The sequence below is a fragment of the Pelophylax lessonae genome, assembly GCF_965119305.1.
Source record: "Pelophylax lessonae genome assembly, chromosome: 7".
NCBI classification, from domain to species: Eukaryota; Metazoa; Chordata; class Amphibia; order Anura; family Ranidae; genus Pelophylax; species Pelophylax lessonae.
The window spans coordinates 294,716,995-294,844,823 of record NC_138774.1 but is presented as its reverse complement, the minus strand read 5'-3'; the positions used below and the strand labels follow the sequence as shown (position 1 = coordinate 294,844,823).

General features: G+C 49.0%; 3 protein-coding genes across 3 annotated transcripts in view; 2 read left to right on the top strand and 1 right to left on the bottom strand.

Annotated features, from left to right (window-relative positions):
• The first annotated feature begins 13,599 nt into the window (after positions 1 to 13,599).
• Positions 13,600 to 42,955, top strand: FOXP3 (forkhead box P3). Its single transcript, XM_082263596.1, has 11 exons — positions 13,600 to 13,730; positions 13,956 to 14,065; positions 16,108 to 16,246; positions 19,369 to 19,537; positions 21,739 to 21,828; positions 23,351 to 23,438; positions 24,811 to 24,885; positions 25,461 to 25,620; positions 31,098 to 31,174; positions 39,880 to 39,981; positions 42,676 to 42,955. Exons 2-11 carry the CDS (start codon positions 13,988 to 13,990, stop codon positions 42,799 to 42,801), a joined length of 1,104 nt encoding a protein of 367 aa, XP_082119722.1. The 5' UTR covers positions 13,600 to 13,730; positions 13,956 to 13,987; the 3' UTR covers positions 42,802 to 42,955.
• A 7,639-nt stretch (positions 42,956 to 50,594) lies between these two features.
• On the bottom strand, positions 50,595 to 97,008 carry CCDC22 (CCC complex scaffolding subunit CCDC22). Its single transcript, XM_082263464.1, has 17 exons — positions 96,793 to 97,008; positions 84,535 to 84,712; positions 80,614 to 80,746; positions 77,723 to 77,829; positions 77,260 to 77,338; positions 75,694 to 75,863; positions 75,131 to 75,337; positions 72,637 to 72,702; positions 70,594 to 70,710; positions 70,208 to 70,327; positions 67,783 to 67,899; positions 65,528 to 65,629; positions 63,885 to 63,992; positions 61,666 to 61,761; positions 58,740 to 58,799; positions 52,912 to 52,986; positions 50,595 to 50,881 (listed from the first exon to the last, which is right to left on the bottom strand). Exons 1-17 carry the CDS (start codon positions 96,840 to 96,842, stop codon positions 50,759 to 50,761), a joined length of 1,908 nt encoding a protein of 635 aa, XP_082119590.1. The 5' UTR covers positions 96,843 to 97,008; the 3' UTR covers positions 50,595 to 50,758.
• A 13,809-nt stretch (positions 97,009 to 110,817) lies between these two features.
• CACNA1F (calcium voltage-gated channel subunit alpha1 F) overlaps positions 110,818 to 127,829 on the top strand; it is a 223,628-nt gene continuing 206,616 nt past the window's right edge. Inside the window, exons 1-3 of the mRNA XM_082263594.1 lie at positions 110,818 to 111,057; positions 111,217 to 111,388; positions 119,235 to 119,511. Of these exons, the coding sequence (XP_082119720.1) occupies positions 111,361 to 111,388; positions 119,235 to 119,511 (305 nt within the window). The 5' untranslated portion in view covers positions 110,818 to 111,057; positions 111,217 to 111,360. The remainder of the gene's footprint in view (positions 111,058 to 111,216; positions 111,389 to 119,234; positions 119,512 to 127,829) is intronic.

Sequence of the window (127,829 nt, the reverse complement as noted above, 5' to 3'; positions counted from 1 at the left end):
ATTATATTTCATGTAATGCGGACTGTGAAAGTACGTGATTTTAGTCAGGGCCGGGGCAAGGGGTGGGCCGGAGGGGCACCGTGATATGTGAGGTAGGGGGGCACAGCAAGGATATTCGGGGGGGGGGGATTTGTGTTGGGAGGGGGAATTTGGGGTCTGATATGTTCTAGAAGGGCAAATTTAGGGAGGTGTGCTAGGAGTGGTGATTTGGGGAGATTTGTGTTAGGAGGGGGAATTTGGGGGGGTGGGGGGGGGGGTTTGCCCTATAAAATTAAAACAGTAGAGGGGAAATATTTTTTTAGCAGGGATTTGTGCTAGATGGGGGATTGGGGGAGGGGACTTGTGCTGGAAGTGGAGGAGAGGATTTGGGCTTGGAGGGGAAATCTGAGAGATTGAGGACTTGGCCAAGGAGGGGAAAATATTTTTTGGGGTTTCTTTTTTTTTTGTGCCAGGAGCAGTGCTGTATTTTGGCCTAGGCCAACAAGGCCCAGGCCTAGGGTGGCACTTTGCAGGGGGGCGGCAAAAAAGCCACCCCCCCCTCCCGACTCCACCTGAGACTCTATTGGCCACTGGTTGCTAGAGCCGCCTGGCATCTAGCAACCAGTGACATCATGGCTGTGACTCCCTGGCCCTGCCCATAAATCAAAGTGAAGGAGGAGATTTCTCTCTCTCTCTTTCTCTCTCTCTCGTTAATGCTGGGATTTGCAGTCCTTCAGTTTTGGAGGGAGTCATATCCATTACATAGGAAGGGGTGGGGCAAATTTACATAAGAGGGGCACCCAATTTTAGTCTTGCCTAGGGCAGCACAAAACCAAAATAAACCACTGGCTAGGAGCATGCTGGTGGGGATGGGGGGGGGGGACAAAGATTTGTGCTGGGAGGGGGGATTTCAGCAGGGGGCAGATTTGAACTGGGAGGAGGGGGAATTTATGCTTAGGTGGTGAGCATTTAGATTAGTGTTTAACCCCTTTTGGGGAGGGGGGGGGTGTTTTTGTTGACATATACTGCTCATTCGTTTTTTTTTTGGGGGGGGGCGCAATTGGGCATGTTCGTCTGGGGCTCTAGGTGACCTTTATCCCAGCTCTGATTTTAGTAAAGACACTGCAAGGCCATCCAGCGCTCCCAGGACAAAGATGCCAAACTGTGTCCCCCCCCCCCCTTCCCTTGGTGTTAGGTTCAGCACGCCCCCATCCCTGCAATAAATTATTGTGCCCAGGTCAGCCGCCTTCTCCTGCCCACCCCTTGTCCCGGTCCTAGGTAGAACAAAGTGGCAATCAGTTGCCAGTTGCCTTGCAAATGGCATGCTGATAGGAGGAGAGAGCAGAGGGACAGAGAGATGTGCTGATCTGTCTGCTGGCTCTTCTTTTACTGTCCAGTAACAGGCTGGGGGGGGGGTGAGGGGAGGAGATCACGAATCGTTGCACTGAGTTGCACCAGAGAGAGTCAGAAAGATGAGAAATAGGTGACCAGGCATTGGTAGAGAACAGATACTAAGATGAGGAGTCTGCCTCCACCCAGGAAGGCAGAGAGCAGAGTCAGCAAAGAACAGAGGTAAGGGACCATGAATGAGTGCAGAGCAGAGTCAACAAAGGGCAGAGATAAATGACCAGGAATGAGTGCAGAGCAGAGTCAACAAAGAGCAGAGATAGGTGACCAGGAAATGGGTGCAGAGCAGAGATATGTGACCAGGAAATGGGTGCAGAGCAGAGATAGGTGACCAGGAAATGGGTGCAGAGCAGAGTCAACAAAGAGCAAAGGTAAGGGATCAGGAATGGGTGCAGAGCAGAGTCAACAAAGGGCAGAGATAAATGACCAGGAATGAGTGCAGAGCAGAGTTAACAAAGGGCAGAGATAAATGACCAGGAATGAGTGCAGAGCAGAATCAACAAAGGGCAGAGGTAATGGATCAGGAATGGGTGCAGAGCAGAGTCAACAAAGAGCAGAGATAGGTGACCAGGAAATGGGTGCAGAGCAGAGTCAACAAAGAGCAAAGGTAAGGGATCAGGAATGGGTGCAGAGCAGAGTCCACAAAGAGCAAAGGTAAGGGATCAGGAATGGGTGCAGAGCAGAGTCCACAAAGAGCAAAGGTAAGGGATCAGGAATGGGTGCAGAGCAGAGTCAACAAAGAGCAAAGGTAAGGGATCAGGAATGGGTGCAGAGCAGAGTCAACAAAGAGCAAAGGTAAGGGATCAGGAATGGGTGCAGAGTAGAGTCAACAAAGAGCAGAGATAGGTGACCAGGAATGGGTAAAGAGCAGAGATAGGTGACCAGGAATGGGTAAAGAGCAGAGAGAGGTGACCAGGAATGGGTGCAGAGCAGAGATAGGTGACCAGGAAATGGGTGCAGAGCAGAGATAGGTGACCAGGAAATGGGTGCAGAGCAGAGATAGGTGACCAGGAAATGGGTGCAGAGCAGAGTCAACAAAGAGCAAAGGTAAGGGATCAGGAATGGGTGCAGAGCAGAGTCAACAAAGAGCAAAGGTAAGGGATCAGGAATGGGTGCAGAGCAGAGTCAACAAAGAGCAGAGAGAGGTGACCAGAATGGGTAAAGAGCAGAGATTGGTGACCAGGAATGGGTAAAGAGCAGAGAGAGGTGACCAGGAATGGGTGCAGAGCAGAGTCTACAAAAAGCAGAGATAGGTGACCAGGATTGAGTGCAGAGCAGGGACAACAAAGAGCAGAGGTACGGGGCCAAGGATGGGTGCAGAGCAGAGTCAACAAAAACAGACATATTCATGGTCATATTGGGGTATAAATGTATCCTCTATATATTTTATCGAAGAGCAGATATATTATAACCTGATATTTATATCTTATAAGCAGAAAGCGGATCTTCTTCCCTTTCATCTCTTGGGACCTCTTGGCTTCCTAGGTGAAGATGAACAGATTTCCAAAAGGAGATCCGGGGACACTCTGTTGACCACTTTTGTTTGGTGTGGGACATGGGCGGAGCAGGGGGCGGGGATAGTAGCTGCAGGTGAAGCATGCAATACCATAAACCAAGTGGGGGAAGAGGATTTGTGCTAGGAGGGGGGATTTGTGCTATAAAAGTAATATGGTAGAGGGTAAGTATTTTTTTTTGGGGGGGGGGGTTTGTTCTAATAGGGATGTTTGGGGGGTATTTGTGCTAGGATGGGGGATTGGGGGGAGGGGAATTTGTGCTGGGACGGGGAATTTGGAGTGGGGGGGGGGATTTGTGCTAAAAAAAATATAGCAGAGAGAAAGTATATTCTTTGGGGGGGGGGGGGGGGATTTGTTCTGGGGCAGGGCATCTGGAGTGGGGGGGAAGAGGAATTGTGCTAGGAGGGGGGATTTCTGCTATAAAAGTAATATGGTAAGTGGTATTTTTCTTCGGTGGGGGGGGGGGGGAGTTATGCTAATAGAAATGATTAGGAGGTATTTGTGCTAGGAGGGAAAATTCAATTTGTGCTGGGTGGGGGAATTTGGAGTTGGGGGGGGGGGGATTTTTACTAGAAGGGTGAATTTGTGGTAAAAAAAAAATATGGCAGAGGGTAAGAACTTTTTTTGGTGGGGGGGGGGGGGGGACTTGTGCTGGGATGGGGAATTTGGAGTGGGGGGAAGAAGATTTGTGCTAGGAGGGGGGATTTGTGCTATAAAAGTAATATGGTAAATGGTAAGTATTTTTTTTTTGGGGGGGGGGGGGGGGGATTTGTGCTAATAGAAATGATTGGGAGGTATTTGTGCTAGGATGGGGGATTAAGGGAGAGGAATTTAAGCCTGGAGGTGGGATTTGGAGTGGGGGGAAGAGTATTTGTGCTATAAAAGTATTATGGTAAAAGGGTAAGTATTTTTTTTTTGGGGGGGTTTGCTCTATAAGGGAACATTTGTGGGGGATATGTGCTAGGATGAGGGATAGGGGGAGAGGAATTTGTGCTGGGAGGGGGAATTTGGAGTGGGGGGGGGGGGATTTGTGCTATAGAACTAATATTGTAGAGGGTAAGTATTTTTTCTTTGGGGGGGATTTGTTCTATTAGAGATGTTTTAGGGGTATTTGTGCTAGGAAGGAAAATTTGTGGGGGGGATTTGTGCTAGGATGGGGGATTGGGGGAGGGGAATTTAAGCTTGGAGGGGAATTTGGAGTGGGGGGAAGGGGGGAGAGTATTTGTGCTAGGAGGGGGGATTTGTGCTAAAAAAAAGTAATATGGTAGAGGGCAAGTATTTTTTTTTTGGCGGGGGGGGGGGGGGGATTTGTGCTAGTAGAAATGATTGGGAAGTATTTGTGCTAGGAGGGAAATTTGTGGGGGGATATGTGCTAGGATGGAGGATTGGGGGAGGAGAATTAGTGCAGGGAGGGGGGATTTGGAGGAGGGGGGGTACAGGATTTGTGCTGGGGGGGGAATTTTTTTTGTGGGTGGGGGGATTTGTGCTAGGGGCATATGCAGAAAGAGGATTTTACCTGGGGGGGGATTTGTGCTTGGAGTGGGAATTTCAGCAGGGGGGCAGATTTGTTCTGGGAGGAGGGAGATTTATGCTTAGGGGGTGAGCATGCAGATAAGTGCTCAATTTTATTTATTTTTTTGGAGGGGGACTTTGCTGACACATAATGCATACATCTGGGGGGCTACCAGTAGAGCTACCATTGGCCATTTCTGCTTCTAAAGTTGCCAGTTGGAGATTTAGTTCCACCATCAGATCATCCTCCGGCATCCATACAATGTCTGATCCACAGCTGCCACCTAGTGTCTTCTTTTGGACTTACCTCAAACCTGCCAGCAGTGACTGGCTATGAGTGAACTTTTATCACAATCCATCTTCAACCCAAATCAAGCAAGTTTCCAAATATACAATGTTACCTTTCTCCTGCTGTCCACTGTCTTCTTCTGTGCTCGGCCGATCGTACATGGGTGATGATGCCACCTTCAAATGCAGAACTCCACGTATGAAAGTATTCTCATCGTCCCCGCTAATTCCCAACCACTGATCATAAATGATACATGAAAAATCCATTGGTGCTTCTGGTCCTTTTCCTGATCATTTCAGGGATAAATCCTTTGGATCCTTTGTTCCGCGCTCCTTCTTCTCCAACTTTATATTGACTAATCAACTTTGGTTAGCCTCCATTTTTAGGAGCCCTCACTTTGTGGAGAGCTGCAGAACCCAAGCTGTTTGGCTCCACTAAGGACTTCATTTCTGTTGGTAGGGGATCGATATCCAGTGCCCCCCTCCCTGGTGCTCCCTTACATCAGGTTCCCCCATCACAGTGTCCCCATACATCAGGTGTCTCCATCACAGTGTCCCCATACATCAGGGTCCCCCATCACAGTGTCCCCATACATCAGGTGTCTCCATCACAGTGTCCCCATACATCAGGTGTCTCCATCACAGTGTCCCCATACATCAGGGTCCCCCATCACAGTGTCCCCATACATCAGGTGTCTCCATCACAGTGTCCCCATACATCAGGTGTCTCCATCACAGTGTCCCCATACATCAGGTGTCTCCATCACAGTGTCCCCATACATCAGGTGATCCCCATCATAGTGTCCCTATTTATAAGGTGTCCCCATACATCAAGTGTCCCCATACATCAGGTGACCCCCATCACAGTGTCCCCATACATCAGGTGACCCCATCGCAGTGTCCCCATACATCAAGTGACCCCATCGCAGTGTCCCCTAACATCATGTTCCCCCACCACAGTGTCTCCATGCATTAGGTTCCCCCATCACAGTGTCTCCATACATCAGGTCCCCCATCACAGTGTCCCCTTACATCAGGTTCCCCCATCACAGTGTCTCCATGCATTAGGTTCCCCCCATCACAGTGTCCCCATACATCAGGTCCCCCCCTCACAGTGTCTCCATACATCAGGTTCCCCCATCAGTGTCCCCATACATCAGGTCCCCCCCATCACAGTGTCCCCATACATCAGGTCCCCCCATCACAGTATCCCCATACATCAGGGTCCCCCATCACAGTGTCCCCATACATCAGGTCCCCCCCTCACAGTGTCTCCATACATCAGGTTCCCCCATCAGTGTCCCCATACATCAGGGTCCCCCATCACAGTGTCCCCATACATCAGGACCCCCCCATCACAGTGTCCCCATACATCAGGTTCCCCCCATCACAGTGTCCCCATACATCAGGTCCCCCATCACAGTGTCCCCCTACATTAGGGTCCCCCATCTCAGTGTCCCTATACATCAGGTCCCCCCCTCACAGTGTCTCCATGCATCAGGTTCCCCCATCACAGTGTCCCCATACATCAGGGTCCCCCATCACAGTGTCCCCATACATCAGGGTCCCCCATCACAGTGTCCCCATACATCAGGTCCCCCATCGCAGTGTCTCCATGCATCAGGTTCCATCAACAGTGTCCCCATACATCAGGTCCCCCCTATCACAGTGTCCCCATACATCAGGTCCCCCCATCACAGTATCCCCATACATCAGGGTCCCCCATCACAGTGTCCCCATACATCAGGTCCCCCATCACAGTGTCCCCATACATCAGGTCCCCCCCTCACAGTGTCCCCATACATCAGGTCCCCCCATCACAGTGTCCCCATACATCAGGGTCCCCCATCACAGTGTCCCCATACATCAGGTCCCCCATCACAGTGTCCCCATACATCAGGTCCCCCCCTCACAGTGTCCCCATACATCAGGTCCCCCCATCACAGTGTCCCCATACATCAGGGTCCCCCATCACAGTGTCCCCATACATCAGGTGTCTCCATCACAGTGTCCCCATAAATCAGGTGTCTCCATCACAGTGTCCCCATACATCAGGTGTCTCCATCACAGGGTCTCCATACATCAGGTGTCTCCATCAAAGTGTCCCCATACATCAAGTGACCCAATCCCAGTTTCCCCATACATCAGGTGTCTCCATCACAGTGTCCCCATACATCAGGTGATCCCCATCATAGTGTCCCTATTTATAAGGTGTCCCCATACATCAAGTGTCCCCATACATCAGGTGACCCCCATCACAGTGTCCCCATACATCAGGTGACCCCATCGCAGTGTCCCCTTACATCAGGTTCCCCCATCACAGTGTCTCCATGCATCAGGTTCCCCCCATCACAGTGTCTCCATACATCAGGTCCCCCATCACAGTGTCCCCTTACATCAGGTTCCCCCATCACAGTGTCTCCATGCATTAGGTTCCCCCCATCACAGTGTCCCCATACATCAGGTCCCCCCCCTCACAGTGTCTCCATACATCAGGTTCCCCCATCAGTGTCCCCATACATCAGGTCCCCCCCATCACAGTGTCCCCATACATCAGGTCCCCCCATCACCGTATCCCCATAAATCAGGGTCCCCCATCACAGTGTCCCCATACATCAGGTCCCCCCCTCACAGTGTCTCCATACATCAGGTTCCCCCATCAGTGTCCCCATACATCAGGGTCCCCCATCACAGTGTCCCCATACATCAGGTCCCCCCCATCACAGTGTCCCCATACATCAGGTTCCCCCCATCACAGTGTCCCCATACATCAGGTTCCCCCCATCACAGTGTCCCCCTACATTAGGGTCCCCCATCTCAGTGTCCCCATACATCAGGTCCCCCCCTCACAGTGTCTCCATGCATCAGGTTCCCCCATCACAGTGTCCCCATACATCAGGGTCCCCCATCACAGTGTCCCCATACATCAGGGTCCCCCATCACAGTGTCCCCATACATCAGGGTCCCCCATCACAGTGTCCCCATACATCAGGTCCCCCCCCTCACAGTGTCTCCATACATCAGGTCCCCCCATCGCAGTGTCTCCATGCATCAGGTTCCATCAACAGTGTCCCCATACATCAGGTCCCCCCCATCACAGTGTCCCCATACATCAGGTCCCCCCATCACAGTATCCCCATACATCAGGGTCCCCCATCACAGTGTCCCCATACATCAGGTCCCCCATCACAGTGTCCCCATACATCAGGTCCCCCCCTCACAGTGTCCCCATACATCAGGTCCCCCCATCACAGTGTCCCCATACATCAGGGTCCCCCATCACAGTGTCCCCATACATCAGGTCCCCCCTCACAGTGTCTCCATGCATCAGGTTCCCCCATCACAGTGTCCCCATACATCCGGGTCCCCCATCACAGTGTCCCCATACATCAGGGTCCCCCATCACAGTGTCCCCATACATCAGGTCCCCCCCCCTCACAGTGTCTCCATACATCAGGTCCCCCCATCACAGTGTCTCCATGCATCAGGTTCCCCCATCAGTGTCCCCATACATCAGGTCCCCCCCATCAGTGTCCCCATACATCAGGTCCCCCCATCACAGTATCCCCATACATCAGGGTCCCCCATCACAGTGTCCCCATACATCAGGTCCCCCATCACAGTGTCCCCATACATCAGGGTCCCCCATCACAGTGTCCCCATACATCAGGTCCCCCCCTCACAGTGTCCCCATACATCAGGTGACCCCCATTATAGGGCACCCATACATCAGGCGTCCCCATCACAGTTTCTCCATACATCAGGTGACCCCCATTATAGGGCACCCATACATTAGGCGTCCCCATCACAGTTTCTCCATACATTAGGTGTCCCCATCACAGTGTCCCCTGACATCAGGTGACCCCCATCATCCAAGTTGTCCCCCCCCCTTGTACAGATCACAAATGCTATTCCCACCTGCAATGAAGGCAGCTCCTCCTTCCTCTCCCGCCCTGAGACTGAGGTAAGTTCTCAGTCTCAGTGCCGGCTCTCTTCCGCCCCCTGCAGGAGTGAGGAGAAAGCTGAATCCTCCTTCCAGTAGAAGCCAGATCAAAGAAGAGGAGGGGCGTGAGCAGAGAAATCGCTAGTGGCCCCCCCAACACAGCACTTGCCCCCCCTTTTTCTGGTCCTGGTGCCAGAGTGTTCTCATTTATTATGACAGCCCTGCTCCTCCCACTTCAACTTAAAATGGTTGTAAACCCTCACATATCCCCAGTGATGTGACGGGCCTCAGGTGATACACAGGGAGGAAGCAAATCCTCCAACATAAGTTGTACCCGTTTATCTGCAATCTTCTCTACTCTACAGCCATTCAAAGTGTAGAATTTACCCAGGATCTCTCAGCCCTGAAAAGGAAAGGGTGGAGAACTGAAGTTATATCAGTGAGGAGAGCTCTGAGAGCCGATTGGAGGGAAGGGACACCCCCCCCTTTCTACAGCACACAGGAACAGAGCTAAGGCTGTCAATCACAGGCTGTGTGCTGGAGCTCTCTCCCCTGTCACCATTTATCTCTTGGTGTCAGGAAAACTCATCAGAAGTGACTCATGCAGATAGCAGAGGAAGGAGGCAGCAGCCGGAAATGACGCTTAGTGCTCTGGATTGGGATAAGTGCACATTATAGAGCAGTGATGGCAAACCTTGGCACCCCAGATGTTTTGGAACTACATTTCCCATGATGCTCATGCGCTCTGCAGTGTAGTTGAGCATCATGGGAAATGTAGTTCCGAACAAAAAGGGGGTGCCAGGGTTCGCCATCACTGCTATAGAGGGATATGCTTTGTTCTTGTTTCATGTCTGAGGATTACAAAAACTTTAAGTTGGACAGCCTTGTCCAGCCTTGGTAAGAATCGCTCCCACCTCAGCAACCCCCCCCCCCCCCCCCGCAGAATTGGGCCCAAGGTGGGTGCCTTTCCTGCCTCTGCCTTACAGGGGCTGACTGGCAAGTTTCGGCCCAGGGGACAAGAACAAACCAGAGGCCCATGGTGCAGCAATTCGGCCCCCCCCCTTCCACTCTCCCTCTTCCCGTCCTCCTCTTGACCCCCATTCCAGGCTGAAGCTCCGCTTCAGGTACTCTTTACTCACCAAATCTGGGTCCCCGACCTGGCCAGCAGGGGGCATTTGGGTGGGAGCTGGGACAGCTCGGTTTGGACTGGAGGGCATCAAAATGGCCCGGGGGGGGGGGGGGCAATTGCCCCCCTGCCCCCTGGCCCAGTCCTCCCCTTCTGCCTTGGCCCGGCCCTGCTATTATCCAATAAAAATAAATAAATAAATAATAAAAAAAAACTTTTTTGGCATTAGAAATAATTTATTGCCTTTTATATAACAAAAAAGTTACATTATTTCCACTTATTATCATAAAAGATTTCTGCCTTTACTATCTTACACTACGGGATTGTAGTACAGGCTTGTCACATAAGGACACCCCAGCAATTGCCCCCCTGCCCCCTGGCCCAGTCCTCCCCTGCTGCCTTGGCCCAGCCCTGCTATTATCCAATAAAAATTAAAAAATAATAAAATAAAAACTTTTTGGCTTTAGAAATAATTTATTGCCTTTTTATATAAAAAAAATTACATTCTTTCCACTTATTATCATAAAAGATTTCTGCCTTTACCATCTTACACTACGGGATTGTAGTACAGGCTTTTCACATAATGGGTAATTTTCGGATTTTTGAACCCGGCGGAATGTTTTCCTCGCAAAGGTTACAGATCGATAGAGATAGAAATCAAAGAAAAGTCGGTTAGGCATACACCATGTACGAAAAGAGGCGCCGGAAAGGAAGCATCAGACACAGACACATCCTACGTGGGTTTTGTTTCCTGTACAGTACGGATCTCCGACAGAGCGCCAGATGGCTTCATAGATTCTATTCCAACCCCCGAGAACTACAGGTGACTGAGTGTCAATGGAAATCTTGCGGTGGGGGGGAGGGGGACTTTCCATGAGAAATATATTTTTAGAGGTCTGTAGAGTAGAAGACACACATGTCTGGGGGTAAGGGGCTTTGTCCATGATGGCTGGGGTAAGATATGTTACCCTGAGCCCATACATATTTTATATATCTGTATATAAAATATATACGTATACGCTATATTACCAAAAGTATTGGGACGCCTGCCTTTACACTCACATGAACTTTAATGACCCCCCAGTCTTAGTCCGTAGGGTTCAATATTGAGTTGGCCCACCCTTTGCAGCTATAACAGCTTCAACTCTTCTGGGAAGGCTGTCCACAAGGTTTAGGAGTGTCTATGGGAATGTTTGACCATTCTTACAGAAGCGCATTTGTGAGGTCAGGCACTGATGTTGGACGAGAAGGCCTGGCTTGCAGTCTGTTCTCCAATTCATCCCAAAGGTGTTCTATCGGGTTGAGGTGTCGGCCAGTCAGGTTTCTCCACCCCAAACTTGCTCATCCATGTCTTTATGGACCTTGCTTTGTGCACTGGTCCAAATCATTTGATGGAGGGGGGATTATGGTGTGGGGATTGTTTTTCAGGGGTTGGGTTTGGCCAATTAGTTCCAGTGAAGGGAACTCTTAGGGCGTCAGCATACCAAGACATTTTGGCCAATTCATGCTCCAAACTTTGTGGGAGGAGTTTGGGGATGGTCCCTTCCTGTACCAACATGACTGCCCCTTTACACAAAGCAAGGTCCATAAAGACATGGATGGAAGTCAGGAGCATGAAATTGTCCAAAATGTCTTGGTATGCTGAGGCCTTAAGAGTTCCCTTCACTGGAACTAAGGGGGCCAAGCCCAACCCCTGAAAAACAACCCCCACACCATAATCCCCCCTCCACCAAATGATTTGGACCAGTGCACAAAGCAAGGTCCATAAAGACATGGATGAGCGAGTTTGGGGTTGAAGAACTTGACTGGCCTGCACAGAGTCCTGACCTCAACCCGATAGAAGACCTTTGGGATGAATTGGAGTGGAGACTGTGAGTCAGGCCTTCTCTCCAACATCAGTGCCTGACCTCCCAAATGCGCTTCTGGAAGAATGGTCAAACATTCCCATAGACACTCCTAAACCTTGTGGACGGCCTTCCCAGAAGAGTTGAAGCTGTTATAGCTGCAAAGGGTGGGCCAACTCAATATTGAACCCTACGGACTAAGGCTGGCCATACACTATACAATTTTCTTATTCAATTTCCTTTAGATTTACCTTAAACTATGTAGTGCAAGGGCCTGCCTGACTGCATACAAATTAAAAGTGTTTAGGTTTGACCCTATATTACATGGTTTTGGTAAATCTAAAGGAAAGTTGAACAAGAAAATTGTATAGTGTATGGCCAGCCTAAGACTGGGATGTCATTAAAGTTCATGTGTGTGTAAAGGCAGGCGTCCCAATACTTTTGGTAATATAGTGTATGTGTGTTTGTGTGTATATATATATATTTTTTTAATGTATTTATTACAGGTACTTACTGTGTATACAGTGTGTATATATATAAATCACACACTATATTACCAAACGTATATATATATATATATATTTATCTATTTATTACAGGTAGTTACTGTATATGTGTGTGTGTATATATATATATATATATATATATATATATATATATATATATATATATATATATATATATATATATATATACATATACATACACACTATATTACTAAAAGTATTGGAAAAAATATATTTTTAATCTATTTATTAATTTATTTATTACAGGTACTTACTGTATGTATGTATATATATATACACACTATATTATCAAAAGTATATCTATAGATATATACATATACATTTTTTTAAATCTACTTATTTATTACAGGTAATTACTGTACACTGTACACACCCCTGGTCCTGGCCCTGCTCACCCCTTGTCCCGGCCCTGCTCACCCCTGGTCCTGGCCCTGCTCACCCCTTGTCCCGGCCCTGCTCACCCCTGGTCCTGGCCCTGCTCACCCCTTGTCCCGGCCCTGCTCACCCCTTGTCCCGGCCCTGCTCACCCCTTGTCCCGGACCTGCTCACCCCTGGTCCTGGCCCTGCTCACCCCTTGTCCCGGCCCTGCTCACCCCTGGTCCTGGCCCTGCTCACCCCTTGTCCCGGCCCTGCTCACCCCTTGTCCCGGCCCTGCTCACCCCTTGTTCCGGCCCTGCTCACCCCTGGTCCTGGCCCTGCTCACCCCTTGTCCCGGCCCTGCCCATCCCTTGTCCTGGCCCTTCCCCTTGCCTAGTCTGAGTCAGAGCTTTCCAATCAGCCGGGACTGTGTTGATTTGATTTGTTGATCGCAGAGCTATAGGTCTGAGCCAGTAAGAGGCGTGTCGGAAGGCTGCAGAGAGACCACTGCTTCCACATAGAGAAGAAGGGGGTCCTTCCTCCGATTCAGGCTGCGGTTGCTTTACAAACAATACGAGCTGTAAGACATTGAACCCCTTTTGTTCTGGAGTGTATTTTAGCTTCATTTTGGGCTCCGGGCCTTGGATGGGGGGCCTTGGCCGTACGGTGTAAATATAATAAAATGTAATAAAATAAAAAGCCTTCCAATGTGTTGGCTGCCGAAACCGTCGTGACAAATATACAGAATTTCAGGTCTTTGGATGTGTCGGGGATTCAGCCGCTGACCTGCTGGACGGATAGAGCTGAGATTCACTTAGGCGACCTGAAAGTCGCACGACTTTGATGCGACTTTGTTGCGACTTGAAGCAATGCTGGTGCAATCTTGAGTTCTGTGGACCCCAAGTCGCATCAAAGTCTGACCAAAGTAGTGCAGGGAATACTTTGAAGTCGCTGCGACTTGAAGTCGCACAGGTATGAACGAAGCTCATTGGAAATTATGGGGTATGACTTTGCAGTCCCAAGTCGCAGGACAAGTCGCAGGCCTTACTGAGGTTCCTTTTTTTTTATATATATACTGTAGGTAACTAAGAGGAGCAGATGCCCAGCCCTCAGACCAGCAAGGCGGCTCCGGCTTCAGCTGCAGAAAGCGACAGTCCGCCTGACGGGAAAGGAAAGGCGCAAATCAGCCAATGGAATCGCAGGAGTGCTGGAGGTGCTTCACACATGCATCAGGTATTGTTATGTTCCGGGTTATTGATAAAGTTTATTCAAAGCTGAATTTTTATAATTAAAACCTTTCTGTTTCCATTTACATATCTGATTTTATACCCTGTCATCACTGGGCCTCTGTGCTTCTCTATGCAACACAGGCAGATCATGGCTGGTGGGGGGGGCTGGTGGGGTGCTAGACTGAAAGGGGGGGGCTGGAGGGATGATTTAGACAATCAATAATTGAAGGAATTCTGTCTTGACAGCCACATCCCTACGTCATGGTGAATCCTTCGACCTCCTCCTCGTACCTGCGGGCCCTCCTCCATGACAGCAAGCAGGCCGTGGTCATCCATCCGGTAAGTATTGTCACCGGACAGAGAGGACATTTCTGAAAATCTGCCCCGCCATGAACTGAATCCTTGTCAGGATGAGATTCTCTCATTTAAAGGTTCTGTTCCCCCTAAAGCAAGGGGGGGTCTCCATACTACGGCCCGAGGGCCAGATCCGCCCCCCACAAGATTTCATACAGCCCGTAGTTATCCTCAGTCAGTGGGGCAGACTAAGAATTTAAGTCAGTGGGTGTGGCCTTTGGTCTCCGCTTTAAACTAACACCCCCCAACTCGCACCTGAACTGTGTAAGGGGGGACTCTGATGGAGACCCTGACATAGGGGGACTCTGATGGAGAACCTGACATAGGGGGGACTCTGATGGAGAACCTGACATAGGGGGGACTCTGATGGAGAACCTGACATAGGGGGGACTCTGATGGAGACCCTGTCATAGGGGGGACTCTGATGGAGACCCTGACATAGGGGGGACTCTGATGGAGACCCTGACATGGGGGGACTCTGATGGAGAACCTGACATAGGGGGGACTCTGATGGAGACCCTGACATAGGGGGGACTCTGATGGAGAACCTGACATAGGGGGGACTCTGATGGTGACCCTGACATAGGGGGGACTCTGATGGTGACCCTGACATAGGGGGGACTCTGATGGAGAACTTGACATAGGGGGGACTATGATGGAGAACTTGACATAGGGGGGACTCTGATGGAGACCCTGACATAGGGGGGACTCTGATGGAGAACCTGACATAGGGGGGACTCTGATGGTGACCCTGACATATGGGGGACTCTGATGGTGACCCTGACATAGGGGGGACTCTGATGGAGAACCTGACATAGGGGGGACTCTGATGGAGACCCTGACATAGGGGGGACTCTGATGGAGAACCTGACATAGGGGGGACTCTGATGGAGACCCTGACATAGGGGGGACTCTGATGGAGACCCTGACATAGGGGGGACTCTGATGGAGACCCTGACATAGGGGGGACTCTGATGGAGACCCTGACATAGGGGGGACTCTGATGGAGACCCTGACATAGGGGGGACTTTGATGGAGAACCTGACATAGGGGGGACTCTGATGGAGACCCTGACCCGGGGGGGGGGGGGACTCTGATGGAGACCCTGGCAGAAAATTACTCTGATGGGGACCTTGATGTAAAAGGGAATCAAGTGGGGACCCTGATGTAAGGGGGAACTCTGATGTAAGAAGGAAATTTGATGGGGACCTTGATGTAAGGGGGACTCTGATGGGGACCCTGATGTAAGGAGGGACTGTAATGTAATGAAGAAATTTGATGGGGGACCTGATGAGGACTCTGATGTAAGGTGGGGACTCTGATGGGGTCCTTGATGTAGGGGGGAATCTTATAGGGACCCTGATGTAAGGTGGCACTCTGATGAGGACAATGATGTAGGGGGGAACTCTCCATGTCATTCTAGAACTTTCAGGATAATTTTAGGATGTTCTAGAACTCTCCATATCATTCAAGAACCGTAAAGATCATTCTAGAATTTTATAGGACTTTCCATATAATTCTAGAACTTTCAGGATCATTTTAGAACGTTCTGGAACTTTCCATATCATTCTAGAGCCTTAAAGATCATCCTAGAACGTTCTAGGGCTTTCCATATCATTTTAGAACTTTTGGGATCCTTCTAAAACTTCCCAGAACATTGTGGAGTTTTTTTCAGAACTTTCTGAAACATTCTAGAACTTTCTGGACCATTTTGGAACTTTTCCAGAACATTCTGGATTTTTTTTTTTTTTTGGAAGGCTCTAGAATGCTAGAGACAGTTCCAAAATGTTCCAATAAGTTCTGGAAAGTTCTAGAAAGTTTCCATGGGGTTCTACTTTCTACTATAGATAGATCCATCATATTACCTGCATGTTCCTGAGGGATTTGGGGTCACCCTCTGAGCTCTTGGTTGGCTGGCAGTCAGCCTGAACCCCGGAACTCCATGGATTACGGCCATTTAAAGGCCGGCCCTCGTCTTGATAATGTGGAATCCGGAGCGGGTCATCTGTATGTTCTTCTCTTCACAGGTCACCAGAGACAACGGCTCGCAGTCTTCTGTCCTTCACTTGGCACCTGCTGCCTCTTCCTCCTCCTCCATAGTCAGCATGCCGCAAACAAGACTTTTCCCATTGGTGGCCAAATACAAGCAGCACCCGACTGTACAAGGTAGGCATTTACCGCTTACTGGAGAAGAGGACCTTTCATTGTCATCACACGGAATGTCAATATTGTTTCACCAGTTGATCTGCTTATATTTCGCTGTCCCCTGCAGGCTGCAGAATAAGGACCCTTGACCTCTGTGTGGGGAAGCAGTGGCCTCTTTGCTGAGGTCCAACACACCCCTTGCTGGGTGAGACCAACAGCTATGCAATCAGCAAAGTTCATACTACCTTCTTATTGGAGAGCTCTAGCTCTGACTCAGTAGGGGTGCTTAGGAACTCTGCAGAGAGACCACTGCTTCCACAACTGGCAGGGGATAGACTTTTCTACTCAGTCTGTGGCTGATTTTAAAGAAAGAGCGACCTTGCACACCTTTTGGCAGGGGCAGACTGACAACTTTCAGCCCAAGGGGCAAGTACAAACCAGAGACCAATGGTGTAGCGACTCTGCCCCCCTCCCACTCTCCCTCTTCCTGTCCTTCTGACCCCTATTCAATTTTCCCTTTAAGCTGCGCGCATGCGCGGACGCGCAGTCTACTTGAAGGTCCCGCGCAGCCGCGAGGAACTTTACATTATTTTACTGTGGCAGCCGGGGGGAGCAGAGCAGTGCGCCCCGAGCTCGCCCGCCCATTGTGTGACAAAATTCACTATTGTCACACGGATCCTCCTCCTGGCCAATCAGGGAGCAGGTCCTCCCGCTTCCTGATTGGCCGAAAGGCAAACCCCATTGGCCGAGGAGGAGGCGGGAGGACTGAGGAGACGCGGAGACTGAAGAGAAGCTGCCTTGAGGTAAGTGCACGGGTCTTGCGGGGGGGAGAGGGGGGGTCTCTGGCATCTCTGCATTGATTGGGGGCAATGCTGTGGGCACTCTGTATTTATTGGGGGCAATGCTGTGGGCACTCTGCATTGATTGGGGGCAATGCTGTTGTGGGCACTCTGCATTGATTGGAGGCAATGCTGGCTGTGGGCACTCTGCATTGATTGGGGGCAATGCTGTGGGCACTCTGCATTGATTGGGGGCAATGCTGTTGTGGGCACTCTGCATTGATTGGGGGCAATGCTGTGGGCACTCTGCATTGATTGGGGGCAATGCTGTTGTGGGCACTCTGCATTGATTGGGGGCAATGCTGTGGACACTCTGCATTGATTGGGGGCAATGCTGTGGGCACTCTGCATTGATTGGGGGCAATGCTGTTGTGGGCACTCTGCATTGATTGGGGGCAATGCTGTTGTGGGCACTCTGCATTGATTGGGGCAATGCTGTGGGCACTCTGCATTGATTGGGGCAATGCTGTGGGCACTCTGCATTGATTGGGGCAATGCTGTGGGCACTCTGCATTGATTGGGGGCAATGCTGTTGTGGGCACTCTGTATTGATTGGGGGCAATGCTGTGGGCACTCTGCATTGATTGGGAGCAATGCTGTTGTGGGCACTCTGCATTGATTGGGGCAATGCTGTGGGCACTCTGCATTGATTGGGGGCAATGCTGTGGGCACTCTGCATTGATTGGGGGCAATGCTGTTGTGGGCACTCTGTATTGATTGGGGGCAATGCTGTGGGCACTCTGCATTGATTGGGAGCAATGCTGTGGGCACTCTGCATTGATTGGGGGCAATGCTGTTGTGGGCACTCTGCATTGATTGGGGGCAATGCTGTGGGCACTCTGCATTGATTGGGGGCAATGCTGTGACACTCTGCGATTCGCCGAACATTTTTGATGAAATTGCTCAGTCTAAAGGTTTGCGCTCAGAAATTTTTTTTATTTGATCAGCACAGTAAAAAATTAGAGGGAACATTGCCCCTATTCCAGGCTGAAGCCCTGCTCCAGGTACACTCTACTCACCGGCCAAATCCTGGTTCCCAACCTGGCCAGCAGGGGGGCAGTTGGGGGGAGCTGGGACAGCTCGGTTGTGGCTTGCCAGGGGAGGAGAGTCTCAAGTGGGGCAAGGAACCGGCCTCTGGTCAGACACAGCTTACACCATCCATGCTGAGGAAGGGAGGTCTGCGCTCTGTCCTTCTCTTCATCCCGCACTCAGTAGGTCAGCAGCAGGGACTTTTACTTCTCTTCACCAGGAATCCTTTAGGTATGTCTGTGGCAGAAGCGGTGCAGCCTTTTTATAGGACATCAGAGCGGCCCAGGGGGCAATTGCCCCCCTGCCCCCTGGCCCAGTCCTCCCCTGGCTTTTGGTTAGATGTATCTAGAAATCAGGGGTCTCGAACTGGTCGCCTTCCAGCTTTTGCAGAACTACAAGTCCCATGAGGCATTCCAGGGCTGAGAGTTACAAGCATGACTCCCATAGGCAGAGGCATCATGGGACTTGTAGTTCCGCAACAGCTGGAGGGCCACCAGTTTGAGACCCCTGATCTAGATAGTCACCAGTGGCCAGAGACAATTAGCTGTAACATGCATGGACATCGGGAGAAGCCAGAACCAAAGCCATTCGAGCCAATTGACAGCCTGGGAACTGGGTAATTCCGAAGTAGAGGACAATGCCCGCATAAGGCCACCTAGTATCCAAACTGCCCCACCCCACCCCCGGAGCACCCCACTCAAAGATGTCAAACTATGCCCCCCAGTGCAGACCCAATCGTTTTCTGAAGTTGTAATCCCACTTTGAGGTGCCACCATGCTTGTATGACCGTAGCAGCTCTGGGTCAACCAGTTGGGTTGGCGTTGGCCAAGAAGTGAGTAATTTCATTGTAGGACCTCCCTGCTGTGTGTTGCCTGCCTCTACCGGTCTCCTTGCACTGATTGTGAATAGCACTAGAAGGCAGGGCACACATGTGATGAGGAGGTCCCTGCCCCCCCCCCCACCCCCACATAAAAACACTGTGCCCAGGGCAGCTGCCCCTGCTGGCCCTCTTGTCTGGAGGTGAGGCCATCATTGTCAGCCTCAATGCTTTTTCAAAACACCGGTTCTTTTAAAAGATGAACAATGCAGATGTTACCAACACTTTGGGAGGCTGAATTCACTGAGCCAAGCCCTCAGGTAGGATTCAGTTATATGACATTGATTGAAATTGCAAGCGGCACACCCAAAGGGGAACGTTTGATCCACCCTTGACTTTCCCCTTCATGCACTTTTCTCTGTGTCTAACATGTTCTGAATTGGATAATCCTATTGCAGGAATGAAGCCCGGAAGCCTGGGATGGGTCCAACATGAATCCAGTTCTGCAAAAAATGAAGAGGGTGATGGAAATAAGAAAAGCACGGTGCCGTCCTACCTACAGGAACATCCCAAAAACAACAACCATGTGCAGAAGAACATCTCAAATGAGGGACAGGACAAAGATGGGTCAGTAGTGTATAGCATGTAATGTACAGCTCATTTCCATCACTGGGTATGGACAAGGTCCAGCCAATTTCCATCTCTGGATGTGCCTGAATACGGCCAATGTCCATCACTGGATACAGCCATTTCCATCACTGGATATGGCCAATGTCCATCACTGGATACAGCCAATTTCCTTCACTGGATACAGCCATTTCCATCACTGGATACGGCCAAATTCCAGACAATTTCTTTCACTGGACGTTGACAGTTTCCAGCCAATTTATATCACTGAATATGGCCAACATCCATGACTGGATATGGACAATGTCCATTACTGGATACGGCCAATTTCTAGACAATTTCTATCACTGAATAAGGCCAATTTCCAGACAATTTCTATTACTGGATACGGCCAATTTCCAGACAATTTCTATTACTGGATACGGCCAATTTCCAGACAATTTCCATCACTGGATACGGCCAATGTCCATCACTGGATACGGCCAATGTCCATCACTGGATACGGCCAATGTCCATCACTGGATACGGCCAATGTCCATCACTGGATACAGCCAATTTCCATCACTGGATACAGCCAATTTTCTTCACTGGATACAGCCATTTCCATCACTGGATATGGCCAATGTCCATCACTGGATACGGCCAATGTCCATCACTGGATACAGCCATTTCCATCACTGGATATGGCCAATGTCCATCACTGGATACGACTAATTTCCAGCTAATGTCTAATACTGGATACAGTCAATTTTCATCCCTGGATGTGGCTGATTTCCGGACAATCTGCAAAAATTAAAGAGGAGGATGGAAATAAGAAAAGCACGGTGCTGTCCTATCTACAGGAACATCCCAAAAACAACAACCATGTGCAAAAGAACATCTCAAAGGAGGGACAGGACAAAGATGGGTCAGTAGATCTCCCCTATGTGTATAGCATATAATATAGAGCTCATTGCCTAATGTATTTTGGTTCTGTACGCTTCAACACGGCTATGTTTGATCGTATGTATATTACTTGTATCCTTTCTTACCTTTAATAAAAACAAATTTGAAAAAAAAATATAGAGCTCATTTCCATCACTGGGTATGGACAAGCTCCCACCAGTTTCCATCTTTCTATGACTGGATGTGGCCAATGTCTATTACTGGATTTGGCCCATTTCCATCACCGGATATGGCCAATTCCCATCACTGAGAATGGCCAATTTCCAGACAATTTCTATCACTGGATATGGCCAATGTCCATCACTGGATACAGCCAATTTCCAGGCAATGTCCAATACTGGATATAGCTAATTTCCATCACTGGATGTGGCTAATTTCCAGACAATTTCTATCACTGGATATGGCCAATGTTCTTCACTGGATATGTCCAATGTTCATCACTGGATACAGCCAATTTCTAGACAATTTCTATTACCAGATAAGGCCAATGTCCATTACTGGATACAGCCAAATTTCAGGCAATGTCCAATACTGGATACAGCTAATTTCCATCACTGGCTGTGGCTAATTTCCAGACAATTTCTCTCGCTGTATATGGCCAATGTCCATCACTGAATACGGTCAATTTCAAGCCAGTTTCCATCACTGGCTGTGGCCAATATCCAGACAATTTCTATCACTGGATGTGGCAAATGTCCACCACTGGTTATGACCAATCTCTATTGCTGGATACAGCCAATTTCAATCACTAGATATGATCAATGTCCATCACTGGATACGGCCAATGTCCATCATTGGACGCAGCCATTTTGCATCGCTGGATATAGCTAATTTCCATCACTGGAACACCACTTATCTCCATGGTCATTAATATTGAGGTGCCCCCACCACTGGTAAGCTACAATATATTAAATGATGTTTTCGGGTTTAGAAATACTTTGGGGTACATGCACACAACCACCTATGGCCATACAATGTAAAGTCCAGGTGATTTCCTGCTTGGGAATCAATATATTACATTGTTCTCTTGGGTTAGGATACGCTGTCAATGGGTTTTCAGAGGTAATGTTCTATTTTATCCCAAAAAAAAAGAATTGTTCTAGATACCCGAGCTACAGATTACTATTACTGAAGATGTCCTTTCCTTGTATTTTTTCATCTTCTGCTCTGTTTGAACTCCCCCTGTTTGGAAGAGGTTTACTTCACCGAACACAATGTATGTTTTGCTAATTATTGTTATATGTTCTTCTCTAAAGCACTGAGCTGGTCCATCCTGTCCAGTACGCCAGCGGATGTAAGTTTCCATGCTGCGAGAAGACCTTTGCAGATCACAGACACTTCCTCAGGTGAGACGTTCTTCATGGAGCTTCTAAAAATCAGGGTACTAGGTTTAAACTCTGTGGAGGCCCCTAGGCAGTCAAAACTTTGCGGCCCCCCTCGCAGGTTTCTGGAGGTGTTACATGTGTGTGCCCTAGTGGGATTATATTGAGCTAAGTAGTGTGTCTCTCGGCCTATAATGGTTCCCCCCCCCCCCATCAACAGCCCTGCATAGGTCGGTATCTACTCTGACTATTTGGTAATCCGGCACTGGTCATGGTCAAGTGTCAGGCTGACCCAGACTGGTGGTCCCCCCCCCCATCAGCAGCCCTGCATAGGTCTGTGCCTACTCTGACTTTTTGGTAATCCGGCACTGATCATGGTCAAGAGTCAGGCTGACCCAGACTGGTGGATCCCCCCCCCCCCCCCCCCATCAGCAGCCCTGCATAGGTCGGTGCCTACTCTGACTATTTGGTAATCTGGCACTGGTCAAGAGTCAGGCTGACCCAGACTGGTGGTCCCCCCCCCCCCCCCCGCCTATCAGCAGCACTGGATAGGTCGGTGTCTACTCTGACTATTTGGTAATCTGGCAGTGGTCAAGTGTCAGGCTGACCCAGACTGGTGGTCCCCCCCCCATCAGCAGCCCTGCATAGGTTGGTGCCTACTCTGACTATTTGGTAATCCGGCACTGGTCATGGTCAAGAGTCAGGCTGACCCAGACTGGTGCCCCCCCCCATCAGTAGCCCTGCATAGGTCGGTGTCTACTCTGGCTATTTGGTAATCTGGCTCTGGTCAAGAGTCAGGCTGACCCAGACTGGTGCCCCCCCATCGGCAGCCCTGCATAGGTCGGTATCTACTCTGGCTATTTGGTAATCCGACTCTGGTCAAGAGTCGGGCTGACCCAGACTGGTGCCCCCCCCCATCAGCAGCCCTGCATAGGTCGTTGTCTACTCTGGCTATTTGGTAATCCGGCTCTGGTCAAGAGTCAGGCTGACCCAGACTGGTGGCCCCCCCCCATCAGCAGCCCTGCATAGGTCGCTGCCTACTCTGACTATTTGGTAATCCGGCACTGGTCAAGTGTTAGGCTGACCCAGAGCCCAGACCAAAAGAAGGAGCTCAAGACGAAATTCAAAAAGGTGTCCAAAATAGATTTAATGATTGACAAGACATCCAATGACTTGGTTTGTTGTAGCTGGTTCACGGACAAACAGTAATTCTGCCCACCTAAATCCTTTTGCAATCCATTGAAATGGTTGAAAACAATACTGAGCCCTGATGAAGCATGTTTTGTCCTCCGAAACGTCCTGGCTGCCTTGTGAATCACTAAAGTTGTTTAGGACTGATTTGTGAAGTTGGTGTTTTGGTTTGAGCTCTGGTTGGTGTTCTTTGGTTGTCCATTGGAGGGCAACCCTAGTCGCACGTGAAACTCTTAACCAGAGCCAGTAAGCTTTTCAAAGGACTGTAGTCCCTCCCGTTCATCATACTCTTAAACTTTATTTGGGGGACTGTAATATGTTTTTCATAGTTTTTTTTTTTTTTTATAATATCTAGACATTTGTACAGTGACCACCACCTAGATGACAAAAGCACCGTGCAATGCCTCCTACAACGAGAGGTGGTCCTCAGCCTAGAAGAACAGGTGAGACAGAATTTTCTACATACCTTACAGCAGATGGGTTCTACCAGTGCCAAGACAAGGTCATCTAGAACCCAAGTCGGACCGGCCAAATTGTGTTCCTCCCCCCCCCCCCCAAGATGTTTTAGCATTATGTGTCAGCAAAAATGACCCCCCCCCCCCCCCAAAAAAAAAAAAAATCAAGCACTGATCTGCATGCTTACCCTAAGTATAAATTCCCCCTCCTCCCAGTACAAATTCACCCCCCCCCCCCCACTGAAATCCCCTATCCCAGCAAAAATCTTTGCCCCCCAGCTCAAAGCCTTTCAGCAAGAAAAAAAAATGTCCCTCCTAGCACAAGTTCTCTACTCCTCAAATTTCCCCACAGAGCACATATCCTCCCCCCACCCCCAAACCACAAACTCCCAACCTCCAATCCCCTATCCCAGCACAAATACCCCCCCCCCCCATCATCCCTACTAGCATGCATTCCATCAAAATATATTTCCCCTCTTAGCACAAATTCTCTACTCCTCAAATTTCCCCACTGAGCACATATCCCCCCCCCAACACAAATTCCCAACCTCCAATCCCCTATCCCAGCACAAATACCCTCCCCCCCCCCATCATCCCTACTAGCACGCATCCCATCCATATATATTTCCCCTCCTAGCACAAATTCACCCCCACCATAACATCTTTTCTAGCACAAATCCCCCCATAGCAGAAATCCTCTTCCCCCTTTCAACACAAGTCACCACTCCTAGTGCACCTCCCTAAATTTCCCCTCCTAGAACAATTCTTACCCCCTGCCACCTCCTTCCAAATTACTCCTCCCAACACAAATCACTTACCCCCAATCTCCTCATGGTGCCCCCCCCCCCACACCTCACATGATACCACAGTGCCCAGGCCAGCCGCCCCTCCTGCCCACCCCTGGGTGCTACATTGTAACTGAATTGCAACAATTGGCCAATATTTATTGGCAGGAGACAAGTGGGCCATTGGGAGTATCTAAAAAAAATATTTGTCCTTTGAAACTGCATGTACATTCGTTCTGTGCAAATGGGGGGCAAAATCTAATGTTAATATGCTATTTTTTTCTCTGGGTTGATTGTTATTCAGTTATAATATTTAGAGCTAATCAGGAAAATACACATTATGGCCACTAGATGGAGCCAATGATCATAGCAAATAAGTACTTTTTGCTATGATCATTAGCTTGAGCTATTGGTTATTATGATCCCCGGAGGGAATATGGTGTTTGGTTCGGAGTAGCCATATTCGGTGTACAAACTCAATATACGGCAATATATATTACTACATTATGTATCAGCCAATAAAAATTGGTTACACAAGGGATACAATTAATATAACTGACCTCATATCATTCCAGCTTGCTATGGAGAAGCAGAGACTCCATGAGATGCAGAGCTCCATGACGGGAAAACTTGGCACGGCTCATCTATCAGTAAGTATCTGGATATCTTGTACTGTCCCCAACCAATGGAAGTTCCTGTGGGGACCAGCAATTCTCCCTTTTAGGTTTTCATTGCATGAACGAAAGGATCGAATTAGTCCCTACAAGGATTATAACTACAGACCAGGGCCGGCCCTACCATGGGTCCCATTGGGTCCATTGGACCCAGGCAGAACTTGGAGAGGGGCAGAATTTAATTTTTGGACCCAGGCAGCACAATGTCTTGGGCCAGCCCTGCTACAGACCATGAGGTCCCATAGAAAAAAATGTGATGAGGCACCTCTGTGACCTATCTCTATGGTACCTGGGCACAGCCAAGGATTAGCAAGGATCCTGATGACTCCTCCTGTGTGCCCAACATCAGCTCCTATAAACTGCAGAGTAATTTTTCGCAAAGGTTTCCCTAATGGAGCCCCTCTCTCATCCCCGGGCCCCTGGGGGGTCCACATACTGTACTTCTGGCTATGTAGATTTTTTTTTTTCTAGTACAGTTTTCTATATACACATATACAGTATCTGCCCGGTGTTTAGTAGGCCATCACCTGTCCCCTATACTTTTTTTACAGAAGCAGAGAGAGCGTAGCCTCCTCCACCAGTCCTATTATTCTGGAGTCTCCCCATGGCCTGGTCTGGATCTCACAGTCCCATTACAGGAAGGCTTCCCGGACACAGTCCTAGCACTGAGAAGACAGCTCTGGGAGGGCGGCAGTGTCAACATATTTCATGGTTTGTTTCTTTACTTATTGTGTTTGTTTTATGGCTTATCTCGAATAAGATTATTTGTACATCATCACCATATTCTAAGCCATGATAGGGTCAGTAAAAATGTAAGCCAAGTGATTGTACTTTTCTAAGGCTAAAGATTGTATGTAATATGGGCTTCAATTCCTGGGTGATTTTAATCATATATATACAAAAATCAAGGGGTATAACATTTTTTTGAAGGACGGCCATTGGTGCCATGAAGACCATTCCTGAGATGTTGGTCAACTGTACCTCCAGAACTGAAGGCGTTCCCAAAACCGAAGAGCCATTTATTCAAACTTGTGTATAATGCCCCGTACACACGTTCCGATAATCGTACGACTAATGTTTCGTAAATTGTTGCATGTTACTAAAATCGAAACCAACTCTGTGTACAAACCATCAGATTTTCTTCGTATGATTCACTGACCAAGTGTATTTTTCGTAGCTACGTATCGGAAGTGATGTATATACGTCTGACCCCTGCAGATTATTTTACTGTTTCCGATCATTCGTGGTATTTGTCGATCGACTTTTAGCGTATGAATATTGTACTGACGAAACGATTATCATTCGAGAAGACGTCTTACAACAGAAGTTTTCCTGTTTGTCCCTTCGGATTTTGTTGGACCAACTGTCGTGATCGGCTGTCGAATGTTGTGTACTAATGATCAGATTATCGTGAGATCAGGTCCAAAGCGAGTTTTGTCGTACGATTATCGGAACGTGTGTACGGGGTATAACTGTTTCAGGTTTGCTGGCCATCATCAGTGCAAGAGATGGAGACCAAATCTTTTGAAGAGTATAGCCTGGATAGTCATGAGTCTGGAGAACTACAGTATTTGACTTAGGAGGCCAAAGAAACCAATAAGCCCCATTGGTAGAATAGGATAAAGTACACTGCCTTCTTTAAACCAAAGGCATTTACCGCAAGATAAGGCGTTCCCAGAACACCATGGAGATTAAGCCCTGGTTCACACCAGTGTGACTTGTCATGTGACTGGACAATTCAAGGTCGCATGACAAGTCACACCCCATTTGTGGCAATGGAACGAGTCAAATTGCAGTGACTCAAGTCGCAGCAACTTTAAAAAAGACCCTTGGACTATTTCTGTGCCACTTGTATTAACATCGTTAAAGTCGCGTTGAAGTAGCGTGACTTCAAAACAGCACTGGTGCGAACCAGGGCTAAGTCCTGCCAACTTGGACTGGGTAACCCAGGTGCCTCCTAATTTTTTCTTCCAGTCAAAAAAAGTAAAAGCAGCATTTGAAGTAATCACAAAATGACATTGTTGGTCCACAGATCTCTGGACCTGCTATGACAAAGGCGAGCTCAGTGGTAGCCTCAGTGGTGGACTTGGAACCTTTGTTATGGGGTGAGGGCAAATATAGGCAACTAGCCCAATCATGGTAAAGGGCCTGATGTCATAGCAGGTCTAGAGATCTGTGGACCAGCGGTGTCATTTTTTGATGGCCTCAAATATTGCTTTAACTTTTTTGACCAAGGGAAATTGGAGGGAGAAGTACAATGCATGGATTCTGGTGTAGGGATGTTCTTTCTTTCCCCCACAGTAATGTCCTTACCGTTAAAGGGCCGGTTGGCTCTGTTTGTTCCCATGCACGGCAAAAGATCCCAGTCCATATCTGCGGGTACCACAGGGCACACCTTCTGTAATTGCACATCCCGAAATCTGTAGACCAGCAATGTCATTTTCTAAAGGCCTTGAATATTGACTCAACTTTTCCAACCAAGAGTAAACGGAAGGAGAAATATACAATGTATGGATTTAGATGTAGGGATGGTAATTCTTTACCCCATAGCAATATACTTCACCATGAAAGGACCAGTTGTTGTGATCCACTCCCTTCAGAGACTGGGCCACAGGACAGTATTCCAACATAACGACCCCAAACACCTCCAAGACGACCACTGCCTTGCTAAAGAAGCTGAGGGTAAAGGTGATGGACTGGCCAAGCATGTCTCCAGACCTAAACCCTATTGAGCATCTGTGGGACATCCTCAAACAGAAGGTGGAGGAGCGCAAGGTCTCTAACATCCACCAGCTCTGTGATGTCATCATGGAGGAGTGGAAGAGGACTCCAGTGACAACCTGTGAAGCTCTGGTGAACTCCATGCCCAAGAGGGTTAAGGCAGTGCTGAAAAATAATGGTGGCCACACAAAATATTGACACTTTGGGCCCAATTTGGACATTGTCACTTAGGGGTGTACTGACTTTTGTTGCCAGTGGTTTAGACATTAATGGCTGTGTGTTGAGTTATTTTGAGGGGACAGCAAATTTACACTGTTATACAAGCTGTACACTCACTACTTTACATTGTAGCAAAGTGTCAGGACAGTGACCTGATCTGGTGAGTGTAGAGTCCATTGGAGGACAGTGACCTGATCTGGTGAGTGTAGAGTCCATTGGAGGACAGTGACCGGATCTGGTGAGTGTAGAGTCCATTGGAGGACAGTGACCGGATCTGGTGAGTGTAGAGTCCATTGGAGGACAGTGACCTGATCTGGTGAGTGTGGAGTCCATTGGAGGACAGTGACCTCATTGTCATGGTGAAAAGACCAGTGGTGAGATGTTTGGAGCTTTGTGACATGGTGCATTATCCTGCTGGAAGGAGCCATCAGAAGATGGGGACACTGTAGTCATAAAGGGATGGACATGGTTTTCTTCTTCCTCTGTCCCACACCAATGTCCTTGCCATGAAGGGGCTGGTTGCTCCCCCCTTCACTCCCATCCACGCCTGAGGCTACCACCATGCCTCTTGCCATAGAACAGCTATGTCCAAACTATGGCCCTCCAGCTCTTCAGGAACTACAATTCCCATCATGCCTAGTTATGTCTGTGAATGTCAGAGATTTACACTGCCTCATGGGAATTGTAGTTCCTGAACAGCTGGAGGGCCAAAGTTTGGACACCCCTGCCATAGAAGGTCCAGAGACTGTGGACAAGCAGCGTCATTTTGTGGCCTCAAATATTGACTCAACTTTTCCAACCAAGGGTAAATAGAAGCAGAAGTACAATGTGGGGATCCAGGTGCAGGGGGGGGGATGCTAGAACCGCCAGTCAGTTTTTTGTAAAACTGCAAAAACCTCAACATATTTAAAAATCCATCTTGTCCTGTTGCCAAGGCAGCCATAATTCTCTTGTGACTGGTTGAACGTTAAAAAGATGCACAATGGTTTTATATAAGCTTTTTTTTTATTCAAAAGGATGTTCCCGATGAAAAGCCCTATTTGCATAACCTGTAAACAGAGCTAAATTGTCTCAACTGCAGATTTAGTGCCGTCGTATGAATGGCGCCATTTGGCTATAGAACGCAGGATAGCAAAGGTCACATTCGGACATCGTGAAATCAATCAAAATAAGTAACCATTAGGCATTGTGAAGAGCACTCCCCCCGAATAAAGAGCACGCACATTCAAAGCGAGAGGAGGGACAAACAACGCTTTTTTGCAGAAGCGCCCTTAATAGGTAGGAATCAGTCAATTAAAATAATAGACCATGAACTATCCAGAATGGGCTGAGCTAATGGATTCTCCTGCTCTGAATGACAAAGAGTAGCACTCTAAGGTCGACTCTCTAGGCATGCCTTTCGCCAGACTGAGCTGACATTGAACTCCGTGTGAATATAAAGCACGGGCTCAAGGGGTACCCCCCATGATAAAAGGGTCTCTCCTATGTAATGCGCTCATTTGCATATGCTAATTGAAAGAATGTTCACAAACGGTTTTTTTTGGGGAAGAAAAGGAAACGTATCCTGATTATAACGATGGCTGATGATCAAAGAGAGCAGGCCGAGCCAAACTTTTTTTTTTTTGTTATCCGTAATTAGATCGTAGTCAGCACCCCAGAAAATTGTTTTAGAGAAGCCTACAGAAGAGCCTTTGCTGGCTAATAGAGATAATAGAGGTACCATGTCGTGTCTGCTTTTGGGCAGAACCTTTAAAAAATGGCTGACGGGCAGTGGCGGCCCGTCCATTGGGGGCGCCGCCCCCTCTATCCATGTGTCCGGTCCCCTAATCCAGTGGTCCTCAACTCCAGTCCTCAGGGCCCACTAACAGGCCAGATTTTAAGTATTACCTTGGGGAGATGCAGACTAGAGTACTGCAATCACTGAGCAGCAAATGATATCACCTGGGATGTATTTCAGTTATCTTGCAAACCTGGCCTGTTAGTGGGCCTTGTAGGCCAGGGTTGAGGACCACTGCCCTAATCTACATCCGGACGCATGGATTCCAATGGGTTTTTTTTTTTTTTGAAGCACGTGATTGGAGCCAGAGGCTCTAATAGGCTTCAAAAAAGGGTGGGCTTGGGGTACAGAGCACTGCGCCCTGAGCCCACCCAGTTGTGTGACAATAGCGAATGAATATTCTCTATTGCCACACTGATTCTCCTCCTGGCCAATCAGGGAGCGGGTTCTGAGACCAGACCCGTTTCCCAATTGGCGGAAAGGAGAAGCCATGCCATTGGCCAAGGAGGAGGAGGGAGGAGATGCAGGAGACTGAGGAGAAGCCACCACCGCCACTGCCTGCCTGCCCTCCACATGTTCAGGGTGAGTGAGCCGGCGATCGGGGGGGGGGGGGGTCGGGGGGGTTATGGTGTGCGGGCTGGTGTGGTCCGGGGGGGGGGGGTATGGTGTGGTCCGTCTGCCGCCCACCCCCCCGGCCCATGGAGCACCAGCCGCCACTGCTGAAAATCAATGAGCACTAATCAGCTGAACGGATGAGGCTGCACTGATGGGCGCTGATAAGCTTAACTGATGAGGCTGCACTGATAAGCTGAACTGATGAGGCTGCACTGATGGGTGCTGATAAGCTTAACTGATAAGGCTGCACTGATAAGCACTAATCAGCTGAACTGATGAGGCGGCACTGATAAGCTGAACTTATCAGGCTGCACTGATGGGCACTGATAAGCTGAACTGATAAGGCGGGACTGATAAGCTGAACTGATGAGGCTGCACTGATGGGCACTAATCAGCTGAACTGATGAGGCTGCACTGATGGGCACTAATCAGCTGAACTGATGAGGCTGCACTGATGGGCACTGATAAGCTGAACTGATGAGGCTGCACTGATGGGCACTGATAAGCTGAACTGATCAGGCTGCACTGATGGGCACTGATAAGCTGAACTGATGGGGCTGCAATGATGGGCACTGATAAACTGAACTGATGGGCACTGATAAGCTGCCCTGATGGGGTTGCACTGATCATCAAGGCACCTATGAATACCTGCCCTATGCTCCCAGAAGCTAAAAGAAGGTCAGGGAATGGGGCAGGTATTTCCACCGGCGCCTCAGACACTAGTAAAGAACTGACTGGGAGGGGAGGCAAGAACAGTATTTCACCCCATTGTAATGATAAATCTCTGTGGGTTGGGAGTGACGTTTTTAACTCCCATATTAAAATAAATACCTAATGATGTGCAATTAATCCACAGATATGGCAACCTGCATTGAATATTACAAAACGAACAACGTCAGACCGCCGTTCACATACGCCGCTCTCATTCGATGGGTAAGTAATGTACAGCCGCCAGCTGGTAACCGTAGATATCAAAGTATCATGCACATTTTTTTAATGTTGACATGCTCTGTATGCGGTTTCTTCAACTGCGTATTTCTCTTTTAGCTAAGTCTTCTCTGAAACTGGTTTGTGTTGTCTCTTAACAACAATGCCCAAAGTAATGGCATCCCTCTCAGTCTTACCATGTAGGAGAAACCATTTAAAGTGTAACTTCACTTTTTAAATTTTCTATTTGCCCGCATCCTTTTCCACATCCAAGCTTCTCTTGCCCTCTCCACATCCAGTCTTGGCTTGCCCTTTTCATGTTCAGACTTGGCTTGCCCCCACCACGTCCAAGCTTGGCTTGCCCTCTCCACGTCCGGGCTTCCCTTGCCCTCTCCATGTCCGGGCTTCCCTTGCCCTCTCCACGTCCGGGCTTCCCTTGCCCTCTCCACGTCTGGGCTTCCCTTGCCTTCTCCACGTCCGGGCTTCCCTTGCCCTCTCCACGTCTGGGCTTCCCTTGCCTTCTCCACGTCCGGGCTTCCCTTGCCCTCTCCACGTCTGGGCTTCCCTTGCCTTCTCCACGTCTGGGCTTCCCTTGCCTTCTCCACGTCCGGGCTTCCCTTGCCTTCTCCACGTCCGGGCTTCCCTTGCCCTCTCCACGTCTGGGCTTCCCTTGCCTTCTCCACGTCTGGGCTTCCCTTGCCTTCTCCACGTCTGGGCTTCCCTTGCCTTCTCCACGTCTGGGCTTCCCTTGCCTTCTCCACGTCTGGGCTTCCCTTGCCTTCTCCACGTCTGGGCTTCCCTTGCCTTCTCCACGTCTGGGCTTCCCTTGCCTTCTCCACGTCCGGGCTTCCCTTGCCCTCTCCACGTCTGGGCTTCCCTTGCCTTCTCCACGTCGTGGCTTCCCTTGCCTTCTCCACGTCGTGGCTTCTCTTGCCTTCTCCACGTCGTGGCTTCCCTTGCCTTCTCCACGTCTGGGCTTCCCTTGCCTTCTCCACGTCTGGGCTTCCCTTGCCTTCTCCACGTCCGGGCTTCCCTTGCCTTCTCCACGTCCGGGCTTCCCTTGCCCTCTCCACGTCCAGGCTTCCCTTGCCCTCTCCACGTCCAGGCTTCCCTTGCCCTCTCCACGTCCGGGCTTCCCTTGCCCTCTCCACGTCCGGGCTTCCCTTGCCCTCTCCACGTCCGGGCTTCCCTTGCCCTCTCCACGTCCGGGCTTCCCTTGCCTTCTCCACGTCTGGGCTTCCCTTGCCTTCTCCACGTCTGGGCTTCCCTTGCCCTCTCCACATCCAAGCTGTGCTTGCCCTCTCCATGTCCAAGTTTTGCTTACCCTCTCCGTGCTTCAGTGCTATCCCGGCCTGTCTTTTTAGGCCAGAATGAGTCACACAATTCTGCCCAGTATCTGCAAGCCCAGCCTATCATTTACTGAGGAAGCTGCTATGACATTATCAGACTAACAAGAATCAGACTAACAAGAAAACTGCAGGAATAGGAATGTTTGTCTTTTTTTTTTCCAAAGAAAAAAAATAAAGTAAACTACCCTGGGGGGCTTTGGGGGTAGCTGTGGGATTTACTTACAGCTGGGAGTTCCACTTTAAAGTGTATCTAAACCAAAAACTTTATTCGGATTGAGTAGGGAAGAGTTAGAAGCCCTGTCAGGTTTTTATCACAGATTGTGCCCCCGCTAGAGAAGCTTGCATCCTTTAGATGAAACATAGTTGTATCTGACCACCCACCTACACCTACCCCCCAGCTGCAGGATGACGTAAGAGGAGGAGGAAGAACGAGGCAAACAACACCGGCAAGGAGAAGAAGTGGCTTTGTGGGATTGGTCATACGGCAGGGAGGAAGCTTGTGGAGGTGGGAAAAAAAAAACGGAAAATTGTCTATCGGATACTTACTGTAATTTTCCTTTCCTGGTGGACTCCATGGCAGCATACGTATGGGTTAACCCCGCCTCCACTCCTCCCCTATCGGACCCCATTCCCATAAATCTTTGCTCTGAGCCAGAGGCCGGGTTCCGTAAATAGCCTACTCATGACTTTGGGTGGGAACTCCTGCTGCCATGTGGAGTCCATCAGGTAAGTACCTGATAGACAATTCTCCATTTTCCTGACAGACTCCATGGCAGCATACGTATGGGAAATAACTAGCCATACACATCCGAGTGGGCAATTGCAGAACCAAAGAGAAGGATTTAACCGCTTGCCGACCGCTGCACGACTATTTACTGCGGCGGTCAGCCCCTCACAGGCAGAGCGACGTAGTACTACGTCGCTAGCCTGTAAGGGTCTAGGGAGCGAGCGCGCGCTCCCGCGTGGTCACGGACCCCCCCGCGCGTGTGACCGGCGGACCCGATGTCCGCCGGTCACTCGGCGATCGTCGGTGCAGAGGGAGAAAGGCAGGCGGCTGATGTAAACAAGCCGCCTGTCATTCTCCCCTGTGTAGAAACAGTGATCATACGGTTCTACTATGTAGGACCGTTGATCACTGTTCCTACACCTCAAGCCACAGCCAATCACAGTTAGAATCACGCCCCTAGGGACACACATAACCCCTCCCTCTCAAAAAAAGTTAACCCCTTCACTGTCAGTGTAATTTTACAGTAACAGTGCATATGTATAGCACTGATTACTGCAGTAATGTCACTGGTACCCCCAAAAGTGTCAAAAAAGTCAGTCAAGGGTCCGATCTGTCCGCCGCAATGTCGCAGTACCGCAAAAAAATACGCCGCCATTACGCGTTAAAAAAAAAAAAAAAGACAAAAATCTTTCCCTTTGTTAGTAAACGCGATAACTTTTGCGCAAACCAATCAAAATACACTTTTTGCGATTTTTTTTTTTTTTTACCAAACATAGGTAGCAGAAAACAAATTGGCCGAAAATGTTAAAAAATTTTGATTTTTATATTTTTTTGGGGGGAATTCCATATAAAAAAAATGTGAAAAATATTGTTATTTTTGCAAAATTGACGCTCTTTTTTTGTTTATAGCGCATGATCAAAAAATTGCACAGGTGATCAAATACCACCAAAAGAAAGCTCTGTTTTATGGGAAAAAAACTACGTCAAATTCGTTTAGGTATGGCGTCGCACGACCGCGCAATTGTCCGTTAAAGGCACGCAGTGCCGAATCGCAAAATAGGCCCTGGTCAGGAAGGGGGTGAAATCTTCCGGGGCTTAAGTGGTTAAAGTTTATATTGCAATGCTGTTGATTAGAAGTTTTAAGGCTCCTACAGTTTCATCCTTGTCCTATATAACAATCTCTCTATACCAGCCTTTTTTAACCAGGGTGCCGTGGCACCCTGGTGTGCCTCCTGGGTTCTTCAGGGGTGCCTTGACAAATTGGTAACAAATTGCCAATGGTTTTTACTTTGTAGAATTACAACTCTGGCACTGTGCTGGTCAAGCCACTGGCACCCTGACAACCCTGGGCACTGTGCGTCAAGCCACTGGCACCCTGACAACCCTGGGCACTGTGCGTCAAGCCACTGGCACCCTGACAACCCTGGGCACTGTGCGGGTCAAGCCACTGGCACCCTGACAACCCTGGGCACTGTGCGGGTCAAGCCACTAGCACCCTGACAACCCTGGGCACTGTGCGGGTCAAGCCACTGGCACCCCGACAACCCTTGGCACTGTGCGGGTCAAGCCACTAGCACCCTGACAACCCTGGGCACTGTGCGGGTCAAGCCACTAGCACCCTGACAACCCTGGGCACTGTGCGGGTCAAGCCACTAGCACCCTGACAACCCTGGGCACTGTGCAGGTCAAGCTACTAGAACCCTGACAACCCTGGGCACTGTGCGGGTCAAGCCACTGGCACCCTGACAACCCTGGGCACTGTGCGGGTCAAGCCACTGGCACCCTGACAACCCTGGGCACTGTGCGGGTCAAGCCACTGGCACCCTGACAACCCTGGGCACTGTGCGGGTCAAGCCACTAGCACCCTGACAACCCTGGGCACTGTGCGGGTCAAGCCACTAGAACCCTGACAACCCTGGGCACTGTGCGGGTCAAGCCACTAGAACCCTGACAACCCTGGGCACTGTGCGGGTCAAGCCACTAGCACCCTGACAACCCTGGGCACTGTGCGGGTCAAGCCACTAGAACCCTGACAACCCTGGGCACTGTGCGGGTCAAGCCACTGGCACCCCGACAACCCTGGGCACTGTGCGGGTCAAGCCACTAGCACCCTGACAACCCTGGGCACTGTGCGGGTCAAGCCACTAGCACCCTGACAACCCTGGGCACTGTGCGGGTCAAGCCACTAGCACCCTGACAACCCTGGGCACTGTGCGGGTCAAGCTACTAGAACCCTGACAACCCTGGGCACTGTGCGGGTCAAGCCACTGGCACCCTGACAACCCTGGGCACTGTGCGGGTCAAGCCACTGGCACCCTGACAACCCTGGGCACTGTGCGGGTCAAGCCACTAGAACCCTGACAACCCTGGGCACTGTGCGGGTCAAGCCACTAGCACCCTGACAACCCTGGGCACTGTGCGGGTCAAGCCACTAGAACCCTGACAACCCTGGGCACTGTGCGGGTCAAGCCACTAGAACCCTGACAACCCTGGGCACTGTGCGGGTCAAGCCACTGGCACCCCGACAACCCTTGGCACTGTGCGGGTCAAGCCACTAGCACCCCGACAACCCTGGGCACTGTGCGGGTCAAGCCACTAGCACCCTGACAACCCTGGGCACTGTGCGGGTCAAGCCACTAGCACCCTGACAACCCTGGGCACTGTGCGGGTCAAGCTACTAGAACCCTGACAACCCTGGGCACTGTGCGGGTCAAGCCACTGGCACCCTGACAACCCTGGGCACTGTGCGGGTCAAGCCACTGGCACCCTGACAACCCAGGGCACTGTGCGGGTCAAGCCACTAGCACCCTGACAACCCTGGGCACTGTGCGGGTCAAGCCACTAGCACCCTGACAACCCTGGACACTGTGCGGGTCAAGCCACTAGAACCCTGACAACCCTGGGCACTGTAGGGGTCAAGCCACTAGCACCCTGACAACCCTGGGCACTGTGCGGGTCAAGCCACTGGCACCCCGACAACCCTTGGCACTGTGCGGGTCAAGCCACTAGCACCCTGACAACCCTGGGCACTGTGAGGGTCAAGCCACTAGCACCCTGACAACCCTGGGCACTGTGCGGGTCAAGCCACTAGCACCCTGACAACCCTGGGCACTGTGAGGGTCAAGCCACTAGCACCCTGACAACCCTGGGCACTGTGAGGGTCAAGCCACTAGCACCCTGACAACCCTGGGCACTGTGCGGGTCAAGCCACTAGCACCCTGACAACCCTGGGCACTGTGCGGGTCAAGCTACTAGAACCCTGACAACCCTGGGCACTGTGCGGGTCAAGCCACTGGCACCCTGACAACCCTGGCCACTGTGCGGGTCAAGCCACTGGCACCCTGACAACCCTGGGCACTGTGCGTCAAGCCACTGGCACCCTGACAACCCTGGGCACTGTGCGGGTCAAGCCACTGGCACCCTGACAACCCTGGGCACTGTGCGGGTCAAGCCACTAGCACCCTGACAACCCTGGGCACTGTGCGGGTCAAGCCACTGGCACCCCGACAACCCTTGGCACTGTGCGGGTCAAGCCACTAGCACCCTGACAACCCTGGGCACTGTGCGGGTCAAGCCACTAGCACCCTGACAACCCTGGGCACTGTGCGGGTCAAGCCACTAGCACCCTGACAACCCTGGGCACTGTGCGGGTCAAGCTACTAGAACCCTGACAACCCTGGGCACTGTGCGGGTCAAGCCACTGGCACCCTGACAACCCTGGGCACTGTGCGGGTCAAGCCACTGGCACCCTGACAACCCTGGGCACTGTGCGGGTCAAGCCACTGGCACCCTGACAACCCTGGGCACTGTGCGGGTCAAGCCACTAGCACCCTGACAACCCTGGGCACTGTGCGGGTCAAGCCACTAGAACCCTGACAACCCTGGGCACTGTGCGGGTCAAGCCACTAGAACCCTGACAACCCTGGGCACTGTGCGGGTCAAGCCACTGGCACCCTGACAACCCTGGCCACTGTGCGGGTCAAGCCACTGGCACCCTGACAACCCTGGGCACTGTGCGGGTCAAGCCACTAGAACCCTGACAACCCTGGGCACTGTGCGGGTCAAGCCACTGGCACCCCGACAACCCTGGGCACTGTGCGGGTCAAGCCACTAGCACCCTGACAACCCTGGGCACTGTGCGGGTCAAGCCACTAGCACCCTGACAACCCTGGGCACTGTGCGGGACAAGCCACTAGCACCCTGACAACCCTGGGCACTGTGCGGGTCAAGCCACTAGAACCCTGACAACCCTGGGCACTCTGCGGGTCAAGCCACTGGCACCCTGACAACCCTTGGCACTGTGCGGGTCAAGCCACTAGCACCCTGACAACCCTGGGCACTGTGCGGGTCAAGCCACTGGCACCCCGTCAACCCTTGGCACTGTGCGGGTCAAGCCACTAGCACCCTGACAACCCTGGGCACTGTGCGGGTCAAGCCACTAGCACCCTGACAACCCTGGGCACTGTGCGGGTCAAGCCACTAGCACCCTGACAACCCTGGGCACTGTGCGGGTCAAGCTACTAGAACCCTGACAACCCTGGGCACTGTGCGGGTCAAGCCACTGGCACCCTGACAACCCTGGGCACTGTGCGGGTCAAGCCACTGGCACCCTGACAACCCTGGGCACTGTGCGGGTCAAGCCACTAGAACCCTGACAACCCTGGGCACTGTGCGGGTCAAGCCACTAGCACCCTGACAACCCTGGGCACTGTGCGGGTCAAGCTACTAGAACCCTGACAACCCTGGGCACTGTGCGGGTCAAGCCACTAACACCCTGACAACCCTGGGCACTGTGCGGGTCAAGCCACTAGAACCCTGACAACCCTGGGCACTGTGCGGGTCAAGCCACTGGCACCCCGACTACCCTTGGCACTGTGCGGGTCAAGCCACTAGCACCCTGACAACCCTGGGCACTGTGCGGGTCAAGCCACTAGCACCCTGACAACCCTGGGCACTGTGCGGGTCAAGCCACTAGCACCCTGACAACCCTGGGCACTGTGCGGGTCAAGCTACTAGAACCCTGACAACCCTGGGCACTGTGCGGGTCAAGCCACTGGCACCCTGACAACCCTGGGCACTGTGCGGGTCAAGCCACTGGCACCCTGACAACCCTGGGCACTGTGCGGGTCAAGCCACTAGAACCCTGACAACCCTGGGCACTGTGCGGGTCAAGCCACTAGAACCCTGACAACCCTGGGCACTGACCGGGTCAAGCCACTAGCACCCTGACAACCCTGGGCACTGTGCGGGTCAAGCCACTGGCACCCCGACAACCCTTGGCACTGTGCGGGTCAAGCCACTAGCACCCTGACAACCCTGGGCACTGTGCGGGTCAAGCCACTGGCACCCCGACAACCCTGGGCACTGTGCGGTTCAAGCCACTAGCACCCTGACAACCCTGGGCACTGTGCGGGTCAAGCCACTAGAACCCTGACAACCCTGGGCACTGTGCGGGTCAAGCTACTAGAACCCTGACAACCCTGGGCACTGTGCGGGTCAAGCCACTGGCACCCTGACAACCCTGGGCACTGTGCGGGTCAAGCCACTGGCACCCTGACAACCCTGGGCACTGTGCGGGTCAAGCCACTAGAACCCTGACAACCCTGGGCACTGTGCGGGTCAAGCTACTGGCACCCTGACAACCCTGGGCACTGTGCGGGTCAAGCCACTAGCACCCTGACAACCCTGGGCACTGTGCGGGTCAAGCCACTAGCACCCTGACAACCCTGGGCACTGTGCGGGTCAAGCCACTAGAACCCTGACAACCCTGGGCACTGTGCGGGTCAAGCCACTAGAACCCTGACAACCCTGGGCACTGTGCGGGTCAAGCCACTGGCACCCTGACAACCCTGGGCACTGTGCGGGTCAAGCCACTGGCACCCTGACAACCCTGGGCACTGTGCGGGTCAAGCCACTAGCACCCTGACAACCCTGGGCACTGTGCGGGTCAAGCCACTGGCACCCTGACAACCCTGGGCACTGTGCGGGTCAAGCCACTAGCACCCTGACAACCCTGGGCACTGTGCGGGTCAAGCCACTGGCACCCTGACAACCCTGGGCACTGTGCGGGTCAAGCCACTGGCACCCTGACAACCCTGGGCACTGTGCGGGTCAAGCCACTAGAACCCTGACAACCCTGGGCACTGTGCGGATCAAGCCACTAGCACCCTGACAACCAGTGACATCACTGGTTGATAAGGAGTATGACGGGTGCTTGCACAGCATCCTTATTTACTCCTCCTCATACCTTTTCCATTAGCACTAGAAAAATCACATAATAAAATAGAAGAAGAGAAACAGAGAGAAGAGAAACCGTAGCATACTAGTCCGTACCAGTTTGCAATAGTGGAGGAATAAATCATTTCTAATATTGTATGGCCCATGTGTATGGATGCTGCTGCGTTACGTAAAACCATTGGTTTAGGTTTTTTTTTACATTTTAGAATGGGGTGCCTCCAGATTGTGCAGAATTGTTAAGGGTGCCACAACTGAAAGAAGGTTGAGAAACACGGCTCTATACCGTAGATGCTGCAATGTATGGTTGAAGTGTTGTTGTCTGGCTCCCCCCAGTGGTAGGCTGTTGATTCGGATGGGTAATATAACCAATCATCTCTCTTTTTTTTTGGTATTTTTAGGCCATCCTGGAGTCACCACAAAAACAGCTGGCATTAAATGAGATCTATCAGTGGTTCACTAAACGCTTCGCATTCTTCAGGCTCAACAAAGTGACTTGGAAGGTAATGGAGCTTCAGAAGCCTCTTAAGTTTGCTTTAATTAAAGACAAAAATACAATTTAAATAATTTTCAGGTCAGTGACAGAAGGCAACTATTATTATATATGAAACTCCATCTTAATGGCCATGGGAGGGGTGCACTCTATATTACTGGCCATGGGAGGGGTACACTCTATATTACTGGCCATGGGAGGGGTACACTCTATATTACTGGCCATGGGAGGGGTACACTCTATATTACTGGCCATGGGAGGGGTACACTCTATATTACTGGCCATGGGAGGGGTGCACTCTATATTACTGGCCATGGGAGGGGTACACTCTATATTACTGGCCATGGGAGGGGTACACTCTATATTACTGGCCATGGGAGGGGTGCACTCTATATTACTGGCCATGGGAGGGGTACACTCTATATTACTGGCCATGGGAGGGGTGCACTCTATATTACTGGTCATGGGAGGGGTACACTCTATATTACTGGTCATGGGAGGGGTACACTCTATATTACTGGCCATGGGAGGGGTGCACTCTATATTACTGGCCATGGGAGGGGTGCACTCTATATTACTGGCCATGGGAGGGGTGCACTCTATATTACTGGCCATGGGAGGGGTGCACTCTATATTACTGGCCATGGGAGGGGTGCACTCTATATTACTGGCCATGGGAGGGGTACACTCTATATTACTGGCCATGGGAGGGGTACACTCTATATTACTGGCCATGGAAGGGGGGCCAACTCCATATCAATGGCCATAGGGGGGGGGCCAACTCCATATCAATGGCTATGGGGGGGGGGGGGCTCCATATTAATGCCCATGGGAGGGGCCAACTCCCTATCAATGGCCATGAAGGGGGGGGGGGCTTTTATATATTAATCCGCATGGGAGGGGGGAAACTTCATATTAAAGGCCATGGCAGGGGAGCAATGCCAAATTAACAGCCATGGGAGGGGGCACACCCATGGGGGACTACGACTCCATATTAATAGCCACGGGAAGGAGGGCACGCCATTGGAATGGCTTTGGTAGGGGGGCAGTCCACATTAATGGCCATGGGAGTGGGGCACTCTACATTAATGGCCATAAAAGAGGGGGTATTTCACAATAATGGCCACAGGAGGGGGCAATTCCATATTAATGGCCATAGGAGGGGACACTCCATATCAATGCCCATAGGAGCGGGGAACTTCATGCTAAAGGCCAAGGCAGGGAAGCAATGCTGTATCAATGACCATAGGAGGGTAGACACTCAATGGCCATTGGCAGGGGGGGCACTCTATATTAATGCCCATGGGAGGGGGCCAACTCCATATCAATGGTTATTAAGGGGGGGGGCTTTTATATATTAATCCCCATGGGAGGGGGAACTTCAAATTAAAGGCCATGGCAGAGGAGCAATGCCACATTAATGGCCTTGGGAGGGGGCACGCCCTATTAATGGGAATAGGGGGGGGGGGGAACTCCATATTAATGGCCATAAAAGAGTGGGTATTTCACATTAATGGCCACAGGAGGGGGGCAATTCCATATTAATGGCCATAGGAGGGGGGCCAACTCCATATCAATGGTTATTAAGGGGGGGGGGGGGCTTTTATATAATAATCCCCATGGGAGGGGGAACTTCATATTAAAGGCCATGGCAGGGGAGCAATGCCACATTAATGGCCATGGGAGGGGGCACGCCCTATTAATGGGAATGGGGGGGGGACTCCACATTAATGGCCACAGGAAGGGGGGAACTCCACATTAATGGCCATGGGAGGGGGGAACTCTATTAATGGCCATATTTTGGGAACACTGTATATTGCTCATGGGAGGGGGACTCCATATTAATGGCCATGGGAGGGGGGAACTCTATAATAATGGCCATATTTGGGGAACACTGTATATTGCTCATGGAAGGGGGACTCCATATTAATGGCCATGGGAGGGGGGGAACTCGTAATGGCCATATTAGAGGGATACTGTATATTAATTGCCCATGGGAGGGGGACTCCATATTAATGGCCATGGGAGGGGGGAACTCTATTAATGGCCATATTTTGGGAACACTGTATATTGCTCATGGGAGGGGGACTCCATATTAATGGCCATGGAAGGGATGACAATAGGCCATAAAGAGGAGGACGGCATTCCATATTACTTTCACTGCTTGCATTTTTAAAAAATGCATTTAATCATGTATTAATTAATACAGAGGTGCATGAATTTGTCTTTTAGGGCTTATTCACATGTGCTTTGATTTCTGAAGAACGATCCACATTTGAATCGTTCTTCAGAGAGCATTTGACGGAGAGCGAGGCGTATTGCCTTCTCACCGCCTGCTTTTACCCCTTGGATCTCACACTGGCGCACTCCAACTGAGCAGCCCCATTCACTTGAATAGATCGTAATGGGCGGGCCCACCAAAAGTGACGGGGGGTAGATTTCCTGCAGCATACAGTATGTACATCCCTGGCCGCTGTTTTAGCAGCTAAAGGGGGAGCAGATGAGGGGCAGTAAAACTGCGGCTCAGCCACAAGGTGTGACTGCTCTCCCCCCCCCCTAATTTGAATGAGCCCTTAAGAGTTTGGCTTGAAGAATTTCAGATAAGGGATAAGAGGCCTCAAATGTATCCAATGGACCACCAAGGTCAATGTCAACCTGCGTTCAGGCTAACTTGTGTGTTATTTTCTTCTTTTTGCGCCCCCAGAATGCCGTGCGGCACAACCTCAGCCTCCACAAATGCTTTGTACGAGTGGAAAACATTAAAGGGGCCGTGTGGATGGTGGACGAGTTGGAGTTCCAGAGGAAGAGGGCAGTACGGGGATCTCGCTGAGCGGCTTGTTTCTCCTCTTCTGTACAGGAATTTCTTCGTATATTAAACATATATATATATATAAACATTATAAAGGCTGCTGGAGGGTAAATCCCAATCTGCTAAAACAATGGGAGGAGTTATGAGTCCGCCTCTGCCAATAGGACTTCTTACCCATCTAGGAGGAACCACCACAGTGCTGGAGAAGCAGAACGGGGCTTTCATTTTTAGACGTTAAAAAATAAAAACTGCTCATAAGCCAATATTTGCTTCCTTTTCTTCTGTTAAATATACCGGTGAAAGATTTTTATTTTAGATCTGTTAAGTAGGTGCAAATGGTATTTTTTTTTTTACTCATCATAAAGTCTTCTTCTTGAAGTTCTTTGAAGAACACAACCAGATCTCTTCATTCACATGACCCAGTCATGCCCAGGTTATTGAACAGGTTAGTAGGCACGGGTAATAGAATGGGGGAGGGGACAGGTTTAGGTGTGGTTAGGGTTATCCTGGAGATCCACTTGCCGACCAGCCGCTGTAGCTATACTGCGGCAGGTCGGCTCTGTTACATGAAACAAGGTACCAGTACACTGTTTTGTGTAGCAGTTAGTGGGGGCGCGCGCTGATTGGCTAGAGGGGAAGCCAATCAGCGGGTCCGGCAGACGCGATGCGATCGCTTCCCATGGAGACAGATCGGCGGTCTGCCGAAGTAAACACGGCACACCCCTGTTCTCTCAGTGATGAACGCAGGGATCCTCCTATTTAGGAACACAGGTCTCTGTGTTCATCCAGTAAGTAAATCCTCATCACAGTTAGAAAACACCCCATAGGCACACATTTAACCCTTTGATTGCCTCTGATGTTAACCCCTTCCCAGCCAGTGTCATTAGTACAGCAACAGTGCATACTTTTACCACTGATTACTGTAGGTATGTAACTGGTCCCCCCAAAAGTGTCAGTTAGGAGTCCGATCTGTCCGCCGCAATGTCCCAGTCCCGCTAAAAATCGCAGATCGCCGCCGTTACCAGTAAAAAAAAAAAAAGAAATAAATAAAAATGACAGAAATCTTTCCCCTAGTTTGTAGACGCGATAACTTTTGCGCAAACCAATCAAATATACTCTTTTTGGGGTTTTTTTTTTTTTTAATCAAAAATATATAGCAGAAAAAATAATTAGCCTAAAAGGATGAAAAAATTTGGATTTTTAATTTTTTTTTGGGGGGGGGGGGGGATGTTGTATAGCAAAATGTGAAAAATATTGTTTTTTTGTTTTCAGAATTGTCGCTTTTTTTTTTTTTTTTACCAAAAATATATAGCAGAAAAAATAATTAGCCTAAAAAGGATGAAAACATTTGGATTTTTATTTTTTTTTTTTTTGGATGAAAACATTTGGATTTTTAATTTTTTTTTTTTGGGGAATGTTATATAGCAGAATGTGAAAAATATTGTTTTTTTGTTTTCAGAATTGTTGCTCTTCTTTTTTTTTTTTTACCAAAAATATATAGCAGAAAAAATAATTAGCCTAAAAGGATGAAAAAATGTGGATTTTTAATTTTTTTTTGGGGGGGGGGGATGTTGTATAGCAAAATGTGAAAAATATTGTTTTTTTGTTTTCAGAATTGTCGCTTTTTTTTTTTTTTTTTACCAAAAATATATAGCAGAAAAAATAATTAGCCTAAAAAGGATGAAAAAATGTGGATTTTTAATTTTTTTTTGGGGGGGGGGGGATGTTGTATAGCAAAATGTGAAAAATATTGTTTTTTTGTTTTCAGAATTGTCGCTTTTTTTTTTTTTTTTACCAAAAATATATAGCAGAAAAAATAATTAGCCTAAAAAGGATGAAAACATTTGGATTTTTAATTTTTTTTTTTTTGGATGAAAACATTTGGATTTTTAATTTTTTTTTTTTTGGGGAATGTTATATAGCAGAATGTGAAAAATATTGTTTTTTTGTTTTCAGAATTGTTGCTCTTCTTTTTACCAAAAATATGTAGCAGAATACAAATTAGCCTAAAAGGATGAAAAAATGTTGATTTTTATTTATTTTATTTTTTTGGGGGGAATGTTATATAGCAGAATGTGAAAAATATTGTTTTTTGTTTTCAGAATTGTCGCTCTTCTTTTTACCAAAAATATGTAGCAGAATACAAATTGGCCTAAAATTGATGAAAAAAATTTAATTTTTTTTTTTGGGAATGTTATATAGCAGAGAGTAGAAAATATGCCCTCGATAATGTTAAAGCGGAGTTCCGGCCTCAAATACCTTTTTAACTAAAAATACCCCTATAATACTAATCCATCGCCCTTTACAGTGTACGGTATTGGATTTTACTCAAAATCTTACTTTTAAAAATCCTGTCTGGGTGCGGCCATCTTGGATGTGGGCATCTGAAGCCGCAGTGTAATCTGCTGTGCCCTTCTTCCTGATTTCAGGGAGTGTTCTGGGAGTTCTTCCTGATTCCAGCCTCCTGGGACTGATGACAAACAGCTCCCAGGATGCAATGCAAAGGAGGAAGTGATGTCGGTGGCCACAGAAGGGGGGGAGAAGGAGGAAATACAATCAAAAATGCCCTAAAAATAAGGTAAGGGACCCCCGAAAAAAATGCCCAATTATTGATCAGCATAGCGAGCGCTCCAGGAATCACTAAAGTTGCAAAATAGGCCAGAACACCGCTTTATTTGTAGCGAAACATGTTGGGAGGAAGCTAGCTACTTGATGCTGGTGCCTACACCATTGGAGGTCGGCCATTTTTTCGGTTGGAAACAAAGTTCATGCCCAACTGTGACCATTTGTTACGCTTATTTTAAAAGGGAGAATGGGAGTACCCTGTTGCCTATTATATATATATTTTTTAATAAACTTATGAAAGATGTTTGCGCAATGATCGCCTTCCCATTTCTTTTGGAATGTTCTGTGTGATTGGAACTGGTGGGGGTTAGATCATTGAATCCACAGCAATATATTCATTTTGACGGCTGTTTAACCATATCCATCTGGTAAGAGGCTGTATGTTCGGCTCTCCTTGGTGGTGAACCTACTGATCCCTATCCACAGTGTTTTGCTGCATTTCACTAGAGGACTTATTCTATACTCTGCACTTCTTTTTTTAACCACTTGCCGACCTCCCACGTTGCTGCTACAGCAGCAGAGCAGCTCGGCTGGGTATGTCGACGTAGACCTACGTCGCCAGATACCCCCCTCTTTCGGTGTTGCGCGCACGCGCCGCCAGAGGCTCCCTCCCGCTGTATTCAGACACAGCGGGAGTCGTGCCAGGGGAGGAGAGAAGCGGTGATCACCACCGCTCTTCCCCGATCGTCGGGGATCGAGTGAGAAAATCCGCCCCGCTTGTGTTAACAAAGCAGGAGGATCTCCTAAGTGACAGGCAGGGACAGATTACAGGATTCAGCATAGCTCAACCTGCGATCTGTGTAAAAACCCCCCTCCCCCCACACACGTCAGTAAGCATGAGGCACACATTTAACCCCTTGATCACCAACAGTGTTAACCCCTTCCCTGCCAGTGTCATTAGTACAGTGACAGTGCATATTTTTTTAGCACTGATTACTGTAATAATGTCACTGGTCCCCCCAAAAAGTGTCAAAAATGTCAGTCAGGGGTCCGATCCGTCCGCCGCAATGTCGCAGTCCCGCAAAAAAAAAAAAAAAACGCAGATCACCGCCATTACTAGTAAAAAAAAAAACAATGACATAAATCTTTCCTGTAGTTTGTAGATGCGATAACTTTTGCGCAAAACAATCAAAATACACTTATTGCGATTTTTTTTTTTTTTTTTTTTACCAAAAATATGTAGCAGAAAACAAATGGGCCTAAAATGTTAAAAAAAAAATTTGATTTTTAAATTTTTTTTTTTTTTTGGGGGAATGTTATATATCAGAATGTGAAAAATATTTTTTTTTTTTCCAAAATTGTCGCTCTATTTAAAAAAAAAAAAAAAAAAAAAAAAAAAAAAATTGCACAGATGATCAAATACCACCAAAAGAAAACTCTATTTGTGGGGGGAAAAAAAGGATATAAATTTAATTTGGGTACAGCGTTGCATGACCGCGCAATTGTCCGTTAAAGTAACGCAGTGCCGAATCGCAAAATATGGCCTGGTCAGGCAGGGGGTAAAATCTTCCGGTCTTAAAGTGGATAAAAATATGCTTAATTGAGAATTTTTTTGTCAAAGACATGTAGCTAAATACATTTTGGCCTGAATGTATGACAAAAATTGAATATATTGGATATTTTTTTTATAAAATGTCAATTTTTTTGCAAAATTTTCGCTTTTTTTTGCATTAATATCGCAAAAAATGACAAGCGCAGAGGTGATCAAAAACCACCAATAGAAAGCTCTGTTTGTGGGAAAAAAGACGTAAATTTCGTTTGGGTACAGCGTTGCATGACCGCGCCATTGTCACTTAAAGTCGCACAGTGCCAAGTTGAAAAAAGTGGCCTGGTCATTGAGCAGCCAAATCTTCCGGTCTTAAAGTGTTTAACCGCTTGCCGACCGCCGCAAGTAGATTTACTGCGGCGGTCAGCCCCTGCCAGGCAGAGTGACGTTAATTAACGTCACTAGCCTGGGAGGGTCTGGGGAGCGCGCGCGCGCCAGCGGAGGCGCGGTCACGGACCCCCCCGTGCGTGTGACTGGCGGACCCGATGTCCGCCGGCCACTCGGCGATCGGCGGGGGAGAGGGAGAAAGTCAGGCGGCTAATGTAAACAAGCCACCTGTCATTCTCCTCGCTGTAAAGACACTGATCACACGGATCTACTATGTAGATCCGTTGATCAGTGTCCTTACAGCTCAAGCCACAGCCAATCACAGTAGAAAGCACGCCCCTAGGGATACACACAGCCCCTCCCTCCCAAATAAAGTTAACCCCTTCACTACCAGTGTATTTTTACAGTAAAAGTGCATATATATAGCACTGATTACTGTAGAAATGTCACTGCTACCCCCAAAAGTGTCAAAAATATCAGTCAAGGGTCCGATCTGTCCGCCGCAATGTCGCAGCACCGCAAAAAAAAGAAATCGCAGATCGCCGCCATTACGCGTTAAAAAAAAAAAACAACAAAAATGACAAAAATCTTTCCCTTTGTTAAACGCGATAACTTTTGCGCAAACCAATAAAAATACGCTTTTTGCAATTTTTTTTTACCAAACATAGGTAGGATAAAACAAATTGGCCGAAAATGTTAAATTTTGATTTTTACATTTTTTTGGGGGAATTTCATATAAAAAAAATGTGAAAAATATTGTTATTTTTGCTAAATTTACGCTCTTTTTTTTGTTTATAGCGCAAAAAGTAAAAATCGCACAGGTGATCAATTACCACCAAAAGAAAGCTCTGTTTGTGGGGAAAAAAAGGACGTCAAATTCGTTTAGGTACAGCGTCGCACGACCGCGCAATTGTCCGTTAAATTCACGCAGTGCCGAATCGCAAAATACCCCCTGGTCTTTTAGCAGGAAAATCCTCCGGGGCTTAAGTGGTTAACTATATACATTTGGTAAGAGGCTGTATGTTTGACTCCCCCTGGTGGCGGACCTAATGAACTCTCTCTCCACACTGTTGGTCGTATCTCACTGGAGGACTCTTTTTTTTTTTTCTTTTCTTTTATTGACGCATTTTTGAGCGCTGCTGTTTTGTTTGTATATTATATATATATATATATATATATATATATATATTTATTATTGTTCCTTACCAATTAGATGTTGTGCTAGCAGCTCATACTCATTTGTTTATAGCATTTGTGATTTATTCTGATTTATTCTAGCGTAATATTTTGAGTTTTTATAGAAAATACGCTTATTGGGATTTTTTTTTCTAATCAAAAATATGTAGCAGAATACAAATTGGCCTAAAATTGATGAAAAAATTTGATTTAATTTTTCATTGGGAATGTTATATAGCAGAAAATAAGCTTATTGGGATTTTTGATTTTTTTTTTTTCACCAAAAAATATTTAACAGAATACAAATTGGCCTAAAATTGATGAAAATAATTAGATTTAAAGTTCTTTTATTGGGAATGTTATATTAGCAGAAAGTAGAAAATACGCTTATTGCGATTTTGATTTTTTTTTTTTACCAAAAATATGTAGCAAAATACAAATTGGCCTAAAACTGATTATACCAAAAATATGTAGCAGAATGCAAAATTTGCCTAAAACTGATGAAAACATTTGGTTTTTGGTTTTTATTTTTTTCATTGGGAATGTTATATAGCAGAAAATACGCTCATTGGAATTTTTTTTTTTTTTTTTTATCAAAAATATGTAGCAAAATACAAATTGGCCTAAAACTGATTAAAAACATTTGATTTTTAATTTTTTTAATTGGGAATGTTATATAGCAGAAAGTAGAAAATACGCTTATTGGGATTTTTTTTTTTTTTTAATCAAAAATATGTAGCAGAATACAAATTGGCCTAAAATTGATGAAAAAAAATTGGATTTAATTTCTTTTATTGGGAATGTTATATAGCAGAAAGTAGAGAATACGCTTATTGGGATTTTTAGATTTTTATACCAAAAATATGTAGCAGAATGCAAAATTTGCCTAAAACTGATGAAAACATTTGGTTTTTACATTTTTTTCATTGGGAATGTTATATAGCAGAAAGTAGAAAATACGCTTATTGGGATTTTGGATTTTTTTTTTACCAAAAATATGTAGCAGAATACAAAATTGGCCTAAAACTGATAAAAAAAATTGGATTTTTTTCTTCTTTTTTTTTTTATTAGGAATGGTATATAGCAGAAAATAAAAAAATTGTTTTTTTTTTTTTTTTTCAGAATTGTCGCTCTTTTTTGGTTTATAGCACAAAAATAAAAAAAAAAACGCAGAAGTGATCAAATACCAGCAAAAGAAAACTCTTTATGGGGAAAAAAAAAGACATCAATTTTGATTGGGTACAGCGTCGCACGACCGTGCAATTTTAAGTTAAAGTAACGCAGTGCCGTATCGCAAAAAATGGCCTGGTCATTAAGGGGGGAAATCCTTCCAGTCCTTTGTCAAACTGGCGGCCCACCAGCTGTTGCGGAACGACAAGTCCCATGAGGCTTTGCAGTTACAAGTATGACTCCCATAGGCATGATGGTACTTGTAGTTCTGCAACAGCTGGAGGGCCGCCAGTTTGACACCCCTGGGACTCTTGCCAAGGGAACCAGGAGGGATGCGGCCCCTACAGACTGGCCTTCAGTTTTTAGGCTTAGCATCCAGTCCTCCTGTAGGTGGCAGTATAACCCATGCTTAGAGAACATCATCATCTTCCCTACAGACTGGCCTTCAGTTTTTAGGCTTGGCATCCAGTCCTCCTGTAGGTGGCAGTATAACCTATGCTTAGAGAACATCATCATCTTCCCTACAGACTGGCCTTCAGTTTTTAGGCTTAGCATCCCGTCCTCCTGTAGGTGGCAGTATAACCTAGGCTTAGGGAACATCATCTTCTATAGACAGAGAGGACGACCTGCACTTGCTTGGTAAGCCCGTGTCTGAAAAAACGGGCGTGAAAGCAGCATCATTTCTGAACGAGGAACTGCTCTGCCCCCCCAAAAAAAAAAAATGCACATACAACATAAGTTTTGAATCTCTCTTTATAGAAATGTTTTCATTTACATTTATGAATGTTACAAAATGCTTGTTTTTGTTTTTTTTTGTGTAAAAGCAGTTTGTGTTTAAACTAAAGGCTTCCCTCGGAAAAAAATAATAAAGAAATGGGGGATAACTCCGATCCTCCCCATTATGTACTCTGCCCACTGGACCGCCCCCTCCACCGGTGGGTGTTTACAGATATGGCAGGCGGTCTCTGCTCTGCACTGCCCTCTGCAGGCTAGACGTTGTATAGCACAGGAATGTGTGCAAACATGTGAGGAGCGAGAAGTCTCCTTCTATATGCTTTATGGTATTTATGGAAATGCACCGTCTATGTAGAGGACTGCTGATACATTAGTTGGATGTAGGCCACGATAAAAACGTCAAGCGCTCTCGGCCTCCCTCACGCGACCCAACAATATCGCGTTCTCCTGTTTGATGGCCTTGTAATCTTCCAAGATCTTCTGTAGATTACTCAACGTCTTCTTAGCCGTCTCTGTCTCTATCTGTAGAGAGGGAAGAGAAGATCTTATAGTCACAGGTCCACCTTTATTTACCCTGTAAGCTAGAAGAGGGCTACCTACAGCTCCCAGCATGCTCTGCAACAACCGTGCACTGCTAAAATGTACATTAACAAGCTCGGAATCCTATAATTAAAGTGGAAACGTGGATTGAGTCCATCAATGTGACCCCACAGAGTAATATAATGCTACCATAGTAACATTGTATCCCCCCTCTCCATTATGATTGCTTATAGCAGTGAATTTCATTGCTATAAGCAAGCATTTTACTGAATGAAATAAATTCATTCAGTTTGCTTTGCTGTGATTTGGCCCCGTCTGTACCATGTGATCGCTGTGACCAATCAAACTTAACACAACTGTACACAATGGATGGCTTGAAACGAAGTCCTCTATTGCTTTACAATTGTCATACGATGATTGGCCCTGTCTGTACCATGTGATCGCTGTGACCAATCAAACCCAACACAATTGTACACAATGGATGGCTTGAAAAGAAGTCCTCTATTGCTTTACAATTGTCATACGATGATTGGCCCTGTCTGTACCATGTGATCGCTGTGACCAATCAAACCCAACAATTGTACACAATGGATGGCTTGAAACTAAGTCTTCCATTGTTTTACAATTTTCGTACGATGATTGGCCCTTTCTGTACCATGTGATCGCTGTGACCAAACAAACCCAACACAATTGTACACAATGGATGGCTTGAAAGGAAGTCCTTTATTGTTTACAATTGTCATACAATGATTGGCCCTGTCTGTACCATGTGATCACTGTGACCAATCAAACTAAACACAATTGTACACAATGGGTGGCTTGAAAAGAAGTCCTCTATTGCTTTACAATTGTCATACAATCTGCTGTAATTCAGACACATGTAAAAATCCGGAATATTGCTGCATTCCTTGGTAACTTTATTGAAGTATAAAAAAAAAAACAAAAACACATATGTATGACAGGAAAATAAAAAGGTAACGCGTTTCCCACTAAAGTCAGCGCTTACTCAAACCAGATCTGCTGTATTTGGTCACAGTGATCACATGGTACCGACAGCAGGCCGGTACACTGATCAGTTATCGGCTGGACACAAATGGTGGCAGATCACGCCACAGCACAGTCCGGCGCGAGGACATTATAGGATGTCCATCAGCTCGATAAAAGTCCTGCCCAGCCTACAGCAAAAGGGTGGCCAGGCGGGACACTCTGGGTGTGTTGCTAGCTGTGATTGGTCACAGCGATCACATGGTACCGATCAGTCATTGGCTGTGTCCCGATGGACACAAATGGTGGCAGATCACGCCACAGCACAGTCCCGTGCGAGGACGTCATAGGAGGTCCACCCAGAGCGATAAAAGTCCAGCCCAGCCTACAGCAAAAGGATTGCAAGGCAGGGCACTCTGGGTGTGTTGCTAGCTGTGATTGGTCACATCGATCACATGGTACCGACAGCAGGCCGCTACACTGATCAGTCATCGGCTGTGTCCCGATGGACACAAATGGTGGCAGATCACGTCGCAGCACGGCCCCGCGCGAGGACGTCATAGGATGTCCCCCCAGATCGATAAAAGTGCCACCCAGCCTACAGCAAAAGGATTGCCAGGCGGGACACTCTGGGTGTGTTGCTAGCTGTGATTGGTCACAGCGATCACATGGTACCGATCAGTCATTGGCTGTGTCCCGATGGACACAAATGGTGGCAGATCACGCCACAGCACGGCCCTGCGCGAAGACGTCATAGGATGTCCACCCAGAGCGATAAAAGTCCAGCCCAGCCTACAGTAAAAGGATTGCAAGGCGGGGCACTCTGGGTGGGTTGTTAGCTGTGATTGGTCACAGCAATCACATGGTACAGACAGGGCCAATCACAACAAAACCAGTTAAACATTTTGTGATTTGGACCTGTATCCCTCCGTTTATAAGTACTGCAGATAGCAACAAGAATTTTTAGTGTGGATATTATCTACGGCCTTTATAAAATAAGCATTATTGAAAACAAGATGCAAAATGACCTGCTCCTCCAAGTCACGGATCTCTCTGAGAATGGTTCCCGTGTCCTCAATGGTCTGAATGAGCTGACCACAATTCTAAGGGGAAAAAAAAGACAGCAGGGCACACATGAAATACAGAAATGATGTCACAATAGTGTTACCTGTACAGAAGTATCGTCACGAACGTTAGAGTAATAATTCTAGTAGTGCTAGACCTCCTCTGTAACTCTAAACTGGTAACCTGTAGAAATTTCCAAGCGTCGCCTATGGAGATTTTTTAAGTACCCAAGTTTGTCACCATTCGCAGAGCATGCGCAATTTTTAAAGCGTGACATGTTCGGTATCTATTTACTCATCGTAATATTATCTTTTATAGTTTACCAAAAAACTGGGATATATATTGTGTTTTTTTTTGCATTAAAAGGACTTCACACAAATACCGTGTGACATAAATTGCAATGACCGCCATTTTATTCTCCAGGGTCTCTTTCCTGTAGTTAGTAAACGCAATAACTTTTGTGCAAACCAATCAAAATACACTTATTGCGATTTTTTTTTTTTTTTACCAAAAATATGTAGCAGAAAAATTGGCCTAAAATGTTAACGTTAACGTTTTTTTGGGGAAAATTTCATATAAAGAAAAAAAGTGAAAAATATTGTTATTTTTTTCAAAATTGTTGCTCTTTTTTTGTTTATAGCGCAAAAAAAAAAAAAAATCACACAGGTGATCAAATACCATCAAAAGAAAGCTCCGTTTGTGGGAAAAAAAGGACGTCAATTTCATTTGGGTACAGCATCGCACGACCGCGTAATTGTCCGTTAAAGTCACGCAGTGCCGAATCGCAAAATAGGGCCTGGTCTTTGAGCAGCCAAATCCTACGGGGCTTAAGTGGTTAAAAGAACTTCACACAAATACCGTGTGACATAACAAAAAATTGCAATGACCGCCATTTTATTCTCCAGGGTCTCTCCTAAAAAAAAAAAAATATATAATGTTTGGGAGGGATCTAATGTCCAGACTCAGATCCGAGGAGACACGTGTAAATCAACTGAATCATGAGAAAACAGGAGAGATCCCAATATGGTGGGATGGATGCCTGAGTCACCACTGCAGCGGTGGTGACTCAGGCTGGGGTGGAAGTGATTAAAAAACCCCCTCCCCCCTTTAAGTGACCCCATGAGGGTTTAAAAAGGGGCCAGACAAGTGTACATGACACCCTGAAGAAGTCCACGCCACCCAGTGGACGAAACGCATCGGTGTGTGTGCCCCAGCACCCCCCCACCCGACCTATCCCTGCATCTCCACCATTCCCCCTTCAATGTTTGGACCACCTTGTGAAATCCATTTATCAGGCTTTCTTTCAATGGAATCCCGCTGCAGGCCCTGGAGACCATGTGCGTCTTTAAAAGATTTAGAAAGTTTAACCTGTGGACCCCCTGTATGAAAATCTCTACGGGGTACCCCCAGCGGCAGATAGCCTCCCTGCATGGTGGGTTCCATGTGCTAATGGCATTCGCCGAGGCTACCATCGGACATTCATGAGGCTACCTGCATTGGTTGAGTGAAGAGACTTTGGCTGCAGTACACACAGCCGGACTCTAGGTGTCTCCACTGCCTTTATGGATACTTGAAACTCAGTGATGAGTGGTAACTTCCTGGTATCCACATGCTGGTTTGTGATTGGTAACTTCCTGGTATCCACATGCTGGTTTGTGATGATCTCCCTCCATACGGACTATTTGCCCTACAAGCCTCGAGCTGCATCGCCCCAAGGAACTGACTCTCCGCTGGTGACCCTCACCCCCCCCCCAGGACACGTGAGTACCCCGCAGCCAGATTTATCTTTATCCTGCACTACACGGCAGTCTCCCGCTGCGGTGGTGACTCAGGCATCCATCCCACCATATTGGGATCTCTCATGATTCAGTTGATTACACGTCTCCCCGGATCCTGTGCATCACATTACTTTGTAACTTTAGCTGCAGGTATATGTTGGGGGGAGGTGCTTTTTAGAGACAACGTTGTCTTTTACCCTGTGTTTAGTCCGCTCTTATAATGTATTATTGATGTGCGTTTAATTTTTCAGTTTTTGCATTAAATAAAGGAATTTTTGAGTATACACCGCGGTCGCCATGTCCCCTTCATCCCCTATAGAACTCCTTTCTCTTTTGGGTCGTTCCCTTTCCTTGTTACATGACTTGTGTTCTGGAGTCTGATGGGGGGGGGGGACGCACCATCAATACGGTGAGTCGGTATCTCATACTTGACTGGTGTGATATTACCCAGTAATTAGAGCGGCCAGGTATCTTTTTTCTTCTTCTGTTGTTACTGGAAAGTGGTTAAACCAGCCTTTCTTAACCTTTTCAACACAGAGGAACCCTTGAAATAAAATTTCTGGTCTCGGGGAACCCCTGATAAAAATTAAAAATCTACAACTCATGAGACATTAGTGTGACAGAGAAGAATGCTCCTTACTCTGGTCATTGGGAAAAATTACCCCTTTACAGATAGCTAAAAGGAACAATGGTGTCATTGGGAACTTATCAGAGAGGCAGAAATTGCCCGTTGCTCAAGGAACCCCTAGCAAACTCAGGAAGAACCCCCTAGCAAACTCAGGAAGAACCCCCAGCAAACTCAGGAAGAACCCCCAGCAAACTCAGGAGGAACCCCCTAGCAAACTCAGGAAGAACCCCCAGCAAACTCAGGAAGAACCCCTAGCACACTCAGGAGGAACACCTAGCACACTCAGGAGGAACACCTAGCACACTCAGGAGGAACCCCCAGCACACTCAGGAAGAACCCCCAGCACACTCAGGAGGAACACCCAGCACACTCAGGAAGAACCCCTAGCACACTCAGGAAGAACCCCTAGCACACTCAGGAAGAACCCCTAGCACACTCAGGAAGAACCCCTAGCACACTCAGGAGGAACCCCTAGCACACTCAGGAGGAACCCCTAGCACACTCAGGAGGAACACCTAGCACACTCAGGAAGAACCCCTAGCACACTCAGGAAGAACCCCTAGCACACTCAGGAGGAACCCCTAGCACACTCAGGAGGAACACCTAGCACACTCAGGAAGAACCCCTAGCACACTCAGGAAGAACCCCCAGCACACTCAGGAGGAACCCCTAGCAAACTCAGGAGGAACACCTAGCACACTCAGGAGGAACACCTAGCACACTCAGGAAGAACACCTAGCACACTCAGGAAGAACCCCTAGCACACTCAGGAGGAACACCTAGCACACTCAGGAGGAACCCCCAGCACACTCAGGAAGAACCCCTAGCACACTCAGGAGGAACCCCTAGCAAACTCAGGAAGAACCCCTAGCACACTCAGGAAGAACCCCTAGCACACTCAGGAAGAACCCCTAGCACACTCAGGAAGAACCCCTAGCACACTCAGGAAGAACCCCTAGCACACTCAGGAGGAACACCTAGCACACTCAGGAGGAACACCTAGCACACTCAGGAAGAACCCCTAGCACACTCAGGAAGAACCCCTAGCACACTCAGGAGGAACACCTAGCACACTCAGGAGGAACACCTAGCACACTCAGGAAGAACACCTAGCACACTCAGGAGGAACACCTAGCACACTCAGGAGGAACACCTAGCACACTCAGGAAGAACACCTAGCACACTCAGGAAGAACCCCTAGCACACTCAGGAGGAACACCTAGCACACTCAGGAGGAACACCTAGCACACTCAGGAGGAACCCCCAGCACACTCAGGAAGAACCCCCAGCACACTCAGGAGGAACACCCAGCACACTCAGGAAGAACCCCTAGCACACTCAGGAAGAACCCCTAGCACACTCAGGAAGAACCCCTAGCACACTCAGGAAGAACCCCTAGCACACTCAGGAGGAACCCCTAGCACACTCAGGAGGAACCCCTAGCACACTCAGGAGGAACACCTAGCACACTCAGGAAGAACCCCTAGCACACTCAGGAAGAACCCCTAGCACACTCAGGAGGAACCCCTAGCACACTCAGGAGGAACACCTAGCACACTCAGGAAGAACCCCTAGCACACTCAGGAAGAACCCCTAGCACACTCAGGAAGAACCCCCAGCACACTCAGGAGGAACCCCTAGCAAACTCAGGAGGAACACCTAGCACACTCAGGAGGAACACCTAGCACACTCAGGAAGAACACCTAGCACACTCAGGAAGAACCCCTAGCACACTCAGGAGGAACACCTAGCACACTCAGGAGGAACACCTAGCACACTCAGGAGGAACCCCCAGCACACTCAGGAAGAACCCCTAGCACACTCAGGAGGAACCCCTAGCAAACTCAGGAAGAACCCCTAGCACACTCAGGAAGAACCCCTAGCACACTCAGGAAGAACCCCTAGCACACTCAGGAAGAACCCCTAGCACACTCAGGAAGAACCCCTAGCACACTCAGGAGGAACACCTAGCACACTCAGGAGGAACACCTAGCACACTCAGGAAGAACCCCTAGCACACTCAGGAGGAACACCTAGCACACTCAGGAGGAACACCTAGCACACTCAGGAGGAACACCTAGCACACTCAGGAGGAACACCTAGCACACTCAGGAAGAACACCTAGCACACTCAGGAAGAACACCTAGCACACTCAGGAGGAACACCTAGCACACTCAGGAAGAACACCTAGCACACTCAGGAAGAACCCCTAGCACACTCAGGAGGAACACCTAGCACACTCAGGAGGAACACCTAGCACACTCAGGAGGAACCCCCAGCACACTCAGGAAGAACCCCTAGCACACTCAGGAGGAACCCCTAGCACACTCAGGAGGAACACCTAGCACACTCAGGAGGAACCCCCAGCACACTCAGGAAGAACCCCCAGCACACTCAGGAGGAACCCCCAGCACACTCAGGAGGAACCCCTAGCAAACTCAGGAAGAACCCCTAGCACACTCAGGAAGAACCCCTAGCACACTCAGGAAGAACCCCTAGCACACTCAGGAAGAACCCCTAGCACACTCAGGAAGAACCCCTAGCACACTCAGGAAGAACCCCTAGCACACTCAGGAAGAACCCCTAGCACACTCAGGAGGAACACCTAGCACACTCAGGAAGAACCCCTAGCACACTCAGGAAGAACCCCTAGCACACTCAGGAGGAACACCTAGCACACTCAGGAGGAACACCTAGCACACTCAGGAAGAACACCTAGCACACTCAGGAAGAACACCTAGCACACTCAGGAAGAACACCTAGCACACTCAGGAAGAACACCTAGCACACTCAGGAAGAACACCTAGCACACTCAGGAAGAACACCTAGCACACTCAGGAAGAACCCCTAGCACACTCAGGAAGAACCCCTAGCACACTCAGGAGGAACACCTAGCACACTCAGGAAGAACCCCTAGCACACTCAGGAAGAACCCCTAGCACACTCAGGAAGAACCCCTAGCACACTCAGGAGGAACACCTAGCACACTCAGGAAGAACCCCTAGCACACTCAGGAAGAACCCCTAGCACACTCAGGAAGAACCCCTAGCACACTCAGGAAGAACTCCTAGCACACTCAGGAGGAACCCCTAGCACACTCAGGAGGAACCCCCAGCACACTCAGGAGGAACCCCCAGCACACTCAAGAGGAACACCTAGCACACTCAAGAGGAACCCCTAGCAAACTCACGAGGAACCCCTAGCACACTCAGGAAGAACCCCTAGCACACTCAGGAAGAACCCCTAGCACACTCACGAGGAACCCTGGTTGAGAAACACTGGGTTGAACCAATCCTCCAATAGCCCCATTCCCACTGTAGGAGTGGGGTGCAGAATACTCCCAAGCTGAATCCCTCACCCCTGGCTTCCATTACCCGTCTCTTACCTCATGTAAGGCAGCCAGATATTTGTAGGCTTTTCGAACCGGTTCATCCTTCTTGGCATCCTGTGCAGAAAACTTCAGGTGTTACAATATTCCACATAACACAACACTGTATACTCCAAACATCAAAAGAAAAAGATTAAACTTAAAAAATGTGCAATCGCTTCCAAAAAACGATTAGGTGATATGAGATGGGGTTCACACTTCTGGGGCACTGCGAGCTGCCTTTTGCACAAGCACTGTAGCCTATTCATTTGAATGAGCTGCCATGCCTGCTAAAAACGCAGGAAAAAAGGTCCCTGCTCTATTTTTGAAGTCGCAGCCTGCACAGAAATCGCAAGTGCAAAGCGGTTGCTAGTGTGGGAAGCAGTTTCTGGCTTTCTTGTTCATGCGGGTGCAATTAGGATTAATGGCACCCGCAAGCATCTCCTACATTTTCTGTGCAGGTGGTTGCGGCTGCAGAAACGGGTGCGAACCCGCAACAGGAACCACCAGGCCTTAAATCCTAATTTTCTTTAACCACATCCGGACATACTGGTACGTCGGGTTGGTTATACTGGGATGATATGCAGCTGCAGGTACCATCCTGGTACCGTTTTTTTTAGAGCCAGCGGTGGGCTCTCTTGTAAAAGCAATCCTAGAGGGTAACTAGCTGTTGGATTGCTTTTGCAAGCAGCAGGAGGAGGCGTTCCTCCCCCACCGCTGCTTCTGCAACTTGCTCAGGCTCTCTTTTAAAAGCAAATCCTAGCGGCTAACTAGCTGCTGGATTACTTTTGCAAGCAGCAGGAGGAGGAGGCGTTCCTCCCCCGCCACCGCTTCTGCAGCTTTCTCAGGCTCTCTTTTAAAAACAATCCTAGCAGCTAACTAACTGCTGGATTGCTTTTGAAAGCAGGAGGAGGCGTTCCTCCCCCATCGCCGCTTCTGCAGCTTGCTCAGGCTCTCCCATCCCACCGGACGCGCCGGCTGGTTCGAAAGCCGAACAAAGCCGAGAATGGCTTTGAGTGGCTCTCCAATATGGTAACTCGGAAGGGATTACATGACATCACTTTCGGTTTACCTGAATGGCGCCATTTTTAAAAAATCAAAAGCATCCAAAAAACGCCGATGTTGGTGTTTTAAATGCTTATAAGGGCAGAGGAGGGATTTGGGGGTCTTATAGACCCCAGATTCCTTCATAAAGAGGACCTGTCACATGCCTATTGCTGTCACAAGGAGGTTTACATTCCTTGTGCCAGCAATAAAAGTGATCAAAAATAAATAGAATTCAAAAAAGCTTACCCCCCCAAACCCCCAAAAAAAATGCGTTTGAAAAATCGCTGCGCAAATACTGTGTGACATATATAAAAAAGAAAAAACATTTTATGCTCTAGGCCAGTGATGGCAAACCTTGGCATCCCAGATGTTTTGGAACTACATTTCCCATGATGCTTTACTACACTGTAGAGTGCATGAGTATCATGGGAAATGTAGTTCCAAAACATCTGGGGTGCCAAGGTTCTCCATCACTGCTCTAGGGCCTGCCTCTGCTTTAAAAAAATAAATAAAAATATTTATATTATATTATATTATATATATATATATATATATATATATATATATATATATATATATATATATATACATACAAATAAATAAATATATAAAATAATAATATATAAATAATAATATTATTATTAAAATATATATAAATATTAATTATATATATTTATATTAATTATAATGATATAATAATAAATATATATATATATATATATATATATATATATATATATATATATATATATATATATATATATATATATATATATATATATATATATATATATATATATATATTATTTATTTATTTATTTATTTATTTATTTATATGTGTTGGGGGGTTCCAACCAATTTTCTAGCCAAAAAAAAAGATTTTTACATGAAAACAAAAAGTGCCAGAAAAGGGACCGGGGGTCAAGTGGATCTAAAGCATTTTTATAGTAAAACAACAAACATGTCACACTTACCTGCTCAGTGCAATGCTTTAGCACAGAGCAGCCCCTATCTTCTTCTTCTGGGGTCCCCAGTCTGTGCTCCAGGCCCCTCCTCTTCATCGGGTGCCTCCACGGAAAGCCACTTGCCATGGGGGCACCCATGCATCCTTGCTCCCGAGCCCTGCTGCTGCATCCATTGACACAGGCAGCGCCTGCCCATGTCACAGGATTTGATTGACAGGAGCGGGAGCCATTGTCCAATGAAGAGAGAGACAGCGGCGGGAGCCTGCTGCACTCATGCACATTGCTGGATCAGATTGGGCTCAGGAAAAAAAAAAAAAAGGGGGGGGAGCTGCAGAACTGAAGATTTTTCAGCTTAATGGTTAGATTAAGGTGAAAAACCTTGAGAGATGTAGGTTTTCTTTTTTTTTTCCATACTTACCTAGGTGGATGCAGCATCAGTCCCCCGGCTCCTCTACACTGAGGACCGAGCGATCAAACACTACCGATCGCTCACAGCTACATGAGCAGAGAACTGCTGTCTGTCACAGCTCTCTGCACTGCCCACTTCTCGCTCACTGGGGCGCTGACCTGTGGAGGGGGCGGGAGCGGCCGGCTCCAGCGGCTCGCTGGGAGGCTGAGCCGGATGTCGATCCAGGGATCTAGGTGGATCCCGACTCCGTGGTCATGATGACGTGGAGCCTTGACCAACTCTGTGACGTCAGCAGAGTGCGGGCTGAAAACGGGTCACAGAAGTGCAAACTGAACTGCGCTCCTGTGATCCATAAGAAAAGTACAGCCAAAAGAGCTTTGGCTGTACTTCTCCTTTAAGGCTTTAGAACCACTTTAAAAACCATCTGATTGTCCCAATTATGATCAGCTGACCGGGCAGCCAGAATCTGGTTGCTATAGGCAACGATAAATGATTGCCTAGTGCTTTTAAATATAAACTCAACTTTAAACACGAGCTCATCGGTGACCACAAAGGTTCGGTCCACTTTTCCTGTTAAACTGTTGATTTCCTTCTGCAGGTCTTTAGTGTCTGAAAGGATCTGAAAAACAGCAATGCAAAAAAAAAAAAAAATTATTATTATTTTTTTTTACTGGCGTTGGCCTTAACATCGGAGCAGTCTCAACACGTGTGCAAAAACGGACAATGAAAGGTTATTCTCACACCTCTTAACCCAGGGGTCTTCAAACCATGGCCCTCCAGTTGTTCAGGAACTACAATTCCCATCATGCCTAGTCATGTCTGAGAATGTCAGAGTTTTACAATGCCTCATGGGACGTGTAGTTCAACAGCAGGAGGGCCGTAGTTTGAGGATCCCTGTATAACCGCTTCCGGACTGCCCGACAGTTATACTGCGGCAGGCAGCCCCTCCTGCACAAACCGACGTAGGTATAGGTCGGTCACGCGCCTGCAGCTAGGGGACGAGCGTGTGCCGTCATCGGCGTGCTACCGCCCCCGCTCGTCAGCGGGGAAGCCGATGCACTGGGCAGGCTGCTCCGATTGCTGCCTGACACCCACGATCGTTCTCCGCTGAGAGAGAAGGAGGATCGGATGTTGTAAACACAGCTGACCGTTCTTCTCTCTGGAATGATCACAGAGCGCCTGTGATCCTTCCATATAGGAACACAGGTCTCTATGATCATTTCACAAGCCACGCCCCCCACATTTAGAATCACTCCCCTAGGCTCACATTTAACCCTGTGATCACACAGTGTTAACCCCCTCCCTGCCAGTGTCATTATTACAGTGACAGTGCATATTTTTAGCACTGATTACTGTAGTAATGTCACTGGTACCCCCCAAAAAAAGTGTCAAAAATGTCAGTCAGGGGTCCGATCTGTCCGCTGCAATATCGCAGTCCAGCAAAAAAAAAAAAAAATTATATATATATATAATAAATAAATCGCAGATTACTAGAAAAAAAAAAAACAACAAAAAAACAGAAAAACAGAAAAACAATAAAAATGACAAATCTTTTCCGTAGTTAGTAGACGCGATAAACTTTTGCGCAAACCATTCAAAATACGATTTTTTTTTTTTAGCAAAAATATGAAGCAGGAAACATATTGGCCTAAAATGTTAAAAAATTTGGATTTTTAAATTTTTTTTTTGAGAATGTTATATAGCAGAATTTTTTTTTTTTTCAGAATTGTTGCTCTTTTTTTGTTTATAGCACAAAAAAATAAATAAATTAAAAAAAAAAAAAAAAAAAAAAAAAAAAAAAAAAAATCGCACAGATGATCAAATACCACCAAAAGAAAGCTCTATTTGTGGGGGAAAAAAAAGGACATCAATTATATCTTATTTGGATACAGCGTCGCACGACCGCGCAATTGTCAGTTAAAGTAACGCAGTGCCGAATCGCAAAATAGGGCCTGGTCAGGAATGGGGCAAATCCTTCCGGTTAAATGGTTAATCAGTGACTATCATTGAAGTCACTGCCACCAGTTATCGAAATAAACAAAATATATTATTATCTTATCTTGGGAAGTACCCAGACTGAAATATTATTTGTGATAAAAAGATAAAAAGGGAAATTTTTTTTATATCCATTAGATTGTAAGCTCTTCTGAGCAGGGCCCTCTAAATCCTCTTGTATTTTATTGCATTGTATATGTACTGTCTCCCTCTAATATTGTAAAGCGCTGTGTAAATTGCTGGCGCTATAGAAATCCTTATTAAAGCGGAGTTCCAGCCTAAACACAAACTCACCAGTCCAACGGTCCAGCGATGCGGCCGCCCGAAGCCTCGCTCTTCTCCCTCTCTGTCTGCGGCGCCGGCATCACTGGTGTGGGCACCCGGCTGTGACGGTTGTCGGCTTCACAGCCGGGTACGCACTGCGCATGTGCGAGTCGCGCTGCGCGTCGTGATTGGCCGACAATCTTCTGACACGTCCCAGAAGATTGCAGGGAGGGAGGGGGGAGAGGAGAACTTCCGCTCAGGGCGCTGCGGCGCTCCGAGCGGAAGTGGGAGCGGGTACCTGTCAAAACTAGGTACCCCCTCTCCCCCCCAAAAAAAATGATATGCCAAATATGGCATGTCAGGGGGTTAGAACTGCCTAAAGCGGAAGTTCCACTTTTGGGTGGAACTCCGCTTTAATAATAATATTTTGGTTTCACATTTTGGTGCCGTGACTCGAATTCTAAACTGAACAACAGTCATTACCTTCGTGATTTCCTCCTTTTGCTTCTTAATATTGCTTACAATCTCTAGGATGCGCTGGGTATAGGCGGCTCGCGAGACCTCCTGAGGAAGAGACTCGTACTCTGACACCTGTAGAAAACGGAGAGAGGTGACAATTACCAGCAGGAACCAATATTCTTCAAGTGGAATCTTTAACGTCTGGAGGTCAAACTGACCGAATTGTCAAATCAGCAGTTCAGCTGCGATTCCGATGCAAATTTTTGAAGCCGGCGAAAACCCAGCGTCTTTACAATAGCTAGTTGTTAAGGAGTGTGCCGGAAAGCCAGCAGCCGCGTCCTTAACGACAGAGGACTCATCAGCTGTCAGTGGGGTTACCCGCTGACAGCTGAATGTAAAATTCCATTCGGTGCCAACAGGGACAAGTCTCTGGGTGGCTCCACCAATTAGCAATTTACTTACTTGCCGCCCATCCACCGTCAAATGACGGCGGAGCGGTGCGGCTCTCGTTCTGGGAGGACGTCATATGACGTCGCCCCAGAACGGCTGCTTGATCGCGGCCACGCCGTGGACACGGCGCGACCCTGATTTTGGTAAAGAGCCAATGACGTGGCTCTTTACCCATTTTATCGGCTGTGTCCACATACAGTATATAAATGAGGAAATGCCATTTAATCGGCGCCCCTCACACTGTCGAGTGTGTGGCGAGGAGAGCCGATCAGCGGTTCCTCCTCAAAGGGGAGTCCAGGACAGAACTCCCCTTTGATAGGTGCCACCAGGTGAGACATCCGTTTCCCCCTGATTACAGTAAAGAAAAAACAGTGCACGTCTTGCCTTCACTCATCTCTATGCCAATCCACCGGCGGAGCCGGATGGGTCCTGGGCTTTAACAATCGGTGGAGTAAGCCCGGGAACCACCAGGAAGATGCGGAAGAGGGGGCACCCCTCTAGCCACTTCTAAAAGTGGGTCCAAGTGGAAGATTCGCCACTGGACCACTTTCATTTGGAAGAGAATTTTCGTCTGAAAAAAAGCAAATACCGGGATTATGGCATATTGCTGCAGCCATAAACCCGGTATTCCTCTCCCTGACTGACGTCATTTGTCTATGGCCTGGTTGGTAAGCCCAAGTGATTAAGCATTCTCAGTAATGCATTTTACCCAACCTGTCACTCACCCTGACATGTGGAGGGCAGGCTGCGGCGGCTTCCCCCTCAGTCTCCTCCGTGGGTTGGACTTCCCCTGCGTCTCCTCCCTCCTCCTTGGCCAAGAGCAAGGCTTCTTTCGGCCAATCGGGAAACAGGTCTCAGGACCCGCTTCCTGATTGGCCAGGAGGAGAATTTGTGTGACAATAGCGAGTTTACATTCGCTATGGTCACACAACTGGTTGTGCTCGGGGCGCAATGCTCTGCGCCCCGAGCCCACCTTTTTTGAAGCTTACTAGAGCCTCTGGCTCTAATCCACGTGCTTAAAAAAAAAAACACCCTATTGGAATCCATGCGTCCGGAGCCCTGCATGTAGATTAGGGGGCCGAATGCATGGATAGGGGGGTGGCGCCCCTGCGCTCCCAATGGACGGGCCGCCCATTGGGGGGAGCGGCGCCCCCAATGGACGGGCCGCCACTGCTGCCAAAGTAATACTTGTATTGAAGCAGGCAGACAACTCTTACCAGCTGCTTGTAGAGCTCCTCTTTGCGCTTCGCCTCATCAGCCGAGGCTCGGATTTTGTCGTATAAATCTTTGACATCTTTCATCCACCGAGAGGACTCATCCTGTGAAAGAATGGACCAAGATTTTTGGTATCTTGACATGCCATTTAATTCCGTTCTTAAAAATATCAATAATCAGACTTTATAGGACATGTATACTTTGCATTAACATTAGCTCTACCTTTTAGCTGCAGCATGCTCATCATATCTTCCAAAAAAGATGTTTCAGAGCCTCTGGATTTGTAATTTCCTGTCCAGGGGGTGGGGCTTTTGTGGCTGCTGTATACTCTAATCAGCAACTTCACTGGATTCTATACACAGGGCATGGAAGGGAACAGCGGGTAGCGCCATTCCTGCTGGTCTCTGCTAATCTCCGCCCACCCCCTGCATCTAATTTTATTCCAGACCTGCCCAATGAACATCCACAACTGTCACTACCATCCCAATGAGCGCCCACAACTGTCACTACCATCCCAATGAGCGCCCACAACTGTCACTACCAATCCCAATGAGCGCCCACAACTGTCACTACCATCCCAATGCATGATGAAAACTGAAACACATCACAGGTGATATCATATGCTGCTCAGTGATTGCAGCATTCTAGTCTGCATCTCCCCAAGGTAATACTTAAAATCTGGCCTGTTAGTGTGCCCTGAGGACCGGAGTTGAGAAACACTGATCTACGTGATGCTCCAAAAGAGACAGGAAGTAGTGAGTGTACAGCTTGTATAACAGTGTAAATTTGCTGTCCCCTCAAAATAACTCAACACACAGCCATTAATGTCTAAACCGCTGGCAACAAAAGTGAGTACACCCCTAAGTGAAAATGTCCAAATTGTGCCCAAAGTGTCAATATTTTGTGTGGCCGCCATTATTTTCCAGCACTGCCTTAACCCTCTTGGGCATGGAGTTCACCAGAGCTTCACAGGTTGTCACTGGAGTCCTCTTCCCCTCCTCCATGATGACATCACAGAGCTGGTGGATGTTAGAGACCTTGCGCTCCTCCACCTTCTGTTTGAGGATCCCCCACAGATGCTCAATAGGGTTTAGGTCTGGAGACGAGCTTGGCCAGTCCATCACCTTTACCCTCAGCTTCTTTAGCAAGGCAGTGGTCATCTTGGAGGTGTTTGGGGTCGTTATCATGTTGGAATACTGCCCTGCGGCCCAGTCTCTGAAGGGAGGGGATCATGCTCTGCTTCAGTATGTCACAGTACATGTTGGCATTCATGGTTCCCTCAATGAACTGTAGCTCCCCAGTGCTGGCAGCACTCATGCAGCCCCAGACCATGACACTCCCCCCACCATGCTTGACTGTAGACAAGACACACTTGTCTTTGTACTCCTCACCTGGTTGCCCCCACACACGCCTGACACCATCTGAACCAAATAAGTTTATCTTGGTCTCATCAGACCACAGGAGATGGTTCCAGTAATCCATGTCCTTAGTCTGCTTGTCTTCAGCAAACTGTTTGCTGGCTTTCTGGTGCATCATCTTTAGAAGAGGCTTCCTTCTGGGACGACAGCCATGCAGACCAATTTGATGCAGTGTGCAGCGTATGGTCTGAGCACTGACAGGCTGACCCCCCACCCCTTCAACCTCTGCAGCAATGCTGGCAGCACTCCTAGGTCTATTTCCCAAAGACAACCTCTGGATATGACGCTGAGCACGGCACTCAACTTCTTTGGTGGACCATGGGGAGTCCTGTTCTGAGTGGAACCTGTTCTGGTAAACCGCTGTATGGTCTTGGCCACCATGCTGCAGCTCAGTTTCAGGGTCTTAGCAAACTTCAGGTTCCAGTAATCCATGTCCTTAGTCTGCTTGTCTTCAGCAAACTGTTTGAGGACTTTTTTGTGCATCATCTTTAGAAGAGTCTTCCTTCTGGGATGACAGCCATGCAGACCAATTTGATGCAGTGTGCGGCGTATGGTCTGAGCACTGACAGGCTGATTGTATTTTTTCCATCAGTCCCTGCCCCCAAGAAGCTTACAATCTAAGGTCCCCAACTCACATTTATACATACACACAGTAGGGCCAATTTAGACAGAAGCTAATGAACCTACCAGCATGTCTTTTGAAGTGTGGGAGGAAACAAGAGTACCCGGAGGAAACCCACACAGGCACAGGGAGCACATGCAACCCGGCACTACCTGTGGTAAAGGATTGGAACGGACGACCCCAGTGCTGCAAGGCTCTTTATGTTATTAGAACGTACCTCCTTCTCCTGATGGACCCTCCTCAGCTCTCTGTACTCTTCCACGAGCCGGACCCGATGAGATTCCCACTGACCGGCGAGGTTTACCAGCCGCTGAGTGCTGCTGTCTACCATGGCCTATAAAAAAGCAGTACAAAGAGATCCATAAAAAAATATATAAATCAATCAAATCACACCTAAATTATATAGTACACATTTTTAAAGCAAACTGGGACAAAGCAACGAGATCACTAAAATGCCGTCTATTAAACTCAAACAGTTGCAGAACAGTATAGAAAAAATAAAAAAGTGTATATATGTTCACAATAACAGTAATTATATATATATATATATATATATATTTTTTTATTTTATTAAAATGTATTTATATATATATATATATATATATATATATATATATATATATATATATATATATATATATATATATATATATATATATTATATAAAATATATATATATATATATTTCCTGCAAGAGAGGCCTGGATCGGTTTTCCCCGCCTTTCCTGCCCGAGAGAGGACCAGATCAGTTTTCCCCACCTTTCCTGCCCGAGAGAGGACCGGATCGGTTTTCCCCGCCTTTCCTGCCCGAGAGAGGACCGGATCAGTTTTCCCCGCCTTTCCTGCCCGAGAGAGGACCGGATCAGTTTTCCCCACCTTTCCTGCCCGAGAGAGGACCAGATCGGTTTTCCCCGCCTTTCCTGCCCGAGAGAGGACCAGATCGGTTTTCCCCGCCTTTCCTGCCTGAGAGAGGACCAGATCAGTTTTCCCCGCCTTTCCTGCCCGAGAGAGGACCGGATCGGTTTTCCCCGCCTTTCCTGCCCGAGAGAGGACCGGATCGGTTTTCCCCGCCTTTCCTGCCCGAGAGAGGACCGGATCGGTTTTCCCCGCCTTTCCTGCCCGAGAGAGGACCGGATCAGTTTTCCCCACCTTTCCTGCCCGAGAGAGGACCGGATCGGTTTTCCCCGCCTTTCCTGCCCGAGAGAGGACCGGATCAATTGTCCTCCCCTTTCCTGCCCGAGAGAGGACCAGATCGGTTTTCCCCGCCTTTCCTGCCTGAGAGAGGACCGGATCGGTTTTCCCCGCCTTTCCTGCCAGAGAGAGGCCTGGATCGGTTTTCCCCGCCTTTCCTGCCCGAGAGAGGACCGGATCGGTTTTCCCCGCCTTTCCTGCCCGAGAGAGGACCGGATCAGTTTTCCCCACCTTTCCTGCCCGAGAGAGGACCGGATCGGTTTTCCCCGCCTTTCCTGCCCGAGAGAGGACCAGATCAGTTTTCCCCGCCTTTCCTGCCTGATAGAGGACCGGATCGGTTTCCCCCCCCCCCCCTTTCCTGCCTGAGAGAGGATAGGATAAATTTTCCCCCCCTTTCCTGCCCGAGAGAGGACCAGATCAGTTTTCCCCGCCTTTCCTGCCCGAGAGAGGACCGGATCGGTTTTCCCCGCCTTTCCTGCCCGAGAGAGGACCAGATCAGTTTTCCCCGCCTTTCCTGCCCGAGAGAGGACCGGATCAGTTTTCCCCGCCTTTCCTGCCCGAGAGAGGACCGGATCGGTTTTCCCCGCCTTTCCTGCCGAGAGAGGACCAGATCGGTTTTCCCCGCCTACCGGGTCCAGGACGACCTGGAAACGGCGGAAGGGGGGGCACCTCTTGCGCCAGCCATAAAGGTGATCCTGGTGGCAATATGTGTTATCCGGCAGTTAAGCAATCTTCCGTTTGTTCTTAGCAGACCAGAGCATATGCAAAATAAAAGGCTTCACATAGGGTAATACCATAAAAACCAAACAATTTAGCGATATATTGCACTTACATGGCACAAACTTGCAAACTGCATGTAGGACGCCAGAGGCGCAAGATAAACACTTCCTCCAGTCACAAACAGCCGTCGTACATGTTCCTCCCTACGCGTTTCGTCATACGTGACGTCATTAGGGGCACGAAAATTTTTCTTAAGGCGACAGAACGCTCAGATGTGAACAGGGGCCGTTGAAATGAATGGGATTTGTCTTGTTGGGTGTTTGTAGAGCTAAGGCTTAGAGCAGAAAATGGCCTAGATGTGAACGGAGCCTTAAAATGGAGCTCTGTCTTGTTTACTTAGGCAGATCTCCGTTCTGAATCTCTGCCTGGCGATCTGCGGGTGCCAGCAAACATCCAATGCCCAACACCCGATGATCGGCTTCTGCTGTGAGTAAACACAGCAGAAGCGAAGGGCGCCCCCTAGGCAGAAGTGCAGAATCACGTGTATATACGGGATTCTGCACAGAACAGCTGCCCTGTAGCAGTAGATCTTCTATAGGGCGGTCATTAAGTGGATAAATAAAGCTTTCATAGATTTATCTAGAAGCCGCTTCTGTTTTGTCACTTGGGTGGATATTCTCTGGACGGATGCTTTATTCTCATTTATCAAATTCTGCATTTGGCGCAGTTACCTGCAATTTGGCAAGATTGTTTTCTGCGTCGGGCAATAATTCCACCGCTGTCTTCTTCACTCTTACCACGCCCTCCTTCTCCTCACAGCACTGCTGCATTTTCCTTCGCTCTTCCTCCACCTGCAGGAATGAGATCACAGGACTCCAGTGATGACATCATCTGACTGTAAACTTACACATTATTACTAGATTAACGTGATTACTGAGAAAGTAAAGCCCGCCCAAACGTATCCCCCCCCCCCGTGTGAAAGGAGGGTTTGCGGAGTAAGTAAGCTTGATAACTCATAACATCAGACTACCAAAATGTAAAGCCCCAGGGCTTCCTGGATAGGTCGCTTGTCTCTGCGTAACTCCTCCCCCTGTTCAGGGTTTGCCCGCCTTCTTACCTGAGTCAGAGTGAGTTGGAGGAGTTTGGCGCTCTCCGTCAGTCCCTGGATCTCCTGATCTATGAGCTCAATCTGCTGCTGTAGGGATGTCAGCTCCTGCTGTTCGGCATCTGCATCCTAAAATCGAAAGAAAAAGCCAGCTGCATTAGTGATCGACCGATATCGTTTTTTCATTGCCGATATCGATATTTTGGTCATCGCATATCGGTATCGGACGAAATTTTCTTACATTTAAAAAATTTTTTTTTTTTCATTTTTGTTTGACAGGTACTGTTGTGGAGGGATCTGGGGGGTCTAAAAGACCCCAAACCCCTCCTCTGCACTTAAAAGCATTCAAAACGCCAAGTTTGGCTGTTTTGAATGCGGTCATTTTTTTAATTCGGCGCAGAGTACCCGGAAGTGATGTCATGACATCAGCTATGGACACCGGTCATGACATCACTTCCGGGTTTTTGCATGGAGACCCGATCAGAGCCGAATCCGTGCAGGCCGTGCAGGCTGGATGCCCGGGTCTCCTGGGTGGGACGGGAGACCCGGGCGAGCCGCAGAAGGCAGCGAGAGGAGGGGGGGGGGGGGACGTCCCCTTCTGCTCCTTGTAATGACAGCCGAGAGGCTTCTCAGCCACATCGGTTGTCATTACAAGACAGCCGACCGTCGGCTATGGACGCCGGTACCGGGGTGATGCCTCTAGCTGCAGCCATCACTCCGGTACAGCACTTTCCCTAAATATCGGCAATACCGGTATCCTCCGGGGCCGATTCCGATATATCGGGGGAAGTGCATATTGGTCCTCGATATATCGGCTTTGCCCATAATCGGTCGATCCCTAGTTGGTGTACCGGGACATGTTTGGGGGTTTACCGCTGACACCCATTTGTGAAACATTTTTGAGGGATCCAGGACGCCACGCTTGAATTTTGAGTTTGGCCTTCGTTCACACAGGTTTCCCTAAGGCTGACCATACATGGGTCGAATTTCGAAAGAATATTCTTTTTTCGAAAATCTTATCTAAGAATATTCGTTGGAATTTTGCACCATTAGTGGGGCCGCATCAACGCCCGATTTTTGTGTGGTCATCTAATTTGAGTGACCGGGCAGGTTGGAGATTTTTTCAAAAAGGAACGATTTTCTAATCAGTGACGGGAGAATCGTGCGAGAAATATACTTGAAAAAGAAATGCGCATGAGTGCAAGAAAAGAAAAAATTCCTGGTCCACGAAAATTTATTTTCTGTAGCAACATGAGGTGAAATTGAAGGCGTGGTCGGTCGAATTTCGAAATCAATGGTGGCACCATCAGATCACAAAACGCACAAAATTTCTGATTTTGCCACCAGGCACCATTGATTTCGAAATTCGATCGACCACGCCTTCAAATTTCCCCTCCTGTTGCTACAGAAAATAATTTTTGTGGCCTGGGAATCTTTTTTTCTTTTCGGGAATTTTCTTTTCTTGCACTCATTCGCATTTCTTTTTTAATTATATTTCTCGCACGATTCTCCCATCACTGATTAGAAAATCGTTAGTTTTTCAAAAAATTTCCAACATGCCCGATCACTCAAAATTCGATGACCGCACGAAAATCAGCCGTTGCTGCGGCCCCACTAAGCCTCCGTTCACATTACGTCGCTCCGACTTAGGGGGCGACCTGTGAAGTCGCGTGCAAGCGCGACTTGTCCGGACTTCATGTAATGGAAGTCTATGCAAGTTGCCCCGAAGTAGTACAGGACCCTTTTTCTAAGTCGGAGTTGTGTCGCTCCTATTAGAACGGGTCCTGTACTACACAATGGGAGCGTGAGGACCGCGACTTGTCAGGCTGACAAGTCGCGGTCCAAGTCGTACCAGTGTGAATGCGGTTTAATGGTGCGAAATTCGAACGAAAAATTCTTAGATAAGACTTTCGAAAGATAATTCTCGAAAATTCGACCCATGTATGGCCAAGCCTAAGCGTACGTCCAGATGAGGGCTGCGTTTGCCCGTATGGGCAATGCGCAGGTGTTCTGTTCCAATACAGATCAATGCAGTGCTTTCTACAAGTTTCCTACCTGAGCGTCTCTTCTGGAGAGGCTTTCCGTGGCTCTTTGCATTTGCTCGTTTAATACGTGAGGATCCTGAAGGAAGACAAAAAAAAATAAAATAATAAAATAAAGACAACATAAGACCAGAGCAAAATTCATTCTGTGCTACTTTGTGGCCTGGCTGCTGCCAATATTTTGCAACTGGGCACCTCATTTTTTTTTTTTTTTTCAACCAATTATTTAAAGGTTTTTGAGTCCTCACAACTTTATCCAAAAATATCTGTGTCCTATTTACTGCGGCAGTGCAGCTCTCCTGCACAAACCGACGTACACATGCAGCTAGGGGGCGAGCGTGTGCGCTACGCTCCCGTCCCCACTCGGCAGCGGGGACTCCGATGCACGGGGCAGGCGGCTCCGATTGCTGCCTGACACCCGCGATCGTTCCGCGCTGAGAGAGAAGGACGGTCGGATGTTGTAAACACAGCTGACCGTTCTTCTCCCTGGAATGATCACAGAGCTCCTGTGATCCTTCTATATAGGATCACAGGTCTCTATGATCAATTCACAAGCCCCGCCCCCGTTCAATTAGAAACACCCACTAGGTACACATTTAACCCCTTGATCACCCACAGTGTTAACCCCTACGCTGCCAGTGTCATTAGTACAGTGACAATGCATATTTTTGCACTGATTACTGTAGTAATGTCACTGGTACCCCCAAAAGTGTAAAAAATGTCAGTTAGGGGTCCGATCTGTCCGCTGCAATGTCGCAGTCCCGCTAAAAATCGCAGATCGCCGCCATTACTAATAAAAAAGAAACGATAAAAAAGGACATAAATCTTTCCCGTAGTTAATAGACGTGATAACTTTTGCGCAAACCAATCAAAATACGATGATTCTAACTATGGGGGGCGTGACTTGTGAAATGACCATAGAGACCTGTGTTCCTATATAGAAGGATCACAGGCGCTCTGTGATAATCCCAGATAGAAGAACGGTCAGATGTGTTTACAACAGTCGACCGTTCTTCTCTCTCGGCGGGGAGCGATCGCGGGTGTCAGGCAGCAATCGGAGCAGCCTGCCCCGTGCATCGGAGTCCCCTAGCTGCAAGCGTACGACCGACGTAGGTCTACGTCGGTTCACGCAGGAGGGCCGCACTGCCGCAGTAAATGGGCGGCGGGTGGTCGGGAACCGGTTAACGAACAATTGCGCGGTCGTGCGACGCTGTACCCAAATAAAATTGATGTCCTTTTTTTCCCACAAACCGAGCTTTCTTTTGGTGGTATTTGATCACCTCTGCTATTTTTTTTTTTTTTTGCGCTATAAAACAAACAAAAAAAAAAAGCGACAATTCTGAAAAAAAGAAAATATTTTTCACATTCTGCTATATAACATTCCCAAAAAAAAAAAAAAAAAAATAATAATAATAATTTAAAAATCTAATTTTTTTAAACATTTTAGGCCAAATTGTTTTCTGCTACATATTTTTGGTAAAAATCACAATAAGCGTATTTATAAGTTATTGTGTCTACTAACTAAGAGAGAGATTTCTGGGACTTTTTATTTTTACTAGTAATGGCGGCGATCAGGAATTTTTAGCGGGACTGCGGCGGACCCCTAACTGACATTTTTGGGGGTACCAGTGATATTACTACAGTAATCAGTGCTACAAATATGTACTGTCACTGTAATAATGACACTGGCAGGGAAGGAGTTAACACCAGGGGAAATCAAAGGGTTAAGTGTGCTCCTAGGGGGCAGTGATGGTGAACCTTGGCACCCCAGATGTTTTGGGACTACATTTCCCATGATGCTCCTGTACTCTGCAGTTTAGTTGAGCATCATGGGAAATGTAGTTCCAAAACATCTGGGGTGCCGAGGTTCACCATCACTGGGCTAGGGGGTGCTTTCTAACGGTGTAGGCCGCAGTGATGGCTCAACTAAACTGCAGAGTACAGGAGCATTATGGGAAATGTAGTCCCATCACTGTAGGCCAGCGGATGGAATCACTAGATCAGGGCTATGCAAACTGTGGCCCTCCAGCTGTTACAAAACTACAAGTCCCATCATGCCTCTGGGTGTCATGCTTGTTGCTATCAGAGTCTTGCTATGCCTCATGGGACATGTAGTTCTTCAACATCTGGAGGGCCACAGTTTGCATATCCCTGCACTAGATGAACAGAGAGATCCTTGTTCCTAAATTGCAGGAACACAAGATCACTGTGTTCATCTCGGACAGAACGGCGGTCTGCCTTGTTTACATCGACAGACCTCCGTTCTGTCTCTCTGGGAAGCGATTGCGAGTAGCGACCGCCAGACTCGCCAATTGGCTCACCCTCTGGCCAATCAGTGTGCCTCCGGCAGCGGAGTGTCTGCCCCCCGCTGGCTATTGCAGGAAAAGACGTACAGGTACATCGCTTCGCGCAATAGAGCCGACTTTTTGTACTGCTGGCGGTCAGCAAGTGGGTATTGGCAATGCTATTTAGCCATCTTATTTCATCTACAATCTCAATAAAAGTACCTGCTGGTGAGTGAATTTCTGAGCGTGGGTGAACCTGGACCCTTTGTTCTGGTCGGCTCCTCCCTGCACGGTGAAGGCTTTAAGCATGTCCACAAGGTCCTGTGTGGCCGAGGCCGGCGTGTTCGTCTCCGAGAGCTGCTGGTTACACTGACGGAGCTGATCCTGTATCCTTTTCTGCAGGCGTTGCCGTTTCCTGCTACGGTACTCCTGTCACAACAAGGGGTTTGAATGCATTATGGAAAAAGTGGAGATAATGCACCCCCCCCTCACCCATGCACCCCCCTCACCCATGCACCCCCCTCATCCATGCAACCCCCTCACCCATGCAATAAAAAGGCATAAGAATTGTTAGCATAGGTAGGGTGTTTGAGAAACACAGGTGTGACCATGAACCAGTCCCCGGCTTGCAAAGTGTCGTTACCGTTTGGCCCCATTGGTTCTCAGCATCTGCTGGCACCCCGGGACGCATAGGCCCACAGCCTCACTCATACAGGCGACATGACCCCGGCCTTTATACATGCAAGGCCTGGGTGGCACCGAATGCTCATTTACAAAGGACTCACCTCAGCAGACAAGCGGGATGCAAGACCTTGGCTCTTCCACTCCGCCTCCCATTCCTGCACAGCGCTAACGTCCGACACGTTCCTCTCCAGAAGGGACGCCACCAGAGAGTAGGAGTGAGGCAGCTGCATATTGACCAAAGGCAAGTACTTCTCCCAGTACTCCTTCCTTTCTGCAATCACATACAAAACAGAGATGACAAAACCAGCCTGGAAACCGCCCAGAACCAAAGAGGTCATGACCTCTGAAAGCTCTGCCCCAAAAAAGGCAGGCAGAGTGTGAAGGACTAGTCACCCGTATTGTCTGATCTGCCGGTAGCCGATTCTTTTCACAATTGCTGGCTTACTATGCCTTGCTCTGTGCTGTGTCTGTGTGTGGAGGCAGCCATCTTGGTAGAGTCGACGTCATCGGCGCATGCACTCTGAAGAAACATACCCACTCCTCCCATGGCTGACCGATCCTCCCATTCCTTCCACAGCCACACCCCCCATGGCCGACCGGTCCTCCCACAGCCACTCCTCCCATGGCCGACCAGTCCTCCCATTCCTTCTACAACCACTCCTCCCATGGCCGACCGGTCCTCCCATTCCTTCCACAGCCACTCCTCCCATGGCCAACCGGTCCTCCCATTCCTTCCACAGCCACTCCCATTCCTTCCACAGCCACTCCTCCCATGGCCGACTGGTCCTCCCATTCCTTCCACAGCCACTCCTCCCATGGCTGACCGGTCCTCCCATTACTTCCACAGCCACTCCTCCAATGGCCGACTGGTCCTCCCATTCCTTCCACAGCCACTCCTCCAATGGCCGACTGGTCCTCCCATTCCTTCCACAGCCACTCCTCCCATGGCCGACCGGTCCTCCAATTCCTTCCACAGCCACTCTTCCCATGGCCAACTGGTCCTCACATTCCTTCAACAGCCACTCCTCCCATGGCCGACCGGTCCTCCCATTCCTTCCACAGCCACTCCCATGGCCGATCAGTCCTCCCAGTCCTTCTACAGCCACTTTCTCCATTCCTTCCACAGCCACTCCTCCCATGGCTGACTGGTCCTCCCATTCCTTCCACAGCCACTCCTCCCATGGCTGCCTGGTCCTCCCATTCCTTCCACAGCTGCTCCTCCCATTCCCTTCACGACCAATGTTTCCACGGCCACTCCCCCCTATTCCTTCCACGGCCACTCCTCCCATTCCTTCCACGGCCACTCCTCCCATTCCTTCCACGGCCACTCCTCCCATTCCTTCCACGGCCACTCCTCCCATGGCTGAACGATCCTTCCATTTTTATTTTATTTTGATGGGGAGGAGCCCATGTATTGTATAACTGTACATATCAGGGGTTGATTTACTAAAACTGGAGAGTGCAAATTCTGGTGCAGCTCTGCACAGAAACCAATCAGCTTCCAGGTTTTATTGTCGAAGCCTAATTGAAACAAGCTGAAGTTAGAAGCTGATTGGCTACCATGCACAGCCGCACCAGATTCAGTGCTCCAGATTTAGTAAACCCCCCCCCCCCCTCGGGGTCTTCATGTTTTTCACCAATGTACTGTAAAGAATAAGAGCTCTCACCAGGTGGGATGGACTTTGCAGAATGGTCACCGGCCAAAGACAGCGGCTGAGCCTGAAAACGATGCAACAAACACATGCTCTGGGGAGGAAAAATAGAAAGAAAAATTATAAATTATGGCTTTTCCCTGTATTGCAGACCACAAAATCCTAAAGCTGGGTCTCTGTGCTTCTCTATGCAATGCAGGTGGATCATGGCTGGTGGGAGGGGCCAACAGGTGCTGAAAACACCCTGCCTCAGTACTCCACACAAGTGCCCTTAAGAATTCCATGCATTCCCAAAAAATCCTGACGATTTTGGATAAAATAGAGGAAGATTCGAATCTCTGCCCGGCAACGTGACAGGACCGGTACCTTACTTCCAATATATGAATGGAATCTATGGCCTAGACCAGGATACACAGATAAATCACAACATTTTTAGCACTGCTGACCCCCCCCCCCTCTGTTGGTGCCGAGTACTAACCTGGGATCTTTGTGCAGCAGCTGTCCGGCACATCGGAGGGACCCAGGGAAGAGATAGCTGCTGCTTTATCTTGGATGCGATCTCTCTCTGTAATACAGCAGATTTGCCTACAAACAGAGCAAAAATCCATTTCATTGCTGAGTTATGGCAACCTTTCAAATCTCTGATTTGCCGAGTAGAAGAGGGTTCATGTGCGGGGGGATGGCTTACTATTGTTCTGTTTGCCAGTGTCCTAAACCTCCTGTAGGTGGCAGTATAACAGGTTGCTATGTCCGTAAACAAGACAGACATTTATATTTGGATTTTTGGTATTAAAGAAGTCTCATATGAGAAGTAAAAAATTGAAATCCTGGTCTATATATATATATATATATATATATATAATGAAGTATCTCCCTTTTACTTGTCCTCCTAAGAAACTCTGAATGATTCTTTACATAATTTATTTTACGCTTCTCCCATCCCTTCCATGACTGCTGCTTCCAAGGCCGCTCCCTCCATTCCTTCCATGGCCAACTGATCCTCCAATTCCTTCCAAAATGGCTGCTTCCACAGCCACTTCCTCCATTCCTTCCATGGCCACTCCTCCTATGGCCAACCGATCCTCCCATTTCTTCTATGGCCACTCCCTCTATTCCTTCCATGGCCGACCTGTGTTCCCATTCTTTCCACAGCCATTCCTCCCATTCCTTCAATGGCCACTGCTTCTATGGCCACTCCCCCAATTCTTTCCATGGCTACTCCTCCCATGGCCGACCGATTCTCCCCCTCCCTCCACAGTGGCCACTTCCACAGCCACTCCACCCATTCCATCCACGGCCGAGTGCTCCTCTTCCTATTCCTTCCACAGTGGCTGCTTTGGCAGGCGCTTCTCCTATTCCTTCCACGGCCACTCCCTCCAATTCATCCCCAGCCACTCCTCCCGTTCCTTCCACAGTGGCTGCTTCGTTGGCCGCTCTCCTCCCATGCTTTCCATGGCCACTCTTCCCATTCCATCCCCGGCCACCCCCTCCATTCCATCCCCGGCCACCCCCTCCATTCCATCCCCAACCACCCCCTCCATTCCATCCCCAACCACCCCCTCCATTCCATCCCCAACCACCCCCTCCATTCCATCCCCGGCCACCCCCTCCATTCCATCCCCGGCCACCCCCTCCATTCCATCCCCGGCCACCCCCTCCATTCCATCCCCGGCCACCCCCTCCATTCCATCCCCAACCACCCCCTCCATTCCATCCCCGGCCACCCCCTCCATTCCATCCCCGGCCACCCCCTCCATTCCATCCCCAACCACCCCCTCCATTCCATCCCCGGCCACCCCCTCCATTCCATCCCCGGCCACCCCCTCCATTCCATCCCCGGCCACCCCCTCCATTCCATCCCCGGCCACCCCCTCCATTCCATCCCCGGCCACCCCCTCCATTCCATCCCCGGCCACCCCCTCCATTCCATCCCCGGCCACCCCCTCCATTCCATCCCCAACCACCCCCTCCATTCCATCCCCGGCCACCCCCTCCATTCCATCCCCGGTCACCCCCTCCATTCCATCCCCGGCCAACCCCCTCCATTCCATCCCCGGCCACCTCCTCCATTCCATCCCCGGCCACCTCCTCCATTCCATCCCCGGCCACCTCCTCCATTCCATCCCCGGCCTCCCCCTCCATTCCATCCCCGGCCACCTCCTCCATTCCATCCCCGGCCACCTCCTCCATTCCATCCCCGGCCACCTCCTCCATTCCATCCCCGGCCACCTCCTCCATTCCATCCCCGGCCACCTCCTCCATTCCATCCCCGGCCTCCCCCTCCATTCCATCCCCGGCCTCCCCCTCCATTCCATTCCATCCCCGGCCACCCCCTCCATTCCATCACCGGCCACCCCCTCCATTCCATCACCGGCCACCCCCTCCATTCCATCACCGGCCACCCCCTCCATTCCATCCCCGGCCACCCCCTCCATTCCATCCCCGGCCACCCCCTCCATTCCATCCCCGGCCACCCCCTCCATTCCACCCCAGGCCACCTCCTCCATTCCATCCCCGGCCACCCCCTCCATTCCATCTCCGGCCACCTCCTCCATTCCATCTACAGTGGCTGCTTCCCCTATTCCTTTCACAGCCCACCCTCCCATTCCCTACACAGTGGCTGCTTCCACTGCCACTCCTCTCATTCCATCCACAGTGGCTGCTTCAGCGGTCGCTTCCCTCCATTCCACCCCCGGCCACTCCCTCTATTCCACCCCTGGCCACTCTCTCCATTCCTTCCACGGCCAACCGTTCCTCCCATTCCTTCCACAGTGGCTGCCTTAGCAGCCATTCATTCCATTGCCACTCCTCACATTCCTTCTACGGCCGACCACTCCTTTCATTCCTTCCACATTGGCTGCTTCAGCGGCCAATTCCACAGCCACTCCTCCCATTCCTTCCATGGCCACTCCTCCAATCCAGGGCCACTCCTCCCATGGCCAATCAAATCTCCAATTTCCTCCACAGTGGCTGCTTCCACTGCCACTCCTCTCATTCCCACCAGAGTGACTGCTTCAATAACCACTCCTCCCATTCCTTCAATAACCACTCCTCTCATTCCTTCTCTGGCCACTCCTCCCATTCCGTCTACGGCCAACTGTTCCTCCCATTCCTTCTATAGAAGCTGCTTCCACAGCCACTCCCTCTATTCCATCTCCGCCTACTCATCATATTCCTTCCATTGCTTTAACAGCCTCCTTAAGATTCCATTGACTCCACAGCCCTAAAGTTGAATTCCAGACAGATATTAGGGAGGATCCTCACCTGGCCTATCATAAATACAATTCCTAATACTTGTTGCTGTAGGCACGGCCATCTTGAAATGAGATCTGGCACACCCCCCTCCTGAACCCCCAGTTGGACACATACCTGCTGGTTGGTGGGCGTCCTCCTGGGAGTGTCTGGGCAGTTTCTCAGCGAGGAAAATCAGAAGCGCCCGGATATCTGGCTCGTTGCTATACAGGAAGGTCTGGTAGCCAACTTCTCCGCTGTATCCAAGGTCCTGAGGGATCCAAATCATGAAATATTAGCTCCCCATCATAAACATACACTAGATTGCCAAAAGTATTGGGACACCTGCCTTTACACGCACATAACATTTAATGGCATCCCAGTCTTAGACCGTAGGATTCAATATTGAGTTGGCCCAACCTTTGCAGCTATAACAGCTTCAACTCTTCTGGGAAGGCCGTCCACAAGGTTTAGGAGTGTCTATGGGAATGTTTCACCATTCTTCTAGAAGCACCTTTCTGAGGTCAGGCACTGATGTTGGATGAGGAGGCCTGGCTTGCAGTCTCCGCTTTAATTTATCCCAAAAGTGTTCCATTGGGTTGAAATCAGGACTCTGTGCAGTGGAGATGCCCCCATGAATTGCATCAATCTTGTTTTTGAAGTGATTGGCAATCACGTGAGCGAGTTACGCCTGTGGCCATGGAGGTGTTTGGAACACCTAAATTCAATGATTTGGAGGGGTGTCCCAATACTTTTGGCAATATAGTGTACATGCTGGAGTGTGATTAACCTGAAACGTTACGTATGCAGTTAAAAATTTTCCTTTGCTCCCCTGATTATCAAGCAATTATTACATTTGTAAGAACTACCTCTTGTGACATCATCGCTGGGTCATTCTGCTGGCCTTTGCTCTGTAGCCAAGAACGAGTGTGGTGGGAAGGGCCAGCAGGCTCCTGCAAACATCACAGCACCCTGCTTCTAGTGTTACATGGAAGAACACATCCCAATGGCCTTTAGACATGTATGCACTTCACCGCTGACTACCGGGTGCTGTAGGCTTTAGCTGTGCAATCTGCTTGATTAGCAGATTGCACAGCTAACGTCTGCAGCACCTAGTGGCCAGCAGAGATGCACGTCTAAAGGGATGCCAGGTATGTGTTCTTTCATCTAATGCTAAGGAACAACAATACCGTGACTGACACCAACCCTAAAGATCATGCCCATACATGAGGAAGAGCATATATGATGGCAGGAAAGGCAAATAGCTGTAAGAGGAGGGCAAATGGCAATAGAGATCAGGAGAGGAGGGGATTGATAATGACTTAATTCATTCAAAAGCAGGATTAAACCTTTAAAGTCAAACAAAACCTGTAGAGTTAACAGTTTTCCAACATAGTTACATTCTGTGGCTGCTGTCAGAAATCATAGGGCCCCCATACAGCCTACCTGGCAGGGCCCCCCCCCCGAATATTTTAGGACAATATTTTCACAAAAAATACACTAAAATCATTATTAGCGGACACAAACATAAACAGAGAACCTGTGTGAATTAGCACTTATTTGTTTTTTACATTATAAAAAAAAAAAAATATTATTTTTAAATGTTAAAAATATTTACAATTATTTTATTGTACAATTTCTTAAAATTATTTATTACGATGTTATATATATATATATATATAAACATCGTAATAAATAATTTTAAGAAATTGTACAATAAAATAAAAGGCGCGTTTTTTTTCAGGGCCGATACTACCAATATTTTATCGGTTGATATGGGCCGATATTTTTTACATTTAAAGTTTTGAAAAATAAAGACAAAAAAAAAAAATAAATAAAGACAATTTTTGACACAAATCTGGTACTGAACATGTTAATTTTTGTTTAATGCTTAATGGCTGGCACCCTGTGGTAGGTGGGTGGCTGGCTGGTACAGTGCCTGTGGCTGGCTGGTACAGTGCCTGTGGGTGGCTGGCTGGTACAGTGCCTGTGGGTGGCTGGCTGGTACAGTGCCTGTGGGTGGCTGGTACAGTGCCTGTGGTGGGCTGGCTGGTACAGGGCCTGTGGCTGGCTGGCTGGTACAGGGCCTGTGGCTGGCTGGCTGGTACAGGGCCTGTGCGTGGCCCGCTGGTACAGGGCCTGTGCGTGGCCCGCTGGTACAGGGCCTGTGGGTGACTGGCTGGTACAGTGCCGGTGGATGTGGCTGGCTGGTACAGTGCCTGTGGCTGGTTGGTACAGTGCCTGTGGCTGGCTGGTACAGTGCCTGTGGTGGGCTGGCTGGTACAGTGCCTGTGGTGGGCTGGCTGGTACAGTGCCTGTGCGTGGCTGGCTGGTACAGTGCCTGTGCGTGGCTGGCTGGTACAGTGCCTGTGCGTGGCTGGCTGGTACAGTGCCTGTGGTGGGCTGGCTGGTACAGTGCCTGTGCGTGGCTGGCTGGTACAGTGCCTGTGCGTGGCTGGCTGGTACAGTGCCTGTGGTGGGCTGGCTGGTACAGTGCCTGTGGTGGGCTGGCTGGTACAGTGCCTGTGGTGGGCTGGCTGGTACAGTGCCTGTGGATGTGGGTGGCTGGTACAGTGCCTGTGGATGTGGGTGGCTGGTACAGGGCCTGTGGTGGGCTGGCAGGTACAGTGTCTGTGGCTGGCTGGTACAGGGCCTGTGCGTGGCCCGCTGGTACAGTGCCTGTGGGTGGCTGGTAAAGGGCCTGTGGGTGACTGGCTGGTACAGTGCCGGTGGATGTGGTTGGCTGGTACAGTGCCTGTGGCTGGCTGGTACAGTGCCTGTGGGTGACTGGCTGGTACAGTGCCGGTGGATGTGGTTGGCTGGTACAGTGCCTGTGGCTGGCTGGTACAGTGCCTGTGGGTGGCTGGCTGGTACAGTGCCTGTGGGTGGCTGGCTGGTACAGTGCCTGTGGGTGGCTGGCTGGTACAGTGCCTGTGGGTGGCTGGTACAGTGCCTGTGGTGGGCTGGCTGGTACAGGGCCTGTGGCTGGCTGGCTGGTACAGGGCCTGTGCGTGGCCCGCTGGTACAGGGCCTGTGCGTGGCCCGCTGGTACAGGGCCTGTGGGTGACTGGCTGGTACAGTGCCGGTGGATGTGGCTGGCTGGTACAGTGCCTGTGGTGGGCTGGCAGGTACAGGGCCTGTGGGTGGCTGGCAGGTACAGGGCCTGTGGGTGGCTGGCAGGTACAGGGCCTGTGGGTGGCTGGCAGGTACAGGGCCTGTGGATGTGGGTGGCTGGCTGGCACTGGGCTGCTGTGGGTGGGTGTATGGCTGTGATACACTCCTGTGAGACTAATCCCGACTCCAGGCGAGGGAGGCGGCCTAAGAAGGCAGAATGACTTCACAAAAATATCGGCAATATTGGGCAGTTCCGGGGCCGATACATCGGGGAAAGTGCATATCGGTCTATCCCTAATTTACACACACACACACAATATATATAGGGAAGCCTGCAGTGCTGTAGGGGGGCACAGTGAAAGGGGGGCAAACAGAAGCAGGCAGATCAGGGAGGGGGGATCGGTGTCTGAGAAGCAATTACAGGAACAATGCCCTGTGTTTCTCCATGCAGTAGCTGAAAGCTGGCAGGAGGGGGAGAAACTGGCTTTCAGCTTCTGCAGAGAGCCGCACAGGGCTTCCTTCTGTAATTGCCCCTCCGCCTGACCACACTGATTCTCTGTGTGCCCGGGGCCCCTACGGGACTGGTGGTCCCCCCCATCGGCGGCCCTGGATAACTGTCTCAGTTGCTTGTGCTTGCAACCAAACTGTCAAGCCGTCATATGGATGGTGTCATAACCAATCATATGTGCACCATGGCAACCGCAGATCAAACAGAGGCCAAGATGGCATCTTCCTTGTCTTTATAGGATAGGAGGGTTTAGTTCTGCTTTAAAATGAGCAGATCATCGGTAGTAGTTTAATCCAGGTGAATGATTCAAAAAGCCTCGAAGGCACAGCCAGGCGACTAGCATTTTCACCCTACATAATTTCCTTTAACAAAAAAAAAATAAAAATATAAAAAATTCCTCCCAAAGACGCTCAACCTCCCTGAATAACCCCGCTCACCTGACAAGCCTGCGCCAGGCTGGTGCCTATACGGAAGCGGGCAGACATCCCAGGGGGCAGGATGTGACTGAGGTTGGAGGACACGGAGGGGTTGATCACGCGAAGACATGTCACCACCGCCTCTACAATCAGCTCTGTGGTGAACTGCCGCACACTTTGCACGTCTTCCGGAATTTCCCTAGAGGGGGGAAAAAGAAATACATTCCAATTACACCAATAAATATACACTCCTTACAAAAAATGTGTGTATATATATATATATATATATACACATATATACATATACACACACAGTGAGGGAAAAATAAATATTTGACCCCCTGCTGATTTTGTACGTGAAGTATGAGGAAGCAGTGACCACATGACATCAGGGAGGAACGATGAGAAGGAATGTTCCTTGAAGACGGCCATGATGAGGCCAAAGATCCTAGACAGGAAGTCACATGATCGGGAAAGAACAGAGTATAGCCGCAGTCACGTGACATAGAGAAGATGAAGCAAGGCACAGTGAAAGTGAAGCTATACATGAAGTCACATGATGTGGAAGATGTTAAAGGAGTAGTCCCCACAATAAAGAAGAGAGTCCTTTGAAGTGGGACATGATGGAGTTTTGGGTCACATGTATTTTGTAGGGGTAGGGGAACACGATGGGGCCGAGGTCCCATGTATTCTGGGGGAACCACCATGGGGCTGAGGTCACATGTATTCTGGGGGAACATGATGGGGCCGAGGTCCCATGTATTCTGGGGGAACCCAATGGGGCCGAGGTCACATGTATTCTGGGAGAAACCAATGGAGCCGAGGTCCCATGTATTCTGGGGGAACCCAATGGGGCCGAGGTCCCATGTATTCTGGGGGAACCACCATGGGGCCGAGGTCCCATGTATTCTGGGGGAACCACCATGGGGCCGAGGTCCCATGTATTCTGGGGGAACCACCATGGGGCCGAGGTCCCATGTATTCTGGGGGAACCACCATGGGGCCGAGGTCCCATGTATTCTGGGGGAACCCAATGGGGTGAGGTCACATGTATTCTGGGGGAATCCAATGGGGCTGAGGTCCCATGTATTATGGGGGAACCCAATGGGGCTGAGGTCCCATGTATTCTGGGGGAACCACCATGGGGCCAAGGTCCCATGTATTCTGGGGGAACCACCATGGGGCCGAGGTCCCATGTATTCTAGGGGAACCCAATGGGGCTGAGGTCACATGTATTCTGGGGGAAGCCAATGGGGCTGAGGTCACATGTATTATGGGGGAAGCCAATGGGGCTGAGGTCCCATGTATTCTGGGGGAACCCAATGGGGCTGACGTCACATGTATTCTGGGGGAACCCAATGGGGCTGACGTCACATGTATTCTGGGGGAACCCAATGGGGCTGACGTCACATGTATTCTGGGGGAACCCCATGGGGCTGAGGTCACATGTATTCTGGGGGAACCCAATGGGGCTGAGGTCACATGTATTCTGGGGGAACCCAATGGGGCTGAGGTCACATGTATTCTGGGGGAACCCAATGGGGCTGAGGTCACATGTATTCTGGGGGAACCCAATGGGGCGAGGTCACATGTATTCTGGGGGAACCCAATGGGGCCGAGGTCCCATGTATTCTGGGGGAACCCAATAGGGCTGACGTCATATGTGTTCTGGGGGAACCCCATTGTGGTTGAGGTCACATGTATTCTGGGGGAACACGATGAGGCTGAGGTGCCATGTATTTTCTAGGGGAACCCCATGGGGCTGAGGTCCCATTTATTTTCTGGGGGAACCCAATGGAGCTGAGGTCCCATGATTTCTGGGGGAACCCAATGGGGCTGAGGTCTCATGTATTCTGGGGGAATCCAATGGGGCTGAGGTCCCATGTATTATGGGGGAACCCAATGGGGCTGAGGTCCCATGTATTCTGGGGGAACCCAATGGGGCTGAGGTGCCATGTATTATGGGGGAACCCAATGGGGCTGAGGTGCCATGTATTATGGAGGAACCCAATGGGGCTGAGGTCACATGTATTCTGGGGGAACCCAATGGGGCTGAGGTCACATGTATTCTGGGGGAACCCAATGGGGCGAGGTCACATGTATTCTGGGGGAACCCAATGGGGCCGAGGTCCCATGTATTCTGGGGGAACCCAATAGGGCTGACGTCACATGTGTTCTGGGGGAACCCCATGGGGCTGAGGTCACATGTATTCTGGGGGAACACGATGAGGCTGAGGTGCCATGTATTTTCTAGGGGAACCCCATGGGGCTGAGGTCCCATTTATTTTCTGGGGGAACCCAATGGAGCTGAGGTCCCATGATTTCTGGGGGAACCCAATAGGGCTGAGGTCCCATGTATTCTGGGGGAACCCAATGGGGCTGACGTCACATGTATTCTGGGGGAACCCAATGGGGCTGACGTCCCATGTATTTTCTGGGGGAACCCAATGGGGCTGAGGTCACATGTATTTTCTGGGGGAACCCCATGGGGCTGAGGTCCCATGTATTCTGGGGGAACCCAATGGGGCTGAGGTCACATGTATTCTGGGGGAACCCAATGGGGCTGACGTCCCATGTATTATGGGGGAACCCAATGGGGCTGACGTCCCATGTATTCTGGGGAACCCAATGGGGCTGAGGTCCCATGTATTTTCTGGGGGAACCCCATGGGGCTGACGTCCCATGTATTAGGGAGGAACCCAATGGGGCTGAGGTCCCATGTATTCTGGGGGAACCCAATGGGGCTGAGGTCCCATGTATTCTGGGGGAACCCAATGGGGCTGAGGTCCCATGTATTCTGGGGGAACCCAATGGGGCTGAGGTCCCATGTATTTTCTGGGGGAACCCCATGGGGCTGACGTCCCATGTATTAGGGAGGAACCCAATGGGGCTGAGGTCCCATGTATTCTGGGGGAACCCAATGGGGCTGAGGTCCCATGTATTCTGGGGGAACCCAATGGGGCTGAGGTCCCATGTATTCTGGGGGAACCCAATGGGGCTGAGGTCACATGTATTCTGGGGGAACCCAATGGGGCTGAGGTCACATGTATTCTGGGGGAACCCAATGGGGCGAGGTCACATGTATTCTGGGGGAACCCAATGGGGCGAGGTCACATGTATTCTGGGGGAACCCAATGGGGCCGAGGTCCCATGTATTCTGGGGGAACCCAATAGGGCTGACGTCACATGTGTTCTGGGGGAACCCCATTGGGGTTGAGGTCACATGTATTCTGGGGGAACACGATGAGGCTGAGGTGCCATGTATTTTCTAGGGGAACCCCATGGGGCTGAGGTCCCATTTATTTTCTGGGGGAACCCAATGGAGCTGAGGTCCCATGATTTCTGGGGGAACCCAATGGGGCTGAGGTCTCATGTATTCTGGGGGAATCCAATGGGGCTGAGGTCCCATGTATTATGGGGGAACCCAATGGGGCTGAGGTCCCATGTATTCTGGGGGAACCCAATGGGGCTGAGGTGCCATGTATTATGGGGGAACCCAATGGGGCTGAGGTGCCATGTATTATGGAGGAACCCAATGGGGCTGAGGTCACATGTATTCTGGGGGAACCCAATGGGGCTGAGGTCACATGTATTCTGGGGGAACCCAATGGGGCGAGGTCACATGTATTCTGGGGGAACCCAATGGGGCCGAGGTCCCATGTATTCTGGGGGAACCCAATAGGGCTGACGTCACATGTGTTCTGGGGGAACCCCATGGGGCTGAGGTCACATGTATTCTGGGGGAACACGATGAGGCTGAGGTGCCATGTATTTTCTAGGGGAACCCCATGGGGCTGAGGTCCCATTTATTTTCTGGGGGAACCCAATGGAGCTGAGGTCCCATGATTTCTGGGGGAACCCAATGGGGCTGAGGTCCCATGTATTCTGGGGGAACCCAATGGGGCTGACGTCACATGTATTCTGGGGGAACTCAATGGGGCTGAGGTCACATGTATTTTCTGGGGGAACCCCATGGGGCTGAGGTCCCATGTATTCTGGGGGAACCCAATGGGGCTGAGGTCACATGTATTCTGGGGGAACCCAATGGGGCTGACGTCCCATGTATTATGGGGGAACCCAATGGGGCTGACGTCCCATGTATTCTGGGGAACCCAATGGGGCTGAGGTCCCATGTATTTTCTGGGGGAACCCCATGGGGCTGACGTCCCATGTATTAGGGAGGAACCCAATGGGGCTGAGGTCCCATGTATTCTGGGGGAACCCAATGGGGCTGAGGTCCCATGTATTCTGGGGGAACCCAATGGGGCTGAGGTCCCATGTATTCTGGGGGAACCCAATGGGGCTGAGGTCCCATGTATTCTGGTGGAACCCAATGGGGCTGAGGTCCCATGTATTCTGGGGGAACCCAATGGGGCTGAGGTCACATGTATTCAGGGGGAGCCCAATGGGGCTGACGTCCCATGTATTATGGGGGAACCCAATGGGGCTGAGGTCCCATGTATTCTGGGGAACCCAATGGGGCTGAGGTCCCATGTATTTTCTGGGGGAACCCCATGGGGCTGACGTCCCATGTATTATGGAGGAACCCAATGGGGCTGAGGTCCCATGTATTCTGGAAGAACCCAATGGGGCTGAGCTCACATATATTCTGGGGGAACCCAATGGGGCTGACGTCCCATGTATAATGTGGGAACCCAATGGGGCTGAGGTCACATGTATTCTGGGGGAACCCAATGGGGCTGAGGTCCCATGTATTCTGGGGGAACCCAATGGGGCTGAGGTCCCATGTATTCTGGGGGAACCCAATGGGGCTGACGTCCCATGTATTTTCTGGGGGAAGCCAATGGGGCTGAGGTCCCATGTATTTTCTGGGGGAACCCCATGGGGCTGACGTCCCATGTATTATGGAGGAACCCCATGGGGCTGACGTCCCATGTATTATGGAGGAACCCAATGGGGCTGAGGTCCCATGTATTCTGGGAGAACCCAATGGGGCTGAGGTCACATGTATTATGGGGGAACCCAATGGGGCTGAGGTCCCATGTATTCTGGGGGAACCCAATGGGGCTGAGGTCACATGTATTCTGGGGGAACCCAATGGGGCTGACGTCGCATGTATTCTGGGGGAACCCAATGGGGCTGAAGTCCCATGTATTCTGGGGGAACCCAATGGGGCTGAGGTCACATGTATTCTGGGGGAACCCAATGGGGCTGAGGTCACATGTATTCTGGGGGAACCCAATGGGGCTGAGGTCACATGTATTCTGGGGGAACCCAATGGGGCTGAGGTCACATGTATTCTGGGGGAACCCAATGGGGCTGACGTCCCATGTATTCTGGGGGAACCCAATGGGGCTGAGGTCACATGTATTCTGGGGGAACCCAATGGGGCTGAGGTCCCATGTATTCTGGGGGAACCCAATGGGGCTGAGGTCCCATGTATTCTGGGGGAACCCAATGGGGCTGAGGTCACATGTATTCAGGGGGAACCCAATGGGGCTGACGTCCCATGTATTATGGGGGAACCCAATGGGGCTGAGGTCCCATGTATTCTGGGGAACCCAATGGGGCTGAGGTCCCATGTATTTTCTGGGGGAACACCATGGGGCTGACGTCCCATGTATTATGGAGGAACCCGATGGGGCTGAGGTCCCATGTATTCTGGAAGAACCCAATGGGGCTGAGGTCACGTGTATTCTGGGGGAACCCAATGGGGCTGAGGTCTCATGTATTCTGGGGGAATCCAATGGGGCTGAGGTCCCATGTATTATGGGGGAACCCAATGGGGCTGAGGTCCCATGTATTCTGGGGGAACCCAATGGGGCTGAGGTGCCATGTATTATGGGGGAACCCAATGGGGCTGAGGTGCCATGTATTATGGAGGAACCCAATGGGGCTGAGGTCACATGTATTCTGGGGGAACCCAATGGGGCTGAGGTCACATGTATTCTGGGGGAACCCAATGGGGCGAGGTCACATGTATTCTGGGGGAACCCAATGGGGCCGAGGTCCCATGTATTCTGGGGGAACCCAATAGGGCTGACGTCACATGTGTTCTGGGGGAACCCCATGGGGCTGAGGTCACATGTATTCTGGGGGAACACGATGAGGCTGAGGTGCCATGTATTTTCTAGGGGAACCCCATGGGGCTGAGGTCCCATTTATTTTCTGGGGGAACCCAATGGAGCTGAGGTCCCATGATTTCTGGGGGAACCCAATGGGGCTGAGGTCCCATGTATTCTGGGGGAACCCAATGGGGCTGACGTCACATGTATTCTGGGGGAACCCAATGGGGCTGAGGTCACATGTATTTTCTGGGGGAACCCCATGGGGCTGAGGTCCCATGTATTCTGGGGGAACCCAATGGGGCTGAGGTCACATGTATTCTGGGGGAACCCAATGGGGCTGACGTCCCATGTATTATGGGGGAACCCAATGGGGCTGACGTCCCATGTATTCTGGGGAACCCAATGGGGCTGAGGTCCCATGTATTTTCTGGGGGAACCCCATGGGGCTGACGTCCCATGTATTAGGGAGGAACCCAATGGGGCTGAGGTCCCATGTATTCTGGGGGAACCCAATGGGGCTGAGGTCCCATGTATTCTGGGGGAACCCAATGGGGCTGAGGTCCCATGTATTCTGGGGGAACCCAATGGGGCTGAGGTCCCATGTATTCTGGTGGAACCCAATGGGGCTGAGGTCCCATGTATTCTGGGGGAACCCAATGGGGCTGAGGTCACATGTATTCAGGGGGAGCCCAATGGGGCTGACGTCCCATGTATTATGGGGGAACCCAATGGGGCTGAGGTCCCATGTATTCTGGGGAACCCAATGGGGCTGAGGTCCCATGTATTTTCTGGGGGAACCCCATGGGGCTGACGTCCCATGTATTATGGAGGAACCCAATGGGGCTGAGGTCCCATGTATTCTGGAAGAACCCAATGGGGCTGAGCTCACATATATTCTGGGGGAACCCAATGGGGCTGACGTCCCATGTATAATGTGGGAACCCAATGGGGCTGAGGTCACATGTATTCTGGGGGAACCCAATGGGGCTGAGGTCCCATGTATTCTGGGGGAACCCAATGGGGCTGAGGTCCCATGTATTCTGGGGGAACCCAATGGGGCTGACGTCCCATGTATTCTGGGGGAACCCAATGGGGCTGACGTCCCATGTATTTTCTGGGGGAAGCCAATGGGGCTGAGGTCCCATGTATTTTCTGGGGGAACCCCATGGGGCTGACGTCCCATGTATTATGGAGGAACCCCATGGGGCTGACGTCCCATGTATTATGGAGGAACCCAATGGGGCTGAGGTCCCATGTATTCTGGGAGAACCCAATGGGGCTGAGGTCACATGTATTATGGGGGAACCCAATGGGGCTGAGGTCACATGTATTCTGGGGGAACCCAATGGGGCTGAGGTCACATGTATTCTGGGGGAACCCAATGGGGCTGACGTCGCATGTATTCTGGGGGAACCCAATGGGGCTGACGTCGCATGTATTCTGGGGGAACCCAATGGGGCTGAAGTCCCATGTATTCTGGGGGAACCCAATGGGGCTGAGGTCACATGTATTCTGGGGGAACCCAATGGGGCTGACGTCCCATGTATTCTGGGGGAACCCAATGGGGCTGAGGTCACATGTATTCTGGGGGAACCCAATGGGGCTGAGGTCACATGTATTCTGGGGGAACCCAATGGGGCTGACGTCCCATGTATTCTGGGGGAACCCAATGGGGCTGAGGTCCCATGTATTCTGGGGGAACCCAATGGGGCTGAGGTCACATGTATTCTGGGGGAACCCAATGGGGCTGACGTCCCATGTATTCTGGGGGAACCCAATGGGGCTGAGGTCCCATGTATTCTGGGGGAACCCAATGGGGCTGAGGTCACATGTATTCAGGGGGAACCCAATGGGGCTGACGTCCCATGTATTATGGGGGAACCCAATGGGGCTGAGGTCCCATGTATTCTGGGGAACCCAATGGGGCTGAGGTCCCATGTATTTTCTGGGGGAACCCCATGGGGCTGACGTCCCATGTATTATGGAGGAACCCGATGGGGCTGAGGTCCCATGTATTCTGGAAGAACCCAATGGGGCTGAGGTCACGTGTATTCTGGGGGAACCCAATGGGGCTGAGGTCCCATGTATAATGTGGGAACCCAATGGGGCTGAGGTCCCATGTATTCTGGGGGAACCCAATGGGGCTGAGGTCACATGTATTCTGGGGGAACCCAATGGGGCTGATGTCCCATGTATTATGGGGGAACCCAATGGGGCTGAGGTCCCATGTATTCTGGGGGAACCCAATGGGGCTGAGGTCCCATGTATTCTGGGGGAACCCAATGGGGCTGAGGTCCCATGTATTTTCTGGGGGAACCCCATGGGGCTGACGTCCCATGTATTATGGAGGAACCCCATGGGGCTGACGTCCCATGTATTATGGAGGAACCCAATGGGGCTGACGTCCCATGTATTCTGGAAGAACCCAATGGGGCTGAGGTCACGTGTATTCTGGGGGAACCCAATGGGGCTGAGGTCCCATGTATAATGTGGGAACCCAATGGGGCTGAGGTCCCATGTATTCTGGGGGAACCCAATGGGGCTGAGGTCACATGTATTCTGGGGGAACCCAATGGGGCTGATGTCCCATGTATTATGGGGGAACCCAATGGGGCTGAGGTCCCATGTATTCTGGGGGAACCCAATGGGGCTGAGGTCCCATGTATTCTGGGGGAACCCAATGGGGCTGAGGTCCCATGTATTTTCTGGGGGAACCCCATGGGGCTGACGTCCCATGTATTATGGAGGAACCCCATGGGGCTGACGTCCCATGTATTATGGAGGAACCCAATGGGGCTGACGTCCCATGTATTCTGGGAGAACCCAATGGGGCTGAGGTCACATGTATTATGGGGGAACCCAATGGGGCTGAGGTCCCATGTATTCTGGGGGAACCCAATGGGGCTGAGGTCCCATGTATTCTGGGGGAACCCAATGGGGCTGAGGTCCCATGTATTCTGGGGGAACCCAATGGGGCTGAGGTCCCATGTATTCTGGGGGAACCCAATGGGGCTGAGGTCCCATGTATTCTGGGGGAACCCAATGGGGCTGACGTCCCATGTATTCTGGGGGAACCCAATGGGGCTGACGTCCCATGTATTCTGGGGGAACCCAATGGGGCTGACGTCCCATGTATTCTGGGGGAACCCAATGGGGCTGAGGTCCCATGTATTATGGGGGAACCCAATGGGGCTGAGGTCCCATGTATTCTGGGGGAACCCAATGGGGCTGAGGTCACATGTATTCTGGGGGAACCCAATGGGGCTGACGTCCCATGTATTCTGGGGGAACCCAATGGGGCTGACGTCCCATGTATTCTGGGGGAACCCAATGGGGCTGGGGTCACATGTATTCTGGGGGAACCCAATGGGGCTGAGGTCACATGTATTCTGGGGGAACCCAATGGGGCTGACGTCCCATGTATTATGGGGGAACCCAATGGGGCTGAGGTCCCATGTATTCTGGGGGAACCCAATGGGGCTGAGGTCCCATGTATTCTGGGGGAACCCAATGGGGCTGACGTCCCATGTATTCTGGGGGAACCCAATGGGGCTGACGTCCCATGTATTATGGGGGAACCCAATGGGGCTGACGTCCCATGTATTCTGGGGGAACCCAATGGGGCTGACGTCCCATGTATTCTGGCGGAACCCAATGGGGCTGAGGTCCCATGTATTCTGGGGGAACCCAATGGGGCTGAGGTCCCATGTATTCTGGGGGAACCCAATGGGGCTGACGTCCCATGTATTCTGGGGGAACCCAATGGGGCTGAGGTCACATGTATTCTGGGGGAACCCAATGGGGCTGACGTCCCATGTATTATGGGGGAACCCAATGGGGCTGAGGTCCCATGTATTCTGGGGGAACCCAATGGGGCTGAGGTCACATGTATTCTGGGGGAACCCAATGGGGCTGAGGTCACATGTATTCTGGGGGAACCCAATGGGGCTGAGGTCACATGTATTCTGGGGGAACCCAATGGGGCTGAGGTCACATGTATTCTGGGGGAACCCAATGGGGCTGAGGTCCCATGTATTCTGGGGGAACCCAATGAGGCTGATGTCCCATGTATTATGGGGGAACCCAATGGGGCTGAGGTCCCATGTATTCTGGGGGAACCCAATGGGGCTGAGGTCCCATGTATTTTCTGGGGGAACCCCATGGGGCTGACGTCCCATGTATTATGGAGGAACCCCATGGGGCTGACGTCCCATGTATTATGGAGGAACCCAATGGGGCTGAGGTCCCATGTATTCTGGGAGAACCCAATGGGGCTGAGGTCACATGTATTATGGGGGAACCCAATGGGGCTGAGGTCCCATGTATTCTGGGGGAACCCAATGGGGCTGAGGTCCCATGTATTCTGGGGGAACCCAATGGGGCTGACGTCCCATGTATTCTGGGGGAACCCAATGGGGCTGACGTCCCATGTATTCTGGGGGAACCCAATGGGGCTGACGTCCCATGTATTCTGGGGGAACCCAATGGGGCTGACGTCCCATGTATTCTGGGGGAACCCAATGGGGCTGACGTCCCATGTATTATGGGGGAACCCAATGGGGCTGAGGTCCCATGTATTCTGGGGAAACCCAATGGGGCTGAGGTCACATGTATTCTGGGGGAACCCAATGGGGCTGAGGTCACATGTATTCTGGGGGAACCCAATGGGGCTGAGGTCCCATGTATTCTGGGGGAACCCAATGGGGCTGAGGTCCCATGTATTATGGGGGAACCCAATGGGGCTGAGGTCCCATGTATTATGGGGGAACCCAATGGGGCTGACGTCCCATGTATTCTGGGGGAACCCAATGGGGCTGACGTCCCATGTATTCTGGGGGAACCCAATGGGGCTGACGTCCCATGTATTCTGGGGGAACCCAATGGGGCTGACGTCACATGTATTCTGGGGGAACCATGGACATGGACCACAATCAAGAGGCCAGTCCCTTGAATTGGGGACACAATGGAGCTGGGGGGGTCACATGTATGGGGGCCTGGGGGGAAATGATGGAGCTGAGGTCGCAGATATTCTGGGGGTGGGGAATTATTATGGGGCTGAGGTCACATGTATGGGAGTGGAGAAGGGGGGTTGGGGGGACCGGATGGAGCTGGGGGTCACATGTGCAGTATGAGGGCTGGGGGAAATGATGGAGCCAAGGTCACATGCCGAGGGGACATGAATAGGGGGAGGAGTTGGGGAACATGTATGGGGAGGGGTTATGTACGGGGGGAGGGGTTTGTGGGACATGTATTGGGGGGAGGGGTTGGGGGTCACAATGGAGAGGACAGTCCCTTGAAGTGGGACATGTATAGGGGGAGGGGTTTGGGGGGACATGTATAGGGGGGAGGGGTTTGGGGGGGGACATGTATTGGGGGAGGGATTTGGTGGGACATGTATAGGGGGAGGGGATTGGGGGGAGGGATTTGAGAAAATGCATGGGGGAGGGATTTTGGGGGACATGTATAAGGGGGAGGGGGTTTGGGGGGACATGTATAGGGGGAGGGGTTTGGGGGACATGTATAGGGGGGAGGGGTTTGGGGGACATGTATTGGGGGAGGGGTTTGGGGGACATGTATAGGGGGGAGGGGTTTGGGGGACATGTATAGGGGGAGGGGTTTGGGGGACATGTATAGGGGGGGAGGGGATTGGGAGTCACAATGGAGGACAGTCCCTTGAAGTGGGACATGTATTGGGGGAGGGGTTGGGGGACATGTATTGGGGGAGGGGTTTGGGGGGACATGTATAGGGGGAGGGGTTTGGGGGACATGTATTGGGGGAGGGGTTTTGGGGACATGTATAGGGGGAGGGGTTTTGGGGGACATGTATTGGGGGAGGGGTTTGGGGGACATGTATAGGGGGAGGGGTTTGGGGGACATGTATAGGGGGAGGGGTTTGGGGGGGACATGTATAGGGGGAGGGGTTTGGGGGACATGTATTGGGGGAGGGGTTTGGGGGGAGGGGTTTGGGGGACATGTATAGGGGGAGGGGTTTGGGGGGAGGGGGTCACAATGGAGGACAGTTCCTTGAAGTGGGACATGTATTGGGGGAGGGGTTGGGGGGACATGTATTGGGGGAGGGGTTGGGGGACATGTATAGGGGGGGAGGGGATTGGGGGTCACAATGGAGGACAGTCCCTTGAAGTAGGAAATGTATGAAGGCCATGATTCTCCAGCCATACATGACCTGATGGATGGGTGGGGGTGGGGGGACTGCAGTCACATGACCCCTCCCCCTCTGATGGCCACTTACGTGCCGCAGGTCCGCAGAGTGTGGATGAGGATGCGGTCCACCTCCTCCATGGCCGGGCTTTGTGGGTGGCTGTCCGCCCTCTGGCTCTCCACACATGGACCCTCCTCTATCTAGAAGCAGCAGCCGGCGTCCTGCCCCATCCCCGCACTACATTCTGCCTTTTACACTTTGTACAGGAAGCCGCTCACCTCCGGACTACACTGCCCACAATGCACCGCGGCCTCCTCCCGCCTGACTCCACCGCGGACAGCCCCGACTTCCGCCGCGGGGGGTGATGGGAAATGTAGTCCGGAACGGGCAGGGTTGTCAGGCGGTGCTGGGCACAGCCCGCTATGTGTGTGTGCTGATATTGGATGTGTATAGGAGAAGGCAGAGAATATCCTCTGTGTGTAGAATGTTAGATAATATGTCCCATACATCACATATCAGTCAAGGGCTCAGTAGGCCCGAAGCCTTAGTAGGCCTGAGCTGCCTGTGACAGAAAGAAGAGTCCCTGTGACTGGTAATGGCGCCTTGTCAGGACTCTTCTCCCTCTATCTTCATATATTAGGAGGTGACTGACATTTCCAGGGGTGTCTGTATAAAATCAGACGAAAAACAAGGTGAATATCCACAGACTGCCCCCCCCTGTTACACACAGTGGTATCTCCCGCTAGCTCATACTACTCTGCAAGATAGTGGGAGGAACCACTGCATGGGGGGGGGGGTCAGGTATTCTACTCATATACCTGGTTGATTACCTGCAAACAGGCCACCAGAAAGGTAAATATGGCCGCTTTCATTACAAGTGTTCCTTCTCCGCTTGACAGGAGAGAGAGCGCATGCGAGGGGGTTTGAATCTTTGCGTCGAGTCTTAGCAACGTCCTAGCAACAAGGCTAGGGTTTTGGGTTCGTGCAGGTGGCGTATGCTTGCATGTGACATCACGTGACGTGCCTCTGTGCACGGGGGCCACAAATCTCAATTTCCTTGCCCCGGGTTCCCCCTCTCCTGGAATGATAGCACCTGGGGCTGAGGACAGTGGTCCGCGCAGCTGCTGATGTCAGTGAAGCCGCGACTCGCGAAATATTTATTTTTTAAAGGGGAAAAATCAGCCACTCTTTACCAGTTTTCAGAGCGCTGATTGCCGCTCACGTGACCCGCCTCCCCTCGACCTTTCCTCCTCCCCTCCCGACTGAGGTCAGCAGGGAATCCTCGGCCCAACCCGCTGCAGGCAGCTGTCAGACAGGGGGAGGAGAGAGCTGGCGGGGTCACGTGAGCGGCGATCGGCGCTCTGAAAAATGGTAAAGAACGGCACGGGCACACAGGATTATTAACCACTTCAGGACCGGAGGATTTTCCTGCTTTACGTCCAGGCCACTTTTTGTGATTCGGCACTGTGCGACTGACAATTGCGCGGCCGTGCGACTCCGTACCCAAACAAAATTTACGTCCTTTTTTTCCCACAAACAGAGCTTTCTTTTGGTGGTATTTGGTCACCTCTGCGCTTTTCATTTTTTGCGATATTAATAAAAAAAAGCGTAAATTTTGAAAAAAATAACAATATTTTTCTACTTTGACAGTTAAAAATTATCCAATATATTCAATTTTTGTCATATATTTAGGCCAAAATGTATTTAGCTACAAAAAAATTCTCAATGAGCGTATTTTTAACCGCTTTAAGACCGGAAGATTTTACCCCCTTCCTGACCAGGCTATATTTTGCGATTCGGCACTGCGTGACTTTAACGGACAATTGCGCGGTCGTGCGAAGCTGTACCCAAATGAAATTGATGTCCTTTTTTTTCCCCACAAACAGAGCTTTCTTTTGGTGGTATTTGATCACCTCTGCGATTTTTATTTTTTGCGCTATAAACAAAAAAATAAGCGACAGTTCTGAAAAAAAAAGAATATTTTTCACATTTTTTTATATGAAATTCTCAAAAAAAAGTAAAAATCAAATTTTTTTAACATTTTGGGCCAATTTGTTTTCTGCTACATATTTTTGGTAAAAAAAAAAAAATCGCAATAAGCGTATTTTGATTGGTTTGCGCAAAAGGTATTGCGTTTACTAAGGGAAAGATTTTTGTCATTTTTTTTTTTTTTTAACGAGTAATGGCAGCGATCTGCTTTTTTTTTTTTTTTTTTTTTTTTGCGGTACTGCGACCTTGCGGCGGACAGATCGGACCCTTGACTGACATTTTTGACACTTTTGGGGGTACCAGTGACATTACTACAGTAATCAGTGCTATACATATGCACTGTTACTGTAAAAATTACACTGGCAGGGAAGGGGTTAACTTTATTGGTGATCAAGGGGTTAAGTGTGTCCCTAGATGCGTGATTCTAACTGTCAGGGGGCGTGGCTTGTTAGATCATCACAGAGACATATGATCCTACATAGCAGGATCGTATGATCTCTGCACTTACACCAGGGAGAGTGACAGGTGGCTTTGTTTACATCAGCCGCCTGCCTTTCTCCCTCTCCAGCGGGAGATCGCCAGTGGCCGGCGGACATCGGAGCCTCCGGGGATGGCAGGGAACGAGCGGGGGCGGGAGCGTGGGCGCGCGACGTAGCTCTACGTCACTTTGCCTGTAGTATATAGTCGTGCGGCAGTCGGCAAGTGGTTAAAGCAGAGTTCCGGCCACAAAAACATATTTTAGATAAAAATACCCCCCCCCCCAATCCTAAAAATACCCCAATTACACTAACCCCACATTACAGTACAGGACAGTAATTGAATTTAGATAAAATCTTACTTCTAAATCTAAATTGATTGCAGAGCGCGGCCATCTCCTCTTCCTGGTTTCTGGCTCCCGGAATGCCGATCGCAATCTCGCGCGTTGCGTCCTGGGAGATGTGCGTCATCAATCCCAGGATGCAATGGGAATGGCCGGCCTGCTACTCTAATTGCTGATCGCAATCTACAGCGCATGCGCTGTAGATTGCGATCAGCAATCAGAGTAGCGGCCGGCCATTCCCATTGCATCCTGGGATTGATGACACACATCTCCCAGGAAGCAATGCGAAACCGGAAGTGACGTCCGGGGCCGCGGGCGCAGAAGGAGGAAGTCAGACAGCGATGCCCCTAAAATAAGGTAAGTGAAAAAAAAAAAAAAAACGTCCAATTCTTTTTTAACATGCTTTTCCCCACAGAAATCCGGAAAGAAGAAAAAGACGGTGGAACTCCGCTTTAACAACCACTTTAAAGGGGAAGTTGAGATTCCGGGGGGGGGCACTTGCCCCCCATGCGGACGCCTATACCCCCCTTACCTGCACAGGTAGTTGTTTTGGTAGAGGTGCGCTAACCCTATAGCGCCAAATTAGATGGGTGCTGAGTCCTGTCCTCCCAGCTCTAACCAGAGCTGAATAATGCTCTTATTATAGCTGTACGCCATTTATACAGCTGGGGAAAATAATTATTTGATCCCCAGCAGATTGTGTAAGTTTGCCCACCTTGGTACCCCAGATGCTTTGGAACTACGTTTCCCATGATCCTCATCTACACTGTTGCCAACCTAATAGGTTGAGATTTACTGACACGACACCCAAAATTTACTGACACATCCAAAGGTGACAAAATTATAGTTTTAAAGCGGAGTTCCACTCAAAAGTGGAACTTCCGCTTTAAGTGGTCCTGACTCCTGACATGCCACATTTGGCATGTCATTTTTTTTTGGGGGGGGGGGGGGGGTACCTACTTTTGACAGATACCTGCTCCCACTTTCGCTCGGGCCGCCTAGGCGGCTCGGGCGGAAGTTCACCTCTCCCCCTCCCTCCCTGCAATCTTGTCAGAGGTCCTAGAAGATCACCCATCCATTCAGGACGCGCATGCGCAGCACGCACCTGGCTGTGAGGTCTCATGCTGTCATAGCCGGGTGCCCACACTAGAGATGTACTAGATTGAGAGAATAGAGTCTCATCCAACCCGGCCGCATCGCTGGACCGTGGGACAGGTGGTTGTGTTTATTAAAAGCCAGCAGATACACTTTTTGTAGCTGCTGACTTTTAACCACTTGCCGGCCGCTCACGTTGCTGCTACTGCAGCAGAGCTGCTCAGCTGGGTGCAGCGATGTAGACCTACGTCGCTGGATTCCTCCATCTCTCTGCGGCGCGCGCACCGCCGGAGGCTCCCTCCCGCTGTATTCAGACACAGTGGGAGTCGGGCCAGGGGAGGAGAGGCGGTGATCACCGGATCTTCCCGGATCGTCGGGGAAAGACTGAGAAAATCCGCATGCTTGTGTAAACAAAGCAGGCAGATCTTCTCTGTGACAGGCAGGGACAGATCACAGGATTCAGCATAGCTGAACCTGCGATCTGCGTCTATGTCACACAGTCCCCTCCCCCCACACACGTCAGTAAGCACGAGGCACACCTTTAACCCCTTGATCACCAACACTGTTAACCCCTTCCCTGCCATTGTCATTTGTACAGTGACAGTGCATATGTATAGCACTGATTACTGTAGTAATGTCACTGGTCCCCCCAAAAGTGTCAAAAATGTCAGGGGTCTGATCTGTCCGCTGCAATGTCGCAGTCCCGCAAAGATATATCGCAGATCGCCGCCATTACTCGTTAAAAAAAAAAACAATAAAAATGACATAAATTTCCCGTAGTTAGTAGCTGCGATAACTTTTGCGCAAACCAATCAAAATACACTTATTGTGATTTTTTTTTTTTTACCAAAAATATGTAGCAGAAAACAAATTGGCCTAAAATGTTAAAAAATTTTGATTTTTACATTTTTTTGGGGGGGGGAATTTCATATAAAAAAAATGTGAAAAATATTGTTATTTTTTCAGAATTGTCGCTCTTTTTTTGTTTATAGCGCAAAAATGTAAAAATCGCAGAGGTGATCAAATACCACCAAAAGAAAGCTCTGTTTGTGGGAAAAAAAGGACATAAATTTAATTTGGGTACAGCGTCGCACGACCGCGCAGTTGTCCATTAAAGTCAAGCAGTGCCGAATCGCAAAATATGCCCTGGTCAGGAATGGGGTAAAATCTTCCGGTCTTAAAGCGGTTAAAAATACGCTCATTGAGAATTTTTTTGTAGCTAAATACATTTTGGCCTAAATATATGACAACAATTGAATATTTTGGATATTTTTTAACTGTCAAAGTAGAAAATGTCAATTTTTTCGCAAAATTTTTGCTATTTTTTTATTAATATCGCAAAAGATGAAAAGCGCAGAGGTGATCAAATACCACCAAAAGAAAGCTCTGTTTGTGGGAAAAAAAGGACGTAAATTTTGTTTGGGTACAGCGTCGCATGACTGCGCAATTGTCAGTTAAAGTCGCATTGCAAAAAGTGGCCTGGACGTTAAGCAGGAAAATCCTCCGGTCTTAAAGTGGTTAATAAACACAAAAGCCAGTGGAACTCCGCTATAAAGTGGTTGTATCCCTTATGTAAAAAAAAAGCCTGCAGGACAATGACATAATGTGCTAGTTTGCATCGCATACTAGCTCATTATGAAATACCTTAGAATGAAACCCCCACACGGTCGCCCGAACACCGCTAAGGGAGCTGACATGTTCCCTCGGCGTCTCCTCCATATTCGGTGGCTCCGGCGCTGTGAGTGGTCTGAGCCGCGATGACGTTCACTTTCCGGCAAGGATTTGGCAAGGAGCTCCGAAGGTTCGGCAAGATACGCCGGACCTTCAGAGTAGGGATCGACCGATATCGTTTTTTCTTTGCCGATACCGATATTTTGGTCATCATGTATTGGTATCGGCCGATATTTTCGTACATTTAAAAATGTATATATTATATTATATATTTATATATTTTTATTTTTTCTACTTGACAGGTATTCTTGTGGAGGGATCTGGGGTGTCTAAAAGACCCCAAACCCCTCCTCTGCACTTAAAAGCATTCAAAGTTTGGCTGTTTTGAATGCGGTGACTAGTGTACTGGGAGGGGGGCCCCCCTTCCAGTACAGACCCCCCAGTAAGCCCTCCCACCTAGTACAGGCCATTACAAGCTGCCACAGTACAGTACAAGCCGGTGTACTGTACTAGGTGGGAGGGCTTACTGAGGGGTCTGTACTGGGGGGGGGGCTTAGTAATTGGTCTGTACTAGGTGGGAGGGCTTACTGAGGGGTCTGTACTGGGAGGGGGGCTTAGTAAGTGGTCTGTACTAGGTGGGAGGGCTTACTGAGGGGTCTGTACTGGGGGGGGCTTAGTAAGTGGTCTGTACTAGGTGGGAGGGCTTACTGAGGGGTCTGTACTGGGGGGGGCTTAGTAAGTGGTCTGTACTAGGTGGGAGGGCTTACTGAGGGGTCTGTACTGGGAGGGGGGCTTAGTAAGTGGTCTGTACTAGGTGGGAGGGCTTACTGAGGGGTCTGTACTGGGAGGGGGGCTTAGTAAGTGGTCTGTACTGGGTGGGAGGGCTTACTGAGGGGTCTGTACTGGGAGGGGGGTCTTACTAAGTGGTCTGTACTAGGTGGAAGGGCTTACTGAGGGGTCTGTACTGGGTGGGAGGGCTTACTGAGGGGTCTGCACTGGGAGGGGGGTCTTACTAAGGGGTCTGTACTAGGTGGGAGGGCTTACTGGGGGGTCTGTACTGGGAGGGGGCTTACTGAGGGGTCTGTATTAATTACAGGATTAATTAGCTAATCAAAAAAACACTAAATTAAGCAAAAAAAATAAAATAAAAATAATCGTTAGATTAGTCGACTAATCGTAAAAATAATCGATAGATTAGTCGACAGACAAATTAATCGTTAGTTGCAGCACTATTGTAAACACATCTGACCGTTCTTCTCTCTGAAAAGATCACAGAGTGCCTCCTTCTATATAGAATCACAGGTCTCTATGATCATTTCACAAGCCACGCCCCCCACAGTTAGAAAACACTCCCCTAGGCTTACATTTAACCCTTTGATCACCCACTAGGTTAACCCCTTCCCCGCCAGTGTCATTATTTCAGTGCATATTTTTAGCACTGATTACTGCAGTAATGTCACTGGTCCCCCCAAAAGTGTCAAAAATGTCAGTCAGGGGTCCGATCTGTCCACTAAAAATCACAGATCGCCGCCATTACTAGTAAAAAAATAAAAAAATGACATAAATCTTTCCCTTAGTTTGTAGTCGCGATAACTTGTATGCAAACCAATCAAAATACGCTTATTGTGATTTTTTTTTTTTTTTTACCAAAAATATGTGGCAGAATACAAATTGGCCTAGAAGGATGAAAAAATTAGATTTTTTTAAATTTTTTATTTTTTTTGGGGGGGCAATGTTATATAGCAGAATGTGAAAAATATTGTTTTTGTTTTTTTCAAAATTGTCACTATTTTTTTGTTTATAGTGCAAAAAATAAAAATCGCACAAGTGATCAAATGCCACCAAAAGAAAGCTCTATTTGTGGTGGGAAAAAAAAGACATCAATTTTATTTGGGTACAGCGTCGCACGACCGCGCAATTTTCCATTAAATTAACGCAGTGCCGAATCGCAAAAAATGGCCTGGTCATTAAGGGGGGCAAATCCTTCCGGTCCTGGACTGGTTAAAGTTCATGTGTGTGTAAAGGCAGGCGTCCCAATACTTTTGACAATATAGTGTGTGTGGTATCGCTGCGATCAACAGGAGCAGGAGAATTTAATTTGGGTTGTTCTTTGGTGGTAGGTTATGATAGTAAAATATACAACTAAATTTAAAAAAATATAAATATATATTAGGGATGCACCGATCGATTTTTTTGGTCCCGATCCCGATCTTTTGCTTTGTGAAATCGCCGATCCCGATTACGATCCGGAAGTACTGTTTTTGTGAGCTTATAACAAAATAATACTTCCGGATCGGTATCGGGATCGGCAGATACCTAGAAAATTTCCACATCACACAGCCAGTGATGTGGATACCGAAAGAAAGACGACCCCCCCCCCCCCCCCTATAAACAGAAGAAGAATGCCTGCAACTGTAGAATTAGATGAGTAAAAGCTTTTTTTTCCACCATTGAAGTGATTGAGGGAGGGTCAGAAGCCTGGAGAGTAGCGACGTCCCGGATCGGCCCGTGGGTGTGCTAAATTTTACTGTATCGGGGCCGATTTCCGATCCCGATATCGGATCGGTTTGTCCCTAATAAATATATATATATATTTTTTTTTACTATTTTGGGACAGTTTTCCTTTGATAATAGAAAAAAAAAGAAAAATCAGGAGATATCCATTACCATTTACCACCAAATCAAAGCCAAATTTCTCCTGAAAAAAAAAAAACAGGTATAATTCACCTGGATGCACAAAGCATTTGTGATGATATAAACAATTCCAAATGTTCACTGAACCAATCAGATAGGTGAATCCCGTGGATAGAATTGCTCAAATTGCCATAATATCCACCACCAGTGTGTCAACCACTCCTGTGACGAAGACCACCCCCCCCCCCTGACGAAGTCGGAAGTGACGAAACGCGTCGGGGCGTGGCTACACGGCAAACCGGACTATCATTCGGAGGAACGGAGGACGGCTCCTATGGTTCCTTTACCAGTGTGGAGGTGGTGAGGACCGGGGCAGGCTCCCTATCTCCCCCGTTAAACTATTAATGTACTGTTGTCCTGTGCATCTATGTGAGTGCAATGGATTGGGGAGTTTTGCTTTTTAATAAATTAAGTTTAAATGATTTCACACTAGTGGAGCTTTTCTTTTCTATATGTGACTTCATGGGAGTGTATTTGGAGGAGGAAGCTGATGACTACTGGCGTGATTTACACCTTACAGGGCATTAACCCATACCATGTGAATGGGGGGGGGGGGCAACAATCTCTGGTGAGTTGCCAGCTAACGGGAGTGGTTGACACACGCCAATAGTCATCAGCTTCCTTCCTTTACGCCCGACGCGTTTCGTCACTTCCGACTTCGTCACGGGGGGGGGGACTTCGTCACAGGAGTGGTTGACACACTGGTGGTGGATATTCTGGTGATTTGAGCAATTCAATCCATGGGATTCACCTATCTGATTGGTTCACTTCAATGAACATTTGGAATTGTTTATTTTTTCCAGCATCATGTGGGACGGTCCTATGAACTTTCACTGCTCTTGATTCTTTCTTGTTTTATGCAGCAGCATTTTTTGTGAACGTTGATTGTTTCACGAAAGCATTTTCATATTTTTTTGATTTATTCACTTATTGCGCAGCTTGGTGTGGTGCTTATAAAATTTTAGTCACTATTTAATTTTATTAACTGTTCATATTATAAGCCGCGGCATTTATTATTATTATTATATCATTAGATCACTACAGTTATTGGAATTTCATTATAATTTATTGGAATTTCATTATAATTTATTGGAATTTCATTATAATTTATTGGAATTTCATTTTTTTCACAATTTTATACTAATTTATATTTATTTAATTTTATTAAAGCGGAGTTCCACCCTGAAAATTTCGCTGTCCGCTTGCTTTAATTTACCTGAAAAAAAGTATTGGATACTTTAAATTTTTCTTTTTTGTTTCACTTACCTTCTTTTTAAAGCGGAGTTCAGGCCTCAAAATCGATAAAATCGATTTTGGGCCATCCGCTTGCTAAGGGGAACCTGAAAAAGAAATGGATACTGGCGAGATTTTTTTTTTTTGGTCACTTACCTTATTATAGAAGAAAATATACTCACCTTCCTTCCTCTTCCTCCCTCTGCGGCTGCGGCCCGCGCCGTCACTTCCTCCTTGCATTGACTCCTGGGAGATGAGCGTCATCGATCCCAGGAGTCAATGCGCCTGCACCGGCCCCGCTCGTCACTTCCGGTGCAGGCGGGTCATTCCCTGCTGAACAGCTTCTGGGCATGCCGCGCCTGCACCGGAAGTGACGAGCGGGGCTGGTGCATTGCATTGTGGGACTTCAACGTCACGAAGAGGGACGCTGCGGCTTCAGCTGGCCACACCTGAGATGGCAGCGCTGGAGAAGAAATTTTCTAGGTAAGTATTTCTTCTTACAGGTAAGTGCGAACCGGGACAGTTCAGAGGCTATCCATTGTGGAATGTGCTAGCCCTGACTATCCCGGGGTATTTTTAGCTCAAATTGACCCCGAGGCCGGAACTCTGCTTTAATGAAAATATACTTACCTTCCTTCTACTTCCTCCCTCTGCGGCCGCGGCCCACACCGTCACTTCCTCCTTGCATTGACTCCTGGGAGATGAGCGTCATCGATCCCTGGAGTCAATGCGCCTGCACTGGCCCCGCTCGTCACTTCCGGTGCAGGCGCGTCATTCCCTGCTGAACAGCTTCTGGGCATATATCCATATGTATTAAACTTAATATACTATACTGGATTCTAATGTTCGATACACACCATTGTCATTTCACCTTCCATTTCTTTATTAATTTTTTATATATATATATATTTTTTATTTTTATATATATCTTTTTATATATATTTTGATACATCCTTCTAATAATTAATATACATATATCTTTTCCACACATTAGATTTACTATCCTCCTATAAAATATTATTTTTTATCCAAAAAAATTTTTATCCATAATGGTTTCTACACAATAGCTTATATTGATGTTAATCTTATCTATAATGTTTTCTACAAAATAGCATATATTAAATCAGATGTCCTCCATAAATATATATTTTATCCATCATGTTTTTCATAAATTGGTATATATTGATAGCAATCACATACTAATAAATTCATGGTAACAACATTAATAACCTTTACATCGTATATATACTTTTTATATTAAATGAATAGCTCATACAATTAACAACTTATCCACTAGATGGCGCAATTTCTGCGTTCTTAAATCAATTGTACCTCATATATTTATTCTATCCACCAGATGGCGCAATATATTTTAATTTAATACTTTTCTCATTTTAATATATTTTTAATCCTATTTGTTAATAAAATATTGTTGTACACATTTTAATATTATGTACGAGATATCCTTCCCTGTATGTATACATGGTGGTTCAATTATTAGGCACGGAGCATTACATTTCTTATATTGACATATTATATATCCATTCAATTAGTATTCAACAATGGTTAGCCTGGGTTTTTGTTCTTTATACTTACCATCTGATTTCTATTTGGCTAAGATTATCTTACGCCCTGTTCCCTATGCTACGACCCACGGCATCAGTTTTCCTTTGTTGAGTTCCGCCAACTAACTTTGTTGCCTAGTAACCACCATGTACAAAAGGGCCTACGCTGGAAGTGATAGGACGCTGCAGAAGACGTCACATGACGAAACGCGTACAGCGCCGTCACGTCACTTCCGGTTCCGGTCTCTAGTTGGAACGCACTGCGTTCCGGGATGCCGATACCTCGCTGTTTTCCCATTTTGTATATGTGAGTACCCATTTTGCTGCTGGAATTAACATTAAACTTTTTAGCAAAACGATAATACACTATCGAGCTCTCTTTTTCCTTCCATCCATATACCCTTGAGTGGCCATACTTGATCTACCCACGAGGCTTTGGATACCACAGTATTTCACTACCGGACCCCACTTAGGACACTCCGGACTCCATATCACATCTCCCCTAGGAAGGGAACTACTACACAAAGCCAGGATTAAAAGATACCTCTTCAGTACCCGCTCTATACCCCTGTGTGGGGTGGGTACATCTGGTGAGTAGGTCTTTCTACCAGGGGCCACTTTACCACTCACCAGTCACCCACCTTGGGGGTCACCGTAAGACATCCTGTACACCTATATTTTTGTTATCACCACTATTTTATGGACTCATTTTTATAATATGGACTGATTTAATATCACAATTTTTTTGCACGTTGCACAAATAGATTTCCCGCACCTTTGTATCCACCTGCATATTTATATAAAAAAATTTTTTGGCCTATTTATTTTTGATTCACCTTGATATATTTATTGTTATCACCTTTTGTTGCACTGTATACCAACCGTTTTTTTGCACACCCATCCCGTGCATAAAAGTTTCCCGCACATTTATCACTTTTTCACTATTTATTTATTATTTAATTCATCCACTATTATTTATATTATCACTTGCGGAACCAACACCTTTTATAAATTTTATCAATTCATTTAGTATTGTCATATATTTACATTGTTTATTTTTATTTTATTTTTTTGGCATATACACAAGCATATTTATTGTCATATCTTGCAATTTATTACGCCCTCTGGTGGTTGTTTCTCTTATATACCTTTAAAATATTTTTAGATTATTTTATATCCCTTATAACACCATACGTTTGATCTTTTTACTTGGTTATTGGTTTTTTTACCTCCGCATCTTTTATCTATTTACTTATTCCTCGATCGGACCCTTGACTGACATTTTTGACACTTTTGGGGTTACCAGTGACATTACTACAGTAATCAGTGCTATAAATATGCACTGTAACTGTAAAAATGACACTGGCAGGGAAGGGGTTAATTTTATTGGAGAGGGAGGGGTTAATGTATGCCTGGTGCTTACTGACGTGTGTGGGGGGAGGGGACTATGTGACACAAGGACAGATCGCAGGTTCAGCTATGCTGAACACTGCAATCTGTCACTGCCTGCCACTTAGGAGATCCGCCCGCTTTGTTTACACAAGCGGGCGGATCCCCAGACTCGATTCCCTGACGATCGGGGAAGAGCAGCGCCGCCCACAAGGGGAGGAGTCCAGCGACGTAGGTTTACGTCGCTGGACGATAATGAGCCACATTGCTGCAGTAGCAGCAATGTGAGCAGACGTAAAGTGGTTAACCACTTTAGCCCCGCTCACATGGAGGCTACTGCGGCAAAGTGCCGCGATCCCGTCCAGCGACGTAGACCTACGTCGCTGGACTCCGCCCCTTGTGGGCGGCGCTCGCGCACCGCCGGAGGCTCGCTCCCCCTGTGTTCATTCACAGCGGGAGTCGGGCCAGGGGAGGAGCAGCGGCGATTGCCGCTGCTCTGCCCCGATCGTCGGGGATCGAGTCTGGAGATCCGCCCGCTGTGTGTAAACACAGCGGGCGGATCTCCATAGTGACAGGGACTGACAGATCGGAGTGTTCAGCATAGCTGGACATCCGATCTGTCCTTGTGTCACTCAGTCACCTCCCCCCCCACACGTCAGTAAGCACCAGGCATACATTAACCCCTCCCTCTCCAATAAAATTAATCCCTTCCCTGCCAGTGTCATTTTTACAGTAACAGTGCATATATATAGCACTGATTATTGTAGAAATGTCACTGGTACCCCCAAAAGTGTCAAAAATGTCAGTCAAGGGTCCGATCTGTCCGCCGCAATGTCGCAGTCCCGCAAAAAAAATCGCAGATCGCCGCCATTACTCGTTAAAAAAAAAACACCAAAAATGACAGAAATCTTTCCCTTAGTTAGTAAACGCAATAACTTTTGTGCAAACCAATCAAAATACGCTTATTGCGATTTTTTTTTACTAAACATAGGTAGCAGAAAACAAATTGGCCAAAAATTTAATTTTTGGCCAACACAGATTAAACACAGATGTCAAAATGGCGGCCCTCCAGCTGTTGCGGAACTGCAAGTCCCATCATGCCTCTGCTTGCGGGAGTCATGCTTGTAACTGTCAGCCTTGCAATGCCTCATGGGACTTGTAGTTCCGCAACAGCTGGAGGGCCGCCAGTCTGGATTTCATGGACAGGTTTGGATTGGAGAGCAGCAGGTGTCAGCGGACATGTCACCGCTGACATCCGCTGCTCCATAGGGGTACATGGAGCATCCGATCAGGTCCCCCAGAAAAACTGACAGGGACCGGATCGGAAAGCACCCTAAGGCATGCTAAAAAGGTGCCCCTCTTTGTCATCTTAGAAAGCTGAGCAGTACTTGGCTCAGGTGAAATCTTGAGGTGCTTACAGAACGTTCTTGAAGCCTAATATGTGGTTTATAATGAGCCTAAAATTCTGTTCATGCCCTCCACAGGATGGCGCTGTGTGCAGCTTGCCCCAGGGAAGGAAGGCCGGTTATATTTAGAGGTAATACTTTGCCCTCTGTAATAATGTGCATGCATTTACATCCCTTGTCTCAGCCTGCTTTACTTTATGGAGGTCTGGGAATCGGTGTCAGAATGCATCTAAATGGGTAGACTTTCCTCCATCAATCTGTAAACCTCCATATTAATATAATGAGGCTTTGCATCCAGTGTATAGATTCCCTATGTCACTGCCACCCCGGGTCCCTCCCCCCACCTGTTTTAAAGGCTCAGCATTCAATCTGTGGTAATCCCATGGTGGAGGGAGGGAAGAGCAAGGGAGCTCAGGAAACCCAGCTGGATCTGGGCATTGGTGGCAGGGGGCAGCGAGCGATGGAGAGGAAACTGCACCCCTATTATCACCAGGTGAGATCCCCCCCCCCCCACTCCAACACTTCTCAGACACCCCGTTTTCTTTTCCTAGAGGACATTGTTATAATGAATTTACACTTTGTGATCATCATCCACCGAGCTGCCGTACATCTGTCCATCCTCTAATCTCTCTATGTGCCTTCTCCTTTCCAGCCTAGAAGAGAGGAAGGGGAGAGATAGAATGTTGGAGGAGCAATAAGGCGTACAGCCTTCCGGACCGTTGTCGGATAGAAGCCGTCAGACGTTGATGATTGTCCACGGATTGTGGAAAGTCCACGGTCCCTTTTAATAAGGAGGATGTCGGAGACGGAGGAAAATGAAAAAGGTAGGTGCGGGTCATTGACGGTGACATAGAGGATATGGGGGTTGGACAACTATTTTGCGTAAAGGGAAATCCCTTAGGAAATAGAGAAACGCCAAGTCATTTTTTTTTTTTTCTCCACCAAAAACCACTTAGCTCAGCAGTGTGTGATTGACAAGTACAGGAAGGTTAAGGGATAGGACAGTAAAATGTGTTTCTGCTTCTCTATCCTGACTTGCAGTGACTGGTTTGTAGAACACCGTGACTTGTTTTAAGGGAAATATGAAGTCTTTAAAAACCCAAAACTCCATAATGGCAAGATAACCCCCCACTCAGAAAATCTCTTCAGTATGCATTCCTTATATCCAGGGGTCTTCTACGTGGTCACCGTGTGATGAGCCAGGTCTTTCATCTTATTGTTTGGCCTTGGCACTGGCCCCTTCCTTCTGCACAGAGCTGACGATCAAGTGCCGTTCTGTGCAATAGTTCTCTGTGAACCCTTGTCTGTGGCACCCTTGTCATCATGTAACCCAGGAGTGGTTGGCAATGAGTAATGGAGGAGGACTGGGAGAGCTATGCTAGAGCCTGGAGAGGATGAGTAGTGCCTAAGCCAGGCTTTCCCAACTAGGGTTCCTCTAGAGATTTCCAGGGGTTCCTTGAGAAGAGATTCTTGCCCCTCAGATATGCTAGGGGTTCCTTGAGAAGAGATTCATGCCCCTCAGATAACCCCCCACACTCAGTGTTTGTAAAAATCTTCAGTAGGCATTCCTTATATCCAGGGGTCTTCTATATGGTCCATGTGATGAGCCAGGTCTTTCTTATTCTTGTTTGGCCTTGGCACTAGGTCGTTCTTACTGCACAGAACTGACGATCAAGTGCCGTTCTGTTCAATAGTACTCTGTGAACCCAAGCTGTATGATGACACACCAACAGGGTGCCATGTAACCCAGGAGTGGTTGGCAATGAGTAATGGAGGAGGGCTTGGAGAGCTATGCAACAGCCTGGAGAGGATGAGTAGTGCCTAAGCCAGGCTTTCCCAACTAGGGTTCCTCTAGAGCACAGGTGTCAAACACAAGGCCTGCAGGCCGAATGCGGCCCCCCAGGCCATTTCATGTGGCCCTCGCACCTTTCCTACAGCTGCGACACCCCCCTTGTCTCTGCCCTCCCCTTCTGTAGTCTTCAGCAGAGAGGACAGAACTCCTTTGCCAGATCCTGTACTCCTCTGTGCAGCTGCAGAAAGGCTCCTCTTTGCCCCCCCCCTTCTCAGCAGTTTGTAGCAGAGAGGAGGGCAGAACTCCTCCTGCAGATCCTGCACCTCTCTGTGCAGCTGCAACACCACCTTGCCTTTGCCTCCCCTGGTCTCAGCATTCAGCAGACTCTGGAGGCTGACTCCAGCCCTCCTCTGGTTCTCCTCCAGACCCGGCACTTCTTCCCGGATCCACCCATATCTTCTTCCTGGCAGCAGCACAAGGTAAGGGGGTGCATTGTGATGTAAGGAAGGGTGGGTGACTTTTGACTTCTGATGGTGGGGGGATTCTTGAAATCCCGTGTAAGGGGGGCGTGGGTGGTGCTCTGGACATCTAATCCTACAGATATAACCAGCCCTTTGAGGGCAACCATAATTCTGATGCGGCCCGCGATTAAATTTGAGTTTGACACCCCTGCTCTAGAGATTTCCAGGGGTTCATTGAGAAGAGATTCTTGCCCCTCAGATATTCTAGGGGTTCCTTGAGAAGAGATTCTTGCCCCTCAGATATGCTAGGGATTCCTTGAGAAGAGATTTTTGCCCCTCAGATATGCTAGGGATTCCTTGAGAAGAGATTCTTGCCCCTCAGATATGCTAGGGGTTCCTTGAGAAGAGATTCTTGCCCCTCAGATATGCTAGGGGTTCCTTGAGAAGAGATTCATGCCCCTCCGATATTCTAGGGGTTCCTTGAGAAGAGATTCTTGCCCCTCAGATATGCTAGGGGTTCCTTGAGAAGAGATTCTTGCCCCTCAGATATGCTAGGGGTTCCTTGAGAAGAGATTCTTGCCCCTCAGATATGCTAGGGGTTCCTTGAGAAGAGATTCTTGCCCCTCAGATATGCTAGGGGTTCCTTGAGAAGAGATTCATGCCCCTCCGATATGCTAGGGGTTCCTTGAGAAGAGATTCTTGCCCCTCAGATATGCTAGGGGTTCCTTGAGAAGAGATTCTTGCCCCTCAGATATGCTAGGGGTTCCTTGAGAAGAGATTCTTGCCCCTCAGATATGCTAGGGGTTCCTTGAGAAGAGATTCTTGCCCCTCAGATATGCTAGGGGTTCATTGAGAAGATATTCTTGCCCCTGATATGCTAGGGGTTCCTTGAGAAGAGATTCTTGCCCCTCAGATATGCTAGGGGTTCCCTGAGAAGAGATTTATGCCCCTCAGATATGCTAGGGGTTCCTTTAGAAGAGATTCTTGCCCCTCAGATATGCTAGGGGTTCCTTGAGAAGAGATTCATGCCCCTCAGATATGCTAGGGGTTCCCTGAGAAGAGATTTATGCCCCTCAGATATGCTAGGGGTTCCTTGAGAAGAGATTCATGCCCCTCAGATATGCTAGGGGTTCCTTGAGAAGAGATTCTTGCCCCTCAGATATGCTAGGGGTTCCTTTAGAAGAGATTCTTGCCCCTCAGATATACTAGGGGTTCCTTGAGAAGAGATTTATGCCCTCAGATATGTAGCGACTGACTCCAATGATCTTGGTGTCTTCTTCTCAGTGACTACCAAAGTAGGAAGCATTCTTCTCACTGACCATCACCCTAGCCTACCATGAGCTGTAGATATAATTATTGGCAGGGGTTCCCTGATGCTCGAACATTATTTTAAGGGTTCCTCCATATTTTATAACTTGATCTTTATGACACCGTATAAATCCCGCTTCCATACTTCTATATCTGTATATACACTATATTGTTAAAAGTATTGCCACTTAGCTCAGCAGTGTCATTGACAAGTACAGGAAGATTAAGGGATAGGACAGTAAAATGTGACTTGTTTTAGGGGAAATATAAAAGTCTTTAAACGTTTAAAACTCCATAATAGCAAGATAACCCCCCACTCAGAATTTGTAAAACTCTTCAGTAGGCATTCCTTATATCCAGGGGTCTTCTACATGGTCATGTGATGAGCCAGGTCTTTCTTCGTCTTGTTTGGCCTTGCCACTGGGTCATTCTTACTGCACAGAGCTGATGATCAAGTGCCGTTCTGTTCAATAGTACTTTGTGAACCCAAGCTGTATGATGATGCACAAACAGGATGCCATGTCTGTGGCACCCTTGTCATCATGTAACCCAGGAGTGGTTGGCAATGAGTCGTGGAGGAGGGCTTGGAGAGCTATGCTAGAGCATGGAGAGGATGAGTAGTGCCTAAGCCAGGCTTTCCCTACTAGGGTTCATCTAGAGATTTCCAGGGGTTAATTGAGAAGAGATTCATGCTCCTCAGATATGTAACCACTGACACCAATGATCTTGGTGTCTTCATCTCAGTGACTATCAAAGCAGGAAGCGTCCTTTTTACTGACTACCACTCTAGTCTACTATGAGCTGTAGACATATTTATTGGCAGGGGTTCCCTAAGGCCTGAACGTTATTTCAAGGGTTCCTCCAAATTAAAGAAAGGTTGATATACATTTTATTTTGAAAAACCCCAAAAATATTTTTCTGATAAAAAAGCTGATCCTTATACCATAGAAGCCATGTGATCCTTAGCTTGATGGCCAGAATTTTTAATACTCTACAACATACACACTTTATATCCAAGGGTCTTCTACTTGGTCATATGACAAGCCAGGTTTTTCTTCTCCTTGTTTGGCCTTGGCACTGGGCCATTCTTACTACTGCACAGAACTGCAGTCGCATAGTGACGATCAAGTGCCGTTCTGTTCAATAGTACTCTGTGAACCCAAGTTGTATGATGACGCACCAACAGGGTGCCATGTCTGTGGCACCCTGGTCATCATGTAACCCAGGAGCGGTTGACAATGAGTGGTGGAGAAGGACTTGGCGTGCTATGCTAGAGCATGGAGAGTATGAGTACTGCCTAGACCAGCCTTTCCCAACTAGGGACCGGGACCCATGGTAGGGCCGGCCCATAGGGTTTCTCTAGAGATTGCCAGGAGTTCCTTGAGAAGAGATTCATGCCCCTCAGATATGTAGCCACTGACACCAATGATCTTGGTGTCTTCATCTCAGTGACTACCAAAACAGGAAGCATCCTTTTTACTGACCACCACTACTATGAGCTGTAGATATATTTATTGGCAGGGGTTCCCTGGCGCCTGAACATTATTTCAAGGGTTTCAAGAGAATCATGCCCCGCAGATATGTAACCACTGACACCAATGATCTTGGTGTCTTCTTCTCAGTGTCTATCAAAAGATGACGCACCAACAGGGTGCCATGTCTGTGGCACCCTGGTCATCATGTAACCCAGGAGCGGTCGACAATGAGTGGTGAAGAAGGACTTGGAGAGCTATGCTAGAGCATGGAGAGGATGAGTACTGCCTAGACCAGCCTTTCCCAACTAGGGTTTCGATAAAGATTGCCAGGGGTTCCTCGAGAAGAGATTCATGCCCCTCAGATATGCATCGATGATAGCCAGCAATCTAGAGGCAGCTGTACACCAGTTGGAATAAATGTCACATTGCCTTTAGGCCGTATCTATACTGGGAACCAGCAGTTCAAACAAGCCTAAAGCACTGTACATTTTGTTTTGTTTTTAATATATGGATCTACAGCAGCCATTCGTAACCAGGGTTGCCTAAGGGTCCCTTGAGCTAACTAACCTCCTCTCTGATGGTTCCTGCATGGTTCCAAGTCCAGCCCTACTTGGTAGAGGCTGCATGGTTGTCATTCTAGCCAATCCTGTAAGGGAGGCATTCTTCCCACTTACCACCACCAATGTAAGGGGTATTTTCACAATGACCACCAATGGACCAGTCTTTCCCTGAGACCTGAAAATTATTTCAATGGTTCCTCTGGGGTATAAAGGTTGCGAAAGGCTGCTCTACAGTATAATAGTCGGCTGTATCTGTGGTATACACTATATTGTCATAAGTATTATTAAGCTTATCTGGGCAAAGCATGTTATTAGGGGGTGGCCAAAGGGCAAGGACTTGCTGCTGGCCAGTTGTGGCTGTGTAAAGTTTTATCCAGTGATGTCATTGATGTACGACTTTCTCTTTATCAGTGATATCTCTCTGCCATAAATTCTGACTCCTGCACACCGTGGAGTTTTAGGTTTTCCTGGCCACCTTTGCGTGTTCAAGCATCTCCTAACAATCTTCATACTATAAAATACACTATATTACCAAAAGTATTGAGACGCCTGCCTTTACACGCACATGAACTTCAATGGCTTCCCAGTCTTAGTCTGTAGGGTTCAATATTGAGTTGGTCCACCCTTTGCAGCTATAACAGCTTCAACTCTTCTGGGAAGGCTGTCCACAAGGTTTAGGAGTGTGTCTATGGGAATGTTTCACCATTCTTCCAGAAGTGCATTTGTGAGGTCAGGCACTGATGTTGGGCAAGAAGGCCTGGCTTGCAGTCTCCGCTCTAATTCATTCAAAAGGTGTTATATTGGTTTGGTTCGTATTTTGAGACTAGGTTAATGATGCAGCTGGGGGGCCGAGTTGTGGGTGACTTTGTAAGTTGTTGTTAGTATTTTGAATTTAATTCATTGAGTAAGTGACAGCCAATGGAGTGATTGGCAGAGAGGGGTGGTGGACACTGAGTGGAGGGATTGGCAGAGATGGGTGGTGGACACTGAGCGGAGGCCAGTGGAGGGATTGGCAGAGAGGGGTGGTGGACACGCAGTGGAGGCCAATGGAGGGATTGGCAGTGAGAGGTGGAGAATACTGAGTGAAGGCCAGTGGAGGGATTGGCAAAGAGGGGTGGAGGACAATAAATGGAAGCCAGTGGAGGGATTGGCAGAGAGGGGTGGTGGACAATAAATGGAAGCCAGTGGAGGGATTGGCAAAGAGGGTGGAGGACACTGAGTGGAGGGATTGGCAGAGATGGGTGGTGGACACTGAGTGGAGGCGAGTGGAGGGATTGGTAGAGAGGGGTGGTGGACACTGAGTGGAGGCGAGTGGAGGGATTGGTAGAGAGGGGTGGTGGACACTGAGTGGAGGCGAGTGGAGGGATTGATAGAGCAGGGTGATAGACACTGAGTGGAGGCCAGTGGAGGGATTGATAGAGCAGGGTGGTAGACACTGAGTGGAGGCCAGTGGAGGGATTGGCAAAGAGGGGTGGAGTACAATAAATGGAAGCCAGTGGAGGGATTGGAAGAGAGGAGTAGCAGACACTGAGTGATTTGTAAGGTGGATGAGTCTGGCAGCAGCATTCATGATGGATTGGAGGGGGAATAGCCTATGTAAAGTAAGCCAATGGGAAGGGAGTTGTAGTAATCAAGGCGAGATGTACCCAGGGAGTGAATGAGGAGCTTTGTGGTGTTATTGGTTAGGAAGGGGTGTATTTTGAGATGTTGAGTAGGTTGAGGCGGCAAGCATTGAAAAGTGATTGGGCCGAAAGAGAGTTCAGAGTCCAGGGTTACACCTAGCACCCTGGCATGCGGGGATGGGTGGATGGTTGTGCCATTGATCTTGACCGAGAAATCAGGGGAAGAGGCATGTGGGGGAGGAAATATTATGAGTTCCGTTTTGGACACATTGAGTGTGCCTCTTTGCCAATCCCTCTGCTGGCTTCCATTTATTGTCCTCCACCCCTCTCTGCCAATCCCTCCACTGGACTCCACTCAGTATTCTCCACCCCTCTCTGCCAATCCCTCCACTAGCCTCCACTCAGTGTCCACCACCCCGCTCTACCAACTTGCAAAGTCACCCACAACTCGGTCCCAAGCTGCATCATTAACCTAGTCTCAAAATACGAACCAACCCAATAGAACACCTTTGGGATGAAGATGGAAGTGGTGTGACATCCAGGCTGATATGTCGGTAGGTAAATTAGTAAAACATGAGGAGACTCAAGGAGTGAGCTGAGGGGTAGAGCGATAGATTTGGGTATCGCCAGCGTAAAAATGGTATTGGAAGACATGGGAGGCTATCGGCTAACCCAGGGAAGAGGTGTAGATTGAGAATAGGAGAAGTCCAAGAACAGAACCTTGGAGGATCCCGATGGAGAAAGGAAGAGGAGAGGAAGAAGGAGAATTGAAGGTGACACTGAAGGTGCGGTGGGATAGTTTCGGTGAGAGCCAGCAAAGAGTACAGATACGGAGACCAAAGGAGTAAAGTGTTTTGAGGAGGAGGAGGTGGTCCACCGTATCAAAGGCAGCCAAAATGTTCAGGAGTGGGAGTACAGAACAGTGTCCATTGGTCTTTGCTGTTGGTAAATCCTTTGTGAGGTTTTTAGGAGAGCGGTTTCTGTGGCGTATTAAGGGTAAAATCCACACTGAAAGGGATTAAGAAGGTTATTCTTAATGAGGTGGTCTCTCCGTTAATTGTTGACAAGCTAAATTTAAAGAAAATCTTCCAAAAAGATTAAATGTGCACTTAACATAGTTTTATATTTCATAGTTTTTTTTATCCTTCTTTGTATAGACATCCAAAAGCCCTGAGACTGCTGCTGGGTGCCCCCATCTTGGATAGGGGGCAAGGAGGCAGGAGGCTGTGCTAGGGAATCAGCTCTTACTGGAGCAGTCAAATTTTCTATCAGGTTTAAAGGGACACTAAACCTGATAGACCCCGGTTGGCTCATAGCCCTGTCTCTGTAGATGATCACCCTATCATATTAATGGTCACATTGGGAGCCCTGATTGGAAAGTTCTTAATACAAATATAGTACCAATGGGTATGTGCAAAAATGGCCTAATATTGTTATGTCATTTCCCTACAGGGCCCGCGCCGCCGTACTCCAGTGAAGAGGCGGAGCCATTTATGGAAACGGCAGAGGCGGTCCTAACTTGTTGGCGATATTCCATGGATGGGGTTGTGATGAATGGAACTGATACACTAAATTCAATCGGTAGCTCTCAGGCTCAGAAGAAACGGCAGCACTACAGCAAGCATAAAAACCAAGGAGTCGGCGGAGTGCACCGCAGCCCAAGGGCTCTCTTCTGTTTGTACCTCAACAACCCTATACGAAGGGCCTGCATTCACATTGTGGAGTGGAAGTATCCTTTAGAAAGATGTTATGCTTTACTATATAAAAGTCCATACAAAATTAATATTTTGGTTGTAGATGGGAGTCTGGTAGACCGAGGCAACCCCTAAAGCGTGACAATGGCGATACAGGAAAAGCAGACCCTCAGGTCCCCTTGTCCTCCACAGCAGATTTGGGTCCTAACCCTGGAGCCTATCTCTACATCTTGTGCAATAACAATGATGAAGAGAAGGCCCCATGCCAATGACGTCCAGGGCCATCTTTAAGGTGGGGCAAAAGGGGCAGCTGACCTGGGCCCAATCATTATTGTGGGGCCCAAAGCAGCTGCCCTTTGAGCCCGCACTGCCTGAGAACATCAGGAGCAGAGTCAGCATGTGGTATGAGAGCCTCTTCTGCCTGTACATTGTTGGGCTGCCACTCTGGACTCCTGCCTTCTCTCTCCCTCCTGGTTTGCTGCAGTTCCCAACTTATCATGTGGGTGAAAAGGCTGGTTGGGATGCTGAAGAATAGAGCTCTGACTGAGAGCTTTTTCAGCCATGTGGGTGTGGGTCTGGAGAGCTCCGTGGTATGGGGAAGGGGCAGCAGCAAGGTAAGAACTGTGTGGCAAGTTCCTTAGTTTACTGACAGTGCTTTGTCTCCCCTCTCCCAGCTCTGAAGAACATCTCTCCTTGAATGTGATGTTCTGCTGGGAGAAGAGACACAGGTTTGATGCTCTGCCAGGCTGGGAGAGGAGAGACAGTTGTTATGCTGTGCAGGGCTGTAAGAGGGAAGACAGGTGTGATGCTCTGTGGGGCTGAAAGAGGGGGACAGGTGTGATGATCTGCGGGTAGAGGGTAGACAGTTGTGATGTTCTGTAGGGCTGGTGTGATGCTCTGCAGGGAGAGGAGAGACAGGTGTGATGTTCTGCAGGAAGAAGAGAGACAGGTTTGATGCTCTGCCAGGCTCGGAGAGGAGAGACAGGTGTGATGTTCTGCAGGGAGAGGGAAGACAGGTGTGATGCTCTCTGGGGCTGGAAGAGGGGGGACAGGTGTGATTTTCTGCAGATAGAGGGTAGACAGTTGTGATGTTCTGCAGTGTGGTGTGATGCTCTGCAGGGAGAGGAGAGACAGGTGTGATGTTCTGCAGGGAGAGGGTAGACAGTTGTTATGCTCTGCAGGGCTGTAAGAGGGAAGACATGTGTGATGCTCTGTGGGGCTGAAAGAGGGGGGGGGGCAGGTGTGATGTTCTGCAGGTAGAGGGTAGACAGTTGTGATGTTCTGCAGGGCTGGTGTGATGCTCTGCAGGGAGAGGAGAGACAGGTGTGATGTTCTGCAGGAAGAAGAGAGACAGGTTTGATGCTCTGCCAGGCTGGGAGAGGAGAGACAGGTGTGATGTTCTGCAGGGAGAGGGTAGACAGTTGTGATGTTCTGCAGGGCTGGTGTGATGCTCTGCAGGGAGAGGAGAGACAGGTGTGATGTTCTGCAGGAAGAAGAGAGACAGGTTTGATGCTCTGCCAGGCTGGGAGAGGAGAGACAGGTGTGATGTTCTGCAGGGAGAGGGTAGACAGTTGTGATGTTCTGCAGGGCTGGTGTGATGCTCTGCAGGGAGAGGAGAGACAGGTGTGATGTTCTGCAGGAAGAAGAGAGACAGGTTTGATGCTCTGCCAGGCTCGGAGAGGAGAGACAGGTGTGATGCTCTCTGGGGCTGGAAGAGGGGGGACAGGTGTGATGTTCTGCAGATAGAGGGTAGACAGTTGTGATGTTCTGCAGGGTGGTGTGATGCTCTGCAGGGAGAGGAGAGACAGGTGTGATGTTCTGCAGGAAGAAGAGAGACAGGTTTGATGCTCTGCCAGGCTGGGAGAGGAGAGACAGGTGTGATGTTCTGCAGGGAGAGGGTAGACAGTTGTGATGTTCTGCAGGGCTGGTGTGATGCTCTGCAGGGAGAGGAGAGACAGGTGTGATGTTCTGCAGGAAGAAGAGAGACAGGTTTGATGCTCTTCCAGGCTGGGAGAGGAGAGACAGGTGTGATGTTCTGCAGGGCTGTAAGAGGGAAGACATGTGTGATGCTCGGTGGGACTGAAAGAGGGGGGGGGGGGCAGGTGTGATGTTCTGCAGGTAGAGGGTAGACAGTTGTGATGTTCTGCAGGGCTTGAGACAGATTCCCAAGAAAATGTTTGTCCAGGGTCCAATCATTAATAAAGATGACCCTGATGAGGTCACTGGATGAAACTTTTTCAGCCACAACTAGCCATTGGCAAGTCTTTATCTTGAAACCACCCTGCTAACATGTTTCGCTCTGATGGGTCTAACTGTAGTTTAGTCCATCCAAAATAGATATTTTAGTTGTAGATGGGAGTCTGGTAGACTGAGTCAGCCCCTGGCCCATGACTGTGATATCTCTCTTTGATACAGGGAAAGCAGCACCGCTTTACACACTCAACTCGCCTTGTCCTCCACAGCAGGGTTGGATGCCAACCCAGGAGCCGGTCTCTACTCCTAGTGCCGTAACAAGGATGAAGAGAAGGTCGTACATCAGTGACCTCTCTGGATTAAACTTTATTCAGCCACAACTGGCCAGAGGCAAATCCCTGTCTTGGAGCTGCCCACTGATGTGTTCTCATAGTCAATCATTAATATTTAAGCTTATCAGGGCAAAGCATGGTAATAGGGGGTGGCCACAGGGCAGGGACTTGCTGCTGTCCGGTTGTGGCTGTGTAAAGTTTTATCCAGTGACGTCATTGATGTACGACTTTCTCTTTGTCAGTGATATCTCTCTGCCATAAATTCTGACTCCTGCACACCGGGGAGTTTTAGGTGTTCCTGGCCACCTTTGTGGGTTCAAGCATCTCCTAACAATCTTCATACTATAAAATACACTATATTAACAAAAGTATTGGGACGCCTGCCTTTACACACACATGAACTTTAATGGCATCCCAGTCTTAGTCCGTAGGGTTCAATACTGAGTTGGCCCACCCTTTACAGCTATAACAGCTTCAACTCTTCTGGGAAGGCTGTCCACAAGGTTTAGGAGAGTGTCTATGGGAATGTTTCACCATTCTTCCAGAAGCGCATATCTGAGGTCAGCCATTGAGGTGGGAGAGAAGGCCTGGCTCGCAGTCTGCGCTCTAATTTATCACAAAGGTGTTCTATCAGGTTGAGGTCAGGACTCTGTGCAGGCCAGTCAAGTTCCTCCACCCCGGACCTGTCGGACGAGGTGTGGCAAGACGTCCTTCCTGAACAAATACCTGTCGTTATTTCCTCCAGGGATAGGGTTATACAACTGAAGTTCCTTTATAGAGCATACTTTACTCCTCAATTCTTGCATAAAATAGGTAAATTGCCTTCTCCGCTCTGCTCCAAGTGTAATGTCGCAGAAGGCTCCTTTTTCCATATGTTTTGGGAGTGCCCCCCTATCCGTACCTTTTAGTCGAAAGTCACGGCTTTTATTGCTAATATCTCTCAGTTGTCCAATATTTGTAGCCCCCTTCGTTGTCTATTGGGGTATGTGGATGACGAGGATGCTCCTGCTCGCACTAAATTGTTTTTACGCTTGACCTTCTTCTATGCTAGGAAGGCTATAGCTACCTGTTGGAAGTCTTCTACTCCCCCTGACGTTCCATTCTGGATTTCTATTGTTAACCAAGCTTTGCCTCTATATAAAATGACATATGAGGCCAGAGGCTGTCCTAAAAAGTTTCGTAAAATTTGGTCTTTTTGGGTGGACTCTGACCTAACTACCTCTTCAGTTCCTGCCTCCGCCTAGGCAATGATCAGTGCAGATTGTGTTGTTTTGTGTGTGGTAATATGCGATCATTGGTATCAGTGGAAGGAATAATGCCCCATCATTGGTATCAGTGGGAGGAATAGTGACCCATCATTGATGTCAGTGGGAGGAATAGTGTCCCATCATTGGTATCAGTGGGAGGAATAGTGACCCATCATTGGTATCAGTGGGAGGAATAGTGACCCATCATTGGTGTCAGTGGGAGGAATAGTATCCCATCATTGGTGTCAGTGGGAGGAATAGTGCCCCATCATTGGTATCAGTGGGAGGAATAGTGTCCCATCATTGGTGTCAGTAGGAGGAATAGTGTTCCATCATTGGTGTCAGTGGGAGGAATAGTGTCCCATCATTGGTGTCAGTGGGAGGAATAGCGCCCCATCATTGGTGTCAGTGGGAGGAATAGTGCCCCATCATTGGTGTCAGTGGGAGGAATAGTACACATCATTGTTGGTGTCTGTGGGAGGAATAGTGCCCCATTGTTGGTGTCAGTGGAAGGAATAGCGTCCCATCATTGCTGTCAGTGGGAGGAGTCGTTTCCCATCATTCAGCTTCGGGTGTGGCTGCTGAAAGGTTCTCTGGCTGTGTGTCTGTTGCTGCTCCAGGTGATCTGTGTAAGAGGGTGTGAGGTGAAATCCCTCCCAGCTCTCCTGGCCCCCTTCTGGGGAAGCCATGGAGGCCAGCAGGGCCTCTCCTGCTGGAGGCTCTCAGACATCCCCTGGGCGGATGGATGGCACCCCTGCTCCTGTGCAGCCCGTGGTTGGTGATCTCTCTGCACCTGGTGAGGATGAAGATGCTGGATCCATTCGGGAGCGAGTGGTGGCCGGGATCAAAGTCCTCAATAAGGAGAGAGACAAGCTCTACAAGCTTAGAGCGGATTTAAAGCGCCTGAGAAAGCAGCGTGAAGGCTTGTTCAGCAAGAACCGTGGATCCATGGATTCAGAGGTCCAATTAGCGAAAGTCCGTGTGGATCATCAAGAAACTATCGTGGCCATGATGGAAGGCAGGGATGGTCCCTTCAGGGAGAAGTTTTGCAATGAACGGAGGTTTGCAAAGATGGAGGTGGAGGAGGAGACCCCCGGTTCTGACCCCCTTCCCCCTCAAGGTGAGGTAAGCAGCCCATTGCCATCTCAGGGCTCAGGAGGCATGTTGAAAGTTATACAGGTAATGGAGTCTCCAATGCAGGAAGATCAGCTGGTGTTTGGTGATGTGGAGGACTTACCTGAGAGTGTGCCTGATAAAGTAAAGTATATAAAGCCCCAGCTTACAGATAAAACAGTTTTTGTGCCTTTTAGCACCTTGCCTAGTGATGGGTTTCCTAATGACACTCAGGGTGATTCCCCTATGCTCAGCAATGTTGTGCCTGCTGCTGATGTCTCTAAACAGGAAAAGTTGTGTTTAAAAAATGACATTTCTGCTGAAGAACCACAAAACCCAGAAGAGCCGATTAACCCCCCTTCTGCTGAGCTTAAAACTATTTCAGTCACTGTTGAACAGGACTCTACAGCGCAGCAGCAGGAAACATCTGGTACTGCATCAGAAACCATTATCCCTAATAACATTGCAGGCATGGTGGATCCCACCATTATATGTGGAACTGATAATGCTGCTTGTTTAGGCCAAGCTGGTAAAAATAATAATAGTAGTGTACCTGATAATGTGACATCAGTGTGGGGTCTTGGCCCTAAAAAACCTACATTTGCACAGGTGGTAAGCTGTGCTCCTGGCAATATCACCAAGCCAGGGTTACAATCAAGGAGGAGCTCTGCTTCTAATCAGGGTTTTCCCTCGCGGGCTGCCACTATGAGCACCATTGGATCTGGTATTGGATCTATGGCTTCTGCTGGGGGTCCAAGGCGGAACGTAGTCCTCCTTAAATGGGAAGGTGGTGCAGTCCCTCTAGCAAGGCGTATGGTGGTGGACCTGATCTTAGATATGGGTTTTGGGGCTAATGACCTATATGCCCTGATACATGTGGCTGGAAGCCGGGAATACACGGTTAGTTTCACCAGACCAGAGGGTCTTGACTTGTTCTGGGAACGATATATGGCTCGGTGCAGGTCAAGACCCGAATGGGAAGGTCTGGTGCCAGTGGCAGTTTCCCAAAGGTCAACAGTGAAGAAAATTACGATTGTCCTTACAAATGAGAGTGTTCCTGCTCGGGACTTAGAGGTCTGGTTGAGAAATTATGGGGATGTTTTGACCAGGCCGGATAAAATTCATGATGAGCGTAGCATCTGGACCGGGGGTTGGTCGGTAACGGTCAGGTTGGCTAGGGATGGGAATGTTGTCCGTCACCTGCCCTCCTCTGCTTTTATAGGGAGGGATAGGATGACTATTTTTTATCCCGGTCAGCCAAAACTGTGTCACCGCTGTGGAGAAAAGGGGCATTTTAGCTCCTCTTGTTCAGCACTGATCTGTTCAGTGTGTCGGGGACAGGGTCATGTGGCCAGGGACTGCACCCAGGCGATAAGGTGCAACCTGTGCCTGCGCCTTGGCCACCCCTACAGCCGATGTCCTGAAGCCTGGCATAATATGGATAGAGAGGTGATAGATGATCTGTTAAGGCTGGACAGGATGGAGGATGAGGCCCCTGTTGTACCACCCTCCTCTGCGGTGACTGACCCCCCTGGTCTTGTGCAGGATCCCTCCCTAGTCCCTGTGCCCACCCCTCCTGTATCTGTAAGTTTTCCTTCTGTGTCTGTCCCTGTGTCCCCCCAGCCTACTGTACCGGCTCCTCTTGTGTCAGAATCTGCCAAGTCTGTGCCCCCTGAGTCAGTTATTCCCGATCAGTCTTCCCTTCCTAAGTGTGACCTTAAAGAAGCCCCCCACCCACCAGGAGTGGTAGAGGGTACCAAAAAGGGTGCTGCTGCGGCTTCCTCTGTAAAGAAGTCTTCTGTGAAGACTTCAAAGAAGAAGAAGAAAACAAGAGATGAAAGCATCTCTGAATCTGACCTTCAGTACCTGGAGGAGAGAAGGAAGGTTGTGAGGCGGAAGAGACAGACGGTGAGGACGGAACAGGGACAGGATGCCTCAGTGACTGTCTCCAACCGTTCTAGGGCTTCTGCTTGGGATATCTCCTCATCTGGGGATTCTTCTGAGCAGAATTCAGATATTGAAATGGAGTTGGAGGAGGCTTCAAGAAAGAGAGAGGCTTCTGGTGATGAGCAGCAGAGGGGAGCTAAGAAGCAATCCACCCAATAACCCAAATGGCGGTTCCCCCTCCGTTAAAAGTGGTGACAATAAATGTCGCCAGCATTAAGTCGGTAAGAGCTCGTTCTATGGCCTTATTTTTGTTCAGCCAATTAGATGCTGAAATTTTATTTTTGCAGGAGACTAGGCTCACCTCCTTGGCAGATATTCTTATGGCCAAGAGAGAGTGGAGGTATGGTCCATCTTACTGGTCTCTTGCGGCCGAGCCTTACGGCGGGGTGGCGGTGTTGTTTAAAACCGGCATGGTAACTGTCCGGCGGGTTATTGAGGTGGAGATTGGGAGATGTATGGTCTTAGACGTTCTTGTGGGAGGGCAGGACCTGCGCCTAATTAATATTTATGGGCCGCACACAAAGTGGGACAGGAAATGCCTTTTTACAAGGATCAAGCCATTTCTTTTTACATCCCGGCAAGTGGTTTTTGGAGGTGACTTTAATACTGTGACTAGGCCCAAGGACAGGAAGGACTTCAATGACCGGCTGGGATATGATAGCGTTTTTTTAAATAGTATGGTTAGGGATGCTGGTCTTGTGGATGTGCACATTAAGCACCTCCCGGATGACACAGGGTTCACCTTTCATCGAGGTAATAGTCAGAGTAGGATAGATAGGTTTTTTTTGAAGGAGGCCTCTGCTTTCTCACCCCCAGTGGTGCAGGCAGTGGAGTTCTCTGATCACTGTATGCTATCTGTGGTCTTGAATGCTTCAGATTTCCCTCAGAGGGGCAAAGGCATCTGGAGATTAAATTCGACTCTCCTTGAGGAAGAACATGTTAGACAATCCTTTGAGGAATTCTTTCAGGCACAGGTGACCATCCTGGACTTTTGTAGCAGCAAGGCTGAGTGGTGGGAGCTGACCAAAAAGAGGATTGCTGGATTCTTCAGGGGCCTAGCCAATAAAAAACATTTTAATAGATACATGACCTACCAACGTTTGCGGAGGAAGCTGGATATTCTTGTCTCGAGAGGAGGAGATCCTGGGGCAATCTCTGAAGTGAAAATCCTCCTCAGGAAGTGTCAATATGACCGGCATACCTCTTTGGTTCTGGAGCGGGACTATGGGAAATACAACTCGCCTGACCCTTACCAGAACTGCAAACAGGGTGTAGCTGTTAAGATGGTCGTTGGCCTTAAGGATAGTACAGGTTCCTTGACAAAGTCCAGGTCAGGGATCCTGGAGGTCGTGAGGTCTTTTTATGCTGAACTTCTTGGGAGGAAGGAGCTTGACCGAGACAAGATGGAAAGCTTTTTGGACTCTATTCCAGGTCTAAATGGTGGAGATGTCCCTTTGATGAATTTGACAGAAGAGATCACAGTTTAAGAGGTGACGAGGGCAATTGAACAGCTTGCCATCA

Excerpts from the sequence above, each read along its gene's own strand:
- FOXP3 (XM_082263596.1), top strand. The coding sequence starts at position 13,988 with ATGGTGAATCCTTCGACCTCCTCCTCGTACCTGCGGGCCCTCCTCCAT. Across the intron at positions 23,439-24,810 it reads TCCTCAGCCTAGAAGAACAG|CTTGCTATGGAGAAGCAGAG; the intron begins GTGAGACAGAAT and ends ATATCATTCCAG. Across the intron at positions 24,886-25,460 it reads TTGGCACGGCTCATCTATCA|AAGCAGAGAGAGCGTAGCCT; the intron begins GTAAGTATCTGG and ends CTTTTTTTACAG.
- CCDC22 (XM_082263464.1), bottom strand. The coding sequence starts at position 96,842 with ATGGAGGAGGTGGACCGCATCCTCATCCACACTCTGCGGACCTGCGGC. Across the intron at positions 80,747-84,534 it reads GCCTGGCGCAGGCTTGTCAG|GACCTTGGATACAGCGGAGA; the intron begins GTGAGCGGGGTT and ends TGGATCCCTCAG. Across the intron at positions 58,800-61,665 it reads CCGATGAGCTCGTGTTTAAA|GATGCCAAGAAGGATGAACC; the intron begins GTTGAGTTTATA and ends TTTTCTGCACAG.